The 121,896-nt window shown below is 36.3% G+C and overlaps 2 protein-coding genes and 2 long non-coding RNA genes across 41 annotated transcripts in view; 1 reads left to right on the plus strand and 3 right to left on the minus strand.

Annotated features, from left to right (window-relative positions):
* The window catches only part of si:dkey-178k16.1, a 151,186-nt gene extending 135,419 nt beyond the window's left edge, over positions 1 to 15,767 (minus strand). For all 35 annotated transcript variants that reach the window (XR_012399019.1, XR_012399015.1, XR_012399016.1 and 32 more), the window contains exon 1: positions 15,658 to 15,767. The gene's annotated coding sequence lies outside the window, so the exon portion shown is untranslated. The remainder of the gene's footprint in view (positions 1 to 15,657) is intronic.
* A 1,782-nt stretch (positions 15,768 to 17,549) lies between these two features.
* On the minus strand, positions 17,550 to 22,613 carry LOC101883160 (uncharacterized). Its single transcript, NR_170138.1, has 7 exons — positions 22,226 to 22,613; positions 21,346 to 21,408; positions 20,802 to 20,870; positions 20,464 to 20,611; positions 20,163 to 20,321; positions 19,918 to 20,010; positions 17,550 to 18,872 (listed from the first exon to the last, which is right to left on the minus strand). It is a non-coding gene; the product is annotated as an uncharacterized lncRNA (long non-coding RNA).
* Positions 22,614 to 39,868: 17,255 nt separating this feature from the next.
* Positions 39,869 to 63,164, minus strand: LOC141380650 (uncharacterized). 2 transcript variants are annotated; one of them, XR_012399034.1, is made up of 4 exons: positions 63,087 to 63,163; positions 60,005 to 60,104; positions 58,770 to 58,907; positions 42,869 to 43,542 (listed from the first exon to the last, which is right to left on the minus strand). It is a non-coding gene; the product is annotated as an uncharacterized lncRNA (long non-coding RNA). The 2 variants fall into 2 exon arrangements; XR_012399035.1 differs by lacking the exon at positions 60,005 to 60,104 and having other exon boundaries at positions 39,869 to 43,542; positions 63,087 to 63,164.
* A 10,638-nt stretch (positions 63,165 to 73,802) lies between these two features.
* Positions 73,803 to 112,415, plus strand: edn3b (endothelin 3b). 3 transcript variants are annotated; one of them, XM_068216649.2, is made up of 5 exons: positions 73,803 to 74,109; positions 74,728 to 74,935; positions 103,367 to 103,507; positions 107,049 to 107,093; positions 107,198 to 112,415. In XM_068216649.2, coding segments are annotated over exons 1-5 (459 nt in total). In that variant the 5' UTR covers positions 73,803 to 74,045; the 3' UTR covers positions 107,199 to 112,415. The 3 variants fall into 3 exon arrangements, with proteins under 3 accessions (XP_068072750.1, XP_073794020.1, NP_001298142.1); XM_073937919.1 differs by having other exon boundaries at positions 73,809 to 74,109; positions 107,181 to 107,522; NM_001311213.1 differs by lacking the exon at positions 107,198 to 112,415 and having other exon boundaries at positions 74,046 to 74,109; positions 107,049 to 107,097.
* Positions 112,416 to 121,896: the final 9,481 nt, after the last annotated feature.

The raw sequence follows: 121,896 nt of genomic DNA on the forward strand, positions 1-121,896 counted from the left end.
CATGTCTGATATTTTTATTTTTATTTTTTCTGGAGAAAGTGGTATTTGTTTAATTTGGCTCGAATAAAAGCAGTTTTTAATTTGAAAAGTGTTTTTAATCCAGCCACCACCGCAAGTGTATTTCAAACCTGTGGGAAGCACATCTGAGGTGATCTCACGAGGAAATGTGACTATTTTACGTTTTTTGTCAGTTTAGTAGCTATTTCATACGAGTTCAGTCGTATGAAAATGTACCATTTGAAAAAGGAGGCGTGGTACCCAACCACACCCCAGTATTATCGCTAGTTAAAATTGCACAGTCCCAATAATAATAACTAACAAACAAATTTATTTATATGTTTTTTTTTTTTTGTTATTGTCGCTAATTAAATATTACAATAAACTCACAAAAATTAAAATGTTTCAGTTAACAATAGCAAGTAGGCTGTTTGTGCCAACAGACAAAATATTCTGAAATAAAAAAATATTATTAAAAAAAAGCTCACACTTTGACATACAGTTGCAATTAAGATAAAGAAAGTCACAGTTGCATCCCTCTCTTAAACGTTAATGATTTACACCCAGAAGCTCAATTCTTGCGGTTATAACCCTTAGAACAAAGTATGAGCCATAATAACAGTGATTGTACAGCTAATTACAGTTGAAGGAGAGAAGCAGAGCGATATGCCACCAGCCATGACATTTCTGTGAGAGGTCTGCGACTCCAGATTTCCATGGGGAAACATCACTATGAAAACTAAAAGCCTCTCCAATAGGCAACACACAAAAGCAAAGCCACTTTCAATACTGAGTAAAACTGCTTTTAGCTCCGAGGTATCAGCCATCAGCCCCAACCCCTTCATTTTCCACCCGGTGTCCATTTAAAAAGTGTCAGTGGATCCAATGGGCACGAAGTACAGAAAGAGAAAATTACGCTGACTCACAGCAATCAGGCCAAGTCATGCTGTCACCCGCAAGACCACAAAGCTTAACTGCCTTCTGAATAATTCACATTCTTCTGTACTTCATACACACAACTGACTCATGCCGAGCCAAATAAGCTCCTGTGGGAGGCAGGACTCCTTCTGTGCACATCAAAACCTTCCCGGGAAGGATTCACAGGCACGAACGGCAAACGGGATGCTGGTAAATGTGAATGAAGAGCGCTTCACAGTCTTGAAGGGGGAGGAGAGGAAGAGAAAGGGGTCATTTTTTTAGTTTTGTTATAGCCCTGGAGGCCATAAGAGCACACAGAGCAGAGACGATGAATTAGAGCCCAGGGAGAACAGAAGGCCGCAGAAAAAGGATTATATTGAAGATAAAGACGTTATGTCATGGTGCAATATCCTGTCTGTTCAGATGACTCAGTCTGGTCAATGTATATATATATATATATATATATATATATATATATATATATATATATATATATATATATATATATATATATATATATATATATATACACACACACACACACACACACACGATTTGTTGAATTGAAGTCAGAATTATTAGCCCCCTTTTAATTTTTTTTTTCTTTCTTTTTAAAATATTTTCAAAATGTTATACAGAGCAAGGAAATGTTCACAGAGTGTCTGATAATATTTTTTATTCTGGAGAAAGTCTTATTTGTTTTATTTTGGCTAGAATAAAAAGTGTTTATTTTTTAAAAGCTATTTTAAGGACAAAAGTTATTAGCCCCTTTAAGCTATTTTTTTTTCAATAGTTTACAGAACAAACCATCATTATACAATAACTTGCTTAATTACCTTAACCTGCTTAGTTAACCTAATTAACCTAGTTAAGCCTTTAAATGTCACTTAGGCCAGTGGTTCTCAAAGTGGGGGTCGGGACCCCTTGAGGGGTCGCGGAACAATGAAGGGGGGTCGCCTGGTGATTTCCAAAAATCTACTTATTATTGTTAGGCCATAAGAATTACCATATTTTATCCATAACCAACTGAAGAGAATAAAACAGTCATTTATAGTTACTATAGTAGCTTTTTTACTAGTTCTATTGGATTGCGACCCCTGGGGTAAATACATTATATTAAAGACAGCAATAGCATCAGATGCAGCAGATTGATTTTATAACACCAGCTTAAACTTTCTGGCCCATTTACAGCACTGACATACATAAAAAAAAATTAAACGAAGAATAGACTTTGGTCTATTGGTGTGTGAGTGCGCCATTCCATGCAAGTTTTCTGTATTTATAACCACCTCAGAGGATATTGGGGGTCGCGAGTCACTGGTATTGTTATTTTAGGGGTCGCGTGCTGTAAAGTTTGGGAACCCCTGACTTAGGCTATATAGAAGTGTTATGAAAAATATCTAGTTAAATATTATTTACTGTAATCATGGCAAAGATAAAATAAATCAGTTATTAGAAATGAGTTATTAAATCTATTATGTTCAGAAATGTGTTGAGAAAACCTTCTCTATATTAAACAGAAATTAGGGGAAAAAATAAACAGGGCGGCTAATAATTCAGGGGGGCTAATTGTTATCATTCAATATGAAAAATAATTATTAAGATTGCAACATCGCCCAGCCCTAGTGTAATGTTTAATTTTGATATGTTACGGTGACCGGTGAATCATTACAACAAAATTTTATTTCATTATTTTTACAAAGATCAATAGTGCATTCAAGATTCTCTTTGAACACATGAGGAATCCTGTTTTAACAAAGCTTATTGTTCTGAAATACGCTGTGCTGTACATACCATGATGCCTCAAAAGCATGACAGAAATGTTACAATGAAGACATTGGTGGAAGCAGCAACAGTATTACGGCAAGTATAAAGGTTACAGTTGTTTCTTTGCATACTGACATTCATCTAGTAGTTCAGGTATGAATCTCTAATAATCGACTATAGAGAATGGTAATCTATATCAAGGTGTGTGAACACATACAGAAGCACACGGTGTAAACCAATGCAAATGACCACAGAAAAAGATGACCAATTAATTGTAATACATTTTGAAAACACCTTACACACACTCATAATAAAATGGACTAATGTCTAAATATCAATATATTTAAGGGGGACCTATAATACCCCCTTTTTAAAGGATATAAAATAAGTCTCTGATATCCCTAGAGTCTGTATGTGTAGTTTCAGCTCATAATACTACACAAATAATGTTTATAACAATTTGAAACTGCCCCTTTCAGGGTTTAATCCTAGTTGTGGCATTTTGATGACTGTTGCTTTACAATCAAATTAAATCGTGCTCTTTTCAAAAACAGGTGGCACTATAAATGCTTACATGTATGTGTCAGCATAGTGGCATATTCAAAAACAAGACTAACTTCCTATGCTAATGAGGGAGAGATTGTCACTAATGGGTAGGACTTTCCCCCTCTGATGACACGCACAAAGGGATAATGTCAATCTAAGTGTTTCTGCAGACTGTGTTTATAAAGTGTGATTACATATATATATATATATATATATATATATATATATATATATATATATATATATATATATATATATATATATATATATATATATATATATATATATATATATATATATATATGAGCAATATCACACGAGTAGCAGTGTGCTATGGCTGTATATCAGCACTGGTGGGAAGCTACATTCACAGCCCCACCAGTGCTGATATACAGCCAAAGCACACTGCCACAAGTGTGATGTTGCATTTATACAACAGTTCGACGGCACAATCTACTTTCTTCCAGCATTCATTCATATCTGCAGCTGACGTCAAAACAGCAGAAGCTGTTACTAATTGACCAACGTTACTTTAGAGCTAGTGTTTGAATGACTGTGTCTAAAGTGATGACAAAACAGCTGATTTTGATTACACTTTAAGATTATAAGGCTGAATGTGACATGAAATGCCATCCATCTACAGAGATATCTTCTTACAGTGTTACAGTCTACACCTGGGGGTGTTAAGTTTACAGACTGTACCAAAGAGGGGGGTGGGTGAAATTACGGGAGTTTTTTAGATAGAAATAAAAACTGGATGTTTGCGGGAGACTGGTCTGAAATACGGGATACTCCCATGAAAAACGAAAGTGTTGGCAGGTGTGCTTACCAGTTTAATATTGATTTGATCTACTATAGTTAGAAATCAGACTGTTACATCTTCTAAGCGTAGGGGCTTATTATGCGGTTCTGTCACCATCTTGTGGACAGAAATCAACTGTCGCCGACGAGCTGTCTCTCAGAAATTGTAAATATTTTAAAATAGGCACTATTCTTGCAAATAAACCACATAGTTGCAATCTAAACAACTACATCCTCGACTAAAAAAGCCTCAAAAGTATATTTTGTTGTGTAACAGCAGTATTATTTGTCAAACTGTAGTGTCTGCTTGTTCCTGGCTGTATTTGGGCGGAGTAATGCACAAAGGATAAAGAGGCTGTATGGATGCTGATATTACTTAAATTTATCACAACTATCAGCCAATCAGAAATGAGATCCAGACAGAACTGTTGTATATATATATATATATATATATATATATATATATATATATATATATATATATATATATATATATATATATATATATATATATATATGTGTGTGTGTGTGTGTGTGTGTGTGTGTGTGTGTGTGTGTGTGTGTGTGTGTGTGTGTGTGTGTGTGTGTGTGCTACTGTTGCCACACAACTGTGTTTAAACCCCTTATAAAAGAAGTCATTTTTGCATGATAGATCCCCTTTAATAGAAAAGCACTTTGTGTGTCTGTGAAGCTGAAAATGTGCATTCTGTATCATTCGGTCTTCAATGTTAAAATGGAACTAGAGAAGCCCAGCATGGATACAGTGAGAGCATATCAAATAGATGAACTAGCTTATTTTTCAGAGGATATCGATGAGCTGCCACAAGAAAACATTTCCATTTATGATTTTCTTCTTTATTTGCAGCCTGACTGCTTCCAGGTTATTACAATTCAGTGTTTGTATGATACTATAAACCTATAGAGATCAATAGAATCCAGGCTCCAGTGTCTCAAACTCCCAAAATGCACTGCGCTGCAACAACATGTTCCCTTTTTTTATTGGCCTATCAAAAGGAGTACTTACTAATGCACAAGCACATATTGCATACAATACCTTGGGTGCAGATACTGTGTGAATTTTACCTATTATTACCCTTATTTTTCCCAGAGATGGGTTGCGGCTGTAAGGGCATCCGCTGCATAAAAACTTGCTGGATAAGTTGCCGGTTCATTCCGCTGTGGGACCCCGGATTAATAAAGGGACTAAGCCGACAAGAAAATTAATGAATGAATGAATTACCCTTCCTCCTTCCCAGCGCCACCTACGCTCAGACAATTAGTTTTAGTGCTTGTTCAAACTACATATTTAAAATGAGCAAAATCAACACAATTCTTCATTTTTTGGGGGGTCAACTCAATTTTTTAAGTTCAATCTACTTCAATTTATAAAAACGACTTAATTGATTTGTGTTGGGACAACATGAAGGAATTCTGTGAAACCCAACATTTTTACAGTGTATAGAGATCTACTACAGGGTTTTACTTACTTTACAAGACCTACTTTATTATCTTGAAGGAACAGAACAAAATATTGCATTCTTGCTCTGCAGCAGCGTAGCAGACCAAACCCACCAAAAGGATTATGTTGTTTAATACAAAAGTCAATAAACGCTGGTTGAAACTACATTTGTGTGTTTGAATGAGGCATTTTTCAGTTTTTATTCTGTTTATCAGAATAAAGAAAGCCATGATGGTTTGCAACCACTTGAGAGTGAGTACAATTTTTATAAATTTTTATTTTTGGGGGTGAACCATCCCTGTATAATAATATCTGTTTGTATTTGAGACTTTAGTTTTTGAAACTTTACAAATCTTACACATGCACAAACAGCTTGTATCACTTCAATAATCATGGAATTACTTTAAAGATCACATTGCACTCTCAGGTGTTGTTGTTCTTAAAGTGATCTTGTTGTCTTTTGATGGTCTGTAGACAGTAGGGGGTCTCATTTATCATGATTCTGAAGAATATCCTACAAGCGCCTTTCTTCCTGAACTTTCTTCTTGCCAGGTTTGAGCTGATGTAGACTCCACTCCATGGCAGACCATTATACCTGACAGCAGTGTTGTGTTATAAGTAGGGCCAGACAGAATCTGCAGACATTTTTTGCTGTTTCTGCACAGAATATTGTAAAATATTTGCAGATTTATGGAGATTTTAGGAGTATCATTAATAAAAACTTAATATAGGACCTTAAATATAATACATTTTTAACTTTTATAAAAATTTTTACAATGTAAATTCAATTAGATCCACTTATTTTCTACTAAAACACAGAACATATTACTTAACAAACTGTATTGTAAATAAAACATATGAACAATTTAATATTACTATTATTATATCACAATAATATTAGTAAAATTGATTTAGAAACAGAATAAATATAAATTTACACACATTTACACAAGGAAATACAATGGGGAAATCTGTGGATTTCTGCATGTGCAGATTTCGTGTTGGCCTATTGGTTACTGTAATTGAATTAACCACTGAATAAAATTAATGTGAGGTTTTACTTTTATTTTGTAGTTAATTAGTTACTTATAATATACTTGTTGTATAGATCAATTCAGAGAAGCAAAGTAATTGTATTTTTTAAATTTACAAATATACAGTAGTGTGAAAAAATGTTTGCTCCTTTGTTCTTACTTTATCGCTTTTGTGTCACACATTAATGTTTCAGATCATAAAACTAATATAAATATTAGTCAAAGATAACACAAGTAAACACATCATGTCATTTTTTAAATGAATGTTATTTATTATTAAAGAAAAAACAAATACACAACTACATAGTCCGGTTTGAAAAAGGATAATGTATTTTAGTGTGGGCTCCCATTGCCCAGGATTTATACTATTATAATACAAGTATACTCCAGCAGTTATACTATATCAGCCACTATCCTGTAAATATTTCTAATATATTTTACCATTTGTATTAATTGTAATGCCAATGGTTTTAAAGTACACCACAGAAACATCCAATCAAATAAGTTGACGAAATCCACATCACTCATTGGCCTAGTTGTTGTTGAACATATTTCCTAAGCTGCTTATCGATTGGTCGGGAACTCCTGCAAGTAAACAAACCAGCAGACACCAAATGGCGCTTTTGACTATGGAGGTAAAACCGCACTGACTGATTGTATCCCTGCTCATAGTATACTATATAGATTGTATACATCCCTTTAGACAAAATATACATTTCAAGAATGAAGCGCAGCTGCGGCTGGAAAACAGTGTTTTAATTCATTGCATGTCACTTCAGAAAAGTGGAAATATTACCAACAATCTATCAGGTAATGCCCCCCCCCCCCTCCCCCTCTCTCTCTCTCTCTCTCTCTCGTGTTCAAAATTGTTGGCAAAGCACTGTCAACAAATATTTTTCCTCCACATTCATGCACAGCGCATTGAACGACAGCAGCTAGATTAGTCCAAAAAGGCACAGTACTTTTTACGGTTGGGTCTGTTTTAGTTGGGATCATATTCTCACTACAAACGAACCGCTCCAGGGTTTGTTTGAAAGCGTATTGACTTCTCTTTTTGAATTTTTGAGTAATTGAATTACTTTTAAAACATTCATTCATTCATTTTCTTTTGGCGTAGTCCCTTCATTCATCAGGGGAAATGAACCACCTACTTATCCAGCATAAGTTTTACACAGCAGATGCCCTTCCAGCTGCAACCCAGTACTGGGAATCATCCATATACACTCATTCACACACATACACTTCAGACAATTCAGTTTATTCAGTTTACCTAACTCATGTCTTTAGACTGTGGGGGAAACTGGAGCACCCGGAGAAAACCCATGCCAACAGAGGGAAAACATGCAAACTAGGCATAGAAATGCCAACTGACCCAGCTGGGACTCGAATCAGCGACTTTGTTTCTGTGAGGTGACATGCCAGCCACTGGACGTGTCCACTTTTCAGACATATTAATTTTAAAAATAATTAAATACATTTATATGATGATGCTATTAGTAATTATTATTAATTATTAGCTTTTTAGTAAGTACCCATCACTGTTTGCCAGTTTATTCAGCATTAGGTCCCCAAAATATGGGTTTGGAGTTAACCGAATAGGTGGCTTTTGGGACAGAGCCAATGACTATCTGCCACCAGGACAACAAAGCAGCCATTGTACCTAATGAGCCTAAATGTTCAGTTTAGTGAGAGGACACGTTTGGCTAGTCACATCCAGATTGCCTGTACAACACATCCACCTTCAGTTAAAAAATGTTGTGAAAACAGAAATAGTCAAGTTACAATGGAATGCTATCAAATGCAGCACAATGCAACATACCGTCAAGAGAGGAGCTCCTGGGACATTATATAGGAACGCTGAGAGCATGTTGGAGGCATGTGTAGGACGGGATGTTTGCAGTTTGCCATTAATAGCATGCTGTGCTCAATTAGTCCAAACAGTGAGGTACAAAAATGCCTTGCAGAATTGTTGCTGTTTTGTATTGCTACAGCCTTGACATGAGTTAAACAGTTGGTTTTTGGCTAATTAGCGGTGCCTGCTATTACAAATGCCCACACCTAGGGTTTTTTGATGAAAGAAGTGAATAAACCTCTAAACCAAAGCATTACAATTTGGCATATTAGACCCTTCAGCATACTGTAGATTCTGCTAAAGAATAACATCTCAAATCCTCTCTTTTTTTAAAGAGAGCTATTCTGATTTACCACTAGCAGGGTTTACATATGTGTGAAGTCTTTTTATTTTTATTTTTTAAATGTGATTATAGTAATGTTGTTTCTTTAAGCTTGTCATGTGACAGATTTCAGTCCAAAACAGCCTCATTGGAAATACGTGCCTTGGCTTACATTTTTACAAAATGTAAAATACATTGTTTACCTTGATTTTACATTGTTTTAATATCTCTTGTTTAAATTTGCAACCCAAAAGCTCTGTGTCACAAGTACTCAAGAGCTATCAAGCAAACTGAGCACGGCAGAAAAGTTGTTCATATGAAGATAGATAGGCGAAGCCTAATATTTTGATTACAAATCATAGATGCCATCAAGTTATTTTGTGTCATTTATTTGGTGTCATAAATTTAAACATTTTCTATATGTCAATAAAATGGCCTTTTAAATATGTATACTGCCCCATAGTCAGTGATGGAAAGAGTACTGAAAAAATTATACTTTAGTAAAAGTACCATTACTTGCCTAAAATGTAGTGCAAGTAGAGTGAAAGTATCATTTGTAAATATTACTCAAAGTAAAAGTAAAAAGCCCTTTTCAAAGTACTCAAGAGTAGTGAGCATTATGCTGTAAAAAGCTGATACATTTACATGCAATTTGTGGATGTGTGTAAAGGTAATATTCTGTAGTTCATTTAGTTATTCCCCAGCATGCACACAGATTAAGATTAAATTAGGTTGTGACGTCAGGTGACTAAAATTTAATGCCTATATGCAGTGTCTAAGGACAATGTTATTTTGATGCCTGATGCAAACATCACATGATTTTGATATATGGTTGAGTTTAGGTTCTGTTAAAAAGTGACCAAAATCCAACGTTGAGCCAACATCTTAAGCCAACAACGTACCAATGACAAATACTGATATTTATTCGTACAGTATAACATCTGATAGATGTCATAGTGGTAAAGTCTATACACAACGTCAAGTTGTAACATTAGCCGCTGATATTTGGTTGATTTTAGGTTGGACACTGACGTCAGCCTTACACTGGGTTCTGATGTCAACCCGATTTTCATTTTCAGACAAAATGTAACGTCCCCACAACATTGGAGTACAACGTCAATCTGACATTATGTTGACGTCTTGTGTCTGCTGAGTGTTTAAGTCCATTTTGGTCATCATACAGTAACCATAAGTCATCTTCTCATCAGTGACATGCATCTAAACAGTCTCTTGGTCAATGCGTGTAAAGCTTTTGGACATCTTCTTGAACACTTTTAATGCTTCCGAACAGTTTGCTACATTTTTAAATCATCCATGTCATGAGGTAGTTCATTATGATGTGATACCTTCTGTGTATGACATGATTGGACAGTTATCACAGGACTGATTTTTCCAATCCCCATAGACAATAAAAAATAAAGTAGTGACTGCAGGTTAAAGGAAAGTAGTGGAGTAAAAGTACCAATACTGCACTAAAAATGAACTCAAGGAAAAGGAAAAGTGCACATTTAAAAAAAAAAACTTAGTAAATTACAATTCCTAAGAAAAAACTACTCAATTACAGTAGTTTGAGTATTTGTAATTTGTTACTTTATTTGTAATTTGTTACTGCCCATAGTGTTCATTTTACATAGAAAATGCAGTCAAATGCCTTAATGAGGGAACTACAGTCTTGTGAGATATTGCGAATGACAAAATTAAAATAGCGAATGAGAAATGAGTTGATGATAGCTGTATCTGTAGAAGCACTAGTGTTAAAAGTTTCTTTTGGCGTGATTTGCTTGCTGTAACTCTAAATGATGGAAATTTCAGTGCAGTATCATGGGTAATGTAGTTTTTTTACAAATTTCCTGGTTAACCATTTAAAATAAATCAATAAATAAGCTGCATTAATGCAAATAAGTGGGTTCAATCAAGTCATATGCAATCAATTAACAACCTCAGAGCTCACAACCCTGTCAATAAAGCATTACCATTCCTAAACAGAAAAAAAAAATCAATGTCCGTATTGAAAAAAATAAATGAGTTTCTACTTCCAATATTTAAATGCTATGACTTATAACATTGTAAAACCAATGAACTAATGATGTTTTATTGCATTTTTACCCCGTTTGTGACCCTGGACCATAAAAGCAGTCATACAGTAGGTGTCAATTTTTTTTTAAATTGAGATTTTTACATCACTGAATAAGCTTAAGCTAAATAATAATCTTTCTATTGATAAACTTTTGTTAGGACAGGACAATATTTAGCGAGATACAACTACTATATTTAAAAATCTGGTATCTAAGGGTTTAAAATGTCCAAATATTGACTAAGTCAACTTTAACCCTTTAAAGTGCACTCTTTAAAAATAGTTTCTTTTTGGCCCACATCTTGTATTGTGTAGTATGCTGACACAACTCTGATATATAGTAATAAACAATTAAAATAATAATGATAATACTGATATTATTAGTAATGATAGTACTTATCAATGCATGTTACTTATTTAATAATTTATAAATTGAGTTTCTATGTATTTAAAGTAAGAAATATGCTAAATATCTTCTTGGAATATGGTCTTTACTCAATGCTACAATGATTTTTGCCATTACAAAAAAATCTTGACTATTACAAAAAATATATTGCACAACATAACATTGATTTTGTGGCCAAGGGTCACATTTGCACAAAATATTCACAAATTCATTATGGTGGAAAACACTGTAACGTTACTATACTATATATAATAGTATATAGTATAGATACTATATATATGACTAGAAATGACCTAGTATATCAACACCACTCAAAGTGCAAAAGCAGATTTAAATGTAGCATTTGATCAAATAATGCACTGAATGATTTAATTACACCAGTGATAGGACTACAGTATATAGGGCGCAGAGACTAGGGGGCGGACTTTTTGAATACCCCAGTTGCCACCTACACACTAAAGCTTTAGCAACCCACCAGAAGCCTTTAGCGTTATAGCACTCGCATTTTCTTTAGATTTTCTTTTTTATGAAGTCACAATTGATTTTTCAGGTTTAAAGTAGATGGCCATTGTGTGCCTGTTTTTGCTATATATGCTTACTTAAATGTGGCCGTCATGATTTTTAGTCATTCTCATTGATTGACAAAAGCATTTTCTCATCCATAACATTCCCATGGTCATCCCAGTCATGTGTGATCATGTCAGGATGTTTCCATGACAATTCAAATCAGAAATCACTATTCAAGAACAAGAGAATAAGCACAATGATTACAGAAATGTGTATAATTTCACCGTAAGAATATAGTACATCTTCAAGAGCTCTGGATGTCTTCAAAACATCTCATTATTGCCTGCAACATGTAATTAGCATCTTTAGAAAAGATTCACACACAAAATTACAAATGTCTCAAATAATGTTCATTTGAATGGACTTTTTACATCAGAGAGAGAATGTTTTAGACATGTATTGCAGATGAATAAACTCGCTTAAATGCTTTCCAGATCAAAATGTTCACAACATAAGATGTCTGGCTGATGTACATCCAACATTTGTATGTCCAAACATCTATAGAACAGAACAGTTGGGTTCCCGAAGTAAAAACCATCTTGATCTCATGAGAAAGTACATAACTACACTACCTGACAAAAGTCTTGTCATTGATCTCAGTTGTAAAAGCAACAAATAATAACTTGACTTCTAGTTTATGACTGAATACTCTATTGAACTGCATCCCAACCATTACAAATATTGCAGAAGACCTATTGGAACCCACATGGACCCAATATTCTCACACAAATTAGAAAAGTTTGGCAAAGGAAAAATCATGGTTTGGGGTTACATTCAGTATGGGGGCATGCAAGAGATCAGCAGAGTGGATGGCAACATCAACTGCCTGAGATATCAAGACATTTGGGCTGCCCATTACATTACAAACCACAGGAGAGGGCAAATTCTTCAGCAGGATAGCATAATACTTCTTACTCATACTTCAGCCTCACATCAAAGTTCCTGAGCGCAAAGACGGTCAAGATGCTCAAGGATTAGCCAGCCCAGTCACCAAACATGAACATTATTGAACATGTGGTAAGATGAAGGAGGAGGCATTGAGGATGAATCCAAAGAATCTTGATGAACTCTGAGAGTCCTGCAAGAATGCTTTCTTTACCATTCCAGACTTTATTAGTAAGTTATTTGAGTCATTGCAGAGATGTATGGATGCCGTCCTCCAAGCTCATGAGAGTCATATACAATAATAATTATTTTTCCACTGCACCATGACATTATATTCTATACTGTACATTATTTCTGTTAAGTGACAAGACCTTTGTCTTAGCAAAGTCAGACCTTACTGTCCTAAGTAGATAATTAAAAATTCAGTCATGATCATATTTTATTTTGGTAAAATAAGCGTAATCTAGAGACTTTTGACTTTCATATAAGCCACTTCTGACACCAAATGATCAACTAGAAGTCAAATTAATTTTTTTTGTTCCTAAAACTTGGGTAGGCGACAAGACTTTTGTCAGGTAGTTGATGTTATGTATTGGTGAAAAAGTAGCTGATTCGTATGACTTCCTACTAGTTCATTCGTATAAAACATACAGTTTTTAAAAGGGGTGTCCCCAAGCTCCACCCTTAAAAATAATGTCATTGGGGGACGATCAAATCATACTAAAATGTAAGCATAAAACCATACAAATTTATACAAATTATCCATGAAATCAAAAAGTTAAAAAATTCTAGAGACATTTTGCTGTAAAAACTTAATTTTACCATAAGGAAACTTTTAACATTAACTATACCTTTAATGAGAGTCCTATTTTGAGATTAGTGATTGTGCGTGCTTTTGTTGAACACTTGAAAAAAAACTATTGTGTTTAATAGTGGAATTTGTGCAGAAAATGTAGTTTACCCTAGTTGCAGTAACTAAAAATTAATTGTTATTGTGACTCATGTGGAGCACTGAGAATGACATTAGTCTCTCTACATTCTGAAAACAATAAAACATATGTCCATATTTGACAAAACACTTTTCCTGTTATTTAAATTTAAATTATTCACAATGATTTGTGCGATTGTGAAGCTCATTAAAGTCATTTTGTCCAATTTAGCTTTAAATCAATTTTGCTTTTTTTTTTTTTTTTTTTTTTTTTACACACTGCTGGTTGGTTTGGTTAGTGGTTAATGATTTTTTTTTTTTTTGTATAATACTTCCTAAAATACATTGGTTAAAAAGTGGATGGACAAAATATTGCCTTTCCATTACAAAATCGCCACGTTTCAGATCTGCTTTATTTAAAAATAATTGATCTTCACTGCCTGATAGATATTTGATATGAAGTTGGCCTCAGACCAGACAAAAAGCGCAGCATTAAATTCCATTTTCATATTTTAAAGAGATGGCAATTCCATTGCCATCTCTCTAAAATATGAAAATTTATTTTACCTCAGTATCTTGAATAGAGTTTCTGCGCTAGCCTGCTGACTGATGGCGCTAATGGTTACCGGTCTATCATCTCGTTTTATGCTTGAACAACAAAATAAATGCTTAAGTTTATTTAACTGATTGTGTTTTAATAACATCATGATGTCGATGCTGTAAAACCTTATAAAACCTTATAAAATTTTAAACAGTCACAGAAACCTTTGACCAGATGTTTACGGTTGGCTGAAAAGCACTAGCTGTCCATATAGCCCATTATTGTGAACATAAAATACAACACATATATTACTTGTCTTACAACCTGCTCCAAAAGCAAAAAAACAAAAATCCAAAAAGATTTTGTAAAGAAGTAAATATATAGACAAGAAAAATGAAGACAGACAATAGGACTTGACATCACTTCATTAGAAATAGCCTGCATGTAATTTACCCCCAAGGTAAATTGATGCAAAATATTGGGTTATATATGTTTGTATTTATCCATACAGTATGTATACTGTACATTTACAAGGAAAAACATGAGCATCTTAGATATACAACGTTGATAGCTGAAAAAATGCATCATACAGTCTCTCATATCATATAAGAATGATTATTATGTAAGAATGTCTTCAGCTACTTTTCCAAGCCTAGAAAACACCATTTTACAATCCCCTTCTATTTCTGCAATCATCTTCGCCTCTTCAATGAAAACATACCAGAAAAATCTGGCTTGAACCACATGGACGCCGTAGTACAAGCAAGTCACACAATACAAATACGCCAACAAGCAAATAACAAGTCCAGTTGTTGTTGTTGTTGTTTTTTTCTCTCAAATACGTTGGCAAATGTTCATTTTTCTCCCAGCGTGCTCCGTCCGCTCTGTTATAGCAAAGTAACACGGTGCGCGCTGGAGCGTATGTACTCGCGCGCTCTCCATAAGTCTCAACAGCTTTCAGCTAATTGGCTTCTCGAAACGCACGAAGCGCGCGTGCTGCTCCCGGTGCCACACCCTCTATTCATTAAACAGCCCTGACACCTCAGTGACATCTGAGTCACCAGTAAGCAACGTTTAAATTATAGTCAAGCTTCTCTACTACCGCATTCACGCTGCGAAGATAAATGCTACTGCGCGCGTAACACAATAACATAGTTAGGCAAAAATATAGCACATAAAATCCTCACATTTCCTAATGCAATGAATATATTTACGGGTTAAATATCAGCGCTCAGCTATTAGTGAAATAGGCTAGTCCACCTGCGCTGACAAGCACGCGCCGCTCATTTATCTTCACGCGTATTGTTCAGTATAAAGGGATCCTTTCACATATAAACCCATTTCTGTAGTGGTTAAGTAACCAAAACAGCCTTGTTAAAACACCGGCCTGCTGTACAAAATGTCAACTGGTATAATAACGCATGATTTTAGCCTAACCACAAGGACATTTAAGCGGAACCCTCGCTTTAAGCGCTAAGAGGGCATCATTCCGCCTGTTTACAGTGCACACTTCGCGGATGGAGAGCATACAGAGGATGACAAGGCAACAAAGAGCCCTACCTGTCTCTCCAGGTTTGACGCGCGGATTTCCGTCCAAATGCCGACCATTGAGGGCTTCGGCTGCCACCGCCCTGCTGCTTCTGTTCTCCGTCAGAGGATGGAGACTGACTGTCCGAGAGGATGAATGAGCGGGCGGAGGGGGAAGAGCAGCTCTCGGGTGGATGGATGGATGAGAGGAGAGAAGAGGAGGAGAGGAGCGTATAGGGGGCGTATGCGCGCACCAAACTCCTTCCTCAGCCGCTGAACTGAACACGCACCGATTTCATCATCACGGATGCGCTATGAGCCCCCTATTCAGCTCTATGGCCATCCATATCTACCGCATTCAATAGTGTGAGTCACTGAGGATACATAAACGTGAAGGGTCAATTGTGGCCTGTGTAATTATATTATAATGACATTGCATTAATCGTAAAAACTGTAATAAAAATAAAGAAAAAGAGAGATTAATAGTTTCTTTCTGTCTCTATACGTTGCCATTTTTTTCTTAAACAGACTTTTAGAAAATATTAGGTTGTCTGTGAGCATGATGGTTTCATTTGGTGTTTGTAGATCATTCCAAGGCATCCCAAACCCTAGGTGACCCTAAGTAGAATTTTATTTTGAGGTTCCTCAGTGCAACAAATAGCCTGTAATATTGTCAATTTCCTATTCACACATCATACATCTAAAACACAAATTATCAATTGTATTTGTTATGTTGCTTACATGATACTTGTTACTACTAGTCCCAGCTACTTGCCACAAAACTAAACAATTTAATCAAATCATTGATCTCAACTGTACTAATGTATTAGCACGATATTAAATGTAAAACTGACAGGAACAAAAAAATAGCCTAGCTGCATGCAGCCTTCACTAACCTATAATTATTATTTTTAAGCCACAGTTAATATGGCGGCAAATGTCAAGACAGCAGAGTGAAAGAAATTACATGCACAAAGGTGGGTAGTAACGAATTACATTCACGTCGTTACATTTACTTGAGTAAAATTGTCGGGTAATGTGTACTTTTTGAGTACAATTAACTCTTACTCGAGTAAAGTATTAGAGAAAAATAATTTCTCGTCCTTTGCTACATTTGGCGGCGTTCCTCCATTACAGTCAAATGCTAATAAATATGATTCATATGACTTGTTTGCAAATATAGCGAGGCGCCGCATTGGAGAGGTTGTGTCACGAGAGGTTGCTGCACGTCTCCTGCTTTCGGTTAGAGCCTGCACGCCTATGTAGGAATGATGGCTAAAGTCGAGGTTGTACTGCGAGTTTATACTTATGTCATGCCATGGCACGCTGTACATCAAACTGACATTGTCAAAATTATCCCAATTTAAACCTTAATAATGGTAACTATGGGATGACTAAACTGCTGTTTAATGGAAAAACTGCACTTATTAGTCATTCACACTGTTAATAATTTATAAAATAACATTTAAACATAATTTTTTACATAAAAATTGTTCTTTTATCTTCACCATGATGACTGTAAATAATATTTGACTTGGTATTTTTCAAGATTCAGCTTAAAGTGACATTTAAAGGCTTAACCAGGTTAATTCAGCAAGTTAGGGTAATTAGGCAAATCATTAATATTGATGTAGACAGTCAAAAAATATTCAGTAAGGGGGATAATAATATTGACCATAACATATAGTTTTAAAAACATTAAAAACTGCTTTTATTTAAGTTGATCTAATAATATCAACTAAAATATTATAAAATACTATAGGAAGTACTGTGAAAACTTCCTTGCTCTGTTAAACATCATTAGGGAAATATTAAAAAAAAAAAATTACAGGAGGGTAAATAATTTTGACTTCAACTGCATACATAATGAAAAGTAACTAGTAACTATTTACTTGAGTAATTGTTTCATCACACTGTAAAATGTAATTAGTTGACCTTACTTAAAAAAAGTATGCAAACTCGTTGCCTCAAAAAAATTAAGCAAAGTAAACTTAAGATTAGTGAGTTAGAAAAGCTTGTTTTTTTTAAGTGTGCAGTACTATATCAAGTAGTACCACTAACACGTTTTTTTATGTTCATGTAACTTAATAGCCATGCTTAGTGTTAACTTAATTTTTTCATTTTGTGTTGATTGCTTGATATAAATTTAACCCCACTTAGAATTACTAAATACCTACAACTTAACACTATCAGTTCTGCTCACTCATTTTTCAAGTTCACTTAAATTAAAGAAACCAATTTCCTTTAATTAGCTGCAACATGTGGCCTTTTCTCTTCCCCATTTATCTATTTTTGCTGTTACTATGTGATAAAGGCAAGCACAACACAAACATATAATTTAAAAGAACACTCACTGGTTTGATTCAGCTCCATTACAAAATTTATTCAATGCACATTCAAGTACAAAACAGCAGCTAAACAACCAAGTTGTGGTTTGATTTAACTGTATAAAATGACAAGGAAAAAAAATAAAAAATAAAATAAAATAAAAACATTTCTGTGAGCCAATTGTATGCATGTCTTCCAATATTAAACAGGTAACTACAGGACGATTTCAGTGCATGCAAAATCAATGCATTTCTGATCAAAACCGAAAGTACAACAAATACTTTTGTGTCCCAAAGAGAGCAGTCCAAGGATTAAACCAACACAAATAAAAAAATCATTAAAAGTTTTCCCAAAAAACAAATGTAAACATTTACTTGTTGTAATAACAACTAACAACTCATTGCAACACAACGTGGCACTATTTCCATCATTAGCATACCTGCATAACATGGTAGACTTTAATGGAATATTCTTTTTTTTTTCCATTGAGAACTTAAATAAGCGAGAACAGTTCCATGAAAGCATCAAACTTTCTCTCATAAGAGGAGAACATTAATGGCTGCAAAGCTTACAAAGTGCTATCTGACAGCCGACGGCTCTTTACTGTTCTAACCCAGAAGACTGTTCTTCAGAGTTAACAGTTTTGGTGGGAGTCCAAGCATCACAGTCTGAATGAAGTTGAGTGTATTTGCCATGCATTTTGGGTAATCCAAATGCAATGCATATGAAAGACCAAACAAAGGACAAACTGCCTGAGGCAAGTTTTTAATATGATCCATGACAATAACTCCCTCCAGAATGATGGCAGTGGAGATGGGCTGGAGGTCCACTGAGCTTTGACCCTCGTGAGGACTACCTTCACTGACAACTGTCAGCACACCAACAGTGATGCATTCTAGGGCCTCGTCTCTCTCTGTATCCTAAAAGACACACATTCTTCAGCATTGCAATTTATGCTATTCTAAAACATTCTTTTTTAGTGTTGTAATGTTATAAGAGAATATGGTTTTAAATATGTTTTCACACTGGATTGTAACAATAAAGCAAACAAAATGTATTTGTTATGGTTAAACTAAAGCTAAAAAGGTCTATACATCCTCAAAGAATGACACTGACTTTTCAACCTACAAAATACATCAATCACTGTACAAAATGTATATTGTATATTGAGCAGATAGAATTACATCTATGTCAACGCAGGTATAGTTTTATGTTCATGCAGACTGTAGGATTACAAATTTAAGAATATGTTTAAGATCTATGGAAGACATTTTCTGCCAAATTTAAATAAATTAAATGACTAAAATGAAAATTAAAACCAGATTAACGATTTCATTAGAGAAAACTGTATGCAAAATGTGTGACAAAATTGACAATGAAATGATTTCATTCTCATGGTGACACTGCACCACCCCTGTCAAATTGAAAAATAAAATGCAATTGGTGATTTCACATTTCATTTTCACTACAGTCTCGAGGCAAGACAGCCAATATTAAAATGAAAAGCCAAACGTAAAAAAGAAACTACAAATAGTTTTACAAAAGCTCTTTATTAACGCTCACGCAATAATAGTGACAACTCAAATTAAAATTGTAAATTTTAGTTTTCATTTTAATTCCTCTTTTATTTTGGTAAAGTGTGTGTGTGTGTGTGTGTGTGTGTGTGTGTGTGTGTGTGTGTGTGTGTGTGTAAAATTTGCAACATGAAATCTGTGGAGCAGTCATAGAAACTGTAGCAATAGCAATGTCCTTAAGTTATCTGACACTAAGTGTTGGCAATGGAAATGTGTACTTGTCAATAAAATTATATGATATATTTAACCCTTTTGTTGTGCCTTGATCACACTTGACTGCAGCAGCTCATGTTCTCAAAAAAGAATCCTGCTGAAGAAAGAACCAAGTCTCCTTGTCTTCAATTCTAAGTGTTCTACAAGACCAAACTTTTTCTTATGTGCAAGTACTTACAGAGCAAGTCTTGTAGAATTCACTGGAGTCATCACCGAGTAAAATGGGAATGCCTTTGAGGACAACACAGCGAAGTGCTGTGACGTTTGGTGTCTAATAATACACAGAGCGAGAAAAGACCAGTTAACAGAGTAATTTGCAAGGCACAACCAGACAGGAAATAAAATAGGTTGGTCTGGATGGTCTCATTTAGAACTTAATTGATGAACTATCACACAGATCAAAAGCAAAATAAACCTACTTACCATCCAGCTCATGTGCTGCATCAGCTCCCTGAGTTTCTGGCCAACAGTTCCCTTTTTTGTTTTGAAAAGTTCAATGAACCGTGGGGCATCCTGGTCCAGAGCCTCAAAGAAGTCTCTCTCAAGATTCTTACTGGCGATTCCATTAAACTCAGCAAACACCTGAAAAAGTAGAGAGAAATGGGTAGGGATGGAGAGGTGGCAGAGGGATTAACATTCCAACAAGTGTTTGGATTTCTAGTCACACACCTTGAATTTATGTTTATTTGCATTATTTTATTGGTTGAGAACAAAAATTGCTTACCTGTCTCTCTGTGATATGTGCTAATTGGGTATGTCAAAGAATTCTGGCCACTGTTGTCTTAGCGATGGTGATGCTCCTACAGGCGACAGGATCTCAGTGTCTGCTGTGCTGCCCTCAGTGTCTAATGTTGTGGTGGGTGATGACAATGCTGTTAAATGGAGAGTCACAAGAGGGATGTGATTCAGGTAAATCAGTTATTTCAGTCAAATTGCAGAGGGCATTATTGGAGTCTTGATCTTCATACTGCAGTTTAAAGTCATACTGCAGTGACGGTTTATCCACAAGTTGCACTTTGAATTCTTCAATGGACTGTGGTCTCTTAATTAAAGTCAACTTACTTATATCATCTTCAGCGATGATGACTCTCAGTAACAACCTCTGGTCCATTTTGATAACTGTTTGAAAATCTGAAAAGAAAGAAAAGATCATTTTGGCATCAAACCTAGCAACATAAAGACAAAAACACTCAAATGCAGTATCAGATTTGAAATACCAGAGCTATAGGAAAAACTAAATCCTTGCAAAAATCTAATTATCAAGCTTTTAATCAATGAACTTCTTTAAGACAAGTGAACACAGCAGTACAAAAAGTAAATGGTAAATGACTCGCTTATGTGGTTAGACATCAAGGGAACTGTAGTCCTGGGTATGATGGACTATAAATCGAACCCACAATATCTATAGAGACAGTCCAGAAATACTAATTACATCAAATATTTGAAATTCAAAATATGCATAAAATATTCTGTATGATGAAATATACTATAATGAAATAATTTCAACACAATATTTTCTTAGCTTTTGTTGTAATCCAATTGCTCTGATGTAAGCATAACTTTTACTTTAGCATGCAATAATAATACAGTTATTAGTTGAAAATACCTTTTATTGCTGGGATTATGGAATGTGTGGATTGATCACCATCTGCTTGTGCCTGGAAGGAAACTGTTAAATAAAAATACAACAATTTAGCACAACCAAGTACATGTGAAAGCTGTAACATAGGCCTATAACCCACAATGACAGCTCCCAGTATATATGTTCCCTATCATAGCAGACTATGATAAACTGAGTGTAAAGATCTTTTCAGACATTTAAACACTCTTGTCTGTAACAAACCAAGACTGATCTGGGTAGTGGGTCCTATGGTAAACATGGAAACAGCACAGCTACGAATATTGACTATGAAGTGCGAAGTGTTAAATAAAATAACATTAAGTTAGTTGACTGTGGTGATATCCCCAATCATATGTCAACACAGAGTGGTAACATTAATCCTGTTTTTGATAAGCACAGACTGTTATTGCTGGTAGCTAAAATTAGCATAGTCTTTATAGACTATTTTAAAATAAAATTATACATCCAGACTTGTTCTGATGTTCTGCCTGAGCTTACAAACAACAGTTATAAAACTCAGGAAACTCCCAAACCGCCGGGATCAGTCTGTCATCATCATGCTAGCTGCTAGTCAGTACTCGATGACAAATGTTACTGACATATGCTAACATGGCAGGTACGGCGCGAGCGACAGTTAACGTTACTGCTACACTAAAGTTTTTCCTCAATTTTAACGTGACAAAAGTCTTGAAAATAATAAAGTATTGACCAAGTTTCATCAAAATATAGCCACGTTATGTCCATAATATAGTTAGCTAGCGTTAGCCGACATTACTACACACATCATTACTAGCAGGCACAAAACACTGGCGCTGACACAGAAACAAAACGATCTGCGCAAGGGTAAATTAAAATATTTACTCACCAAATGATTGTGCCAAGCACAAGAATCGCTGTTATGCTGACGATAATCACAAGTGCCGTTGAAGCGATGTTTAGGTCCAGCTCAATGATATCCAGCTTCATCTGGTTGGTCAGTTGCGGTGACATACCGTTTGCAAAATTACGAATCCCGCCACGCCAAGACCCGCCTTACGAAGCAGCTTGATTGGTTGGGGATGATTGATTGATCTGCGCATGCCCACAGTGTCATAAACTTACTTTTTCTAAATTAATCCAGCTCAAGTAGACTGAGCTGGTAAGATTTTTCAACCTCAAAGTACAAGTAACTTACTAAAAGTGAGTGTTAATAGCAGGTTGATAAAAACTGATTAAGGTCAATTTAATATTTTTAATTAAATACCATGTTTGCTTTTACAGTGCAGATGCTTTTTTACTCTTACTCTAGTAACTTTTACTTGAGTACAAATTTCCGCAAGTACTTGTACTTTTACTTGAGCATAGATTTTGTATACTTTACCCACCTCTGAATATGTAAATTAAGGTATATTCACTGACTGCAATTATATGCCTCATACTCAACCGGATAAAAAGAAACTATTTCAATACCAAGTTTATAAAACAGAAGCTTATTTGTATTACAAATTTTCATATATAGAAATAGAAACATAACTTTGATCTATACAAGCTAAATAATATGATGTATTAAGCTTGCAAAGCTATTTGCAATACATTAACTTTCCTGCAATGTTAAAGAATAGCAGCTTTTGTGTAATATAGCCTAATTAAGATTATTCTAATTTTTTTTACTTACCTTTTTTCCTTGCTGTATTTTCTCTTCCTCCGTTTTCTTCTTTTTTATCTTTTTATTTGTTTTTTTTTTATTTATTTATTTATTGTGATTGAGTGTTTTGCTGCAGTGATCATTTTTCTTCAATCAAATTCAGTAACAATACATCATAATATTATTGCATTTGAGTTACTTAATGTACTCTTGGTGCATACGGGGACCCTAAGCAGATTTTAAGTTCGCTTATGCTTTGGGCTTTTTGGCGGTGGAGCGTTCATTGCGTTCAAGTGGTTCACCTATTTTTTTATGTAACATATTGTCACTATAAAGGGATCTTTTTTTTATTAGTGCGTTAGTGCCCCACCCCTTTTTAGCAGAGATATAGTTACAAAAGTATTTCACATATTTTTATATTTATTTTTTTTCTATACATGTTTTTAAAGCATAACACTCTATGAACTAAACCACCCAGCTACAAGAATGACATTACAAATGTTAATTTAAAGCAAATAAAAAAATTATTTTAGTATTATTTAGTAGCCTGTTAGTATACAACATTTTGACCATACCTGTTAACCTCTCGTTTTTCCTGGGATTTTCACATACTTCACAAAGGATGTCCAATGCTCTGAAATCTAAATCTGTTCTGCACTTCCGTTTTAGTTAGACATGAAAACACATTGAAAGAAATTAAAAAAAAAAAAAAAAAAACAGCGGGATTCCCTTCTTTTCCAATACTGGCGTTGTATCACTTATTTTCACATCCCAATGTTGACAGGTGGGCAAAAAGACAAGTATAAAGTGTGTATAAAGATTTTAATAAGGGTGAAATACAATCATATGAAGCATTGCCAATGACACGCATGTTGTTGTGGCTTCAAGAATAAGCATATATATCCTATACAAGCACAAAGTAATAATTGTGAGAGTAAAGAGAGATTTCAATAAGTTATTTGCTGTGCTTTATGGTGGAGATCTGTTTTGGCACACTTTGCTTACTGTGACTTATTAGTCAAATGTTCTGGAGCACATCATGAGGAATGTAGCCTTATTCCATACAAGTTGCTGTTAAATACAAATGCTATTTGCAAACAGTGTTTGGTGTAATGAAAAAAGTAATAGATTCTAATAAAAGTAAGTGAGTATGCTTTAGATTATAAAAAGCAATGAACATAAAACATAAGTCAATGTAACAAAAAGTGTTTGGTAACAGTATTACACTCTTTAAAGGGTTGCGAAACCCCAAAACACATTTTTTGAGATGTTGACAGCCATTTATATGTCCCACATTGCTAAAAACACTTTTAGGACACATATATTTCACACAAAAAAGGGGAAAATTGGTTGTTTTTACGTTATAATAGCAAATTTGTTTTTCTGTTTTGAAAATAAAATTTGAAGCTGCATCACGGCCATGAAATCCTTCTGTAAATTCCATTGTGGAGACAGGATGTCTGTATCGGCCGGTACAACATGACATCTTTGAGTTTTCAGCAAAAATTCATGAGAAAGACTTGGTTTGACCCAATCAGAGAGCTCTATTGTGAATGAGATGCAACTTCATTAATATCCATGATATAGCTTCGAAGGCGTTATTACCAGTTACAATGTTCAGAGAGATGCCACATTGTGATGCCAACCATAATTAAACAAGTGGAAGAAGAATTGTTCTGTGACATGAGAGCACCAATTGCATATGGACATGTGTGGATTACAGTGGTCTAGCATGCAACAAAAAAAAAATTAAGGAACATATTTAACCTGAGAGCTTTTCACATCTGGAAATGGTAAAATATGGATTTGCTACTCATCTTCCTTTAAAAAAAAAAAAAAAACACGGTTCCAGTTTGTGTTGATTGTTCTGTCACTACGGATTTGGTAGGTGGGTGATCAGTGTTCTTTGTTTATGTTTATTCAGAGGGCAAAGTTAGTTAGTATTAACAGCAGTACTCTTTCAATGTTTAAATACATACTTTAGTATAATTATTTTGTTACTATGTTTATAGTATGTTAATATCACTACAACATTATGGACTGGAAGATCCGCTGTAATTGCTGCTCTCTGAATGTAAACACCTTATTCCAACTATTACCGTCGTGTAGGATTTTCAACACATTTTGTGACAGGATAGTCTATACACACATGGCTGTTTAATGCTATTCTCTGCACCTATTGAGTCATCTATCGAAAAAATGGGAACAGTTTTCTCCCATATGGTGTGCAGTATCAAATTCCATTAAACCAGGGGTGGCCAACCCTGTTCCTGGAGAGCCACCTTCCCATATCAAAGACACCTGAACCAATTAATTAGGACCTGAACACCACGTGATAATTACAGGCAGGTGTGTTTGATATGGGTTGCAACTGAAATCTGCAGGAAGGTGGCTCTCCAGGAACAGGGTTGGCCACCCCTGCATTAAACCAACACCCTTCCAGCAATTTTTCACATCCAATTTCTTGTTTGTCATGGGGGCATGCATAAAATGTTCCTGAATGAAAGTGAAAGTGCCAAACTGCAGTTAAAGTCAACAAATTGGGAATGAAACACCTGAAATGACATAAAACTCTGGAGGAAATGTGGATAGCGTGGTGACGCAATGACGTTAATCGAATTATGTGCCAACATGTAAAACAGGATCATGAAAGGAACATTCAAAAAGCAACTCATGTAAACACCTTAATCATATTATTGCCTTATTCAGAATAATGTCCCTTTAAAATGTTCCAAAAGGTGAATTTTGCAGCAGTGCCATGCATGGAAGAACCACTTTACTTCCCCAAAAAGTATTCAGTCCACAGTTCTTAAAAGGCTTCAGTCCAGCTAACTTCAATTTTCTTTGCGATCTCTCCGTAGCAATGAGCCTCATTTACAAAACAATCTTCAATCCAAAAAAACACATATAATCCTCAGACACTATCCAGGACACCATTAAAATTAAACCATCCACTTGTTTCTGACATCGAGATCCTTCAGAAGTCTCTACAGATATGCAAATGAATGCAAATATGAAAATGTTTGAAGTGGACATGTCAAAGCAAAAGTTTCTTCACTCTTCAATGCAGTGTAACTCTGCAAACGAAAGGCTTTGTTTGCACTAGAGCATATTCATTTCAAAATTGCAAATTTAGAATGACAATGCTCCTCATCCATATTGCTTTTTTACTGCATTACCAAAATAAAATCAATTTACACCCATACAGCCTTAAATGCATTTTACTAAGTTGGTCATATGAGAATCCAGTAGTAGATCAGTCAGAGAGAACTTGTGGGTAGCCACACATGCATATTTAAAAGTTTGTGTTTCAGTCTGTCTGTATTTAACAACAGGATTTCCAAACTGAAACATGGTCATTGGTGTTTTTAAAATGCTCTGTTCATGTGGCTAAAAGATGGCCGAGTACTAGTAGTCTGGACACCCAAACTGTAACAAAAAGTATGTGTGTTTAAAGAGAAATGCATTATTGCAAGCTGCAACTTTGGTTTGAAAAGTAGAGATTTAATAAATTTACCTGTAATTAGGGACTGTGGTGTTACAAAATTCAGGGGAAAAACAGACCTACCTAAAGTTGTACAATAAAAGAAAAGCAGCAGCAAAATTACAAACAAAAATTACAAAAAATTTTTTTACAGACATTTTTTCACAAATTTCCTTTCAGCTTGGTCTCTATTTCAGACTTTGCTGTAACTATTCCATTTCATTCAGTTCACTTGTACCGCATGTCTTTGGACTGTGGGGGAAACCGGAGCACCCAGAGGAAACATACAAGAACATGAGGAAAACATGCAAATTCCACACAGAAATGCCAACTGGACCAGCAGGGACTCGAACCAGCGACATTCTTGCTGTAAGGTGACAGTGCTAACCAATTACAAAATTACAATTGCTAAATTTTAAAGCAACAAAATGAATATGTAAGCCAATCATATCAAATGTTGATCATTATTTTATTAATCATCTATCATGCACAACCAACAACCATCTTTAGTTAATGAAAACAATTAAATATTTACATTTATTTTGCTAATTATCTGTGCAGCACAAATATCTGAACATTAAACTAACATCAACAGTTTAGACAAGAAAATGTGATTATTCTGACCTGAGCTGTATACTGAATCAACCAACTCAAAACTTTTTCATCCATGTTGACATTAAAGTCATCTGATGCTGCATGGTGTTTTATTTCTGTGTGAAACAATTCTTGCAACTGCAATGCCTGCTCATTAGATCTTTTACAGAGTTATTTTTAGAGCATACATGCACAGTGATTAGAAGAGACACATTATTTAATGTGTTCCTTGTAATTTTATTGAGGGGGGAGGGGGGGTTGTTGTTTTTTTGTTGTTGTTTTTTAAATTTAACACTTTCCAATTTTTGTTCTTGCAAAACATTTAAAAGAAAAAGTTGGGACAGGGGCAGTTTATGGCTAGTAATCAGAATAATTGGTTAAATAATGATGTGATTTAAAACAGGTGATGTTAACAGGTGATTGTAATCATGATTTGGTATAAAACACCCTCCAAGAAAGGTCTTGTCGTTTAGGAACAAGACCTTTCTTAAAATACATAATTAAAATATTGAATATCACTCAGCAATGCAATGTCAGACACAATGCACTCAATGGAGTGAGTGACGTCCCTGTGGTGGGTAGGATTAGGGGTGGGGTTAGGTGAGCGCATTAAAAAGCATTGGATGCAGCTCAGATTGCTCTTCACCGAGTCTGCAACCAGACCCCTCCCAGCCTTTGTCAAGTACCACAATATGTAGTTACAACCACAAATGCCTGTAAAACTGTACTGTGCCAAAAGAAAGCCCAATGTTAGCAGTGTCCAGGAGCACCTTCCACTTTGCTGGACTCGATGGCATCTGGGATGGACCATCACGCAGTGGAAATGTGTACTGTGGTCAGATGAATTAGTATTCCAGGTATACTTTGGGGAGAAATGGATGCCATGTGCTCCAGACCAAAGAACAAAAGAATCATATAAACTGTTAACAAGTCTAAACGCCAGTGTCTGACATGGTATAGGGTTGTGGCAGTGCCCTTGGCAAAGGTAACTTGTACTTCTGTGTTGGCACCATTAATACTGAAAAGTACATAGAGATTTTGGAGCACAATATGCTACCTTCTTTTTCAGGGACGCCCAAGACAATGCAAAACTACATCATCCACATATTACAAAGTTTTGGCTGTGGAGGAAGGGGATATAGGTAATTGACTGGCCTGCCTGCAATCCCGATCTGTCTGCAATATAGAATGTTTGGTGCACTTTGAAGCACAAAATGCAACAACGAAGACCCTGTACTGCTGGCCAACGTAAGACTTGAATAGGAGAAAATGACATGTGAAACATTTCATTACTTAGTGTCTTCAGTCCCTAAATGTCTTTTAAATGTAAAAAGCAATGACATTACAAAGTGGTAAATGCTTTATTGTTCCAATTTTTTTCAAATGTGTTGCAAGAACCAAAATTGTAATATGATATAAAAATCATGAGAAACACATTAAATAATTTTTGTTGTATTATCTGCAATGAAATACAAGTCAAAGTAAATTTAGAAATCAATACATTTTTTGTTGTTGCATTCTACATACTGTCCCAACTTTTTCTAATTTGCGGCTGTATATGCAAATCTACAAGTGTGCTATTTTTAAAGCTGGATTAAATAAATTCTTTGTAATGAGGATGTTTTAAGCTATGAAACATGCAGGACATTTCAACCAATAAACTTGTATTGTACAACCAATAAAATGTCAATACATCAAGGCAAATGTGACTTCTCATATTATGACCCCTTTTCAAAGAAAAAAACAAATCAGAAGAACCAGATTCCACCATGAGCAAGCTTTTGTAAAGGATTCATGCATGTTCATTTTATTTATTTATTTATTTATTTATTTATTTTTATTTATTTATTTTTATTTTTTTGTGGAACCGCTGATTCATTCTTATAAAACATCCTTCAATTCAGTGTATGTACATTTGCATGAACATCTTTTAGGGGTTTCAAGGTAATGCTATTGTAAATAATGTCCAGTTTCTGACAAAGACAAATAGTTTGGGTTTATAAAACCTCTGTGTTTCACCAAAAGCTGTATTTTTTTTCCTTTGTTTGTTTAGAACTCTTAAGGTGCTTGCAGCCATTGACTTTTATTTTATTAGTTTCATAACCCGGCTCAAAGATTCTGACAAAAAAGGAGAGAGGGTGTATGTGTGTGTGCTACCTAGTATATGTGTCTGGGTTTGCAACCTAAATCTTGAATTAAAATCCAATTTTCACTTTAGGTGAACGGTCCCATTAAAAATGTTTTATGCAAACAAGCACATGTTCTTAGTATCAAAATAATACTGTACAGTGTAAAACAAATACCTTAAATTCACAGTAGATTACTGGCTAATAATTGCATTACTTTTGCAATTACTGTATGTAAATTTACAGCAAATTACCGTGAGGTAGTTCACAGCAATTTACTGTGATTTTTTATTATATATATATATTTTTTTTTTCATTAAATTATATTTTTTTCCAAAAACTATATTTTTGCTGAGAAGCAGGCTTTCCTCTGCTATTCATTCTGACATTTACCCTGACTTTGATCTCATTTTGGGTGTTTAAAATTGTTTGGTTTTATGAATCATTTACTTTTGTTCCAGTTTAATGATTTTGGCTAAGCACAAAGTTATTTTCATTCAAAATTATTTCATATTTCCATGTTAACCTTATAAAACTAAATAAAGGTGCAGTGCACCCAAAAATGAAAATTTACTATGACATTCATGTCGTTTCAGAACTGAATGATTTTCTTTCAAGTTATTTTTGAAGATGTAACCAAATTGTTTTTGGAGCTGCAATTACATTGTTATTTCTAAATATCAAAAAAGTGCCAGTACTGGCATAAAAGTTCATTTGTATTAATGTCTATGTTGAATTAAATAAAAAGAGTTTGAATTCCTACAACATGCAAAAGATATCATCGTTTTTACAGTTATTTGCTGTAATCATGCAACCTGCCTTAATTTCACAATAAAATTAGGAATCCAATATATTACTGTGAACTGTTATAGTCAAATCCTGTAAAGTGATAGAAATGTAATTTACTCTGAAAAATTACATTAACATGTTGCGTAGATCTGGACATTTTTTACAGTGTAGAAAAACTAAAAGTCAAAGCAGAAATTAACAGGAAAATCCACAAAAATCTCACACCCCTGCATCTAGAATCTAGACAGAGCAAAAGCGTTGAGAATTTGAAACTAGTTCAACCTTTTCAGACACTTCAAATCCTCATCCTCCTCCAGAAATCCAAACATCTCATGATGTAGAAAGAATCCTGGCACTTAAACAGATTACAAAAACTCCTGTGCGCACGACTAGTTTCCAGCAAAGCCGTTCTATCTTCAGACTGCAGCTGATAAAGATCCCTCACTTCTGAATTAAGGAAACACTCCTAAACCCTCAGCTGATGAAACCCAGTGCAATCACTCAGCTGTTAAATATCATGCTATCACCAGTGTTACGTGAAGACCTCCTATCTGAAACCTGATTTATTATTCTTTTTAACCAGCATTTCAATATGACTTCTAATTAGTGGCATATACAAATAAATCAGGAAATATAAATCAATAAATCAACTCATATATATATATATATATATATATATATATATATATATATATATATATATATATGTGTGTGTGTGTGTGTGTGTGTGTGTGTGTGTGTGTGTGTGTGTGTGTGTGTGTGTGTGTGTGTGTGTGTGTGTGTGTGGGTCTATACAAATAATTGCACTAATTTTGGTTTTAATTTAGCATCTTCACCCCTATATTAAACAGCTGAGATAGAAATAGGCTGATGGGAAGTGTGCTCTGTAGTGAGAGTGTTGTAATCACAGCACAGGAAATGAGTGTACATGCTGAGAAAATTACAGCATGTGTACAAATGTCAGCCCGTACAGTACATACACAAGCATGCATATGGACATGTATGATATTTTTAGAAATTACATTCACTCAAGTGAAGGATTTTCCTCTACCAACACAAACTAAGAGGCTCTTTGAAGTTATATTGCTGAAGAATTTAAGCCTCAAAGAGTTTTAAGCAACCCAGACTCATTCTGAAAGTGTACCGCTTATACATTTCTGAAGAGCTCCAAATACGTCCCACGGTATGTTTTTTTTTTATTTTTTATTTTTTACAGTTTTTGTTTTTACAAATCCACCAGAGGCCACTGTGTGCGCTTCTGACATCTCAGATTTCTATCGCGAGTGGCATTTGCGTATGCTGATCTCACATAAATCCACCAGAGGCCGCTGTCGACTGACTGTTTGACTGACTGTCTGATCGACTGACTGACCCAACCCCCCTCTATCCCTAAACCCAACCAATAGTGTTTTTAAAAGCACCAATTAGCCCGCCCACCAACTTCCCTAAACCCATCCTATAGTTTTAAAAAGCAATCCAGAAAAAGAAAAGCTCCCTGATTTTTTACCATGTTTTCAGATTTGACTCTGTTGATTTCTCTGGTGATTTCTCACCCTGTTATTTACTTGTTTATTTTATTCTTTGCTTTGTTTTTGTGTTACCATATTTCTAGAACCATTCTTCGTCGGACTCGAACCCCGTCTTCAACTCCTCTCTGTGTCTCTAGTCCGCCGACATACATGGCAAGCTAACTGGACAAACTGGTAACAACGAAAAGCCATCCATACAGACGTAGGCGGACAGATGGTTAAAGCGCTAAAAGGAACGGCGTTATACCGCTCCGTAGCATTCGTTTTAAAGACTAAATGCAGCCTTACATAGCTCTGGCTACATAATTTGCGATCTCAAGAAAGGTATATGGACTACGTTTTCAGAATGAGAATATGTTGGTTTTAACCTTCCTGTTGTGTTTGGGTCAAATCTGACCGATTTACAACTTAAATCATTCAGAAATCTTGTGTTTTACATATGATTGCCTCAAGGCCTTTTGATATCCTCCACACTCTGCTTTTAAACATTTAAAAGTGATGATCATCTCTTTCATTGAATTTTGAGTGTTTTAATCAACTTTGTTACACCTGTGGTGTTCCCGGTCAAAAGTGACCACCATAGGAAATGAGTGGGTATCCAGGCTATATTCATTTATCAGATTGAAAACATCCCCACACACACTACCCCAACTCACTCACTCACTCACTCACTCACTCACTCACTCACTCACTCACTCACTCACTCACTCACTCACTCAAGACTGAACAATGTCTTTTGCAGGTTCACATCTCTTTTACACACTTATGTGCTGATCCTCCAGCCTGATCTCACAAGAAACATAACTATTTTATGTTTTGTCAGTTAAGTGGCTAATTCATTTGAGTTCAGTCATACAAAATTTTACAATTTGTGAAAGGAGGGGTGGCACCCAACCCCACCCCTAAACCCATCGTCATTGGGGATAAGCAAATTGTACAAAACTGTATGAATGAGATCGTACATATGAATTGTCAAGAAAGTGTTGGATTCTCCAACGTGAATCAACTTCCTAATAATACAGTGTATCTTCACACAGACTAGGTGTCTAATCCATCTGTGTGTATGGCAAGCCGTTTTAACTTTTATCCCTTCTCAGGATATGTATTCTTCATATCAACAATTCAATTTTTGATATCAACAATTAACATTCTTGATATCAACAATTCAGTTCTTGTATGGCAAGCCGTTTTAACTTTTATTCCTTATCAGGATATGTATTATTGATATCAACAATTCAATTTTTGATATCAACAATTCAATTCTTGATATCAACAATTACATTCTTGATATCAACAATTCAATTTGAATGGAAGCCTATGGTGACTTCTACTAGTGGAAATGCAATTGTTGATATCAATAATTATAGTTTTTACTAGTGGAAATTTAATTCTTGATATCAATAATTATAGTTTTTACTAGTGGAAATGCAATTGTTGATATCAAAAATGTAAATTTTGTCATTACTATGCATTTTGATGAATTTATATATGCACATATCCAAAAAGCAATTTGTAAGATCTGAAATAACAATTATTACTAGTGAAAATTGAATTGTTGATATCAAAAATGTAATTGTTAATATCAAAAATGCAATTGTTGATATCAAAAATTAAATTGTTGATATGAAGAATACATATCCTGAGAAGGAATAAAAGTTAAAACGGCTTGCCATACTGTGTGTCTCTTTCTTTCTCTTTCTTTCTTTCTTTCTTTCTTTCTTTCTTTCTTTCTTTCTTTCTTTCTTTATTCTTTTTTTTATTTGTTTATTTCTCTCTCTGGGAAGAAGCACAGAAAATAAATCTTGTTCTCTTTCTTTCTTTCTTTCTTTCTTTCTTTCTTTCTTTCTTTCTTTCTTTCTTCCAATCTCCGTTCAGCCAATATCTGAATCTAGCAGGAGCACTTTTAGCTTAGCAACAATTATTTTATTATATTAGACTGTTATTATCTCACTCAAAAATGACCAAAGTATAACTTGTGCTAACTAGTGCTAGTTCTGTGTCCATGTTCACTGTATATACCCTGTAACACTATTCCCTATTATTCCACAATATAAAAATATAATATTATAAAACATTTTATTTTCTGTCAAGCCATTTATGTAGAAATGTTAAAAGTGACATTGATGTAACTGCTCTTTCTGGGAAATTTCTGCTCAAATATAGCTCACTTATTTTGGTCCTTTGGTTCAATCATTTTACATTAAAGTGCTTTTTTAAAAAGGATTTCATTATCTAAAATAATTTTAATCATTGTTTAAAACTTAATCAAAACCCCTTGTTTTGGGTTTTACACTAATTTCTATTGGAAAGTTTTATATCTAAATATAAATGTTTATAAATTGAAACCCCTTTTAGCATATTCAAACAAGCACTGGAACAGTATTGACATACTGCACCATTCAACATCTAATAGCCTAAAGACTGATATTTAAGCTCCTAGAATTTGTGAGTATTGTTTTTTTGTTTAACAGGCCTATTCGTAGCCTTAAAAATAATTTTTATGTGGCCACTCATTTTCCCCCTTATTTTTCATGCGTTTGTTATATAGGCTTAAATTAAATTCATAATTCCCTTGATTTAAAATGAACTATAGTTTGTAGAGACTGTGTTATGTTTTATTTGTACTGTAAATCTTTTGTTGTTACTGCAATAAATAAATAAATGAATTGCCAAGCCATGTGATCTATCTATTACAGTCTATAGGTGTGATCCGTCATCATGACAGCAGCAACTTTGAACACCGAAGTGTCCGGCTTGACGACTCCGTTTTCACCCCTGCCTGCGCTCAGCTAATCTCGTTGATTGTCGGCTGCAGCCGTGCTTTATGTCGAATGCACCTTTTGATTGACATTCTCCCTTTGTACGTGTCATCAGAGGGGGAAAGACCCGCCCATTCCTGATGATCTCTTTCTTATTAGCATAGACAGCCCTGAGTTAGAAGCAGCTGTCTGCGATTAGTGTTTTAGTGGGACATGAGAGTGTCCAATCATTCCTCAAGATTATAATTGTACTCAAATTAAAATGATAGTTTGATTGGTTGTTCTTTAAACAAATGTTGTAGGCCTATTAACAAATAAAACTATTCAAGTTATAAACAAAACTCAAAAGAACAACAGAAAATAATGAAATAACTAGTTCTCACAGGTTAGTTATTCTAACTTTTTAAATCTAAAGAGATAGTTCACCCAAAAATGAAAATGTACTATTTAAAACTCTCATGTGGTTTCAAAATTTTTTGAATTTCTTTATTCCATTAAACACAAAAGAAGATATTTAAAATTTAATAGTTGGAACAAGAAAATAATACAACTATGGTAATCGATGATTTAAAGCTTTCTTCAAAATATCTTCTTTTGGGTTCGACAGAAGAAACTCAAACCAGTATAAAACAAATAAAGGATGAGTAAATTATGACAGAATTTAATTTTTTTTTTTTTGTAAACTGAACCTTTAAAAACGCTGTTTAAATAGCAATTGCATTTGCGCTCATATGTGCACCCATAGGCAGTCTGGTCTAAAAAAGCAGGCATGTTTTGGCGCGTTGCTATTTTGAGAAACTACTATAGTCTGTTCTTTAGACCCGAACAAAGCCGGTCTATTGTCTGGAGCAGAGTGCACCAGGCTTATACACTGTTTAGTACACACAAGATGTAGAGCAATAAGCAAATATCTTTACATATGAAAAAGATATAAAATATTAAGGATATATATTAGATATAATAAGAATATATATAGGATATAAATATAAAGGATTAAAATATTACAAAAACTTTCTAGCCTACATGAAGTTAAAAACCACTGCCTTCATACTTTCTTCATCTCGGGAGGCTATTTCAGTTCATTCAGTTTGCTTTTGTATAATTTTATCATTATTAGCAGTATTATTTATTATATGCATATTTACATTTGTTTTAGTAAAAACAAGCTTAGATTTGTCCACCTGTCAGGTTTTAGACCATATGGGGCACAGCATGTGTATTTGGATATAACTAAGGTTTTTGACCACACTTTGTTATTACTGTTTATTTATTCATTTGCTGGAAATTAGAACTGAATTTAGAAATAGTTTTGAAACAAATCTTTGCACTTAACAAACGAAATTAATTATTTATAGGCTAATTAATGTCTGTGCATACAAGGTTTCCCCATCTACGAGAGCGAAAGTGAAACTAGATTATGAGATGCCTTATCTCTCATTCTCGCACGGTAGATGCTCTGTTTAACTATTTTATTGCTAGTGAAATGCTCAGTTTTTCCACTTAAACTTACTTTACATCATTTAAATAGCAAATGCGCTTATGGAACCACGCAACTGTCTCTTAAAGGGAATGGGAGATGAGACTCTGATTGGTTTATTCTCAAAACACACCTATAACTCATTAAGAAAATAAACTCTTAATAAACCCTTTTAGACCATGCGCCATGGCGCAAAGCAGATTTTTCTGTCCTGAAATTAGCAAAAGTTGATTCTGACACGCCCTGAAAGCAATTGTGCTTTGCGCATGGACCATCAAAATAGAGCCCTGTATCTTATATGTGCAGTTGAAGTCAGATTTATTACCCCCCCCCCCCCTTTCATTTTTAATTATTTTTCTTTTTTAAATATTTCCCAAATTATGTTTAACAGAGCAAGGACATTTTCCAAATATGTCTGATAATATTTTTTCTTCTTTCGAAAGTCTTATTTGTTTCTATTTTGGCTAGAATAAAAGCAGATTTTCTTTTTTTTTTTAAAAAACGTTTTAAGGTCTAAATTATTAGCCCCTTTAAGCTATTATTTGTTACGATAGACTCCAGAACAAAACATCGTTATACAATAACTTGCCTAATTACCCTAACGTGCCTTAACCTAATTAATATAGTTAAGCCTTTAAATGTCACGTTAAGCTGTTTAGAAGTGTCTTAAAAAATATCTAGAAAAAGAAATGGCTAAGATAATATATATCAGTTATTAGAAATGAGTTATTAAAAATATTGAGTTATGTTTAGAAATGTGTTGAGAAAAATCTTCTCTTCGTTAAACAGAAATTGGGGGAAAAATAAAAAGGGGCTATTAATTCTGCACAGCATGAATGAGCACTCCTTTAATTCTCCTCAGTGAATATAAGTTAAAACAAATGAGATTTTGGGCAGCTAAAATCTTTGGGAATTTAAAGATAATTCATTTAAATGCAAATGAGATGTTACAAACCACAAAAAAAGTCTAATTTATTTAATATTTTGATGGTTCTTTTGATTTGAGTTTTTGAGAATTTTTCTCATTATTAAAGTTTTTTAATTAATATCTTTCCCTAATATATTAATTGGGGTGTGCAATGATCCTAAGTTATTTTGTTAGATTAGTTCCAGTTTTGACTTTGATACAGAATAATGTAATGTAGCCTATGTACACTTCGTTACAAAATAATAATTTGATTTTAATCATGTAGAAAAATTGCAAAAGGTGGATTTTATTCATGAATCATCTGTTGAACTGCATCCTAATCATCACAAATACTGCAGAAGACCTATTGGAACCCGCATGGATCAAGGATTTTCAAGGAAATCAGTCTGGTGTTTGGTGAAGAAAAAATCATGGTTTGGGGTTACATTCAGTATGGGGGTGTTTAAGAGACCTGCAGAGTGAATGGGAACATTAACAGCCTGAGGTTTTAAGACATTTGTGCTGCCATTACATTACAAACCACAGGAGAGAGCAAATTCTTCAGCAGGATAGCACTCCTTCTCTTACTTCAGCCTCCATATTAAAGTTTTTTTGAAAGCAAAGAAGGTAAAGGTGCTCCAGGATTGGTCAACCCAGTCACCAGTTATAAACATTGTTGAACATGTCTAAGGTAAGATGAAGAAGGAGGCATTAAAGATGAATACAAAGAATCTTGATGAAATCATGGGAGTTCTGAAAGAACACTGTCTTTGCCATTCCATATGACTTAATTAACAAGTTATTTAAGTCATTGCAGAGATGGATGCAGTCCTTCAAGATCAAGAGTCAAACACAATATTAAATCGTTTTCCACTGAACCATGACTTTATTTTCTATATTGTACATTGTTACTGTTAGGTGACAATATTTTTGTTAAAGCAAAGTCAGACCTTACTGTCCTAATTAAATTATGAAAAATCAAGACATGATCATATTTTATTGTGGTAAAATAAGCATACTATAGAGGCCTTTGCCTTTCATATCAGCCACTTCTGATGCCTAAGGATCAACTAGAAGTCTAGTTATTATTTATTCCTAAAACTTGGATAGAATTTTGTCAGGTATTGTATATACACAATTTTATTCTTGTAAAACATATTAAAATTATTCATGTAAATGATAAACAACTGAATTCCCAACTGAATCACATTCATATACATTTACATTTACATATAAATAGAAATATACCTATACATAAACATATACATATACATAAACATATACATACAATCAGTATAGAGTGAAATTTCATATTTGTGTTGAATCTAGAATTGCTGCTGTTATTATTTCAGCCAGAGGATGGCAGTAGTATTTTTTCTGACGACGTAAAGGTTTTTCACAGGCCTTTGTGTTTTGTACACTGGTGTAAAACGTGCTAGTCACATTTGAAGAGAATATGTGGGGAAATTATTCAGATATTCAAAGTAATTACCATCATTATGCATGTTTTACTGAGAAACAACACCCTTGTTGTCAGCACTTTGTGGTTTAGATGTCAAGAAAAGTTCATTTGTCATGTTAGAGATAAAAAAAAAATTTTTCCTGGGGACAAGAGATTGGGACTGTGAAATGTCTGTTATAGCATGATCCTCAGCATAAGTAAACTGCTAGGTCCTAATGTATTTTACACTGTTGCACAGAGCAAAGCAAAAATAATGCTACTGTAAATGTAACCACAAAACCAGTCATAATCACATGGAAGCTGCATAAATAAGGTTTGTATTTATGGGACAAATATATGGTTTGTTAGAATAGAACAATATTTGGTTGAGAAAATCACCTTTAAAGTTGTCTGTAACAGTAGGAAGTTTACAAAATGTCTTCCGCATAATCATTACTTAATATTTAAATGATTTTTACCTATAGCTCACACTGTATTTTTAGCTAAAGACAGAAACAAGCAGTGCAACATAAGACAGAATTTGGCATGAGATTCTATAAAAAGTTACTTAAGTTGCACATAGTTTATCCTCTCAAGCATGAGATTAGTTTTATTTAGTCGTAGATTACATTTTTCATATTTTAATGATTCTTTAATCATAATTATAATTTTAAGAATATATTTTATATTTTACTATTTACACAGCCGTATGAACTGCCAACTATTCTGGCATATGTTTTATGCAGCCAGTCGCAACCCAGTACTGGGAAACACCCATACACATGCATTCACACACATACACTATGGGCAATTTAGTTTATTCAATTTATCTATGCCATATGTCTCTGGGCTGTGGGGGAAACTGGAGCACCCAGAGGAAACCCATGTGAACAGGGGAAGAACGTGCAAACTCCACACAGAAATCCCAATTGGCCCTGCCAGCACTTGAACCAGCAGCTGCGAGGTGACTTAGATATTAGCATTAGATGTTGCCCTCACTTTTGTTGTCTATTGAAAGGAATGCGTCAATAGAGCTGCCATTTTAGCACAGAAACATATATATATATATATATATATATATATATATATATATATATATATATATATATATATATATATATATATACACACACATCTCCTTTCCTGCTTTCATTTCTTATTCTAACGGAGGGAGCAATTCGTTTGTGAAAGAATCCCCAATAACGCCATTGTTTGCTGAATTTATTAAACAAAACTAGCATAAGCCTAGAGATTGTTGCAGGTTGGTGCTGCTTTGCCTTATGGTGAATGCAGTAAGTGACTGTATTATCAATAACTTTACTTGTTTAGCACAAAAGTTTGTATAGCGTAACATACAAAAACATAAGAAGCGAAATCTTATGAAATGTTCTGCCTTTGTGCTTTGTTTTCTTTGTTTGCTCATTACCACGTCCCTACAACGTCCCTAGTGCTTAAGTTCAGCATCTTCAGATTGGCTTTAGTCTTGATTAGTGCGGTTGCATTACATTTGTCCTGAGAGCACTGTATTGACACATACTCAGGGTCCGTATGCGATATCTAGTGTATATCTATAATTGATATACAGATGAAGTCAGAATTATTAGCCCCCCTTTGATTTTATTTTTTTTCCCAAACAATGTTTAACAGAGAAAGGACATTTTCACAGTATGTCTGATAATATATATATATATATATATATATATATATATATATAATATATATATATATATATTTTTTTTTTTTTTTCTGAAAAAAGTCTTTTTTTTTTCTTTTTTTTTGCCTAGAATAAACAGTTTAAAAAAAAAAAAAAAAACATTAAGGTCAAATTTTAGCCCCTTTAAGTTATAATTTTTTTATAGTCTACAAAACAAACCATCGTTATACAATAACTTGCCTAATTACCCTAACCTGCCTTGTTAACATATTTACCATAGTTAAGCCTTTAAATGTCACTTTAAGCTGTATAGAAGTGTCTTTAAAAATATCTAGTCAAATATTATTTACTGTCATCATGACAAAGATAAATCTAATCAGTTATAAGAAATCAGTTATTGAAACTATTGTTAGGAATTGTGTTGAAAAAATCTCTCTGTAAAACAGAAATTGGGGAAAAAATAAAACAGTCGGGCTAATAATTCTGTAACTGTATATGTGATCAGTAAGCCACATCCACATCCACGTTATATGTTACTTTAAATGTGATTAATTTAGCCTAACATTTTAATTTTGTCACATTTTACTCACCCTCGACTAAATATCTGTCTTTTTCTTCTTTTAAACAAAAAAAAAATCTTGAAACATGCTGAAAACCAGAAGCTGTTTACTTATAGTATGTTTATGTGCTGTAAATTTGCTACTTTTGAGTTTGACAGAAAAAAACTACTTATAAAGGTTATGAACCACGTCAGAGAAATTTTACTTTTTTGTGTAAAATGTAATGTTTTTGTACTTTTAACCTTGTTTAAACATATGTGGTTTTTAAGTTTAAGTATAATATAATATAATGTACAGTGCTCAGCAAAAATGAGTACACCCTGCTATGAAAGTGAGTATTTTTATTAGTGGTGGGCCATTATCCGCGTTAATGTGCTGCGTAACAAGATAAAAAAATAAATCGCTGTTTATCTAATCTCAAAGTTGGGTTGGGAGCTGGGTCTATTCTATGCAAGCTATGATGACTTTCACCTTGATATTTCAGCGTGGATGTATACCTGGCCGAATTGCACTGCAGGTGGCAAGAACAAGTCTTCAAACCTGTGTGTATTTCTACTGTGAAGTTACCACATCAAATGTGACGAGCTAACATGGATGCAAGTCACTAGAGTGAATCTGATTATTGTTAGCTCTACATCTAACTATCAGGCACCATATAGAGTTTATGCATTCAAGTAAAACATATAAATAAAATTGACCAGGTACTTTTTAAAATGAATGAAAGTAATCTGGACATCTGTTATCTAGTTTGCCTTAATAGACAATAATATAATTAAGGTGTTTTTGTGAAGTGCTTTCATGTTAGAGCTTCCTGAAATTTTGGGGGACTTTAACTGCAGTTCGGCAGTTTCACTTTAACTCATGAAGATTTCATTTATGCCTCTGTTACAAACTGGGGTATTAGATGCAAATGAGGAGTAAGGACTGGTAAGAGTGTTATGGAATTTAATAATGCACGCCAAATGGAAAAAAAAAAAAACATCTGCATTTCGCAATGTGTGTGTGCAGTCCTTTACTGACAGCCACGTTTGTGGATCTTGTCGGAAAATATGGTGAAAAGTCCTACATGATGGTAACAGTTTGATTGCAGTGTTTACTTCAATAATGCCACTAATATATGCACGTCTTAATTCCATTTCTTTTTAGTTAAGTTATGACTTTAGTCGGATTAAGGTGATCAAAAATTCATGTTTAACTGAATAAACAGTTGGTAAACACAAGTACATCTTATTGAACATCATTTATTTTCATTATCATAGTAGAACAGTTTCTCAAGCAGTTTGTGACGTATTTTGGAAACAGGAGATGAGCCCCTAGTCTAATGTGTCACCTGGCTTGAGAAACTTTTTTTCAAAGACTTACTTTTAGTCATTATTTGGGCAGCACATATTCTGAATGCCTTCAGCAGAATTCAAATGAGTCATTTTATTTTAGATTAATCTAGATTAATTCTAAGATTACAGTGAGATTAATCTAGATTTAAAAAAATAATAATCTATGCCCACCTATTAGTTATCAATTTCTCCATCATATTGATGAATTTTTAACAAAACTGATTTATTAAACAAATATATTTATAAAAAATAATATTTTTGTCACCAAGCATCTTTAGAAATAGAAAGAAAATACATTTAAAATAGTGCAAAACTGCTAAAAATAGTACAAACTATAAAACTTCTCCTAATGTTTAATCTATTTTATTAGTTTTTTCCAAACAAACAAATTTGGGTGTACTAATTTTTGAACTGTTATCACAAACTATTTTGTCAGATAAACTCCAGATTTGGGTGACGCAGGGGCGCAGTAGGTAGTGCTGTCACCTCACAGCAAGAAGTCGCTGGTTCGAGCCTCGGCTGGGTCAGTTGGCATTTCTGTGTGGAGTTAGCATGTTCTCTCTGCATTTGTGTGGGTTTCCTCCGGGTGCTCCGGTTTCCACAACAGTCTAAAGACATGCGGTACAGGTGAATTGGGTAGGCTAAATTGTCCGTAGTGTATGTGTGTAAATGAGTGTGTATGGATGCTTCCCAGGAATGGGTTGCAGCTGGATAGGTATCCGCTGTAAAAAAAAACATGTGCTGGATAAGTTAGTGGTTCATTCCCCTGCGACGACCCCAGATTAATAAAGGGACTAAGCCGAAAATGAATTAATTAATGAAGCTCCAGATTTGGCTTCATTACCGAATAATCTAATGTATATGAACAAATAAAACATTCCAAAGCATTCTTTATGAAATATAATTTTAAATGAGTGATTTGTGAGGGGTGTTCTCATATATGCCGTGCACTTTAAGTTGAAACTTGAAGTTAATTGATTTAGCTTAAAATTGTGATACAGCAACTGCAACTTACTGCAGCCCCCAAGAAGGTAAGAAAATCCTTGTGAATCTTTTGTTGCTGATACCAAGCGTCTCCAAATCGATGTTATTTTGACACAAATTCATCTGACGTTTTGTAGCAGCATCAGCCAAATGAAGGAGATGCCAGCATAGCCAGGTTGTGTGGCATGACCTCTTCCTTTCAAGCTAAGAACAAAAGCATGCAAAAAAAAAAAAAAGGACAACAAAAAATACAACCCAGACTTTGTTTAATATGGGTTCACCTACAGGATAAATGTGTTTTGTTTTAAATAACAAGACAATGAAATCATCAAAAACAATTCAAGACTCAGAAAAAAACAAAAACTTGTTGATGCTTCTTCTCTGCTAGCATCAAGTTAATAATTACACATATTACAGGGCATGTGGAATTGACAAAAATAACTCACATGAAATTAAGTTAAAGAGAAATTGGTGTGCTTTTTATATTGTTGAGGTGTTATGGAAGCTAGACAGAATGTAAACTTTGCCATCTGAAAGTTTGATTAGAAGGAGGGGGGAAAAAATTGTACAATGCACTACCAAATCTTGTAGCCTGTTCTGATTTTAAAACAAAGCTGCTACAAACATTATCTGGGCTGGGACACAATTTTAGACAAATATGATACTCAACCAGACCATTTCATTTGCCCAAAATAAATCATGGACAGTTGACTTTTCTGAAACAAATAAAAAGTGGTGGTTCGATGAGTAGCACTGTCACCTCACTGCAAGAAAGTTGCTGGTTCTAATCTGAGTTGGGTAAGTTGGCAATTCTTTGTGGAGTTTGCATGTTCTCTCCGTGTATGCATGGGTTTCCTGCAGGTGCTCCGGTTTCCGGTATATGCTGGAATAGTTGGCGGTTCATTCAGCTGTGGTGACCCCTGATAAATAAGCAGAAAGAAAATGAATAAATGAATGAAGTCCTGATTTATTTAACAAGTAAAGTCTAAAGCTGCTTGTTTAAAATTTTAAAGTCCGCATGAAATCAAAATGTACAATAGTTATTTTGCTAGCTCACATTGTTATCTTATGGTGAATAATTAATCTGCGCAAGTTACTCCACTGAAAAAAAAGTAATTTTTTATTGGTCATCTTCCCTTTAAGGTCTGACTTTGCTTATGCATTTGGAGTAACGGTGCTTCTGTTGACATAAGCTTAAGGGCTTCCATATTAATTGTATATCAATACATTAATATTAATTGCGATGAGGGAAAGATGCACAAAAAAAGCCCTGCCCTTTACTCAATATTCAGTTTCAGTTCGAAGAACATCAACACACTGCAATAAAAGTCTCAGCAATTTCTGGTATTTGCAGATTTTAAACGTTTAAGAAACCCCCGAGTACTTTTCTTTAACAAATTTGTGTGCGCTGAGCATCAGTTAAGACGACAAACATCTGTCAGCTTCAATTGTGAAGAACACTGGATAATTTGAGGCTTTTGTCAGCTAATTACATCTTCCAGGTTTAAAATCATGTTTGGGGTGGGATCAAAATCGGTGACGTATCACTATCTGCCTGTTCAGAGATGATGCATCGGTTTTTTAATTATTATTATTCATAGACTTGAGTTTTCTTATCCTATGAGAAGACCCTCCTATTCATAATGCTTTCAGATGACAGACAGACCCATATGGACAAACCTGCCAAACTGTGAGATGGCACGTGGCATGCAGTATTAGGTTGTTGTGGTTTGTGTCATAATCCCCAGCAATCTAGTCCATAAAGATCACTTTAGAACTACAAATCTGCCACCAAAAAAACTCCAAATCCTGTCATGCACCACGCATTCACACCTGTTCTGGTTCTTTTTTGATTACACACACACACAGCTGGGATTTGCTTTCTTGTCTAGTCTCTCCATGTATTATCCTTGCCTTGTTCTATTGTTTATGTTGTCTGCCGCCTGCAAACCATCTGCCTGTTTCCTAATTATGCTTCTGGATTACCTTGCATGTACCTGTTTGCACCTGTTTGACCTATCTATGTGTAAAAACAGCTAAAGATGAGTTTTATAAGCCACAAATCTCCTATTTAAATGTTTTAATTATCAAAAATTTGTATAAATGTACAATGACACTGATATGCCAAATTAAAATGGCTTTTTTTATATAAATCCTATAAGAATTAACATATTTTTTTATTACAGCTCAGATTTAGTTTGCCATGAACATTTGCTTTAATAAAATATATAAAAATTATTTCTGTTTAACAAAATGTCATTTGTGATGATATTATGGGTGTTATTGTTATTATATAGTTAGCTATATATATTTAGCTAAGCTGACAAACGTAAAAGCTAACAAAAAGGCACTACCCTAATAGTAATAATACTGTAATAAAAATAATAATAATAATAATAACAACAAGTAAAGAAAATGAACAGAAAAAAATGACTTTTGTTATGTGAAATGTTGAGTTACTTAAGTTGTACTAACAATTAAACAACTTTTTATGTTGAGATCATGAGAAATTTAAGTTGGGATAACAGGAAAACTACTTTTATGTCGAATTCATGGGAAAAAAAAATAATAATATAATAATATAAAAATATAATAATAACACAAGATTGTGTCTCTTTTGTCTACTTTGTGGTCATATTAACGAAAACACATCTCAATACCGAGTGTGAACAGGGTCAAAGTGATCAAGTGGTGGTTAAAAAAAAAAAAAAATGTTTTTGAGAGATACACTGTAAAAAAATAAAAATAAAAATTATTTTAAGTTGTTTTGTCCGGCACTATAAAATACCTTAAAATAACAGACGATAAATTACAGAAATTTACCAGAAATTTCAATTTAAGGAAATTTCTGTAATTTAACGTCCATTATTTTATGGTAAATGTCTGTAATTTACCTGCTGTTACATTACTTTTTTTTTCCAGCACCCCAGCTGCCGGGGGGAAAAAAAGTAAAATAACATTGTTTTACAGTCTCAAATAGGTAAAAACACTTTTTCAGATCATCTTACTTTACGTCTCGAAATTGCGACCGTTTTGGACACATATGAGCCCAAAATTTTATCTATGCAACCTCAAAATATATTTAGAACCATTTGTGCAAGTGCATATAATTTTTGTCGTGCGACCAGATTTCACTGCAAAATGTTCACCACATGCGTGGAATTAGGATTCACGCATTAAGCATCTTTGCACCTAAAAACACCAAACGCATCGCTTCAGGAATGGTTTAAAACAGTTGACATGTCAACTTGCTGCTGTAAACAAAGCCCGCAATGCTTGTCCCGCCTTCAAGCTCTTCTTATTGGCCCACTGCGCTAGGACAGAACGCGAATGGATTGGTTAATATCAGCTGTCAGTTCCAATACGAGAGAATGAACACAACACTGACAGATGTAGTTTTAGAAACCATCTAAGGTTACAAATAATGACATGTCTGACTAGTGATTGTGTAATGAATGTCAATCCAGCATTTACACTAAGAGAGGATAAAAGACTTCCAGCCTTTTAAAATCTGCTATGAAAATGACTAAAGAGTTTTCAGTTAACAGTGTTTGCCACTGAATCTAAACAAACATTTTAAGCACGAGATGTTCTAACGTTATTTAATCGTCATGATGCTGACAGTCGTGCGACTGATATACCGCATGTTCACCTTCGCCAAAGAGCATGCATTCACTGAGATGAAACTAATATTGCAGCTCATAAAAAGACCCTTACTGCTATTAAGATGACGTATGCAAATAATAAGTTATATGTCAATATTATCTGTCCAACATCAGACACACTACCCCTGAGAACAGCATATTGCTAACTCAGTTCATCTCATTCACGTCAAACAGTGCATGCGTACAGCTGGCCGGTGAACGCATTTAGATTTTTGTTTATTTGTAAATTGTGTTTAGAGTGTTAATATATAATAGAATCTGTTGATATAAAACTTGTAGTAATGGTGCTCATAATGTTTGGTGGGTGAGACTACATTTTGTCTGGTGCAGCTAAATTTTTAAAGTTAGGAGCACCGGTGCTACCAAGAAAAAAGGTTAATTTCGAGCCCTGTACTTTCTTGCATGTATTAAAAGAAAATGGGAGAATTTGTCGGATGACTTTAAAAGGGAGGACCACTATAACAAGTGGTCAAATATGGACAGGATTGTGTCAATGTGTTAGTAATAAGATTCTTCATTCGCCTCCTTCTCCACCTACACATTTATCTGAGGGAGAGGGTGCATTATTTTTTGCTGTGTTAAAGTGATTTAGCAATTTTAAGCTTCAGAATACAGAATATCATGCTTGATGAGTGTGAAAAATAGATGTTTAACAAGACTGAAGACAGTGGTGTGCATGTTTTAAGGTTAAGCCAATTAATTATGGGAAAAAAATGTATTAGGACTACCAATTGCAAATCTGTCAAAACTGTGACTTGTGTTTTGAGTAACGCTACGGTTACTAAAGTAACCCTCGTTCCCTGAGGGGGGCAACGGAAATGCTATGTGGAAAACCTTCCACTTATGGGGTTTTTGTCAGAACCCAATAATCTGAAAGAGTATAAAATCGGGCCAATGAAATGCCAAATGAATTGGCAGCGTCAGCATGCACAGCTGGCGTCAATGACATCAGTCAAGTATATAAGACGTGGCTAGTGCAATGCTCAAAATCCTTTTGAGCTGAGGAGATTTTCACGCTCAACAGCTAAGGGACAATCGTTGTGGCGAAGGTACATAGCATTTCCATTCCCCCCTCGGGGAACGAGGGTTACTTTAGTAACCGTAGTGTTCCCCTACAGATGGGGAACTCCAATGTTATGTGGAAAACCTTCCACTTATGGGGAAATCTATGGAAAACGCCACAACGAAAGCACCTTACCGCGTCCCTGGTGAAGGGTGCGCCACGCAGTAGAGCGAGCGCACCTACAACGCAGCGAGATGCAGTCTTCCAACGTGTCCCCTGGCCCTTACTCACCTTACTTACCTGTTCAGGTTTAGCTATATTTTTCGGGGAGTCGAAAAATAACCCAGTAAAGGGTTTAAATACGACAGTACATTGGGAAAACGTTCAGTCCCAATAGGGAGGACGTTGCGGAGTTGGGGAGACCTGGTGACAGCCTGAGGCCCAGCCCCGAAAACAGGGGAGGGGTACATAAGAGGATGGTTAGCGGGGAGAGAAGACACGGGCCCGCCCTAACACAGGGGGGGACTAAACCGTGGTTGAGTGAGCTTATGAGATTGCCCGCAGGGGATCACGCATAGCAGGCGCCTATACCCAGAACGCGGGCTGACCGGTGGGCTTGCCAACAACGTAATGGGCCAACGTCTGACTCCTCCGCTGAGTCAGATGCTGGGGGCCTAGGAGGAACTTTGTAGGGTTCACCGAACAGGGAACTGAACTGACAAAACTGAAAAAGCGCACTTACCTCCGAGTTAGGGAGAATGGCGCAGCAAGCGTGTTTCAACACCCCAACCGAATTGTTTCCTCAATCACCAAGTGTTACCTAATACCCTTGAGGAAACCGGCTCCATTCGCAGATTGTAAAACCTAGCAAATGTATTAGGTGTTGCTCAGCCCACAGCTCTGCAAATGTCTGTCAGAGAGGTGCCGCGTGCTAACGCCCAAGAGTATGCGATGCTCCGTCTGGAGTGCGCTCTCACCCCTGGGGTACACGACTCACCCTGGCTGAAAAGAGCGAGGGAGATGGCATCCAGTCTCCAGTGGGCCAATCTCCGTTTAGATACGGTACATCCCTTCTGCCGACCACCGTAACAGACAAAGAGCTGGTCAGAGGATCTAAAGCTTTGAGTGCGGTCCACATAGGTTTGCAAAGCGCAAAAAGGACACTATAATAAAAGGGCTGGGTCTTCCTCCTCCTCGGGCAGCGCTTGCAGGCTCACTACCTGATCCTTAAACGACGTGGTAGGAACCTTGGGCACATAACTGGGCCAGGGTCTCAGGACAACATGAGAGTAGGCCGGCCCGAATTTTAGGCACGAGTCACTGACTGAAAATGCCTCCAGGTCCCCGACCCTCATAACCGATGCCAATGCGACCAGCAGAGCTGTCTTCAAGGACAGAAATCTCAAGGATACTGAATCGAGTGGCTCGAAGGGCTCCTCTCGTAGGCTCCCGGGACAAGGAGCTGCCATGAGAGCCAGTCGGCCGCACGGTTGGGCTCGCCCGGCATGTGAACAGCATCCAGCGACTTCAGCCACGTGTGACTCCGGAGGAGCAGACGGCGAGAGAGTCCATCCTGACCAACACGTGTTGCCCCCTCAGTTTTTACCGGCGCAAAGTTAGAAACACTGTCAACAGCTCTAGGCAGTTGATATGCCAATGCAGCTGGGTTCCCTTCCGCAGGTCCGCAGCAGCAGGTCCGCAGCAGCATGCCCGAAACACACGGCCCCCCAACCTGTACTGGAAGCATCTGTCAAAACGACAACATGCCTGGACGCCTAACCCAGGGGCACTCTGGCTCGCAGGAAAGAGGGGTCCCTCCAGGGGGTGGGGGTTCGGTGACACAGCGGAGTGAAGTCACTCGGTGTATGCCCGCGTGCCATGTGCGTCTGGGGACCCGATCGTGAAGCCAATGCCGTGGTGGTCTCATATGGAGCAATCCGAGCGGCGAGGTCGCGACCACAGATGCCATATGCCCCAGGAGCCTCTGAAAAGATTTCAGGGGGACCACATTTTTCTGTCGAACTCTCTTAGACAGTCCAGCACTGGCTCGGCGTGCTCTCGTGAGAGGCATGCCTTTATGGTGATCGAGTCCAGCTCCAACCCGAGAAAGGAGGGGCTCTGCACGGGGGCGAGCCAGCACTTTTCTCGGTTGATCTGAAAAACTAACAGGTGGAGGTGCCGGAGCACCTAGTCTCTGTGCATAGTCAATTGTCCCCGAGAGTGGGCTTAAATCAGCCAATGTTGAGAGAATTGAGTATGCAGACGCCCGCGGGCCGAGGGGGCGCAGGCATCCTCCGCCAACTTGGTGAAAACCCGCGGAGACAGAGAGCCAGAAGAGGAGAACCTTCTACTGTCATGCTCGATCTTCAAATTCAGACCGCAGAAACTGCCGATGATGTGGAACTATGGAGACATGCAGATACGGGTCTGTTAGATCTATTGCTACAAACCAATCCCGAAGACGAACGCATTGGTTGATGCGCTTCTGCGTAAGCATCTCAAAGCCTGTGACGGCAGCGGTTCAAAACACGCAGATCTAGGACTGGTCGTAACTCATCGCTCTTTTTGGGCATGATGAACTATGGGCTGTAAAACCCGCTCTCCATCTCGGCTGGAGGGGCCGGCTCGATTGCATCCTTCGCCAGGAGGACAGCAATCTCCACTTGCAAGACAGGGGCGGACGCAGGACTTAGCCTGGTGAAATACACGCCCGTGAACTTGGGAAGCCGTTTCGCAAAACTGTATCACATAGCCGAGTCTGATCGTAAGGATGAGTCTTTGCGACAAGTTAATCCACTAAAAAAGGTTTTTGCTTTCGTAATCTTCGATTTAAAGTCTGACTTTGCTTTCCAGTTTGGAGTAACGGTCCTTCTGTTGACATCAACTTAAGGACTTCTTTAACAACTGTATATGAATATATTTAACCACGTCTCGATTAGTTTGCTACAAGGATATGATTCACACAAGAAAGCTCTGCCCCAACTCAATATTCTGTTTCAGTTGGGAGTACATCAACTTTCGGTTAGTGCACACTATGTATGTACTATAAAATGAATTTAAATAACCGTAGAATAACAGTAGTATATGTCAACTGAGATAATTTCAGTTCTAAACTGCCAACATGTTTACATTAATATTAATTGCTTTAATACACATTAATCAAAACAATTAAAAAACATTTAAAAAAAAAACTATTTCAAGTACACAATAAAAGAAAGTACAAACTCATTCTGAGCAAATAGGGGAACTAAAAGCTCAACCACAAAATAATGTTACAATAAAAAAAAAAACTATCCAAAGATTAAAATTAAAAGAAATCTGTTAATACTTTATTTTAATGTACAATTCAAGCCATTAACTAAAATGTTTAGCTTAATACAATACTAATTAGTTGCTTCTTAATTTTTAGTGAGGTATAATAAGATTATACTTTAAGTTCTAATAAACAGTTTATATCTAAATTACAGGCAGGTAATGAGCCATTAGTACATAGTGTGAAATGCTACTTAAACTAAAGCAACACATAACATTTATCTTTTCAGTCAATTTAATCTACAAGTGAAAGTTTTAAACCAACTCAACTGTTACCCTTAAAAATAAGCTTACAAAATTTATACAGTAGAAATCATTCATTCAAGTCATTAATAGAAAATCAGTGGTTACTTGAAATTTTTTTGTCAATATATACAGATAATATTGTATATACAGCGGGGAAAATAATTATTAAACATGTCATGTTTTTTCCTGCGAATAATATTTCTAAAGGACCTGTTGACATTGAGTTCAACCCGATTTTGGTAAAAATTCTAATAATGAAAAGACAAATACTAAACTACTGAAACATATTTACCGTAATACTTTTTGCAAAAGGCTTTTTGGTAATGGCAGCTTAAAGACGTCTGCCATATGGAGAATAAGTCACATAAATTGCTCGGGTGTAATTTTTTTTTAATAGACTTCAACAAAGTGTAAAAATCTTGATGGTTCTGTGGGTCTCGTCTATCAAATCAGATCTTTATGTAGTGTCTTTTCCTGTTTTAACGAAAGGGCCCTGGATTCTTATAAACTAGATCACTTCAAATTGTATTTTAACCAAGCGGCAACCTCCCGCTCTCCCTCAGGAAGCCAATACGGAAGTAATAAAAACTGCAATTCATCCAAAATTCCGCTAGTCCTGGCCGCTCCTGGATCCAAAATAGAGCAAATTTCAATTGAGCCCACTGTTGGAATGGCCAACTTTACTGCAGAAAAAAGGTGTTTACAGCCTGGTACAAAAAAAAGATTTTGGTTAATACAGCTAATATTACCCTTCATGACAACTGTGAGGGGGGTGAATTTTTTTATAACTTATCCGTTTCCTTTATATTAAGTTATATTAAGTTTGCATAATTAAGGGTGTGGCCACTTGAGTGACAGCTAGGTCTCGTTGGTCGCCGTCACGTCACCTCAACTGAATCCTGCAGATTAGCCACTTTAACTCGGCATATTTATCGTATTTCTGTGTTGTTTTATGTGGCTTTACACAATCAACTGCCTTTTGGACTTGATTCCTACAATTATTAGATGGCATGGCATGCTGAGTGCACTTAATTGTGCTCACAAACTATTCACGTGGCCTTCGTTTTCCATGTGAGTAAAGTTATATACTTATATACCATCTCTATACATGTATTTGTTTTATTTAAGATCATTTATCATTTATATTTATATTTAGAGCTGTAATGCACTCCAGAATCTGACGGATTGATTAGCTGTAGGCTCTAGAACAGTCATCTGAAGCGTTGTCATACAGTGTTATGCTGGATTTCATCAATAGTCTTACAACTAGCACAGACTATATCTGAAGTGTTTGGAAGTAATTTGCGTTTTCCTCCTGTAGAAAAACATCATAAGAACAATGTTTAGTGGCTCAACGTATTACAGCAGTGTTTTTAAAAGACTTAACACTTTATTGATATAGTATACAACCAAGCACAAGTGGTCAGAATACAAATGAGTCACAGGTGATAAAGTATTAAGCGTTCTCCCAAGTAAAGTGTGTCTGAACCAGGTCCAAGCTAAATGCCAGCAGGTGTCTGTAGCTCTGCTCACTCTCCGCCTCTTTGCCCTTGTTTGGTATCCCACCGTGGGTGTGATGCAAGCGAACAAAATGGCGACAGTTGGCCGCGCCCATAGATATATACACTAGATATCGCATAGGGACCCTGAGCATGCGTCAATAGCGCCGCCACATTGGTACAGTGCTCCAAGGACAAATGTCATACAACCGCACTAGTCAAGACACTAGTCAAGATACTTCTGCGTCAGGTGACCGGCGTAACCCACATCGCATGCAACGCGCGTGGCTGTGCATTTATACTTCTGCGCGCTGTCTCTGTTGGTCTGCATTAACACTTCCGAAACGCTAGTTGGCAGTGAGGTGTAAATGTTCCTCTGGGTCGAGTTTCTTCGCTGCTTTTTTGCTTTTCCTGAACATATCCGGGATGTACAAGTGGCTCAAACTCGCTCATTTTGAGGCAGGAACCGGCGGACGTGCAACAACTTTAACTATAAGGTAAACACAAAACAAAACTTTCCATCCAGAGCTCCTTCACGGGACTCCACACTTGTAAACAATCGCTCGCTTTTCGCGCGGCTCTCGGTCCCGGCCAGACTCGTCAGCGCTACCAAGCCGACCAATCACAGAGCTTACGCTACGTGTCGTGCGACGTGTAGTTAAATTTTTTGAGAGGTGCACGTCAGCAACGGCCACGGCGAAGGGCTATGCGTCAGCGCCGTAGCATACGCCGGCGTTTGACGCAGAAGTATAAATTAGCCTTTATTACGTGAAGATACGGGACTTTAGCGCTGTCTACAGGTGTAGTAACGAGCAAACAAAGAAAACAAAGCACAAAGGCAGAACATTTCATAGGTAATATTATGTTTTTTTCTGTTTTTGTATGTTCTGAACTTTTGTGCTCATCAGGTAACGTTATTGATGATAACATTCACTTACTGAATTCACCATACGGCAAAGCAGCTCCAACTCGCACTAAACACTCGGCTTATGCTAGTTTTGTTGAATAAAATCAGCAAACAATGCAAAAGAAATATGACAACGAGATGCTGCGCTGCCAGAAACTTGTATTATTGTCGGCTAACGTTAGTGAAAGAGTCGTTCGGGGGATTCATTCACAAACTAACCGCTCTCTCCGTCAGTATGAGAAGTGAAAGCAGAAGAGGAGGTGTGTTTCAGGACACGGATTAGATTAAATTTAACAGGGAGGGTGAATAGTACATTTCTGTACACACAAACACAAGTTTTTTGTCAGGAATGCCCGTGCGGTCACTGATCCATCAATGTAGAAAAGTTATGTAAAATTATAATTTTCGTAATTAAAAAATAAAAATTACATATTAACATCCAGGAAAACTCCCGATCACAGATATATGTGTATATGTGTATATCTCTGGCTTTGCATGGCCACAGTCCTCCACTGTACCTTGGTCCCGCATTCATTTCAAGGGAGCGCTACCCTGTAGCAAGATGGCGGCGCTATTGACGCATTCCGTCCAATAGACAACAATAGGCCAGGCGACATCTAGTGTATATATCTATGGGCCGCGCCTACTTGTGGCTTTTTTTGCGCTCTTTAGAAACCTATGGGTGACGTCACGGATACTACGTCCATATATTTTGGAAAGAAAAGCATAACATGAAACCATATAATATAAATAATACACACAACCAATCTGGTACAGAATTGCCATTCCAAATTTACCTAAATACAATTAAGCAAAAAAATTTTTACAAACAAAAAAAATTAAGGTTTGGTGCAAAATAAAGCTTTTCATTTTCCTTTTTTTTTACATAGCTGCATAAAACACACTGGCCCTTCACCCAAAGGGCAAATAAACAGCTAATAAGTTATAAGCTCTCTTCAGTTCCGTATTCGACAACTAGCTAAGCAAATAATCTTTTTCACCCCATCGACCTTCTGGAATATTCATTCAGTCACCTTACAACCACTTCTGTCACAGCACATTAAGTAAAACTTTTAAACTAAATATAAATACATAAATTCAGAAACAAAACATCCATCATACAATAAACAAATAATGAAAGAAGTAAAAATATTATAACAAATAAATTCATTGACAGTTGGGCTTCATTTATTTTAGATTTTCTATTGGATTCAAGTCAGGTGATTGACTTGGCCATTCTACAGCTTGATTTTCTTTCTCCTGAAAGCTTCTGAGAGATTTCTTACTGTGTTGTGGATTATTGACTTGCTGAAATGTCCGCCCTGGATTCATCTTCATTATCCTTCTATTGTAGATGTTGGACTGAAGCAGTTAATATTAATTTCCAATGACGAAGGGCAGATGGTTGCTGAATAACTACTGAGAGATTTCAGCTGCTGTCTGGGCTTTCATTGCCTTTTTACACCTCCCTTTTTTCATGTGTTCAATACTTTTTTCCCTGCACCTTAAATTGTAAACTAATTTGTTTTGTTTTCTTTACATACATGGATTTCTTTGGTTGTTATTAACATCTTGGTAAAATTTCAAGTCAATGGTATCTTTTGAAATTTGAAAAACGCTGGCGTGTTCAACTTATTTTCCCCGCTTTACATACAGACAGAACAAAATTAATAGCAAAACATTCTGTATGTAACATGAAACAGTGTATTTAAATAAACTACAACTTGCTTTATCACTCAGCAATAAAGACATTTCATGAGACATGACATATGGCATAATAATAATATTAATAAAACAGTCATAATCAAGTCAGACCACTAAAAACAGAGATAAAGGACTGTCTTGGGAAAACTAGGATATGTGGTCACCTTATAGTAGGTGCCCCGTCATACAGACACAGTTCATTAATTCATTGAATTCACTCTAAATGGGCAGTTAATTTGGAAAATCCCTCAGGTATGTGTTTCATTAACCTGGACCTGGAAAGGATAACATCAGCCGGTTTTAGAGTCTTGTGGAATGTCTAATAGGTCAAAGTCATCATGCAATAAAAATGTTTGATGTCTTCTCATCGTAGGCCCAAATATCCTTTCCGTATGGCAAAAAAAAATTAAATGAAATACAGGCCGTCTTGTAACTGAGCTTGTGCAATGCTTCAAAGAAATTCAGCTTCATTCTGTTTAAAAATGTGATGATCAGACGCTGGGGCATTCAAATGTGCTTATGAGTATTTGATGAATTGTATTAGCCTACTATATTAAAATAGGCATTTTAAAATGAAAATCAAATTGACTGGAGAAAAATTAAATAAGACGTACTACTGAAAACAATTTCATAATGGACACTAACTTTAAATACTAATAAAAAGCAAATTCCACTAAGCATCAGTCTATAAGACATCTGGGAATGAAAGCTTCCAACATAATGAACTAATCAGGTCTCAATATTGTCTGCCAATGTCTTGAGTCTCACAATTCCCAGAGTGCTCTCTGGTGTCATGAATGCAATTTCAAGCCTCCATTGGAGCATTTCTTTTTAATGAATTGAAGCAGAACTTGTCGAGTGTCCACCAGATGCCTTTTTGATTCAGCCTCAAAAAGACAAGAAAAGTGCTGCCATTTTTCCACATTCTGGCCCTGTACGCTTAGTTCATTTCAGCAGTTTACAAACAGAAGGCATGTTGTTGTTCTTCATATACGGTCAACAACAATTGACTGTTATTCACAGCTCTCACTGAAAATGACCACAGTACTTTCAAGGTTTCATCAACTTGGTAAGCCAAACAGTGGAAATTGCTTTTCTAATTGCTCTCAAAACCTCAAATTCCTTCTATTCAGTTTGTGGCTTATAGGTAGTTGGTTTGTGATTTTATTTCGTTAAGATATATGCACCCGACACTTTATTACACTTTGTTACAGTGTTGGAGATGATGCAACTGCCGGAGTTCTGGTCAAGAAATTACAATCATATCACCCTTATATTATCTCCCTTACACTGGCTGCCTGTTTAGATTCATATTGATTATAAAATATTGCTTTAGTCTAGTTCCTGTTTATCTAACCATCCTTATGTCTTTCTACAATACAACACCTTTATAAGATCTCAAAAGTAAAGGCTTCTGGTAGTATCCAGAATAACAAAGTCCACTAAAGGAGGTCGAACCTTCTCATATATGGCTCCGAAACTCTGGAATTGCCTTCCTGATTATGTCCAAGGCACACTTATTAAGTTATAAAAATTAAAGACTTTTTTCCTGCCTCTTTTTATGCTCTAGGCACTTTACTAGAAATACTACATTTTATATGTTTGTTTGTATAGCTAAGTTCTTAACTAAGAAGGGGGATACTTTTGATAGTTCAATCCCTATCATCATCTTTTTAGTAAAGCATATACACAATCCATCACATGATTATGATGCACGAGTGTGCTTCATGCAGTTGAGTGGGACTGACAAACCACCTGTAGGACACCCTTTTCCTGTCTTACTATACCAGGCACTTTATAAGTAAATTAATTAATTAATTAATTAATTAATTCATTCATTCATTCATTCATTCATTCATTCATTCATTTTCTTTTTGGCTTAGTTCCTTTATTAATCTGGGGTCGCTGGGGTCATTCCACAGTGGAATAAACTTGCTACTTATGCAGGAAATGTTTTTACACAGCAGATGCCCTTCCGGCTGCAACCCATCTCTGGGAAACATCCATACACACTCATTTACACTCATACACTACGGACAATTTAGCTTAACCAATTCACCTGAACCGCATGTCTTTAGACAGTGGGGAAATTCGGAGCACCCGGAGGAAACCCACGCAAAATCAGGGAGAACAAGCAAACTCCACACAGAAACGCCAACTGACCCAGCTGAGGCTCAAACCAGCGACCTTCTTGCTGTGAGGCCACAGCACTAACTACTGTCCCAATGCGTCGCCCTAAATTAGAAATACTTCTATGTATTACATGTTTGTTTATATAGCTCCTTTTTCTATCAATAAACAGGGGAAAGGAAGAAAAAAGAAAAGGGAGAAAAAAGAAGAAGAAATGTTCCAAATGTATGTGGCAAGTAAAATTTTAATTTGTAAGAAATCTGAATGTGAAAATGCAGTAAAATAGATATCCATAAAATAATTTTTACTTTGACATTGATATCTCTTGTTCAAATACATTGTGAACAGCAGCTATGCTAATTATTTCCCACCAGGGGATGCCCATCCCAATGTCCGCTCTATTGACCTTATTCTTCAATGTGGAAATGCATTCGTTTTTACGATTGTTTTAAAACTTCCGATTCAGTTGCTTATGTCAAACTACGACCTCTACAAACAAGTGTTTGCATAAATATACAGGCAAAGTAGAAGAATACAATAAGAAAATATCTGTTTGTAACATCAAGCAGCAAAACGAGCTGTTTTTAATGTCTAAAAATGAATGGAAGAGAATGAGACCGAAAGTTTCGAGCCACTAAGATTCAAATGGCTGCACCCCCTCATACGCAGAGAATAAGATGAATACACAACTCCTTAACTTTTGTGATTTTGATTGTATTGCAATATGTAATGCTGCATTGATACATTAATTATTGTGAAAGCACTATACAAATAAACTTGAATTAAACTGAATTGAACAAAGGTCTCTATTGTTAAAATAACATGAAAAAAACATTACATTTTTTTTCTTTACTAATTTTAAGCAATTATGATGTCAAAAGTTGATTCAATGATTCAAAGTAAAAAACTGCAACATCAACAAATGTACCGCTGCAATAACTTGATTAAATTAATCCAGATTTAAACCCGGACACATTTTCTAAAAAAAAAAAAAAAAAAAAAAAAAGGTAACTCCATTTTGGTAAGAAGCCTTCCGCAAAGCTTAATATGTAAATTGTAAGATTAATATGTAATTGGAAGAGCGTGGATAGGGGGGGGGGAAGGTGTGAGGGGTAAGGGATGAGTCACTTGGGGCATGTGAGGAGGGGGATTGGTAAAATGAGGTGCCGGATCACAAGTTAAGCCCTGGCCTTTACACAATACTTTATGGGATAAATTTCAACTGATTTTATTATTATTTAGCTCTTGTAAGATAATACTGTGCTGCTTCAGATTCGTTGCAGGTTCACTAAATAGAATGTAGCCAACCCAGGCTCATTATTGATACATAACCCTGTATACATTTCTGGACAGCACGAAATACATTCCTGGAGTTAGGTATTTTGCAGTTTTCGTGCCATTCGCGTCTGCTGTTCTCACGTAAATCAACCAGTGTCAATTGATCAACCAAACAAAAACCCCACCCACCCCTTTTCTTAAATCCAACCAATATAATTTTTAAAAGCATCGTTTGACCCGATCACCACCTTCCCTAAACCGAGCCGACAGTGTTTTTCAAAGCAATCCAGAAATAGAAAAGCCCTCATGGCCGCCTGAATTTTCCACGTTTTCAGATTTAACCATATTCGCACCCTTTTATTAACTTGTTTATTTTATTTTTTGTCTTTTGTTTTTGTTTTACCTGCTTTCTGGAACCATTCTTCACCAGACTCAAAGCTCATTATCACGGTCAACTCCTCTCTGCATCTCACATCTTCCCATGTAAACTGGGCAAACTGGTAACAGCAGAAAAGCCATCCACATGGAGGTAAGCTGCCAGCTGGAAGCATGAAAAGAAACTGTCAGCAGCGCCATATCCACGGTAGTATTCATTTTAAAGAAGAAATGCAGCCATATACGTTGCTCTGGCTACATAATATGTGCTCTCCGGAAATGTTCATTGTATTCATTGATACAAGTTTCATTGTATTTGCATTCATTAGCTGAGCTTCTGTCAAAATGTAGCTACTCTAGTATCTGAACTACTTTTAGCTATAGCTACTCCGCAACACTGTTTTGCTAGTACTGGCTGCACCTTTAGAACTGCTTTAATTCTTCATGGCATTGATCGACAATGTGCTGGAAACATTCCTCTTAGATTTTGGCCCTTTTTGATTTGATATCATTTCACAGATGCTTTAGATTTGTTAACTACATGATGCAAACCCACACATCTAAAGGTGCTCTTTTGGATGAGATCTGGAGTCTTTGGAGTCATTTGAGTTCAAGAAACCAATATGATTGAATCTGAGCTGGCATGTGATCCTGTTGGAATTGATCATCACAAGATGAGTTCTCTGCTGTCATAAAGGGATGGAAAACAATCAGATATAGCCTAGGGAGTAGTATTTAAATGAATTGGTACTTAGAATCCCAAAATGTGTCAAAATAATCTTAGTCACACTTTATTTTGATGGTCCGTTTGTTGAAATTAAGTTACATTGCATTTACATGCCTACTAATTCTCATTAGGTTATAAGTAGACTGTTAGGTTGGGGTAAGGGTTATTGTAAGTTGACATATACTTGCAAAGTTCCTTATTCATTCATTTATTTTATTTTCGGCTTAGTCCCTTAAATAATCTGGGGTCACCACAGTGGAATGAACCTGCCAACTTATCCAGGGGATAAGTAGGATAACCGGATCACCTGGAGGAAACCCATTCGAACACAGGGAGAACATACAAACTCCACACAAAAATGCCAACTGATTTAAGATTATCAAAGATCATCAAAAGATCTTTCAAAATACACTCACTCTTCTCTTTATTAGGTACACCTGCTTGTTAACCCAAATGTCTAATCAGCCAATCACATGGTAGCAACTTGCAACTAACAAAAGTAACAACAGTAACCACTAACAGAAATGCCAACTGACCCAGGTGAGGCTCGAAGCAGCAATCTTCTTGCTGTGAGGCGACAGCATTACCCACTGCGCCATCGCATCACTGCAGAGTTCCTTATAGCCAGTTAAATGTCTGTTGAAGGAGCATTTTAACAGGTATTAATCAGCCAGTACTAAATATCAAATTGACCATCAAAAATAAGGCGTTACCATAATCTCCCCCAAACCATAATTCCACCTGAACTACTGGTACAAGACAGGATGGATTGATGTGCTTTCTTGTTGTTTACACCAAGTTCAGAACCATTCAAGATTTATGGTTACATGAGTAACTGTTGCATTTCTGTTGGCTTAAAACAGTCTGGCTGTTTTCCTCTGGCATCAGCAAGGCTTTTTTTTTTTTTTTTGCTTACAGAACTTCCAATTACTGAATATTTTCTCTTTTTGAATCATTCTTTGTAAATACTAGAGATGCCTGTGCTTGAAAATCCAAGTGAAATGCAGCCCGTTTGGCACCAACAACCATGCGCATTTAAAATCACTTGAATCAATTCCCTTGTGCATTCTAATACTCAATTTGACATTCAGAAGATCATCTTGACCACAACTTTTGTTACTACCATGCCTTTACTACCATTGGCTAATTTGACATTTGGGTTAACAAGCAGGTGTACCTAATAAAGAGGCAAGTGAGTGTATTTTGATGATCTTAAATCAGTCAGCTGAAATACTTGAAGAATCAGCAAGATTTTAATTTATTTTTCATAATAAAGAAAAATAAACATGGACATTGGTTGTTTTAGTGCCCCTTCATGAATTCAACACATTTAAATGAACTATGGACTTAATTATTTTTCATAGGCAAGTCTAAAACTAAAATTATGACATTGGCAACACATAACATGATGTATGAGACTAAGGGAGAACTGTGCTGCAACTTATCTTTGTGATCTAGATACACCATAAAAAATTATTTGTTCACTCAACTTAGTTAAGTCATCTTGTTGCATTGACTCAGTTAAGTTGCATTGACTTAATACTCATCATATTAAATTAATGTTTAGTTCACAGAGTTAAATAATTGACTTAACTACTGATTTGAAGTTGGCTGGACTTTTTTTATTATTAACAAGAACCAGTATGTACAGTTTACTTATACAACAAAATCACTTTACATTTTTTAACTGAATGGAGTAAATGAGGAATAAAAAGAAATTAAAGAAAAAAAACTGAGAAGAAGGTAAATAATTATCAAACTACATACAAATATATTACGCACATTTTTCCAATTTTAGTTATAAACAGAGTAATTAAATGCACATTTACTAAAGAAAATGCATATTTACATATATGTTTATGCAAACATGTTAAAGGAGGAACATAATTGTTTTAATTGCTTTCCTATTTTTAGTCTTAGAAATCCCTTTATATACATTTGAATCTTATTTTATAGCACCATAAAGAGAGGTTTACTTTTGACAAACTTAGATTTATGTATGTGAAATTTATATAATAATAAAATAAGCTTATAATAAAAACAGCATCTAATAAAAAGAGCAATCCTTAACTTAATAACCCAAAATCGAGACACTTGAGCTCCAGCGAGAGGGAGCTTGAGCTCCAACTCCTCCTCCTATAAGCTGTTTTAATGCGTACACTCACCCCACCCCTAACCCCAACCCCCAGTGACATCACATGTAGAAGAAGTGCAAGGAAGGAGGAGCTGGAGCTTAAGTTCCCTCTTGCTGGAGCTCAGCTCTACCCAAGTGGCTCTGCAGTGAGTACCATTTGCCAAAATCACAAGTTTATAAGATAAGGAAAAGGATTTTAAAATATTATAAGCAATAAATGCTTCAACATTACTCCTAAAAGTCGAGTATATTGGCAAGACGAAAATAAAAATGAAACAGTTTCATTAAAGCTTTCGTAAAAACAGAATCCTGACTCAATATAAATTTTAAAATTTTGCAGAAATATTTTGTCTGATAAACTCTATAAAGTAATTTAAATGATATTTCTTTAGCCTTATTTGAAAAGATTTTTTTAGGTAATGACCATGCTCGAGTCCAGTTTACATTATTAAAGATTTTTTCAGTAAAAAAACAACATATGGTATAGACATATTTCTTTTTGAGATTCAAGATCTAATTTTGTGATTATTAGGCTTAAATCAAGAAAAACTGATAAAACCGACAAAACAGAATGCGCTGATGTACATACAATGCTTTTGTACAGCATACAGTATGTATATCAGCAGGTTTTGTCCCCGTAGTATCTTAAATTCCTGTAATGTAGGAATGTTGTTCCTACATTACATTCCACATGTTCCATTCCTACATCTTGCGATTAATTCTGTAAATGTAAATATTGTTCCTTCATTATCAAACAATTGATTAACTAATGTTGGTCCATTGTTAAATCCACTGTGAAAGAATAGTGACTTATTTCTATACAATATATTGGTATTATTCCAAATAAGAAAACTATGTGGGGAGAAGTTATGTTTATAAGCCTCCATGTTGTAAGCACTTGTTTGTAAAATTTAGACAGTTTGATTGGGAGTTTTTCAAATTTTACACATTAAAAGAAATTCTAAATCACCGATATGGGAGAAAATGAAACAGGGGATAATCCAGATAAATGAAGTATTTAGAAGAAATTGTCTTATTGCTCTAATGAGCAGAACTCTGCCTTTAATTGATAGATCTCTTTGTGGTTCCTTAACTGGACTTGCAATGTTTCGTTTTAATAGGTTAACTTTATTAAGTTAGCAGAACTTGCCAAGTTTAGTTTAAATACATTAAATTACATTTTCAAGTTCACTGAACTTGAGGGGTTGGGTATATTTCCCAACCGAACAGACAACAAAACACTTTACACATTTTAAGAAATGTCTTTACTCCCAATTTACACATACTTTTATACACATATTGAGATATTACAAATTCAAACTTGAAATAAACTTTACTAAGCTTTTTGAATGTGGCCAAATTCCACGTTTTAAAAAAGGTCTAATCTGCTCTAAAAACATTTATACTGGGAACAATACATTGACAATCAGTTCATATATGTCATTTTACAAGTTCTAACACAAAAATAAAGAAGCATTACTTACCAAATGTGATCACTAAACAATCTGATGAAAGGTATCTCATGTGTCTGACTTCTTCTGGTGTTTAACTGACAATTGGCAAACTGACTTTTATATTATATTACTGATATTCCGCCACCTGCTGGATTGGAAGTATGGGATGCATCTTAAAGGATACTGGTTCAGCATGTTTTTAAGTTGAGTTGACAAACATTCTATTGCAGATGAGATGAGACAGCGAAAACTTACCAGGTTAAGTAGAATTATCATAAATCACACGCAAAAACAAATCTCGCTTTAATTTATTAAATGTAAAATGTTGTTTATGAAATATATTAAGTAACAGAATGAAACTTCATCCCAAACCTATTGTTCACCCACTGCATCCATTTATACATACAATGCAGCATATACGAGTACACCCCCCACACATCTCTCATTTTCTATAGGATGCTTTACAATATTATATTTATGCACATACATTAGTTTAGTCAGTACTTTAGCCAAATCTGGAGCTTTTCTAAAAAAATAACTTACAATAATAGTTCAAAATTATTAGGACAAAGTTATTAGTTAGAGTAGGGGTGGCCAACCCTGTTCCTGGAGAGCCACCTTCCTGCAGATTTCAGTTGCCACCCATATCAAACACACCTAAACCAATTAATTAGGACCTGAACACCACGTGATAATTACAGGCAGGTGTGTTTGAAATGGGTTGCAACTGAAATCAGCAGGAAGGTGGCTCTCCAAGAACAGGGTTGGCCACCCCTGAGTTAGAGGAAAATAATAAACACAATTTTCAAAAATAACAAAAATTAAAAGAAACAAAAATATATACAGTTGAAGTCAGAATTATTATTATTGAATTTCATTTTATTTTATATTTCCCAAATTATGTTTAACAGATCAAGGAAATGTTTACAGTGTGTCTGATAATGTTTTATTTTGTGGAGAAAGCCATGTTTGTTTTATTTTGGCTATAAGAAAAGGAGTTCTTATTTTTTTGAAAACCTTTTTAAGGTCAAAATTATTAACCCCTCTAAGCTATATTGTTTTCAATTGTCTACAGAACAAACCATTGTTATACAATAACTTACCTAATTACCCTAATTTGCCTAGTTAACCTAATTAACCTACTTAAGCCTTTAAATGTCACTTTAAGCTGTATAGAAGTGTCTTGAAAAATATCTAGCCAAATAAGATTTACTGTTATCATGGAAAAGATTAAATAAATCAGTTATTCAAAATGAGTTATTAAAACTATTTTGTTCAGAAATGTGTTGAAAAAAATCTCTCCCTTAAACAAAAATTGGGGGAAAAGAAACAGGGGGCTATTAATTCAGGGGCGCTAAAAATTCTTACTTAACTGTACAATTTTGTTGAAATTTTGTATTTTTTTATATTTTGTAGTTTGTAATTTTCTTTTGCAATATTTTGCATGAATTTAAATGTATTTCTACATTTAATTCCATTTCTAAAGATGTCCTGTGACTAAAATATTATTTTATTAAATTATCTATTTAACAAGTCGGTTTTGTTCAAATGCACCATATTTAATAAAAATGGATAAAAAAAAATCTGTTTCAAAATGGGGTGTACTCATATATGCTGAGCACAGTACATGTAAAGCATGCACACATACATATATAAATAGTCTCAGTGTAGGTTGATTTTTAATATTCTTCATGAGTTGAGTATATACTTTATGATACAATATGCACATATTATAAATATCTACAAGAACGTCAAAACACTTCACATACACACACACACACACACACACACACACACACACACTAACTTATACTTTACCAATTACACTAAATCTTAACATGACAATCATATAACTAAAAAATGAGTTTTACAGTACATTTTTTCATTGACTTGTTTATCAATACAAGAAAACGTCTGTGATTTTACTTCTGTAAAATATTTTCCTCAATGCTTCTAAGCAACCTGGATATGGTTTGACCATTGCTACTGAAATACATCCATTGAATTGACTTAAATTTAGTTTTAAAATGTATTGTTCAAAAATTAAAGGGTTAGTTCATTTAAGCTAATATTGCTTTGATATAAGTCTTATTATCTGGACTAATCACATTTAATGGCATCTGGAGCTTATTCATGGAAACATCCAGTACCTTAAATAGGATTGTTGCATTTATTAAGTAAAAGAAGGATGTTAAGGATGATATTACAGTTGAAATACTTTTTCAAGATTTTTCCTAAGGAACAAGCAAAAGGAAGTAACTCTAAATCTATGTACTAGGTCCAGGTCTACTGAGCCATCTGTAGAAAACTGTCATATTTCATTAGATGTAGAGGAAATATTAAATGCATGTAGTCTGCAGAAGTCTTTTAAGGTCTTTTGCTGAACAGATGTTAATAGTACCACATTTCATTTTCGATTTTATGGCAGGAGTAAAACTACTTTGTCTTCAAAAGACTCTACTGGACTGTTGTTGAACAATATGCAGCTTGTTCAGTTTATGAAACTTTAAAATTTGTATACATACTTCAAGTTTTTAAAGATATACTATCTAGAGCACATTGAATGCAAATAATGTGTCTACTTTAATTTTTCATAATTTCTCACAATAATACAGTGCTTTTCAAGGATGGGCAAAAATACAGTGAAATGTATTTTAATATAAAATAAAATATTAAATACATTAATTTTAATTGTATCAAAATAAACTACAAAATACAGCAGCCACAAATATATCAAAATACTGTATTTTAAAATATTACAAAATAGTAAAAAAAATAATAATTTCAATGATTGTTGACAGCGGAATGAACCGCCAACTTATCCAGCATAGATTTTATGCAGTGTTTTTATGCCCTTCAGGCTGCAACCCACTGCTGAGAAACATCCATACACACTCATTCACAACGGACAATTTAGCCTACCCAATTCACCTGTACCACATGTCTTTGGACTGTGGGGGAAACCGAAGCACCCGGAGTAAACCCATGCGAATGCAAAGAGAACATGCAAACGCCACACAGAAACACCAACTGACCCAGCCGAGGGTCGAACCAGCAACCTTCTTGCTGTGAGGCGATAGCACTACCTACTGCGCCACCACATCACCGTACTCAATTCAATTAAAATTAAATAAATCAGTTTTCTATAGTTTCGGCAAAGTACTAAGAAAGATATCAGAGGCATTATTTTTATAATGTCATCATGCACTGTAGACTTCTTGCAAAGTATTTTCAGTATTTTTACAAAAATACAAGACACTATATATTTTGTTACAAAATATTAATCCATTTTCATAAACCCTTTCAAATACATATTACAAAATCCTATTTTGTATTTTAAATATGTATTTGAAATACATGTATCATTAATACTGCCCATCCCTGGTGCTTTTCTGGACACATTTAAAGCACTTTACATATTTTTGGGGGTATTCTCCTTATCCACCACCAGTGTGCAGCATCCACCTGGATGACACGACTTCAGCCATTTTGCGCCAGACAATGCACATTATGTATCTAACCCTTCCTCTCAGGACGTACAGTGAGAGCTAACTGGACAAACTGGTAACAGTGGGAAAGCCGTCCATCCAGAGGTAAGCGTTCAGCTGTTAGCGCTAAAAGGAATGGCGTCATACCCCTTCACCCCCTAAGCTTTTGTTTTAAAAATTAAATGTAGCCATACATACTTCTGGCTACATAATTCAAAATCTTCAGAAATTTATACAGGGCTACGTTTACAAAATGAGCCTATGTTAAAAAAAAATGTTATGCTGACAAATGGGTAAAACCTGAACATTAGTTGAAAATTAAATTTTTTTAAATTATAAATAATAATATGGATTAATAGACTAAATAGTCTAAATACTGTGTCATAAATTTATTCTTGTTGCAATTCGCTTTTTTTATTATTTAAAACTAAGAAACATGTAACAAGTATCTTAAATCCTGATAAAATGTTAATTTAAAAAAATGCAGAATTTTCCAGAATTTCTCAGATATTCAGTATGTTTTTTGTTTGTTTGTTAATGGACTAAAGATTCACATTCTCTCCTCTATAGGCCTGATTGTTCTGATATCATGGCATGGGATATTTATTTGTCAAGTAGAAGAATCTGCAGAATTATTTTTGATGAAAATATCCAGTTCGTTCCCAGGAGACTGAATCACTAGGACTAAAACTACTGAATTTCAGAATCTAAAAGCTGCCAGATTTAATTACTGTAATAAACACTATAAAACAATCTTCACTTTGCTTATTACCATTTATTTATTTCAGTTTTTTTCATATTATTTATTTTGTTATATTTTGTTTGTTAGAGTGAAAGTTTAGTTTGAGAAAAGGTTTCTTTTACTAGCCTGTATTTATTTCGAGTCATGCCCATGGCAAGGAGAGTGATTAAACAAAAGATTTTCTGTACAGTTTCACAGCTGGATCTGGGCAAGGCTTCAAATGTGTGTTGTTTTACTTGGCTCTACAATCCAACTGTGTTTTCCTTTGCGCATATATGTTTGAATACTGATGTTAAATATGTTTTCTTTTCACGTATTAGTGGCTTTTGAGGTAGAGCTTCTTAAATTCTCAAGCCTCTAGGCGGCGAGTGTGTAAATGTCTCAAGGAGTTTAGTTCCCAAGCTGTTTTTCATCATAATAACTGAAAGTGCTCATGAAATCCTTATTTGTTGTTAGATAAGCACTATTTGAAATTACATCCAGATAAGGATTTAGCAAAGGTGCAAAATATCAAACTTCAGGTTTAACTGGACTACAATATGAAGGTGGTTTTATAATATTTGATATCCAAAGTAACACACAGTCATTCAAACGAAACCAAATTACATTTGCTTTAAAATTATTGCAGAAATACAGCTGCTGATATGAAACAGTCTTTGTTTCCCACTGTCTACAAAAATGAAAGATCCTTTCAAGTAAATTGTTTCTTTTCCCTTTTTTTGCCTGTAAAATTGGTGTGGTATTCCACCTCCTCCTCCATCGCAGCTAACCCAGAGCTGGATGAGAATTTTCCTGATGTTTGTGGGATTGATTCAGAGTTAGTAATCCCCAAACTTGACCTCTGCAGGGACCCTTATCAAAATCAGATGAGTAAACTGATTAAAATAATCAATTATCAGTCAACACTGTCATGCTTACACAACAAAAGTTATATCATCTTTGAAATATGTTTTGCTTAGACATACTAAATTAGAACACATTAAATAAAAGATAAAAAATATTTCAATAAATCATGAAAGGATACGTTTAGAATTTAATGATGTCCAAAAAACTAGGGGTGTGCAGATTGCTGCCTCTTCGGTTCGTATCACAGTTTTAGGGTCACAGATTTGGTACAGTTCTGTACATCATATTTTCAGTTAAAAAACAGGACATTGTCAAATAAAAAAAGAGAAAAACGATCTACAAGCAAAAGCACAAATGGAAACAACATAGCAAAGATGCTGCTAAAAAAAAGAGTGCTTTTTAGTTTTTTCAGGTACGAAAACTGAATAATATAATCAAATTTAAAACTGATTACTGTAAATAAACTTCACTGTTTAAATAAATTAAAATTAAACATTATTGAGCTGTATCTATTCAGACAAGACCAGCAAATTGTCATCTTTGTTTTTGTTGTTTGATTAACATTAAAACCAGACAGCAGGAATAAGCTGTTTTTACTTTAAGTCCACATTTAGCACTCTGAGAAAGTTACAAACACATCATGACTTGAATGTTCATGTTCTGAGGCAAAACCGATTGAATACTCGTTAGTTTTAGTATTATTGGACATAACTTTTTTTTACTTCATTTGTGCATTGTAACAATCATTTAGTTGTTCAAAAAAGGGCACTTCTTAGTATTTAAAAGCAAGTTCTCTTTCTTCAATATATTGGGGATTTAGGACCCACATAGACCGCAGGTTGAGCGCCCCCTGCTGGTCTCACTAATGCCATTTCTGGCAGCAACCAAGCTTTTCCATGTGGTCTCCCATCGAGGTACTGACCAGGCTCAGCCCTGCTTAGCTTCAGTGGGTGACCGTGTAAAAGTTGCAGAGAGCTAACTGCCAGCATTACAGATACTTTTGTGAAAATAAAGTATTAATTTCTCAGAGGAAACCCACACAAACGAGGAGAGAACACGTAAACTCCTCAAAGAAATGCCAACGGGCCCAGCTGGCCCGAACCAGCGATCGTCTTACTGTGAGGCATCATATGTAAAACATTTATAAAATAAATAAGTAAAAATGTCAACAGAGGCCCATTCTGAAAATGTTTTTTTTTTCGTGACTCCACCAGAGGCCGCTGTGTATGCTTTTTGAGATATCAAATTTATCTCGAGCGCCATTCGCACCTGCTGTTCTCACGCAAATCCACCAGATGCCGCTGTTAACTGACTGACCTAACCCCAAGCAATAATATTTTCAAAAGCACCGATTGACTCAGACGCCTTTGTTGCAGTTAAGCAGCAAATGATGTCATCTGTTTTGTTTTTTTTGTTGTTTGATGGACATTAAAACCAGACAGCAGGAATAAGTTGTTTACACTTTAAGACAATTCACATTTAGCACAATGAGAAAGTTACAGACAACACATCATTGCTTAAATGTTTACATTCTGAGACATAACCGATGCATAATACTCGTCAGTTCGGACAAGTTAGAATATTGAACATAACTTTTTTTTTACTTCATTTGCGCACTGTAGCAATCATTTAGTTGTTCAGATATGGGCATTTCCTAATATTTAAATACAAGTTTTCTTCGCGCCTTAAGGTTCAATGCATTTAGTATTGTGTGCAAATCGCATTTTTTCAGTTTTGCATTGAAATGTAAAAACAGCAATTTGCATCTTTCCCATTCCTTTAGTCTCTGAACTTACTCTGTGCGTGTTTAAATGTAAGTCCATACATGTGCAATGTTTAATAAGTGAGCGCTAATGTTAAGGAGGCTTTCACATGAAAGTGATGTGTGCTGTATGTCATTCATATCATCATTATTATCTTGTTTTCAACAGTGCGCGAGTACACATGGGAACAAAAGCAGCCACTCAATGAGTTCCATTCAGAAAAGCTCATCCCTATGCCCAATCCCTTCATAGGGTCCCCTCTGAAGAGATCAGAACATATGTCCAATTTACATGATTTGAATGCCCAAATTAAACACATGCTATGACACCTGCACAAAGCATCATGGCCAGAAGTGCCCATCAGTTTTATCCTTCAAAATACTTGATTCTAAATAGTCCTTTGAAGTTGCCAGTTTTGAGCACTTCATTTTGAAATGACTCTTCAATATGGTGATTATGTTTGTTTTCACTCCAAAGTTTTCCTCAGATGGGAATATATCCCATAATGAGTCCACCATGTATTACATTATCCATGTTAAAACACGTATTGAACCATGGAGGTCATACGTAATGGTTCAATAGTACACTGTTTATTCCAATAATGTCTGGCTGCAGATTTGCACATGCAATCTCAGACTCATGCACTCAATAAAGCAGGAGTGCCTAAAATCTGTTTCATTTCGTAAAAAAAAAAAAAAAAAAAAAAAAACATTGAATATGAGTGGGAAAGACCTGTTCACTTTTTAAGACCGGGCCCGCTCACATTTAACATGTCTAAATTCAGTACATACTGTATGTCTGTTCACTTTTTGTTAGTCAAATCCATTCCACTTGAGGATTGCACTATATACATTGAATCTGATTTCATGTTATACACACAATCTTTACCTTCACACTGCTGCTTTCTTAATTTCTTAATTTACTCACCCTTCACTTGACACAAACAAGTTTGAGTTCCTTTCTTCAGATGAACAAAATAAGCCATAGGCTTACATAGTATTTGTTTTTTCTATAGGGTTTCAGTGATTACATTTTCAACATTCTTCAAAAAATATTTTTTTTTTTAAGAAATAAACTCATAAAGGTTGGGAATAATATGAGAGAAATTAAATAATGAGTACATTTTTATTTTTGTGTAAATAGCCTCTTTATATGCAGGGTTCTTTAGTTTGTTAACTGTGTTTTCACTATTCGTCCATGCTGCATAAATGTTGGTCTGCTTGACATGGGTACCATGTAGATTTTAATACAGCATTCAGTTTTTGTAACATTGTTGGCAGCAGTAGCCATGTATTTAGTCCACTGTGCTAACGGTGCTACCTAAAGACCAAGTTCAATTCCCAGCTTGAGGTCTAGTAAAACTGTTGTAGGAGAGGACCTACCCTACTTTTTTCTTTCTTTTTTTTTCTTTAAGTGTTCATGAAAGAAACACTGTTTCCCCATGATCCAACATTGTTGATTTGGTTGTCAGTGGCTAAGTCTGGTATTGTATACCCTCTTGAGTATAGGTGATTATACTAAATAAATATTTTGTTTGCAACCACAAAAATGTACATTCTGTATGAATTTGTATGTGTCTACGCTGTAAAAAAAGTTTATTTACAGCTTTAGCTTATTTTAAATTTAAATGACTACATTTTAAGTTATACAGAGCTAAACTTAGTCAGTTTGATTGATAGAAGTTGAGGTGCGTAGAAATGATCATTTGATTCAACTTAAAAGTTGAAGGCAACAAGATTTGTAATCTGGACATGCATTTGCATTTGCCATGTTTTCATCCTTTACTCAAAAAATAAATAAATAAATAAATAAAATAAAATTATATATATATATATATATATATATATATATATATATATATATATATATATAATTTGCTTTTTCAAACTGCTTATTTAAAATGAGCTGAAACAACACAAATCACACACATCTTAATTTTTTATGTTCAATCCACATAAATTTGTTAAAAGTGTTAAGTTAAACTAATCGATGTGTTGGGGCAACATGAATTGTGTGGAATCCTGCATTTTTTACATTGTTGTATTATTTTGTCTATCTTTTGAGTTTTCCATCTTTGGACTTGTCTGTGTGAACTTTTGTAGTTTCCATTAATGCACGTTAATGAAAAACATTTTAAAACCCACTTTGAAAACTTTTTTCAAAGATTTGCATTTTCAGGTTCTCAAATTCATGATTTTGCGTAACAGTACACTTTAATGACATAATGGTTTTAATAACTCATTTCTAATAACTTATTACTTTTATCTTTACCATGATGACAGTAAATATTATTTGGCTTGATATTTTTCAAGACACTTTTATACAGCTTAAAGTGCAGTTTAAAAACTTAACTAGGTCAATTAGGTTAGCAGGTTAGTGTAATTAGGCAAATTATTGTAGGATGTTTGTTCTGTAGACTACAGAAAAAACACATCGCTTAAAGGGGCTAATAATATTGAGCTTAAAATGGTTTTTAAAAAAAATTGAAACTGATTTTATTCTAGTCAAAATAAAACAAATAAGACTTTCACCAAAAGAAAAAAATATTATCAGACATACTGTGAAAATGTTCTTGCTCTGTTAAACATCATTTGGAAAATATTTTTGAAAGAAAAAAAGTCAAACGGGGCAAATAATTCTGACTTCAATTGTATATTAACCATGTAAATGTGCCTAAACCTTCTTATAAATGGAAATATTTTTACTAATCTTAGTTTTACCTAAACATATATATATATATATATATATATATATATATATATATATATATATATATATATATATATATTACAGTGTAAAAACAATTTTTATCTTTATTTACAAAAATGTTAAAATAATGTTTAATAAATTACAACATTAGATACAACAACAAGAAAAGAAACATTGTGCTTTATAGGCAGCATTAACAAAATATCACAGAAAAGCCTTATTTTCATAATTTGACCTGAATGGCACAAGTTTTAGTAATAAAAAACACAGCTAGACCCTAAAGAGATTTACATAAGTGCTTCAGATTCTCTGACTGACCATCAAACTTAACACTAAAGAGGAAATTGAGGTCACCGGGAACACTGAGGTGGGCATTGAACGTTTATTTGCTTTAAACTGACTTTACGGTGCAGAGGAAAGTTTTTGCTTTATCGCATCCTGCACAGAAACTCTAGTTTAGTTCAAAGGAAGACTTTCAAATGCAATGCAATAACACAGCTTGTGGTGCAGTAGCATCCTGCACAGAAACTACTAGTTTAGTTTTCTAGTGAAAGGAAGACTTTCAAAATGCAATTTAACAGCATGGCTTGTGCTACATAACAAGTGTTTCACGTCCTATTATCCTACTAGAAATTTCTAGTTTAGGTCAATGGAAGACTTCAAAAGCCATGTAAAAAGGTGGACTCCTATATTTATAAGTTCTTTTAAATTCCCTGAAAGGGAACTACATCAGGGTACTAAACTCTGTTCGCAAAAAAACTTTTCCAATCATATGAAATGCCTCATATGTGGACACATTATGATTAAAATTACCCAAAATCTCACAAAATATTATTGCTAAAATTTAGTTTTTGGTGGGAACTCAATGTTATTGAATGCCACAAATGCCACAAATAAACCGTGCTTGGCTTTACAAAGAGGCCAACACTAATATCTTCCAGCTCTGAAGGAAAAATAATAAATAATAGACTAGGTGTATTAACACAAGCGAATTCCTCAACGATGAGAAAAGATTTGGTCAAATTCTTGAAGTGGAAGACAAGGAATGTAATGGCATTTAGTATAATACCTATACCAAAAGAAAAGGTTTTAAAGAGCTTTATCTGAATCCCTAAGTACGTTTTTAGCTTAATCACTCTGACACGAGCTGTCATCTTTCAGAGCTCCTCTTAAGCTATGAATATGTGTGCGCGCGCCCGCGGTCACCAGTGGGTGGTGTCAGCGCGCCCTATAAATATGCATTTCATCTAAACGTGTGTAAAAAAGTCTTTTCCAACAGGGTTGTTTTCAGATTTTGATGAGGATGCTCAGAACTATTTTTTTTGACTGAAATGGATTTGTTTTGGAAAACATTTTTCATTTAGAAACCCGGAAACCGCATCTGACAACTTTTTTCCCCCCACAAATTGGTCTCGAGCACAATAATAAGGACGCTATTAAAATGGCTAAACTGATTCCTGATGCACTTTTGCTAATTGTGAGTTTGATAAACATTTTCACCGTGGGTAAGTGCTTTTGCTGACTGAACTGCATTTATTTCTGTGAGTTTCTGATAAATGTAGTTATTGTGAGTCATTAAGGTCATTTAAACAGTTTGCATTTTAACGTAGTTAGCCTTCTTATTTTTGACATTCATTATCTTCATCATCACTGGCTGTTATGCGGATTTGTGGGTGAATCTAAGTCATTATTGAACATTGAATATCATATAACTTTATGAATTGAATTTAAATATTTCAAATTTACATTAACTTGATAGCTTATTTTAGTACCATTTGGATAATGTTTGCAGTATGACATAGCTGTTATAAAGATGTTGCAAGTTTTCTTTAAAGATTTAATTATTTCCTTCTTTAATGCAATAATACCAAAAAAAAAAAAAAAAAAAAGATTTGCTGGCATTATTAAAATGTCCTAACAATGTATATCTGTGGTAATAATTAATTAAATTCGTGACATAATGCTGATTTTAACATTTAATACATTATTTAAATCTGTAACTTCAAACTCTTGCATGGATTTTCTTTTGATTTGGGGGTGAAACATCCCTGCAATGTTTTGTAAGGTTCACCAATTTGCAGTATATGTGCTTTGACTTTTGATAATTATGAATTAAATTCCAGATACATCGTTTTCCAGTGAGGGAGACTTGCACTCATCTCCAGTCTTCTCTGGTGGTTCCAGCAGTGTTGGACATCAGCAGAAAGAAGCGAAGCTTGTTTCAGCATCACACGCTCACACAAGATCCAAGCGCTGCACTTGCTACTCTTTCAAAGACAGAGAATGTGTTTATTACTGTCATTTGGGCATCATCTGGATCAACACCCCACAGTGAGTACATTTATCCTCATTTCCAAGCTGATAAAAGTATGATAAAGTCATATACTGTATACAGGTTGTTGACGTTACTCTTTCGCTGTCACACATAACAAATTGTGTATAAAACCTGCTGTGTTATAGGGTTGTCATGATATCATAAATTCAGGCCACGAAACTATACCAGCTGAAGTATCACCATAACTAATATCGCAATACTGTATTAATTCATTACTCAAATCTATCAAATAAAGCAAATTATCAGAAATACTATATTTTATATGTCATAATACTTCAATTCAATTTAGAATTCCCTTATTATTGAAAACATTATTTGTATAACCTTCTCTGCTTTTTTGTATAAAGTGTGACTCTTTTGTTGTTATTGCAGTAATAATAATAAAATAAATGAATTAGTAAAAAAATCATTGATCATGCCATATGATCTGTCATGACTGCAGCAAACTACGACCTGTATGCAGACAATTAAAATGAAAGTAAAATAAAATGGTCTATTGATTATTTGCTGGCACAAATGTTTTTGCATTTTAGTGACTTTTCCACCTGCAACCTATAGTAGAATCATTAATAACGATACTGTTTACAAACTACAGTGGCACCTCCAGTATTTTGGAGCTCTAGTATCGTGATGCTCCCGAAGTACATTTTTAACATTCTTGAGCCAAATCCCAAAACTGTCCTTTAGTAAAAAATTTAATAAAAACCTGAGACATAATTGCACAAGTGGCAATTTAGTAAATAGAAAACTTGTTAAATGAATATATTTTTTAAAACACAGTAACTTTTTACACTTTGTCACTTGAAAAAAAGGCTATATGCTAATTTTAAATCAACAATTCCAGGGAAATTTTATTGCTGAATGTAACCCCAAACTATGATTTTTCCTTCAACACACTTGACTGATTTCTATGAGAATCTTGGGTCCATGTGTGTTCCAATAGGTCTTCTGCAGTATTTGTGATGATTGGAGTGCAATTCGAAAGATAGTTTTACCATCAAAAATCTACCTTCTACCACTTTTTCAGCAATGATCAGCTAGTAGTCAAATTATTATTTGTTGTTCTTACAAGTGGGATTGACAACAATCTTTGAAAACAAGTGGGATTGAAAACAAACTTTTGTCAGGTAATGTATGAAGATAAGTGTCCAACAATGAAGATCAATTGCTTTCATGCTATCTCATAAAGAATTGGCTTTCTTTATATTTGCTATACACCATAGGAAATATTTGAGGTACAGTTCAGTAAAAATATATATTTTTTAATCTGTGAAAGAATTAATGGAATTATTGACCTCTTATGCTTTTCTTATAAATCATTTTTACTGGCTATTTGTCGACTACCTGTATACGGACGATACAGGTTACTAAAAGTACTTTTTCTATTCATTCATTCATTCATTCATTCATTCATATTCTTTTCGGCTTAGTCCCTTACTTAATCCGGGGTCTCAACAGTGGAATGAACCGCCAACTTATCCAGCATATATTTTACGCAGACGATGCCCTTCCAGCTGCAACCTCTCTTTGAGAAACATCCATACACACTCATTCACACTCATACACTATGGACAATTTAGCCTACCCAATTCACCTGTACCGCATGTCTTTGGACTGTTGGGGAAACCGTAGCACCCAGAGGAAACCCACGCAAACGCAGGGAGAACCACTGACCTTCTTGCTGCGAGGCAACAGCACTACCATACTTTTTTTAAAAGCATTTTAATAATTATTTTAAATATATGTAAAATATATGGGAAATAATAATATTTTATTTAACTATGATTTAATAATAATAATAATAATAATAATAATAATAATAATAATAATTATTATTATTATTATTATTATTATTATTATTATTATTATTATTATTATTATTATTATAAAAACCAAGTTAGCAGGTGCGCTTTGCAGAAACATTTGTTCCTCAGACTATAGTATTATTAAGGTCTCCAGACAGAGGGATAAAATGAACACCTGGGACTAAAACATTTCATCATTGAGGCAGGGATTCTAAGTCATGCTGAAGAACCCATTTTGAAGGTTTCAGGCCCAGTGACCTTTATATTTAGGACAGGAGCACTGAGATGTGCTTAAAGATAATTGGATAAGGTTATCCTTTCTGTCTTTTTTTTTTGGAACAATGTTATTTTTTTCACTAAAGAGTCATAGAAAAATTTATCTGTTGCAGTTCAGCTTTGGCTTTGAATAACGTGAAAACAATACAAGCAAATTCAATTTAGTTTTTACTTTTAAAATATGTTTTAATATTTAAGACATATTTAGTTTACACAACTAGTGAACAGTTTGGAATAATTAAAATTTTGAATATTCCATTGTGCAAGGCTGCATTTATTTAATCAAAATATTGAAAAAATAGAAATGCTGGGAAATGTTAGCATTCTATAGATACTTATATATTGTGAAAAAATTAAGATTAAAGATTTTAATAATTTGTGTTTGTTTATTTGTTTATGTTTAATCTTACCTTAATTTTTTGAACAGTTAAGTTGAACAGTTAAGGTGCATATACTGTAATATCTGCTTTATCATAACTTTATTCAACACTGCTAATAATAATGTTAGCTTAAGCATTAAATAAAAACACAAAAATTATTTCTTGAAGATCATGTGAGACAAAGCTGTTGTAAATGCTTCTGAAAATGTATATGTGACTATCAGTAATTTATTGCATTTAATATTATAATAGAAAATATTTGTGTTCATTATTATGTTAGTACTGTTTTACTCTGATTACGTATTTTAAAAGTAAAAACAAGAAATTCTAAAAATGCTTGCCCTATATTAAATAATAAACCGGCAATAAACCGGCAACTTATCCAGCACGTTTTTACGCAGCGTATGCCCTTCCAGCCGCAACCCATCTCTAGGAAGCATCCACACATACACTCATACACTACAGCAATTTAGCCTACCCAATTCACCTGTACCGCATGTCTTTGGGGGACACCGGAGCACCCGGAGGAAACCCTTGCGAACACAGGGAGAACATGTAAACTCCACACAGAAACGCCAACTGAGCCGAGGTTCAAACCAGCAACCCAGCGACCCTTCTTGCTGTGAGGCGACAGCACTACCTACTGCGCCCCTGCATCACCATATTCTATTCTATTCTATTCTATTCTATTCTATTCTATTCTATTATGTTTTATTATTCATTTTCTTTTCGGCTTAGTCCCCTTATTAATCTGGGGTCGCCACAGCGAAATGAACCGTCATTTCATGATGTTTTAAAACATCATATGCTCTCAACATCAGCTGACACCCTTCCAGCTGCAACCCATCTCTGGGAAAATTATATTATATTATATTATATTATATTATATTATATTATATTATATTATATTATATTATATTATATAAACAATGTCTTGGTATTTACAAAAACATATTCAGTTGAACTGGCCAGATCTGGCAGAATAAAATGCTTTCTGCTCTTTTGGGTTGTACAAAAGGATTTTTTGTATTTAGATGTGACTGTGTTTCCATGGTGACCGTTACTGTCCATGGTGCTGATGCAATCAAAGTAAAGTACTCTCAAAAATGAGGATTAGAATAAGATTACTTTTGACGTCCAACACAAACATTCAATTAAAAATAAACCTAATTTCCATGCTCATATGGACAGTAGTCAGAATAGTAAAATATGTAAAAGGATTAACATGAGGTCATGCACGAAGCACAACTTAAAGCTCTCAATTCAATGTAATTTGATAGTCAGCAAAAACAAGAGGTAATATAGATATATTTCATCCATTCAGTCCTAGTACAAGTATGACAGCGTGTAGTCATAAATGGCTTCTTGTTACTTAGCCAAAAACAAGGGCTATCGCCACAGGACATTTAGTAGAGGGATTCCGACTGATGCTGGGCTTTTTAAACTATGAATTACGATCTGTTGAGGCACATCACTCACCATGGAAACTGACAGGTGGGCTTTCGGGAATTCTGCTCGGACCCTTGGCTCCACACTCGATCCAAATGGTGAACATTAGAGCAAACACGTCTGAAGTGAGAGGCATGCGTTCAGAAGAAGAGCACTAAAGAGAGTGGCTGGAGATCAGAGGAGCTCATATAAAGAGGAGCTCATATAAAGTGCATGGAAGCTTTCCCAGATGAGACTGCAGAAAGATTTTTGGCTGGTGGTCCAAGCCGTCACCTCCATCACTCGAGACAGCCTTGTATGGTTTACGTCCAACTTGTGTCAGTGTGATTTCAGCTTTGTCTTAAATGCAACAGGTTTCTTTCCGTTTAGGTTCATTTACGGTAGATTTTAAAATCAAACGTAGACGACAATCAGCAGTTAATTTGAGGTCATTGCTTCAGGGCTGTGCAGAGACATTTGATATATACAGTTGAAGTCTTATTAGCCCCCCTGTTTTTTTTTTTTTTTTCAATTTCTGTTTAATGGAAAAAGGATTTTTTACTAACACATTTTTAAACATGATAGTTTTAATAACTAATTTTTAATAACTGTTTTTTTTTTTTTTTGTCTTTGCCATCATGACAGTACATAATATTTTACTAGATATTTTTCAACACCCTAGTATTCAGCTTAAAGTGACATTTAAAGGCTAGGTTAATTAGACAGGATAGGGTAATTTGGCAAGTTATTGTATACTGATGGTTTGTTCTGTAGACTATTGAAAATATATAGCTTAAAGGGGCTAATCATTTTGACCTTAAAATGGTTTCTAAAATAAATTAAAACTGCTTTAATTCTAGCCAAAATAAAACAAGACTTTTTTCAGAAAAAAATATATTATCAGACATTGAAAATGTCCTTTCTCTGTTAAGCAACACTTGGGAAATTTTTAAAAAAGAAAAAGAAATTAAAGGGGGACAATAATTCTGACTTTAACTGTAGCTCCAGTTCGGCTCAAATCCAGACTTGGAACAAAAAATGCAGAGATAACAAAAGGACTGGTTAACGGAGGAACAAAAAGACCTACATACAAAATATCTCTGGAAAAACTAGAGCAAGCAAAACACATCCAAAAAACAGAAAAACGCAATGTAGCACAAGACTCTGTGTAGACTAGACTTTAGAGAAGCAAGATAAGACTTACGATAACCAAGGGCTAGCATCAACAATAACTGAAAAGAAAAGAAAAGAAACAAAGAAACAGGGAAACTAGTCAACTTAAATACACAAGACATAACAGGACACATGTGAAAACAATCACGTAATTACTGAACTTAAACACATTGGACATCTAGTGGAGAAACAAAATCATAACATGTAAAAAAGTCATGAAATGACAGATCCTGACAGGACCCCCTCCTCTAGGAACGGCTTCTGACATTCTTGTTGGGAGACCTCTCAATGTCTCGAATCAGATTTGCGTCCAAAATATCTCTGGCCCGAACCCAGGAGCGCTCCTCTGGACCATAGCCTTCCCAGTCCACAAGATAATGCCGGGATCTACGCACTTGACGGACAACCAGTATTCGGCGAACTGTGTAGGCTGGCTGGCCCTCAAAGTAACGAGGAGGAGGAGGTTTATCTGTCACGGAAAAGGGAGAAAAAAAAAACAGGTTTTAACAGAGACACATGAAAAAGTGTGATTAATTTGTAAAGATTTGGGTAAGTATAGATAGTAGGTAACAGGGTTGACTTTCCTGGCAATCTTGAAGGGGCCAATGTACTTCTGGGAGAGTTTCCTCGACTCCAACCGAAGGGGGATGTTTTTTGTGGTGTTTTTTGACTCTTTGCCCAGGACGCAGAATTGGTGCTGGTCTGCGTCTGCAGTTGGCACTGTTGGGAGACTTTGAGAAGTTGAGGCGGACCTTCCTCCAGGTCTGACAGCAGCGTTTAAAAAACTGGAAAGCCGAGGGAACAGTCACTTCTACCTCCTGCTTAGGGAACAGTGGAGGAGAATATCCAAACAGGCATTCAAATGGGGACATGCCAGTTGCAGTTGAAACAGCCAGGAGTGCCTAAAGATAACTGGAAACTCTGGTGAGTGTATTAAGTGAAAGCAAATCTTCTCTTGGTGCTGACAAACAGAGAGACCAAGGTGGAAGGTGAGGTGGGTGACTTCTCCTGGACCTAATGGTCTACCATCCAGAGCAGTGACAGATAGTGGACCAGGAAGGGGATCGTTGGGAATTCTGAAGTTTCTGGCTAAGGTCAGATCCATGAAATTTCCAGCAGCCCCAGAATCTACAAAAGCCTGAATTTGGCATTTCTGGTCTGCCCATGTGAGCGTGATAGGGAGAAATAACCCAGATTTGGAAGGTATGGTACTGACTGAAGCTCCCGTTACAGTACCTCCTTGCCTGTACGAGGGCTGAGCGTTTCCCGAGAACTGAGGGCAGGTAGACCGAAAGTGAACCACAAGGCAAACCACAATATAGGCAATATCGCTCTCTCATGCGGCGCTCTCTTTCAGTAGGAGAGAGACAAGTTGTGCCCAACTGCATGGGTTCTGAAACTTCTTGAGCAGTTTGTAAAATTTGAGGGGATGGAGTAAAAAATGTGGGAGCTGAGGAACAGTTCAACGTCCTTTCTCTCAGACGATTATCGAGGCGAATAGCTTGGTCCATCAAAGTATCAAGGTCCAGAGCAGGTTCTCTGGTAGCTAGGTCGTCTTTAATTACCTCAGATAGCCCATTTTGGAAGCAGACCATGATTGCCTCATTATCCTAGCCGATCCCTGTTGCAACAGTCCAGAAATGGATGGCATATTCAGCCACACTACCATGTTGAAGGGAGAGGAGTTTCTTAGAGTCTTGCCAATCACTGTGGGGGTGATCAAAAACCCGCTTAAACTCCTTTTCGAAAGCTGTGAAACTGGAACAGAATGGGGCCTTAGCTTTCCAAACTGCAGTGGCCCATGAAAGAGCCTTACCAGACAGCAGGGTGATTAGCTGTAGAGCAGGTAGATGGCTGTAATTCAAAAGTTAAAGCACATTAAAGGGTTATGAATCCGTCACATACACTAGGATCACCTGAGAAGCATTGAGGTGGTGGCAGGCAAGTTTCTGTCAGTGGAGAGGTCACTCGAGTCTCTGCATTGGGTACCGAGGCTACAGAGGAGGCAGGAGTAGTGCTGGAAGGTAACCTGTCGAAAAGCTGACGAATAGAGGTCATTATGTCAAAATGTTCCTGCGAATGCTTGTTTCTTGCTGCACTAGGGCTTGCTCATGTCGCTGGACTGTAGAAGCCTGCTGGGCTACTGTGGCAAGAAGATTCTGAGGGATGTGTGTCTCTGGATTCATGTTTGTTCTAGGCTCAGTTATTCTGTCAGACACAGGGTTTGAACCCAGGTCCACAGTGTCAGAGACTGAAGGCTTATCCACTGAGCCACAGGAGGACAATGATCCCAACAATGAGACAGTACTTGCACTGTGAGAGGTTTATTTACAAAACATAAAAAATCTACACTTGGAACAAAAAATGCAGAAATAACAAAAGGACTGGTTAACGGAAGAACAAAAAGGCCAACAGGCAAAATATCTCTGGAAAACACTTCTCTAAACAGACTTTAGAGAAGCAGGATAAGACTTACGATAACCAAGGGCTAGCATCGACAATAACTGAGCAAAGAAACAGGGGAACTAGTCAACTTAAATACACAAGACATAATAGGACACATGTGAAAACAATCACGTAATTACTGAACTTAAACACATAGAGACATCTAGTGGAGAAACAAAATCATAACATGGAAAAATAAAGTCATGAAATGACAGATCCTGACAGTTTGTTTGTTTTTCTTATCAAACGTACGGCAGTAATATTACACATGAACAAAATATATAAATACATAACCAGTGAACAATTTATTTCCTAAGCCCACGTTCAACAGTTCTAAAGTACGGGAAGTGAAAATTTACCAGATTTCATTTTTTGTTATTCTTTTTGTAGTTCCACCATTATACCAGCAGGTTGTACTCAGCATGCTCGATTTGTAGTACATCTAAAAAGTTAATCTATCTAGAGTAACTTTTCTAACTGCGAGTTTAGCAGTAATAGTAAAATAAATACAGCGCAAAGTATTTCCTTCTCTGCCACTTCAAAGGAGACAAAGCAAAGATGTCAATAATAGTTACGAGGTACTGTTATTTTTCTGCTATATCATAGGTCTCAACTCAATTTCTGGAGGGCTGCAGCTCTGCATAGTTTAGCTCCAACCACCTCTAACTCACACCTGCTTAATAGTCTCTGGTAGTCTTGCTACACTATTTCGCTATGGTGTGATCAAAAAAAGTTTCTTGCTTTTGGTAGTTTTGCTTTCCACCCATTTCCTACCGTTTTCAGTACTCCATGTTCAGTTACTCTTCTTTACACGCTGTATGTCAATACATTCAGAAGTTTTCATATGTGTTTAAGCACATAAGCTTTAATGAAAAGCCAAGAGTTTATATCAACCTCTGCATAAACAGATGATGTTTGGGAAAGTGTTGCTATTGTTTTTTACTATACGAAAAATTGCAGTAAGAGCTGAGTGATAAGACACAAGGCTTAATCATGCATTAAACACAATACTCCGCAGTCTATGTGTTACCTTAAATTACAAACATTTAGGGCAAATTTCACAATAAACACAATAAATTAACAAACTGTACAATTAGATGCCTTATGCCTCTGCAGGATGGCGATGAATACATGTATAATCTAAAAACTGTATAGGGCATTATCTGTAGGCTATATCCTGCATTTTTTCTGACTAGCTGAAATCTTGTAGGCATACCCTGTGAGTAATGAAGCAGTGTTTTGTGTTCTGATTGACCTGTTGTCCACCAGGGTTTTGTACTTGTGTAATTTACATGAAAATGAGGAAACAATGGTGTCTGAGGTTCACAGTGTGGCCATTTCCATATAGTGATGTCTTATCATTCGACTATGACTAGGTATACAGAAATTTTCTTTACAGGGCACCTTTAAACTGTGAAGTGCCATTTTTTTATATGTTTTTTTTTTCCTTTATTGAATAAATCAGTGGTACCTCACAACTTTTATGTCTGTTCCTTTTTACAAATTAATTTATAAATATTACATAGACATAATGTGATGGGTTTTTTATGATGGAAAATTGCACGTCTGCACGCTTAGGCTGATAAAAAACTGACTGTAACTGCATTTTATTTTAAAACAAAGGGACGTGAGTGATTCTAATTAGCTGTGCAGTGTCAGACTTAACCATTAGGCATTAGGAAGACATGTGATTGCCTTGGCCCTAAGTATCCACCACTTCTAAATTGATTGAATGCACAGAGTAAACAGCTAAAATCAAGCAAAGCTCCCAAAGGGGTGCTGAAAAAAGAGAAAACAAGAGGAAAACTAAATTACTAAAGGTAAGGGACTTTTTGGGGGGACGCAATAGTAAAATATAGTAGAATAAAGCAAAAGTTACCTTAAATATCCAGCTAATTTTGAAATCCTTTACTTAGCTCCCATGAAGCTATAGAGCCAAAAAACTGCTGTTTATATTCCACTATGACTGCTAAATTTGCTTTTGGAAAAGACAAATTAGGCAGCTAACTTTCTGCAGCTCTTATGTAGTTGTCCACTAACGCTAATCAGGGCTGTGCATGGTTAGTACCTGAATGGAAGACCACATGGGAAAACTAGGTTGTTGCTGGAAGAGATGTTAGAGAGGCCAGCAAGGGACACTTACTCAATGCTCTTGTGGGTCCTAATACTTAATTAATTTTCTGGCATCTTAGCTCCATTTCCTCAGGATGCGATGGAAGAATGCAAGGAAAAGATGCGAGGACAGAGGAATTGAATAAAGGGAAATGTTAAATCCTCATTCCCTTTCAGGTTGGGAAGAGTTGGCGGAGCACAGCTCCCCAGGTGTGGGTGATCAATCTTTGGTAGAGTATACAACCAGCACGTGCCGGAGAGTGCCTCTGACCTTTTGCTTCAGAAGCTTTACGAAGACTTTACAGAAGCTTGACTGAAGAGATGACATCTGCTGAGCTGAATTCAGAGAAATCAAGCTTTGTGTATTCAGTGATGATGCAGACAGCAGCGATCGAGCTTGGTAAATCTCCCGTCCCTGGACGTTTCACAGGGTACTTCTAAAAGAGTAAAGCAGGTCACACACTGGATGTGCACATGACAGTTGGAAGTATCACACACCAGACGTGCACATTCCCATGACATTTAAAATGAAACTATTCAGATGGCACTTTGTGGTGTGGCAGAAATATGAACAGTGTCCTGAGTCGTGAATGAGCGCCTTGTGGGCCCATGTGTTTCTGGATGAGGTGGTTGCGCACAGCTCATGCCCTCAATGCGGAGGCATGTCTATTGTGCATCTGAGATCATGGCTTGCACTTGCAAAGGTGGGAGCCACCCCTGTTGTTCCACATGAAAGTGCTGAGCACTTGGAAAGATCTGAGGATTATAGTTGGGCCTTATCTGTCACCTCTGAGCCTGTGGATCCCCTGCTCCCTCACAGCCCGCCCTATCCAAGCTTTGTATATGTTCATCCCCCGGGATGCCGGTGCTTCCGCTCAATGACACCAGAGATCAGATGTCCATCCTGACATTAGAGGGAAAGCTGTAATGTTCAGATGACAGAGCGGGAACCGTACCACCCTTCAAGGTGCAAGCACGATTGTGCATCTGGAGTTGGACATGATAAATGTGCTTTCCAGGGCTGCTTTGGCAGTAGGGCTGGAGATGTCAGACCGACTAGAGGGGTGCAATAGCCAGGCATTCCCAGACAGGCAGACCTATTTGCGTAGCAACCCTTAGGTGGGCCAACTGGAGAGGAGAAGGACCGTTCTTTCCCCTGTGGAGGGCCAGGAATTGCCCCTGTTGATAAATGTCAAGGTGTGAAAGCCCAAATGCTGCAAGCATGGGACACGCTGCCTTCCAGCTCACAACCTTGGTGCACTTTGCCACAGACTCCAAAGGTGTCAGAGGATGGGTTATTTTCTCTCACACCTCTAGCCCCTTTTGGAGGATCCTGGGAGGAAGCTAAGAGCCAATCTTTTATTTACAGCTCTTCCTGATGATGCACCACTTTCCATGGTGAGCACTCCCCCTCCAGTATAGCATGCAATCGAACCAATCCCTCCAGCAGAGATGAAGAGTGGGTTTTACAGTCTGTACTTCATCCAACCTAAAGTGTGGTGGGTTTTAACCAATCCTATTTGCACATTGTGATTTATTATCTACACAGGATGCTGGTAAAATGATCATGCAGAAACGCATCCCCTGGTGCTTCCGTCTGTGGTTTTGGTTTGCATGGTATTGGTTTGTAGCTATAAACCAGAAGGATGCTCACTCCCATCATGCCTCGTTCTCTTCCTGCTTATACCGTTTTTTTCTGTGTGTGTTCGGGGGATAAGCATAACAGTACAGGGTCCTTCCCTTCAGGCTGTCTCTGTTTCCATGCACGGTGGATACCCTGTGTCTCTTCAACTCGTGGAAATTTGCAAATTTGGCTGTTCATTGATTGACTTATTTTTGCAATCAATGATTCAATGATTATGTCGATTATGCACAAGGACCTATTGCTCTGGCACCTTGACCTGTTGTAGTTTCAGGTCAACCGGGAAAGAGCAAGCTGAGGTCAACCCACAAGCTGTACTTCTCTTATTTCAGGATGGAGCTAGACTCTGTCTCCGGTGCACCTTACCAAGAGTGCACGGTGCTGATGCTGCCCTGTCTGTTACCGGTTTGCAGGATATAGTGGTCTCACTGAAGTTTTTCACAGGCTCCTGGGGTATATAATTATGTAGCCACTATAACCCCGCTCAGATCGACCACATCAGCACTGGCTTTATGATTGGGTCTCCAGTTGAGCATGGCATGTAGAGATGCACCGGGTGACCATCACCCCGCTGTGTCACTGCACCTTCAGTGCTTGGATTGACCAGGCCTTAGTGCCCCAACAACGAGCATCCTATCACTTTGACAGATGCTTCCAGTACAGGTTGGGGGCTGTGTGTATAAACCATGCAGCTGCAGGTTCATAACCCGGACCTTAGTTTCATTACACATCAATTGCCTGAAACTGTTGGCAGTTGTTTCTCACTCTCCACCAGTTTCTACAGGTGCTGTAATGGAAACACGTGCTGGTTAGGACAGACGGCACAGCTGCGGAAGCATATATCAATTGTTTGGGCAGTATGCTCTCAGTTTACTCACCATTTGCTTCTCTGGAGTCAAACAGCTGAAATTTGTTGCACACCATTTATATATCGAGCAAGCTATACTGTGCCAGCCGACATGCTCTAATGGCAGCTCTCATGCCCAGAGGAATGGAGACTTCACAAAAGCACGGTCCAGCTGATACAGGTGCACTTCATAACAGCCCAGTTGATCCTGTTGCTTCTTGCGAGTCTGCCCTTTGCCAGTTGCTTTTTTCCAGCTCTGCATGAATGCACTGGCTCTCAGCTGGCCCCTGGGCTTACGTAATGTGTTTTTCCCCAGTGAGCCTGCTTGAACAAACCCTGTGCAAGGTCAGGGAAGACGAGGAGCAACAGCCCCTCCTTGATGAATACCCCTGAGGAAGCACTTCGTTTCTCAGTGACAGGGCACCTTCTGGCACCCGTGCGGGCTTCTGGAACCTCCATGGGTGGTTTCTAGACAGAGCGCGGAAGACTTAGGCGACCTACCTTTTCGGTGGTTAACACCTTTACTCAGGCTAAAGCACCCTCTACGAGGCATGTCTACATCCTGAAGTGGAGTCAATTTGCTGTGTGATGCGCTTTTCACTGAGAAGAACCCTGGACCTGCCAGATCAGCATTATGGTATCCTTCCTCTTTGATATGCTGGGGCGGATGCTGTCACCCTCCACACTGAAGGTTTTGCGTTGCTGCTAGCCCTTCGCTTCTGTGTCCTGTTCACACACCGTGCTTTAATATGACTGCACTAAAAGCATTTGTCTCTAAGCAGCTTTTTTGTTATGATCAGCAGAAGAGAAGTGCCATATCAAAGCAGAGGTTGGCCCACTGGCTGGTTGATGCCATCACCCTCACTTATCAGTTCCAGGACAATCCGCAACCTCCGCGAGTGAAAGTTCACTTAACAAAAAGCATTGCCTAATTTTGGTAGTTAGCATGCGTAACCGATATAACAAACTCTGTAGAGCTGGGTGACACCGAATTAGCAAGATTTTATAATCTTCGGGGGGGTTATGCTCAATCTCTCTTGATCACTGGGTAAGTCCGGTCAATCAGAAGTAAACTAATCTCAGTGTCCAAAAATGCTTGATTCGCCACTTTCCCTAACCCAAAGATGTGCACTAATGTTGCTCTGCTTAGCGAGTTCCCCATCTGGCAAACCCTTAGAGAGTTTCTTTAAGGCCTTCAGCACCCGGCTTGGCGAAGGAGCCGAGTGCCTGGCCAAGTATGTTGTTTGGTATACCCACTCAGTCTACCGGCATGCTGGGGACCGACCCGCTAACTAGCTTATCATATGTAGCACTCCTGCTGGATAGGGCTAGCCCATATGCTTATACTGTCACCAGGTCTGCCCTTTTCCTTCGGTACTGGCATGCTTGTTCATTGTACTGTTGTATTTCTAAAATCCCTAAACTGTCGTTAGACACACAGAATGCTGTATTTTAAATGATTAGAAATGTTTACACAGACTCAACACTGGTATATACAATGGTTGTCGTGAGTCTAATGAGTTTTATCTCAATGATTCTGATTGGCAGAGCCCATATAGATACAAATAATACAAATAAAATATAAATAAACTATGTAATCTTTCACCAAGACCATATGAGATGCCAGTGTTTGTAAGAACTTTCATAACCCAGTGAAGTTATTCTTGGAAGACCAATCAGCTGGACAGCATTTATCCTGAATAGGCACCCTCCATACCCACCAGGGGTGCCCAACCCTGTTCCTGGAGATCTACCTTGCTGCAGAGTTTAGCTGCAAATTTAATCAAACACACCTGTTTTTAATTACCAAGTGCTTCTTTGGATCCTACTTAAATGTTTAAGCTGTCTTTGATCACGGTTAGAGTAGAACTGTGCAGGAAGACAGATCTTCAGGGACAGAGTTGAGCACTCCTGCTTTAAACCATGCCCAGAGCAATATGAAACAGAGATTCTGAACCTTGACCTGATTAAGCTGCATCCACAATCTAATGTAAGAGCCTCTGTTTAAAAACGGCCCAAGCTCTCATTCAACAACCTATCATACAAAGAGCTTATATGACTGCTGGTAGATGTAAATCTTAAAGCTCAGTACAGAAAACAGTTCAGATTGTGTTCTGAACATCAGCATTTGCAGTCGACATAGACAAGCAGACAAAGAGACAACGTAGCATGGTCTAGGTTGGAAAGTAAAAAGAAATAAAAGAAATACAAAAGCAAATAGCTGAGGCAAGCAGCTGATGCTAAAGGCTCAATAAGGCCTTAATAAATGACTGCAATAAGGCCTTAATAAGTGACTGCACTACACCATTGAAACATGGTGGTCTGCTTTTGAACTGAAGAGAATAACTACACTCTTTTGCTGTACACCTAGTGCACAAGATTGCCAGAATAGTCACCAACACACCTATGGACTGATTCAGCTCCTGGATATGCACACTTCTTTCCTTATTTCAACCACTTGGCAGCAAAAGGTGGACTGGAGTCAAGGTTCTCAGGTGTCTGTAGTGTCACTTCCTTACTTCTGGACAGGTCTTCTATACATGAGGCCCTCATTGTGGGGCCATGGGAGGTCTTGGTCCAATCCTCTGGGACAAACCAGTTGCAGATGAAACTTATGATCTAGAAGGCTGCTGGAATGAGCGTCTGGACATAAACTATGGCTCAGACAACCACACAATGTCAGTATTTACTGTGTCACAGTCTGCATTCCTAAAAGATTATCATAAAGCCTGTAGAGCCATTGATTGCTTATGTGGCACACTTATCTACCATGTGCACAATGTCTATCAGGTGTGCACAGGCATGTATCCAGCATCGAGAGACTACAGGAGCTTACCTTGACAAATCTGCTGCACCATCATGGCCTGCAATGTTACATCCCTTTACCACTTGAAGCAAATCTCTTGCTGGCTAGAGAACAGTTATCTTGCAAGGCTTCTTTAACTACCCGCCGGTTATTAAAACACTCCACGCTTCCAAATACTGATGGATTTTCTTTATTGAACACCGTGAAAACTAAAAGTAAAACAAATAAACAAACCAAATGTTTCACACAAACACAGATAAAAGGACATCAAAATAAACAAATAATATATAAACAATGTTTAGTTTACCGTGTTGGCCTGATAACCAGCTGTAGAATACGCAGGAACATTAAACAGGTGCTTGCATTGAGATCTTACTATCCTGAGTGACCATACGAACTCTCGCAGGTTAAATCAATCAATGAGAATCATGTGACTTCTCACTCAGGCCAACCGGAAACAAAGAAATTATTAACAAACATATACCAATACACGTTTAAATAATGAAATTCAAAAACCATAAACAAAATTACAAGCTGACCAATCAGCGTCAGCTACACTCCCACCAAATTACCTTTGACTTCAGACATTAATACAGTCAATGGGAATTTTCCAACCTTAACACCATAAATTTTACCCTACCAACTAAATTCATAATTTGTATATTCTAATTAAAATCTACAATTTATTAAAGTACTCAATTTTTATTATTATCCATATACATATATATACACACATATACACATACATATATATACATATATATATATTTTTTTTTACACATTCTAGATAAAATTGACAATTACTTTAATACTCAATTTATCCACAGTATAAAGGTCATATTACAAAATGAATGCTTACTACCCATGTATTTTAATTAAACTAGATCATTTCAATTTTTTTCTTTCTTAAAATCTGCTCAACAGTACTACTAACTTTTGAATAGGACGCTCAACAATAGTGGGTTTAGTAAGGCGTTCACCCTTTTTTCCCAATTCTCGGTCACCCATCCTTATTGTGGCCTTCCGCACCAATCCATCATCATCCTTAAAAACTTTAATGACCCTGGCTAATCTCCATTCATTCCGAGGGATTTCACCTTCCTTCATAATGACCACATCACCATCTTGCACATTTCGTCTTGGTGTATGCCATTTTTGCCTAAGGGAGATGTTGGCAAGATACTCTACTCTCCATCTGCTCCAAAACTGCTCACACAAGTACTGGACCTGCCTCCAACGTTTCCTTGCATAAAGATCTTCCTTAACAAATGTACCCGGTGGAGGAAGTGGAACAGATGACTTCATAGTAAGCAGATGGTTGGGAGTTAAAGGCTCTAAACTTGTGGGGTCACTGAGGCCTTCTACAGTGAGAGGACGATTATTAACTATTGACATGGTTTCGTAGAAGAATGTACGCAAGGAAGCATCATTTAATCTTCCAGCACTTTGTCTCAAAACGGAATTCAATATGGCCTTGATCGTTCGAATCTGCCGCTCCCAAATGCCTCCAGCATGACTTGAACTGGGTGCATTCAAGCAGAAGTCACATTGATTAGCGGCCAAATACACTGCCACTCTCTCCTTGCTCACTTCTTTTAAAGCATTTCTTAACTCTCTCTTTGCCCCAACAAAGTTAGTGCCTTGGTCTGATCTAATGTGTCTAACAGCTCCACGGATGGATATAAAACATCGTAAGGCATTGATGAATGCATCAGTTGTCATGTCTTCCAACATCTCTATGTGGACAGCTCTGGAGCAAAGACCAGTAAAAAGAAGACCATATCGCTTACATTCCTTACGACCCTGCTTAATGTAAAAGGGGCCAAAACAATCCATACCACAATAGGTGAATGGCGGGGAGGAATCTGTTCGATCATGGGGCAGGTCAGCCATCCGTTGTTCTTCTAATGGTCTACGAACTCTCCTACAGGGGACACACTGCCGTATATATTGAGCTACCACTTTACTGCCTCCAATAATCCAAAAGCCATTGACTCGCAATTCATTTAATGTCTGTCCTCTACCTTGATGTTGAATCCTTTGATGATAGTGTGCTAGAATGAGATGTGTAATAACACCATCCTTTGGAAAGATTACTGGATGACGCAGCTCAATGGATGCCGATGCCCTTCCTAACCGTCCTCCCACTCTCATTATTCCATCTTCTACAAAGGGGTCTAGCTGATATAAAGGATGATTACAAGGCAGTTTTCCTGATTCCTGTCTGAGTGCATGCAACTCTTCCTTAAAGGCATCCTGTTATGTAAGTCGAATGAGAGTGGACGAAGCCCTCATTCTCTCCTCAACTCCCAAAGGCTCTGACATCTTTACCTTCTTCACAAGTCTTTGAATTCGGGCAATGATATTTACAACTGTCGTCCATTTTGAGAACCGTGATAGTTGTTGTAAAAAATCCCCAGGCATTTTCACATCTGTTTTTAGTACTTGAACATTCTTTACCTCAGGGTCTCCCACCAATAACTCCGGCGGGCTTTGCTTAACCACCACTTCTCTTTCCCAGAGGAATTTGGGCCCAGTGAACCAGTTTGAATTAATGAGCTCGTCTACCATAAGGCCCCTTGAAGCATGGTCTGCAGGGTTTTCTCCTGTGTTAATGTAATGCCACTGTGCTGGATTAGTGGCCTCCCTTATTCTCTGAACACGGTTGGAGACAAAGACATGAAATCTTCTGGCTTCGTTATTTATATATCCAAGGACTACTTGAGAATCAGTCCAAAAATATTCGCCATCAACTTTAAGAGCCAGCTCCTCTTTTAACATGCCACTCACAGCTGCAGAAACAACTGCTGCAGTTAACTCTAATCGTGGTATAGTGACAACCTTTAAAGGGGCAACTCTTGCTTTTCCCATGATAAATGCACAATGTACTCTGGTATCACTCAACAATCTAATGTAGGAGCACTGGCCATACCCTTTATTACTTGCGTCAGAAAAATGGTGCAACTCTGTTCTTAAAATCTTGCCAAAATTTGAAGGTGTAAAGCATCTTGGGATCTGTATCTTATCTAGCTTGGACAAATCCTCCAGCCAGCTCTCCCACCTTGGTCTCATTTCGATGGGCAATGGTTCATCCCAACTTATCCCCTTGTGACACATCTCCTGCAACACCTTCTTAGCAGAAATCATGAATGGAGCCAAAAACCCCAGTGGATCGTAAACTGAAGCTACCGTAGAAAGAATTCCACGTCGTGTGGCTGGTTTACTTTCAAGCATGATTTTAAAAGTAAAGGCATCATTTTCCACATCCCATCTGATTCCTAAAACATTTTGTACTGGAAGATGATTGTGATAGAAATCAACATTTTTCACCTCCACAGCATGATCACTCTGATTGATAGACTCTAACACTTCTCTACTGTTGGAAAGAAATTTGTGTAGATGCAGCTTTCCTTTAGCACACAAAGCTTGAGCTTCTTCCACCAACTTAATGGCAGACTCAGCCGATTCCACGCTCACAAGGCCATCATCCACATAGAAGTTTCTTCTGATGAAACTAGCAGCCAAGGGATACTCAGTCTCGTTAATGCTGGCGAGATACTTTAGGCCATAATTGGCACAACCTGGTGAAGATGACGCTCCAAAGAGATGCACTCTCATACGATATTCTCTAGGTTCTGCATTCGTATCACAGTTTGGCCACCACAAGAAACGCAAGAAATCCCTGTCCTCTCTAGCAACATGAAATCTATGAAACATTTTCTTAATGTCACACATGACAGCAACTGGATACTTGCGAAAGCGACAGAGCACTCCAGTCAGACCATTAGTAAGATCGGGCCCTGTCAACAGATGTTCATTCAAGGCAGTACCTTCATACTTGGCTGAACAATCAAAGACAACCCTGATTTTATTTGGCCTCTTAGGGTGATAAACACCTTGGTGTGGGATGTACCACAAATGTCCCATGCTTGGTTCCTTATCTGCCAACTCTGCATCTCCATCTTCCAATACTGCTTTCATGAATGCTGTGTAGTCAGATTTTAACTGAGGATCTTTATCCAACTTCCTTTTAAGGTGCTTTAATCGAATCAATGCAAGGCTTTTATTATTTGGAAGACAAGGGCGTGCTCTAAAGGGTAGTGGCATCTCAAGGTAGCCACACTCATTCTGGTGAATGCCTTCTGCTATAATATGCAGAAACTGAACATCTTCTTGTGACACAATTTTATCTCCTACTTGAGTATCTGCAAAATCCAATTCCAGTGATCTGATGACAGCAGCTGGTGTCACGGGAGGAAGCTCCTGGATTGAAATACGATGGCATAAGCCCGTCACATTTACCTTTGCATAGTGTGGAGTATCCCCTACAATGCTCCAGCCCAGGTCAGTCTTTATTGCATAAGGCTCTTCCTCACCTCCACTGATGACTTGTCGAGGTGCCAACGCTCTAGAGCAATCATAACCAATCAGAAGACCTACTCCACAATCTATTTGTGCAGGCATTTCATCAGCAATCTTTTTTAGATGTCTCCATCTTTTAGCCGTTTCACAGGTAGGAATATGAGTGCATTCAAAGGGAATAAAATCCCTTGTATAGGCAGGAGGCAAACAAAAAGAACTATCGGAAAAGTACCCTCTAATGTGGAGGTCACCAACTCTCTAGCTCTCTACAACAGAATCCTTTCCCAACATAGTGGAAAGCTTCAATTTTACTGGATCCATTGGTGCCTGCAATCGTTCACATACCTCTTGATCAATGAATGTGTGACTGCTTTGCGTATCTAATAAAGCATATACAAGGATTTCCGACTCAGAATTGGATGAAGACAACCATACAGGAACAATCATGGATGTCAAACCTCTTTCTCCAGCATTCATACAACATAAGGAGGATGTCCTTTCTTCAGCTTGTGAACTTCTCTGAAAAGTCGACTCATCTGTTATCTGACGATCTTCATGAAGTGGAGTGGGGTGAAGCCTCTTGCATACAGTACATATGGCCCTGTTTCTACAGTCCTTGGAGAAATGTCCTTTTCTTAAGCATGCAAAGCACAACTTGTTTTCCGTAATAAACCTTTTCTTTTCCATTACAGGTGTCTCCATTAGATCTTGACATTTATGGATTAAGTGTCCCTCTCCACAAAACAAACATTTGACTGAACTTGCGCCACGCACTAATATACTGGTTAAATTAGACTCCTTAGAATGGTTGGAATCAGCCAAATCACATGCTGCATCTGCATTATCCATAGTGGTTGCCAATGAGCTTATTCTGGGATGCTTTATCTCCTTTACTGACTTTGCATCAGATGTTTTTAATGCATACAAAGATGACACAGGATTGCATGTTATGCGTGCTTCCCTTGAGATGAACGAAACAAAGGTGCTAAAGCTTGGATAATCCTTATCCAAGTCCAACTGTTCTGTGACGTAACGGTTCCACCTATTTGTTACCCAATTGGGAAGTTTAAGCAATATCTTCTGGTTCTCCTCACAGTCGTTCAACACATTAAGACTCTTGACGTGTGGCATGGCATCACTGCATGATTGCAAAAAGTCACTGAACTCTCTTAATTTTATGTATTTGGATGCACCAATCTTAGGCCATTTACTGAGTTTCTCTCTAAAGGCACGTTGTACCACGAAGGAGTGGCCATATCTGGCCTTTAACTTTTCCCATGCTTGCTGATAAGCTTGTTCATCTTTTCTATAAAAGGTGCCTTCCAGAACTGATTTGGCTTCACCATCAATATACCTTTGCAAATAAAAGAGCCTGTCTGCTGAATTTGGACACCGTCTTTCTATAAGAGCCTTAAAAGTTATTCTCCATTCAATAAACTTAAGTGGGTCACCAAAAAATACAAAAGGTTCTGGAACAGGAAGACGGGATAAGGCCACTGACTCTTGTAATGTCTGTGTGACAGATACCTTATATTCCGGATCATGTTTATCCAAATCTGGTATATTAGGGACAAGGAGAATAGGGTTACTCACATCTGCGCAGGCTGAACCACATTGCTGGCTGTTCATTCTTGATTCCTCTTCAGTGTACACTCGAAGTCTTGCTTCCATGACCTCAACATCTCTGCGATTTTCAAGTTTCTTTAATCGCTGCCTTTGCTCATTGATATCGGCCTCCATTTCAATTTCAGCTTTCTTTGCGGCCAACAAAGCAGCAGCCTCTGCTCTCTTAACAGAAATGCTTAAAGATTCTGAAAGGGGTTTTGAATGATTACTAAGAGCTGCAGCTCTAGACACTGTAGATCCATAAATGGATCACAGTCCAGCAGCATGCGCAGTCTTGCCTTCTCAGCTTCAGCATCAAACTCCATGCCATCTTCCACCAGGCGTACCCTCATTATCTTCAGCAAATCTGCAGTGACCGCTGAACATGCATCAATTTTCCTCCTAGTTTCTTGACTTGGTACTACTTGAGATCAAATGTTATCACACAACCCTTTCATATCAGACTCTTTCTTCTCCACCCCATCCATCATATCATACAAATCACTTTCAGGACACTCATGCTTCAGTTTAAAGCGAACATCTCTTACATAGACCTTCCAACTCTCATAAGCAGTTTTAAACTTCTTTTCCTTCTGGATCAATTCTTGCGCTTTCAACTCCTGCATCTTTGGTGTCAAACGCTTGTCACGGGAAGATTTTCTAACTTCATTTACCGCTGATGAACCAGAATTAAGTTCTTTAAATCTCGCCTCAGATTTTTCAGTGCATGTGGTACATGATGTATAGCGATTTCTCACAGTGCCCTCAATTTCATATACATCATCCATTAAAACTACTTGCTCTTGTAATAAACATTCATTTTGCTCAGCTGACTCATCTTGAACAGACATTTTGTTTTTGTTTGTTTGTTTGTCAATTATTTTCTATGTGCACACACTTTACACAACACAACCATGAGATTATTAGACACTCAAACTCACTTCAAAACAATACCCTTAATACTGTGAAATATTTACTTGCATTTAAAACCTTTTTATATATATATATATATATATATATATATATATATATATATATATATATATATTTTTTTTTTTTTTTTTTTTTTTTTTTTTTTTTTTTTTTTTTTTTTTTACAAAGGTATATATATATTTTTTTCTCTCTCTCTCTGATTATAAGCAACTTTACCTTTAAACAACTTAGATCCAACTCTTTAAAACATCAACTTTTCGCCAAAAGACGGCATTCAAATACCATAGTCTGACCTGCTATGACGCCAATGAATGAATGGATCCGCCACGTGAGAAAGACGCCAAACTGCGCTCTGAATCTCGCTGCTGCGAACACCAAGGCAGCAGCTTGTATGACGTCACGAAACCTGTTCCTCACAGACCGCCGCCGCTAAACAGCTTCCACAGTCCCAAGCTTTCACTGAGGAATCACGCGCCGAAGATAGCGCCCTCCGTCCCCGCAGAGGCAGCCCAGCCGCGCACAAAAGGTCCATCCAGAGATACGAGCCGCTCACCGTTGCTGTGCACCGCTGATAAACACCTTGGTGAGAAGGAATCGGGCCACGTTTTCACTTTAACTACCCGCCGGTTGTTAAAACACTCCACGCTTCCAAATACTGATGTCCATATGGATTTTCTTTATTGAACACCGTGAAAACTAAAAGATAAACAAATAAACAAACCAAATGTTTCACACAAACACAGATAAAAGGACATCAAAATAAACAAATAATATATAAACAATGTTTAGTTTACCGTGTTGGCCTGATAACCAGCTGTAGAATACGCAGGAACATTAAACAGGTGCTTGCATTGAGATCTCACTATCCTGAGTGACCATACGAACTCTCGCAGGTTAAATCAATCAATGAGAATCATGTGACTTCTCACTCAGGCCAACCGGAAAAAAAAAAGAAATTATTAACAAACATATACCAATACACGTTTAAATAATGAAATTCAAAAACCATAAACAAAATTACAAGCTGACCAATCAGCGTCAGCTACAGCTTCTATATTAGATCTATGTTGCTGCCAAGGCTTTTGATTGATGCAGGGCACACAGGTGTGTAGTTACAGCTTCTTCAAGGAGGCAAGCATCTTTATCTGTTGATGGCCGCTCTGCCAATTTGCAAAAACACAGCCTGTATAGATCTGTGGACACAAGGCAATTTGGGTGCAGAACATGCCTTTGCACAACAACAACAAAGAAGAAAAGCATCAATACCAGGAATCCAACTTGTGTCTGACAGTCTTTTATGCAGGGCTTTTTATAAGGTCCACCTCCTGAAAAGCCTTTGAGTGAACTTTAATGAATGCCACGTGGAGGTCTGGGGGCCTCACTGTCAAGGTGATCCCACTCTTAATCCATTCAGTCTTCCCTTTCCAAAACCAACATGGACACATATTCTTCCTCGCCTTGTCTAAAAGTAATGGAGTCCACGGTGAGTGGACGGGGTCTTAAGCAGTTGCCAGAGGGGGTAATTAGGGAGTGGGGAGACTGCAGAGGTTGACTTCACACCATTTTGCAATCACATAGAGACTACAAGTCATGTTCCTTCAAGCTCATAGCACACATGCTGGGAGGTCCTTGGTCTACACAATGCTCATCTAACTCTTTTTCAACATGTGCCAGGCCCAGGTTGTTATTGCAGTGGCTATGGTTGTGGCTGTCTAAGGGCTCTATTCTCTATCTAGAGCAGGCATGTCCAAACTACAGCCCGCGGGCCATCTGCGGCCCGCAATCAGTTTTTTGGCGGCCCGCGAGGCTTTTTAAAAATATCAATAGAATCTGGCCCGCTATACAAAAATGAACGTATAAAATAACCACCGGGTGTCGCTATTACATGCATTCAATTAAGCAGCAGTTCTTGTTATGATCTATCTATCTGTCTGCCTGTCTGTCTGTCGGTATATCTGTCTGTCTGTCTATCTATCTATCTATCTACACACAGTTGAAGTCTGAATTATTAGCCCCTCTTTGATTTATTTCTTCTTTTTTAAATATTTCCCAAATGATGTTTAACAGAGCAAGGACATTTTTACAGTATGTCTGATAATATTTTTTTCTTTTGGAGAAAGACTTTTGTTTTATTTCGGCTAGAATAAAAAGCGGTTTAAATTGTTTTTATGAACCATTTCAAGGTCAAAATTATTAGCCCCTTAATTCTTCAGAACAAACCATTGTTATAAAATAACTTGCCTAATTACCTTAACTTAACAAGTTAACTTGCTTAACCTAGTTAAGCCTTTAAATGTCACTTTAAGCTATATAGAAGTGTCTTAAAAATATCCAGTCAAATATTATTTACTGTCATCATGGCAAAGATAAAATAAATCAGTTATTAGAAATGAGTTACTAAAACTAATATGTTTAGAAATGTGTGGAAAAAAATCTTCACTCCGTTAAACAGAAATTGGGGAAAAAATAAACGGGGGCTAATAATTTAGGGGGGCTAACAATTCTGACTTCAACTGTTTTTATATATATATATATATATATATATATATATATATATATATATATATATATATATATATATATGCGTGTGATGTATGTAAAATTTGGCCCGCGACAACGTTTGTTTTTTTGTATCTGGCCCTCGGCCCAAAAAGTTTGGACACCCCTGATCTAGAGTATGCAAATGAAAGCCATAATTCTTCTTGTTACAGAAGTTTATCATGAAGCAGAAAATCCAGAGGTTATTGTCACTCAAATCACTTTGTAGACTGCCATCTGCAGTTTGCAGTATTTGCATGTCATTTGCATGTTCTGAGTGACAATTTTTCAGGTAATTGGACTGACACGAGCCAATAAGGCTTCAGGAGAGTATTTCAAAGGGGATGAGAAACTAATTCTCTAAAATGTGGAATGAAGTTTAAAAAGGAACCGCACATTTCAAGGCACTTCATGGGACCTTTAACGAAAATTTTTAGCTGAATCTGTGTATAGAGTCAATAGTTTAGTTAGATTAAAAACAAAAACATAAGTCCAAATCAATGGCACCTGGTGATATAATGAGGCATTATAAAGTAAATTGATTCCCCTGTGAGGGAAGTTTTAAATTATTTACAATATTATTAGCTTTAATCCACAACCTAGGCAAACAATTCTCAGTGTATGCAAGTGTAGCGAGCTATATTGTACAACAAGAATGAAAGCAACTTGTGGAGGATGCCAGCCCTTCAAGCACATGGCAATGTAGTGCAACCACTCATTTACTAACCCTGTAACATCCACTCATGCATGGCCCATAATAAAGTAAAAATCGCGATTATGTTATTTCTTAAATTATTTTTTTTATGTTTGTCTGTATGTTTTATGAATCACTAAGGACCACAGATTTAGCTAAATAATTTAAGTTTTTTACTTAAAAAAGTCACCAACATCTTGGATGATGACTGAGTAAATTAACAAATTTGGATTTTTTGGGTGAACAATCCCTTTTATACAGCTGCTGCATGTGACTGGACAGTGTTTATCTCTGTTTTATGCCAGGGTGGATGAATTCATTTTAACATGTGCGATGTCTGATTTAGATTGTAATAATCTGTTCGGCGTTACTGTGAATGTTCTGGCTCATCTTTTATGGATTTTTCTTTGTAATACTTATACTATCAAAGCTACATTTCAGCACGATTTACCAGCCCACCTGTTGTCTCAAAAGCAATGCCATACCTCTTCAGCTTTAATCCAGTGGAGCAAGACTGCTCTGAAAATGTGTGCACAAGATAAAATGGAACAAAGGCTTAATATATTACAGTCATAAGAAAACTTGCTGTCATGGTATCACTCTTTTTTATTAAACAAAGAAAAAAAATCTTTTCTTTAAGCGAAACCTGGAAGGAAAAGACAGTACATTAAATATTTTAATGCCATAATGCTTTAAATCATTTTAATGGTTATGTCGCTAGCTATTTTTGAACAATTGTTAAAGTTTCTTTATTGTTCTTTTCCAGATTTTAATTCCCATGTTGTGTGTAATGTAGCAGTTTATAAATGCAAAGGGCCTGCAACGTTTCAAGAGATGCATAATGAAGTTATTGTCTCTTAAAGATAAAAACAAGATTTTTTTATTTGTAGTTTATACCTGGATGATTTTTGTTGTGTTATTAGCATTTCAAGAAGACAATGACTATGTTTACAGAATTATTTGTTTAAATCTGAATGAAACAATAAAATGATTAAAGTGTTTATATGAGTTGCTTTTTGAATGTTCCTTTCATGATCCCATTTTACATGTTATAGTGCATAGATCGATTAAAGTCATTGCGTTACCACGGTATCCACGTTTCCTGTAATTTCAGGTGTTTCACTTTTAATTTGTCGATTTTAACTGCAGTTTGGCACTTTCAATTGTATTCAGGAACATTTGGTGCATTTTTCCCATGACAAACAAGGTACTGGATGCGAGTGTGAGTATTGTCTTAATTGTTTTAAAATTGAATTATTGGTATCCATGCAAACATACTCACTGTTTTCTGGGCTACAAGAAAGGAAATCAACTTTTCATGAACTTCCAAATGATTAATTGTACATTGGCTTTAGTTAATATGACAAAAACAACAACATTTTTACTGGTAATATCACTGTTTACAAATGAGGGCAAGCAGAAATTCAGATATGGTAATGCATGTTCCATGATCTGACCAATCAGAGTAGAGTAAACTATCAGAAATATAGGGTTCAGAGAGACTGGATCCTTAAACCAACTATTTTAGACACATTTTATTACAGATTCTGTAATATGCATTATTTTCTTTTTATCTTGGATGGATATTAAAGAGCCTCCATTATGCATTAAAAAGGGTCACATTTTGGTTTTGGGGAACTCCAACAACAGGATATGCATACAAGGTCAAAAAGCACTTTCCTTGTCTGATAATATGCATTTAGTTTTACCCAATTATCCAAATGACTCCCATGATTCGTTCAGCTAATCATTTATTCCCAAACCCCTTACATTTATTCCCCTCCTTACTGCGATGCTAATCTGCGCTGATTGGTCCGATGATGCATTGGTCCGATGATGGTTGACTGCGTTCAGCACGAGGCAGAGAGAAATGCCCACCACAGCTTATCAACAGTTTTGAGGTAACTTACAGTGCAAAGAGTATATGTGAGCCCAGCGCAGGAGTGCATTAAAGCAATGCAGTTAACACCAGCATATTGCTCTATTCTGAAACTTGACCACCACAAGTGTGTAGGAATAGCTGATGGTGGCCATAGCAAAGACAAACAGCAGAGGATCGCGAACACGCAAACACATTTAAATCCATAAAAACTATAGTATAAGCTAGGGCTGGGCGATAATTAAATATTGATAATTATCACGAAACATAATTTTTTTGATAAAACGATAACAACAATTTGATAATTGCTCGATAATATTTACGTACTATGCGTAACACTGCGCAGGCATTTTGCAGCCTGCCATTACGGATGCCGCATGCAGTATACAAGTGTATAGCCAAACAGTGTTAGTTACACTTGATGTAAGAAAAAGTCACAAACATTGTTGACAAGAAATGTCACTAGACTTCAGTAGTCTTGAATTAGTTTTTTTTTTTTTTTTTTTAAATCACACTTACTTACACTTGTTAAATAGATGAAGTAACTGATCCATGTACTCTAAAGTTCTTTTTAAGCTCCGACAAAGTCCCATACATCAATAGTCTTTTCTGGTTTTTCCTTTTACAAACGGTCGATGAATCCCCCGAAAATTATGGGAACACAGCGGTATTATCGCAAAAATAAACTTCAACCACTGACTTTTCACAGCCTCTTCACATGTTTGGGTGGGGAAAATAACACTAACTTTCCCTCACACTTCAGAGCACAGTGTCATGTTAGTGTGATTCAATCGGGATCTGCTACAGCGTTTGTGGGCGTGGCTGGGGATTTCAATTTTACTGGATCTGTGCACGGAGCAAATGGATGGGGCTTGAGTTCCATATTGACGTCACCCTGACACGGCTAAAGACTCAATACAGCAACGATTCATTCGAACTACTATGAGTCGATTCTTTCACAGATCAATCACTTTCAAATTTAAGCCTTAGCTGGATACTTACTTTACTTACAGCTGTGTTACACTGCATGTAAGGTAATTTTCAAAAACCCATAATAGGGGCTCTTAAACCAATTATGACCTCCGAAATAAAAATCACCAATCTTTAAAATTGCATAAGGGCACATACATTGTTTTGCATTGTTTTTCAGAACCAAATCTGACCGTGGAAAACAATTTATATTAAGATATTGAGAAAATCATCTTCAGATTGAGCTTTTATCACAATGCTAAAAGTTTTTATATATTTATGGGAGGAAAATGTCTATCAATTTTATGATTTTTAGCACAAAATATAAATCTCTTGTTTTGATTAATATAATGTAATTTGACTATTTATAACAATTTGCAACAATTACAACCATGCAACATAAGACTGGTTTTGTGATTCAGAGTCAAATGTGCAGAGAAATGTCTAAACCATATGGCATAATACATAAATGATTAAATAATGAAATGCACAAAATGGCATTTGACAGGTGTGTTCTGTTGTCTTGTCTGCAGACGTACAGTTCCATACGGCATGTCAAGTTATCGCAGCCCTCAGAGATTAAGGCGCTCCAGCGGGACTATATCAGTGGTTCTTCGTCGCTGCTTATGCACAGACCATAATGATGTCCATTGCTACAACTTCTGTGATGCAAGGTACACAAACTAATACGTATATTTATCTATATTTATTTATGTACTGTACTTTTTCATAATTCTTGTCATAGAAAATTAATTACCAATCACAAGTTTAGAACAATTAGTCGCATAGCTCACCAAAAAAAATAAAAATTATACACACACACTTTGCTCTTTTGTTTTATACTCTACTCAACAAAAGTCTAGTTATGGATCCCAGTTGTAAGAGCAACAAATAGTAACTTAACTTTTAGTTGATCATTTGGTAAAGTGGCAGAAGGTAGATTTTTCTGATTAATCATCTGTTGAACAGCATCCCAATCATCACAAATATGTCATGGTTAGAGGGAGGAGGACCCAAATGCAGAATGAGAAAAGGGGTGTTTGACAATGTGACATGTAGAGGGGTTTAGGTAACAGTCGAACAGTGAGGAAAGGAGTAGTGCTGAGGAGTCTTGGGTGGAGCAGGCAGACAGTGCTTGAGAATCCTGGATGGGGTAATAAGCAGTCACGGAACAGGAGAGAGCAGGGATGCTCAAGCCAGACAAAATGGTAAAGGCCTCAGAAGCACTGCTAACCAGCAATCCTGAGTAGGTCTCACCAATAGCAGCCTGACAGGACACCAGCAACCAGGGACTCTCAGCAGACAAGGGTGGCTGGATTAATGAACATGCAAAATTAAACTAAGAAACAAAACTATAAACTATAGCAAAAAAATACAGAAACTGACAAACTAAAAAAAAAAGCAAAGAGAAATGAAATTGGTTTAACTTACTGAATTAAATTAAAGAAAAAAAACAATAAAAATGGGAATTAAACACTTAAAAACTACTAAATAGGAAAAATAGAATCTTAAACAAACAAACTTGAAAAGGATTAACCAGATCGGGACTATACTGAAGGCCAACTGTGAAACACAAATCAAAAATTAGACAAAGACAACTCAAACAACAGCACACATAAACAAGCACAGTATGGCAACAACATGAAGCAATAATGAACCGACAAAGACATGAGGGAAGAGCACATTATAAAGGGAAGAAAGAACATAAGGACCAGGTGTAAACACTAATACTAACAAGGACTAGACGGAGGGCTAAACAAGTGGGCAAGGCAATAGGAAACAAGGGAGGAACGGAGCAGCACATGGTGGACACAAAGGCTTAGCCACATGTTTAAACACAACAAACATAGAAAAGTAGACAACACTGAAGTTACAGATAAAGGAAGGGCTATGACAAAAATACTGCAGAGGACCTATTGGAACCTGCATAGACCCAAAATTCACAGAAATCAATCAGGTTTGAAGGGGTCAATGGGCTTCTGAATTGGCAAGCCTCAACAGACATGAACATTGAGCATGTCTGGGGTAAGATGAGGGCCTTAAAGAGTAATCCAAAGAATCATGTTAAACATTGGGAGTCCTGCAAGAAGGCTGTAACGAGGAGACTGACACGAAGGGATCCATTTTGCAGTATTTAATAGACAAAGTTCAAATCACAAACATACAAATACGCACTAAAGTGCGAACTCACATCAACAGCATTCAATATAGATCGTGGGGCTGGCAGCTGCCAGACAGAGTGATTTACCAGGCATGGATCAGTGGCAGGCGGCATGGTTCAGAGTCCGTATAGCAAGCGTGGGTCGTGGGCAGGCAGCGTGGTTCAGAGTCCGTATAACAAGCGTGGGTCAAGGGCAGGCAGAAGGCAACTCAGGGTCAGAAACAGTCCAGGGTAAAGCACAGAAGATCAGGCAGGGACTAACACTTAGAAATGTTGGCCATGGCTGAACAAGACTTCGCAATGAGTTGGTGTTTGAGTGTGGCTTATATAGGGAGCATGGGTCGTTAACGGGATACAGATCAGGTGTGTGCACAATCAGTCTAGGTGGATGATGTAATGCTTAGAAGTCCGGGGATGGCGGCCTCTGCTGGCCAGCGAGGGGAATGACTGGGACCGAGTCGGTGACAAGTTTTCTTTGCCATTTCAGATGACTTTGTTATAAGTTATTTTAGTCATTGCAGAGATGTATGGATGCAGTCCTCCAAGCTCATCAGAATCGTACACAATATTAATTCTTTTTCAACTGCACCATGACTTTATATTCTATACTGTACATTATTTCTATTAAGTGACAAGACTTTTGTCAAAGCAAAGTCAGACCTTATTGTCCTAATTAAATAATTATTTATATAATTATTAAGGGAATGATTATATTTTATTTTGGTAAAATAACCATAATCTAGAGGCCTTCTCCTTTCATATAAGCCACTTTTTATACCAAAGTTCACCTGTATTATTTGTTGTTCCTAAAACTTATAGATAGCAATAAGACTTTTTCAGGTAGTGTAGACTTTTAAAGTGATGCTAACTTGCATGTATGATGTATCAGGAACCATGGTTTCATCACTTTAAGAGTCTAAAACACACATATAGACAAAACTAAATTAATGTTAATAAACCAAAATTTTGGCTAAAAATCTTCTGTAAAGTTCAACTGACATTTTTTTTTTCAGTTCAACTGTAAAGTTCTTGACATTTTTTAACCACATAACCTTTTTTGTTGTTATTATATTCTCAAATAGATATTACAAGAATCTATTTTATTATAACAGAAATAATTTTCATAAAACAATTAAACACGTTTTAAAAGTCAAAGAATCCTGAAAATATTACAACCATTAACTGCACACCAATAATAAGAGAAAATATTTAAGCAGTAAATCAGCATATGACAGTTTTCTGAATAAGATGATGTGATATTAAACACTTTTTAAAAAAATTCATAATCAACATATTCAACACCACTGGAACAAATAAGTATAATGATATATTATTAAAACATACTGAGTAATTTCACAGACTAAATGAATAATCTTAAGTATTTCAAACTCTGGACCATTTTCGGGCTGAAATGTCAAAGATTTTACTTCAGTTATTGTGACTTCAGTTTCTTGCTGAATCTGAAAATTAAGATTAGGATTTTATTTTTGAGATCGTCCCCTTTCACTCATAGCAAACAAGTCACAAGGGTCTGTTTTATTGAACTGAATAATAAAGCTAAATAAATAAGCTTTCCATTACACAGTTAAACATTACACAGTTTTTAGGACAGGATAATAATTGGCTGAAATTCAATTATTTAAAAAGATTTATATTGAAATAATATTTGAAAATCTGGAGGTTCAAAAAATCTAAATATTGTGAAAATCACTTTTAAAATGTTCCAAATAAAGTTTTTAAAAATCAAAAATATTTTTAATGTAGTTGGTTTAAGATTTACAAAATATCTTCATGGAATATGATTGTAACTTACTATTAAATGTTTTTTGACCCATAAAATACATAAATATATACCTATGCAACATATAGTAAGACTTTGTTGTCCAAGGTCACATATTAAATTTTCACCTCAAAAACAACAATATGAACCAAATCTAGTCAATTATGATGATGATATGATGAATTGAGTGGTACATAATGAAAAAAATCTTTGTTTTCTGGTTCCATCATTAATCTGTGAGTGATATTTCATGGTTCTGTTTTGAATCACAAAGCTCCGAGAATGTGTCAGAGGGAAGATTGAGAGGACGTTCACCTTGGTAAGACCACTGGCTTCTTGTCACACCTCCAGCCTCAGAAATCAGGACTGATGATCAGCATCAAACCGGGCATCTAACTAGGTACAGGTTTTGGATTTTTACAGATTTGGAGTAAAAGCTACCCCACATTCCTCAGCGTGTTATATTTCCTGGAACGTCCTTGACTCATCTGGTCCACGGTAACAAGTGAATTCCTTAGAAAACTCTTTGCAGATTTCGGAAGCATATCTGTGTGGGACGCACGTCCTTGCTTCAAGGGTTACGTCCAGTTGACTTTACATTGACATTTTAACAAATGCGAATACTCAGTGGACGTCCTTGGATTCGGGAGCCTTGCAGGTCTGGAATCAGATCTTTAAAATACTCTATGCATTATCTCCACTTTGTGGGCAGATTTTCAGACGGATAAAGTGAGTCTTGAATTCTTCACTTTGCCTGATTGCAGAAAATAATATGTTCAATGTTGTTATTGTGAATGAACTGAGAAAAAAAAGTTTCCTGAGAGAAAGATTGCCAGATTAACCGCTACAATTTTTTTTTAACCTCCTAAACATATCCTTTCTGATTTTGCTCACTCAAGCAAAATGTTTTTCCTCTGCACAACAAGTTTTGACATTTTATTTTCTCCAGAGCTTAAATATGATTATTCATGCATGAAAAAATGGGTCCTTTGAGACAAGTACTGAAAGCTGTGTACTACATTAGATGGTCTAACATCATAATAATATACAAAATGCTATACTAAACTGACCTGAGAAGTTACAGCAGTTACTTAAACCCCATTTTTAAGGCAAGACATCCCAGATGAAAAGGTAAAAAATTGAGATTTATAGATCATCCCAATCCCACCTTGGTTTATTAGTTACGTTAAATGGAATTTGTACCACCCCAGTTCTGAAAAAAATTAAGTCACTTTGAAAAAAGGGATAAAAATAGCAATTAGTACTCATGGAACCTTAAATTTTGGCACACAGGCAAAATAAAAGTGAAAAGGTTTTACTGTAGAATATCAAAGCTAAACTGTTTCTGAAAAAATCTGCAGGGTTCGATAACAAGTTGCAGATTTTGCAATCAGTTCTGGCCGATAGACTGTGATAGCTGAAGTTGTCTACATTCATCTGATTTAACAATGCTTAGAATTGACTTTTTATTTAGATATTTTAATTCAGCTGCTTAGAACAGATGCACACATGGAGCATAAACAGCATTCAATCACTTCAGTCAGTTCAGCACCCATCACTGCAAAAAGGCATTGGAATGTCCCCAAAACACAACTAAAGCATGCATCAGAGGGTATTTAGAAGGTATATGCATTGGTGAATAATAAATGCTATATACTCCAAAACACTACTGCCAAAATCATTGCAAAGTATTTAAGGTTTTTTATTTTCACCAACTACCAACTACCAAACATAATATTGTGAAAAGCATTAAGGAATCTACAGAAAGCTCAGTTTGAATGTGCAAGACCTTTAAGCCCCCAGATGGTACTTCATAAGAAAAACAGTATATGTTGTTAAATAAAGTTAATGGTGTCAGGAGTTCTTCAGAAGACTTCTTTCAATTAACACAGTCTGCCACTGCGTATAGAAATGCATCTTAAATCTGTGTTAGTCATGGAGAAAGATATGTCAGATCTGTGCAGTGAGTTCAGCATATTCTCTGAGCCAGAGCTCATCGCAGATAATCAAGACAGACAGTGCAAATGTTCAGATGCAAAGCGGCCCAAGGCATAAGTAAACTAAGTGAATGCTTAGGTCCTGCATGGCCATCAGCAGGGGGGCCCCCAAGAGAACATTTCAGTCCACTTTCAGTCAGCATCTACGAGTTATGCCAGGAACCAAAAAATGGGGATTTGCTAAGGGCGTGTGTCCACCAAATGTTTTTTTTTTTTTTGCACTGTAGAAATGCAAGTGCTGTTCTAAAAACACTTAGCTGTGAGCATAAAGTGCTAGTTCTGTGCATTGCTTCCCTCATTTTAAAAATGTGGCACTTCTTTTGATAACAAATTTTAAAAATCAGCACTCATGATTCTGCACTGTAAACAGACTTCAATGAACAAGCACACTTTGAAGACCAATCACTCTGGCTGCATCCGAACTACTCAGTAGGTACTACATTTGAATTTCTGTTTACTACACAACCGTTCAATTCAATTCATATTTATTTCTATAGCGCTTTTACTATGTAGAGTTTGTCAAAGCAGCTTAACATAGAAGCTTATAGAAGATTGAAACAGTGTTAGTCGAGTTTTCAGCGTTGAAGTTCAGCTTCAGTGTGGTTTAATATTCACTTCTGAATGTCCAAACACTAAAGAGCAAATTCATCGATGTGCAGCTCCACAAGTCCGAAACAATGCAAGCCAGTGGGGACAGCGGCGAGGAACAATCTTCACCAATTGACGAAAGTGAAGGAAGAAACCAGGCTCAGATGGGCATGACCATTCCTCCTCTGGCCAAACTTCTTGTTCAGAGCTCCAGTCTAAGTGACGGAGGCTGGAGAACCCTGAACGTCCATCATGGAAAAGCTGCAAGTGGGAGAGGTAACCGGCTGGTGTATAGGCTGGCCTTTTAGGATCAATGCAAAGACTCATCTGTCACTGAGGTCTTACAGGATTCATGCTCTCCACTCCAGTATTTTTTATAAAGCATCAATGCGAGTACTTTAAATGGAATTCGGACTTATTACATCCGCCATTAGTCATTATTGCGTGACCTACCTGTGTCAGTTGTATCTTTTCACACCCATTCATGAACTCTCGTGTGTGGCATCATGGGATAGCATAGCATCTATTGAATGCACACTTCAGAATCTCACTGGAAGTAGTAGGTCATCCTGGGTACATCTCACATACCGTTTTTTAAATACTAGAAAATTCGTAAATTCAGACATACTCAGCTTGCTATACTATATAGCATACTATATAGTATACTATATAGTATGAAACTATGCAAGTTAGATGCAGTGTCATGGATATATAAAAAAAGGAGGCCATTGAAATTGGTTAGGGCACCCACTACTTCAATTATTAGTATATAAGGCACACCTGCGAGATGCAATCTCTGCAAATTCTGTTTCTGTTAGCAGTGGGGAAAGGGAAGGCGCTTTGCACTTCACTGAGCATAATCTCCACACACACCCATCAAGAAGCGGTCCAATATAGAGCACATTTTCTCTGAAAATCTTCAGATTATGCAGGCCATGTGTTCCTGGATTTGGTGGTTTCTTAACTTGGGTTGACTGTCACAATCTCTGTGCTACATGTCTGAGGGTCCTGCATGTGGTGCAGAGCTTGTGAGTAGCACATGCCCTTATTGCGGGGGTATCTGTGGGGGCTCTTATTGCGGGGGCTGTTCTATGATTGCAGCTCATGCTATTACAAGCCCCTTCTGTTGTTACCCACAAAAAGGTTAACACTCAGAGAGTCCTGAGGACTACAGCTGAAGCTAATCCACTGGGCATAACACCATGGAACTCTCGCTTTGAGCATGATAGTTGTGATTTCCTGGGATCCCACCACGACTGCGGGAAATAAAAATTCTGGCCTTTGTGGAACAAAAGACAGAGGGGGGTGGAAGGTAAACCCTCTTTTCTGCTAGTGGTGCACAACGAGTTCACATAGACATGCAGAGCATCTTTTACTGCCCGAGCCTAAAGTTTCTTTCCAAGACTTCTTGGAAGAAAAGGAGCAGCTCAGTGTAGAGAGCCTATCTTCTACCTTCAGTCATTACAGGAAGGCAATGAAAATAATATAAAATCATGCAAATTTTACACAAGGAAACCCCTCTCTAAACACTAAGAATGTGGATAAGAATAAAAAAAGAAAAGTTGGTGTTACTGAGGGAGAGAGTCTTTAATTGAAACCGTAGAATGTAGAGACGCAATTGTAATTGAAATCTAGAGATGTAGACAGATTAAGTCAACAAAGACTCATCAGGGACTCTGTACCCTGATGTACTTTTTTGAGAACCAACAAATATGTGCTTTTGGGTATATACTGTATTGCTGCATTTTATGTGTAAAACCAACTAGAGCTGCACAATATATCGTTTCAGCATCGATATCGCAATGTGATTATTCGCAATAATCACACCGTGAGTATACGCAATGTTGAGTCTGGATTACAATTCATCATTTCTTAATTTTTGCATTTATTAATAATTGTTCAAAGTGTTAAAGTGCTACCAATTCTTTATAAAAAGAAAAAAGTAAAGAAGCCGAATGGAGGAGGCTCGCTCTTTGACCTTTTGCAGATGGTCTGTTTCCTGGCTAGTGAAGCGTTCCGTTTTTCCACTTACAAAGTTTGTCATGTAAATAGCAAATGCACCATGGCGTGATGCAACCCAATCTTAAAGGGAATGGGAGATGAGACTCTGATTAGATTAATCCATGATATGCTCAAAACACATCCATAACTCATTAAGAGAATAATCACAACCCTGTTAGACCATGCGCTGCAGCTCAAACCATATTTTTATGTCCTTAAAATAGCAAAAGTGGATTCGATTACGCCCTTAATGCTTTTGCACCATGGACTTGAGACTTTGCGCCTAAATCGTTAAAATAGAGCCCATTATGTTCATTAATGTTTAGAGCACCCTCTGGTGGATTTATGAGAAATAGCACAAATGAGGAAGCACGCCTCAGTAACGTATTCGAGATTTACAAAAATGTACTTGGCACCCTCTAGTGGATTTATGGAAACAAAAACTGCAAGAAAATGTAGTTCAGGGAACATTTGTCGGTTATCAAAAATGTAGTCCTGGGTGTATATTTTCAATAAGTCTGGGTTGGATTAAGTGTAATAAAAACTTAAAGGCCATCTGGCATGAAAAAAAAAGTTTTTGCCTGTGGTGTCTTGCCTTAAGAGAGGCTTGCATTGAACACCATTGCAGCTTATTATCACTTATAATTTGTTATATTTAAGCTATTTAATTTGCTCTGGTGTTAATTGCAATAGTAAAAGCTTTTATTTAATTATAATTACCTAATTAACTGTTTACCCACTTTTTGGGCAAAAAAATGTAAATAACTTTACAGTACATTGTATTTATAAAAGACCTGTCCTCAAATTAAGTGTTTGCTAAAATGTGAATATAAATGGATATTTTCTGTAGGCAAATATGTTCTAAGTACAAGGAACATACATTTTATTTCTGTTTGCGCATAATATAAATGTAAAATCCTCTTCGTATGGTACATTACATGGCATGACACAATCGCCTGTGTGATTTAATGTTATGTACAGTTTTTGATGATCATTCATTTTATAAAATGTATCATATAAATGCTATTTTTTTATTTAAAATGTTATTTATTTGCGGTCTGTTTCAGCACTGGCTTGTTTAACCGTGATTTCACCTTCCACTCTTCTGTTTTTCATGTGCCACTTTTGTACATAGATTTTTCACAAAGCAATTGGACTGTCTTGTCCAAATCATTCACAATATGCCAAGTTGTTTAGTTTTAGAAATTGTGTGTCTTGCATTAAGCATCTCCTAACAAACATCAGATTGTCACAGTGTGTCAGTAATGGAGACCTCACAGACGTTTTTACAACATGCCACCAAAACCAAAACGTTTCAACCGCTACGATTCTTAGAGATGCTGGATGAAATATAGTTTTTTTCCTGATCAATTATAATCATAGAAAAGAATGTACTGATGGTTTCCTGTGACATTCTGTTGACATTTTATTCATGAACAAAAACATCTGCTTGTGTGCAGATGTAAGATTGTGCATAACATTTCATCTTTGTTTATTGTCTAGTTCTGTGTGTGAGGCCAGCTGCTATGGGCTGTTGTGGCTTTACTAAGTTAATGTTTTTGGGTCCAATAAAAAATGTCCCTTAGTTTGTATAAATGAAAAACATACAATGGCAGTATACACCTAAATAAACAACTTATATATTAAAAAATAATAAATAAATTTTTACGTTTTATTTATTTTGCACGATGTATTTAATTTAACAATATAGACTCATTCTGAAAATGTAGCCCTATAAACATTTCTGGAGACCGCAAATTATGTAGCCAGAAGTACGTATGGCTGCATTTTATTTTTAAAATGAATGCTACGATGCCGTATGATGCCATTCCTTTTAGCTCTTACCAGCAGAACTCTGTATGGCTGGCGTACCCGCTGTTACCAATTTGTCCATTAGCTCGTCATGTATGCAGTGAACTTGAGACACAAAGATAACAATGTTCAAATCTGAAGAACGGTTCCAAAAAGGAGGTAAGACAAAAACAGAAGCCAAAAAATAAAACAAGTAATGCCTAGTTCACACTAGAGGATTTTAAGCCTGATTTGAGCCCGATTTGGAAGTTAACGAGCTCGCCGACAGATCGGGCTGTGATCGGGAAGAAATCTGCGGGTGCTCGGTGCTCGCCGCTCTTTATGTGTGAACTAATGAACAACGCATCAACGAGGCTCGCTGACGCGTCGCCGACACCTCGCAGACGGAAATCCAACATTTAGCATGCTAAATATTCCAGAGCAGTCGGCCGACTCAACCCCACGTGTGGTCAGATGTAGTGACAAGCTGCAGCCAATGAGAGAGCATATCAGCATGAGCTGAATGCCTGTGTGTTAAGGAGCCCAGCAGAAACATCTGTAATTGGTCAGAATGGGCATCGGTGCACTGGCTTCATTCTGTGTTAACACAGACATGAGAGTAGGCTATATTAACAGTGGAACTAGAATTCTATAACTATTAGAATTACCATACTGCTCATTCTGACCGTTCTCATATAAAACGCCATATTGTCACAACATATTTACATTCATAGCTATTATTGAGATATTAAAATTAAGCTTTGAATGTCTGGCATCATATTTAATGGCACCATTACCCTAAAAATATAATCTTTTTTTTTGGTAATACAGCCTATAAATATGTAGTTAAGATACTAGAACACTTAAAGGTCTTGGCTTTCATTTTCACTTTCAAACAGGAGCTATTCGGCACAGAATATGCTGTTTTGAAAGATATCTGAAGTAAATTGATGTTTTTGCCATCAGAAAGTTTTGTTTATGTTAGCAAGAAGTTGCAAGGCAAGAAAATGTACACATATTTAAAGTCACAGCGAAAAGTATCAGACATGCATGCAGTCATTTTAACCAATATGGTAATTTAAGGCAGAAATGCTCAGTTCTTTACTGTTTTGTTATAAAAAAATGACAATGTCAGAAAGAAATACACTGATAGTTAGAATATGGCAGGGTGTTATTTGTTAGTTTTATTTCAAATAGATATAAACTCTAGACTCTAACTCTAAAAGATATAGACTCCTCCCTCAAAATTTCATTGGCTGTGGTTTGGTAGCTTGAATGAGCTACCAAATGAGTTGGGGAATGAGTTGTTTTCAGATCATGTAGTGTGTGACATCCCCTCTTGTGGATCATTCACAGAGTGTTGCGTAGTGTGAACACCACAGAGATTAAAAGACACAAAGTCAAGTCATGTAGTGTGAACGGCACAGCGATCTGCTGATGTTTAAAATCCTGTAGTGTGAACTAGGCTTAAATAACAGGGTGAGAATGTGGTAAAATCTGAAAATGTGATTAAAAAAAAAAAAAAGTTAGGCGAGGGCTTTTCTTTTTTTCAATTACTTTTTGAAACTATCAGTGCTTTTGAAAACACTATGGGCCCTATCATACACCCGGCACAGTGGGGCCCAAGGCGTGGCGCAGTAGTCTTTTTTTCGTAGTTTCAGCTTGGCGCAAGAGTCGTTTTGAGGCATTGCGCTCCGCTGTTTAAATAGCAAATGCATTAGCGCTCATTTTTGCGCCCATAGGCGTTCTGGTCTAAAAAGGAAGGCGTTCTGAGGCGGACCGCTGGCGCGTTGCTATTTTAGGAATCTATAATAGATTTTTCATTAGACCAAAACAAACCCGGTCTAAACTCCGGCGCAGAGTTGCGCCTCGCTTACGCACTGCTTAATACGCACAAGAGAGCAATAGGCAAATATCTTTACATATGTAAAAATGTAAATATTAAGGATATATATAGGATATAATAAGAATAGACATAGAATATAAATATAAAGGATTAAAATATTACAAAACATATTATTTTCTAGCCTATATAAATATGAAAAACCACTGCTTTTATGTCTTCTTCATCTCGGGAGGCTTTTTCAGTTCATTCATAACAATTGGCTTTTGTATAATGTTATTATTATTAGTAATATTATTTATTATATCCATATTTATATTTGTTTTATTAAAAACAAGCTTAGATTTGCCCACCTGTCAGGTTTTAGACCATATGGGGCACATCATGTGTTTTAGGATATAACTCAGGTTTTTGAGCACATTTTGCTATTATTAGTCATTTATTCGTTTGCTGGAAATTAGAACTGAATTTAGAAATAGTTTTAAAACGAATATTTGCGCTTAACAAACAAAAGTATTTATTTATAGACTAAATTATTTATAGCGTAAAGGTTTCCCTGTCCAAGAGCGCAAGTGAAAGTGATCCATTATCTCTCATTCTCACGCAGTAGATGCTCTGTTTAACAGTTTTCTGTTAAAAAAACTGTTAACTGTTTGCTTGTGAAATGCTCATTTTTTTCCACTTAGACTTACTTTGCGTCCTGTAAATAGCGAATACGCTCTTGGCGCGACGCAGCTGGGTCTTAAAGGGAATGGAAGATGAGACTCTAATTGGTTTATTCTCAAAACACACCTATAACTCATTAAGAAAATAAACTCAACCCTTTTAGACCATGCGTCCTGGCGCAAGGCAGATTTCCCGTCCCTAAATTAGCAAAAACGCGTCCTGACACGCCCTGAAAGTGTTTGCGCCATGCGTTTTGCGCTCTGCGTATGGACCGTCAAAATAGAGCCCTATGGGTTAAAGAACGTAGTAGGGTGGGTCAGTTGATTGGTCAGTCGACAGCGGCCTTTGGTGGATTTACGCGAGAACAGCATACGAAATTTGACATCTCAAAATGCGTACACAGCGGCCTCTGATAGATTTGCGAAAATGTTCTCCAAAAATGTATATATCGGTACATTTTCTGATTGAGCCTGAGTTGTAATTTAAATTCAAAAAAACATTTTTTTTCATCTCATGAGGAAGCGTAACTATTTTACGATTTATCAGTTTAGTGGCTAAGAGTTCAGTCAAAAGTACGAATTTTAAAAGAAGGCATGGTCCCAAACCCCACCCCTAAACTCAACCGTCATTAGGAGATTGTATTAAAATGTACGAATTAGTTTTTACAAATTCCAATTCACACAAAACAACCTGTAAATCAAAAAGTTAAAAATTGGCGTGAGATAGCATTGGTTTTATTGGATTTTTCAGGTCAATAAAGCTGTAAGGGTACGACGTAGTAGCGCTGTAGGTAGTGCTGTCACCTCACAGCAAGAAGGTCACTGGTTCGAGCCTGGGCTGGGTCAGTTGGCATTTCTGTGTGGAGTTTGCATGTTCTCCCAGTGTTCACATGGGTTTCCTCCGGGTGCTCTGGTTTCCCCCACAGTCCAAAGACATGCGGTATAGGTGAATTGAGTACGCTAAATTGTCCGTAGTGTATGTGTGTGCGGATGTTTCCCAGAGATAGGTTGCGGCCGGAAAGGCATCCTCTGCGTAAAAATGTGCTGGATAAGTTGGTGGTTCATTCCGCTGTGGTGACTCTGGATTAATAAAGGGATTAAGCCGAAAAGAAAATGAATGAATGATAAAGCTGTAAGGACAGATTAATTCTAACAAATATGTTATAAAAATTCAAATTTGTTATATACAGTTGAGTTGAAGTCAGAATTATTAGCCCTATTTGAATTTTTTTTTTCTTATTTAAATATTTCATAAATTATGTTTAACAGTGCAACGAAGTTTTCACAATGTGTCTGATAATATTTTTTTTCTTCTGGAGAAAGTCTTATTTGTTTTATTTTGACTAGAATAAAAGCTGTTATTAAGTTTTTTAAAAGCATTTTAAGGTCAAAATTATTAGCCCCTTTAACCTATACATTTTAGAAGTGTCTTAAAAAAATATCTACAGAAATAATATGTACTTTCATCATGGCACAGATAAAATAAATTACTTTTAGAAATGAGTTATTAAAAGTATCCTGTAGAAATGTGTTGAAAAAAATCTCTCTGTTAAACAGAAATTAGGGAAAAAATGAACAAGGGGGAGGGGGTGGCTAATAATTTTGACCAACTGTACAATAAAGATAGATTTTTTTCTTAAATAAATGTATTAGTAAAACTGTTTAATAACTAAATAGCATTCTGTGATTAAATTAAATTGATTAATTTACTCACCCTCAGGTCATCCATATTTTTTAGCTAAAACTGTTGTCCCTGGTGATTTATAAAAACCTAGTCAATGGCTACCAGCACTTTAAGAGTCAAAAGCACATTATTTTCTATTTCAATTTTATGTGTCTTTTAGATATGCACATAAAAAATGGTAGATGGAAATGCCAAGACGCGCATAAAAAACATATGCACATAACTGAGCAGGATAAACCTTTTATTCGATAGGAAAAAATGCACATGAACTACGATGGAAACACTTTCACCAAACAAATTCCACATGCACATTAAACAAATTCATGTGATTTTGTTATAAGAGATCATGTGGTGATAAAAATGAACAAAAAAGCAGGCTGACTAAATTGTAAAACATCTGAAATGTTGTTTTGGTCATTCTAAAACTCCTTAACCATTTCAGTATTAGTGAGAAACTAATGATTTTGTTCTCTTTGACTCTTTGGATGAAAACATAGCTTTTTTTCCATTTAATGTTTTGCACATAAATGTAATTAGCATCTTTGGATAGAACCATAGCTATTAATAAAAATGACAATATATTGTGGTCGTATGAAAGGTGTCATAGAATGCATTAGTACAATATTTTAAACTGTTCACTTAGATATACATAGAAGGTATTAGGCTTAGGTAATTGCAAACATTCTCCAGATAGTTTTACAGGTCAATTTCCTACCTTGGAAATGGGCCCTATATGAGATGGTTGGTTTTGATCATGTTTGTAAGGATCTTATAAAATGAATCAGCTCTGCAGGAAATAATATTAACACCTGCATAAACAGATAACTTTTGTAATTATTGACATCCTTTTACTCCAGAAAAATCACAGCAAGAGCTGAGTGATATTACACAATGCATAAATGTGCATTAAACACTTATGCTCTGCAATTTATGTGTATTTGTTGCCTCGTTACAAACATGCTGCAATTTTCACAATATACACATTAAACAAGAGATACTATTAAACAGACCTCATGCCTTTTTGGGGTGGCGCTGAATAAATGTATAATCAGTCTTTCCTGAGTTTTGCATTCTAATGTGATCATGCATGGCTGCTGATCATTCACAAAATTGCTCCTTTACTGTTTCTTTAAACCAGTACAGATCAAGATTATTATAGTTAACTAAAACGACCGAAAAAAAAAACTGAACTGAACTGTATTGTGTACATATAAAACTAACTGAAACTAAGTAAAATTATAGCAAAAAAATCCCTTGTTTTCATCTTTGTAAATGTATTTAATACAGACTCTATGCCTTTTAAAAGTAAATCTTTTTACTTCACGCTGCCAGGTGTTTGACCTGTGCAGCACCTTGGAGTCTGTAATCCTGCTGCCATTTGTCAGCAAAATGTGACAAAAACAGCGACCAGAGAAGATAGTCATTCATTCATTAATTTTCTTTTCGGCTTAGTCCCTTTATTAATCCGGGGTCGCCACAGGGGAATGAACTGCCAACTTATCCAGCATGTTTTTACGCAGCGGATGACCTTTTAGCTACAACCCATCTCTGGGAAACATCCACACACACATTTTCACACTTTGGACAATTTAGCCTACACAATTCACTTGTACCGCATGTCTGTGGACTGTGGGAGAAACTGGAGCACCCAGAGGAAACACACACTAACACAGGGAGAACATGCAAACTCCACACAGAAACACCAACTGACAGAACTGAGGCTCTAACCAGCGACCTTTTTGCTGTGAGGCGACAGTCGACTACTGCGCCACTGCGTTGCCCTGAAAAGATACTTTAAAGTACTAATTAAACACAATGTGCTAATTAATCGTTTTTATTTCTGTTGTAATGATTGCAATTTCTAACAAATCCTTTTTTTTTTTTACCGGATCTTCTAAGTAAAACAGTTGAACTAATTTAAAAATCGAAGTGAATCATTTGAAATGATTCACGTCTACAGTAAAATTAAGCACTTATCCACAAACTATTCACTTTTTAATATGCCCGATACCCTCCTCTGTCACGAAATAAACCAAAAGTTATTCAGCTATTAGAATAGTAAGCACAGTTAACAGATTTGACAAGCAGTGAACCGATAATGCGCATGCGTGATTCGGTGAACCGAACACACAAACAGTACATGACAGCCTGCTGTGACTGAAGCAAACTTGAACAACTGCAGTGCAGGTAAAACAAGGGCTTAAATGAGAGGATCTGATGAAACGTAAGTTAATTTTTATAACAGAAAGTCATAATGGAATTTAAATAAGTGCTTCAGTTGGGCTGCAAAATGTATCCAAAGAAACTTTTTAGATCATGGGGATGTTTTAACTGACTGAAATTATGATTACTGACTACATATTTTGATATGTTGAATCCAAACTTGGAAAGATCAACACAAAAGATCCGTTCACAAAAGATCACAAAAGTTCGCAATTAAGACGCAAATCTCCCATCACTACTGTATGTTTAACCTCAGAAGCAGCCTTGCACACATATTGTACTTGTGCAGTAAGTGATCAGCCACAATGCTAGCCTGTTAGCATACATTTCTGAAACAACGTCCCTCCCCTGCCGTCCAGAGCCATGCTTCCTGAAAACACGAGCGTGTGCACCTTAAAGATGACAGTACCCTCTCTCATGTGTTGAGCTAAAGCTTGGCCAATGGTGTGCAGGAATCACACTCATAATTACACAAATTTCTAAGCTATACTTACATGCTAATTCTGACCGAATATTCAGAGTAGCGGTAAACAAAATAGGGAGCACATCACAGGTTGTTATTGTTCAGAAATGACCCAATGTGAATTGAAACCATCTTCAGCTCAGTGAAGCCAGCTAGGCAGAATAGAGATATTTACCGATGTTCTGTTGTTAAACTAAATAAAAATCTACATTATCGATGCTGTTAAAGGCTCTTATAAAACTGAAAATAATCACATCAATCTTTCACCGGGAGATTTCAGTGGCTGAACAACACTTCAGTGCATAAAACCCATTCATAACAACCCAATCTACAACAGCTCTGCTTGACAAAAACATAGCATTTTTCATAGCATGTTTTAAAACATAGCATTATCTGTCTAAATACTCTAAATACTTCTCTCTCTCTCTCTCTCTCTCTCTCTCTCTCTTTCTCTCTCTCTCTCTCTCTCTCTCTCTCTCCCTCTTGTGAGCGCGCAGCATGTGTATGCACAAAAGACAGAGCTGCATACAAACAGTTGCACAGTAGCTCATTTCTGCATTTGCTGACAGAGAGTTTGGGCTACTTATCTAAATTATGGCAGATGCTGGCCCAACACTATTTTAATTGGATGAACTTTTTTTAGTCTTATGCCTTACCCAGAATATAAAAATACATAAAAATACATTTAGATCCTTTACTTTAATCAATACTTTTGGAATGTGAAGAAAATTTCAACCAGCACAACAAAAAAATTTCTGAAAACAATCACCTACTGCACCTTTAAGGCTGCTGTCACGTGGGTTGTTGTATTTGAATTTGAGGATGGGTAGATGGTTGTGTTTCTTGTGTCGTAGCCCATTTTTGGTTATGTTTTTATTGTACAATATTTATTCTGAAGATTTCAAATCATGAACCTAACAAACATCCTAATTTACAAAAATAAAACAACAAATAAAATCTAAAACTCATAATATCATACAATATCATAACATACTCATAACTAATAAAAACTAAGCAATTTCAAAATATAGAAACTAATAAAAATCAGTAAATATATCTCTTAAAACTAATTAAAACTTACTGAAGTTAAACACGAAAAAGTCAAAACGAAATAAAAATAAAATTAATGAAAAATCCTAAACTATTATAATCTTGGTACCAATTTCAAAATAATGATAACAGTACATTATTTTTCTCTAGATATTTTCAAGACATTTTTATACAACTTAAAGTGAAATTTAAAGGCTTAACTAGGTTAATTAGGTTAACTTTTTGTTATTATTAAAACTGCTTTTATTCTAGCCGAAATAAAGCAAACAAGACTTTCACCAGAATAAACAAAATATTAGCAGACATACTGTGTCCTTGCTCTGTTCAACATCATTTGGGAAATATTTAAAAAAGAAAAAGAAATTTAAAGAGGGTCTGTTGGAATCTTATTTAGAAATCACTATTGGTACTTCTTAGCTTGTTTTATACTTACTATAATTATACTATATTTTATAGTATAGTTACTATAGTTTACTTTACTTAATATACGTAAGCTAAGAAAAACTTAAAAATAAGGGGGAAAATATCATCGCTGTAATCTCACTAGCAAATTGTGGTCAATCAAATGCAGCCTGTGCATCCGAAGGTTCCCATGTTGATCATCAGAGTCTGTTTTGTTCTGAATGCCCAGAATTGTACACTCATTTGATTTATGATGAGAACAAGGAAGCAATGGTGTTTGACACTCACTATATAACATTTCCATATACTGAGCTCTTTTTATTCAGCTATGCCTAAGTATATCCACATTTTCATTCTTTGGCACCTAACTTCCCCTTTTAACTGGATCCAGTTATATTAACATATCTGAGAAAAA

The sequence above is a fragment of the Danio rerio genome, chromosome 23 (genome assembly GCF_049306965.1).
Source record: "Danio rerio strain Tuebingen ecotype United States chromosome 23, GRCz12tu, whole genome shotgun sequence".
NCBI lineage: Eukaryota > Metazoa > Chordata > Actinopteri > Cypriniformes > Danionidae > Danio > Danio rerio.

Coding starts and splice junctions, on each gene's coding strand:
- edn3b (XM_073937919.1), top strand. CDS start 74,046: ATGGCTAAACTGATTCCTGATGCACTTTTGCTAATTGTGAGTTTGATA. Junction 74,110..74,727: donor GATAAACATTTTCACCGTGG/GTAAGTGCTTTT, acceptor ATTAAATTCCAG/ATACATCGTTTTCCAGTGAG. Junction 107,094..107,180: donor TTGAGAGGACGTTCACCTTG/GTAAGACCACTG, acceptor AACTAGGTACAG/GTTTTGGATTTTTACAGATT.